This window comes from Phyllostomus hastatus, unplaced genomic scaffold (assembly GCF_019186645.2).
Source record: "Phyllostomus hastatus isolate PE091 unplaced genomic scaffold, TTU_PhHast_1.1 phas_scaffold_385, whole genome shotgun sequence".
NCBI lineage: Eukaryota > Metazoa > Chordata > Mammalia > Chiroptera > Phyllostomidae > Phyllostomus > Phyllostomus hastatus.
This window is the reverse complement of record NW_025334026.1, coordinates 13,225,561-13,347,456: the sequence shown is the minus strand read 5'-3', so window position 1 is coordinate 13,347,456 and position 121,896 is coordinate 13,225,561. Positions and strand designations below refer to the sequence as shown.

The 121,896-nt window shown below is 43.6% G+C and overlaps 4 protein-coding genes and 2 pseudogenes across 8 annotated transcripts; 2 read left to right on the top strand and 4 right to left on the bottom strand.

The window, feature by feature from the left end:
- Positions 1-8,503: 8,503 nt before the first annotated feature.
- LOC123806297 lies at positions 8,504-14,281 on the bottom strand (annotated as a pseudogene).
- A 3,737-nt stretch (positions 14,282-18,018) lies between these two features.
- Positions 18,019-18,413, bottom strand: LOC123806255 (annotated as a pseudogene).
- A 12,231-nt stretch (positions 18,414-30,644) lies between these two features.
- Positions 30,645-60,022, top strand: POM121C (POM121 transmembrane nucleoporin C). The gene is made up of 13 exons (XM_045819376.1): positions 30,645-31,229; positions 32,058-32,273; positions 32,592-32,750; positions 34,989-35,069; positions 36,639-36,810; positions 51,359-51,450; positions 52,070-52,143; positions 52,400-52,524; positions 52,649-52,751; positions 52,988-53,164; positions 53,936-55,618; positions 57,316-57,438; positions 57,806-60,022. The coding sequence occupies exons 1-13, from the start codon at positions 30,670-30,672 to the stop codon at positions 57,901-57,903; spliced, it is 3,663 nt and encodes a 1,220-aa protein (XP_045675332.1). The 5' UTR covers positions 30,645-30,669; the 3' UTR covers positions 57,904-60,022.
- NSUN5 (NOP2/Sun RNA methyltransferase 5) lies at positions 60,016-67,485 on the bottom strand. Its single transcript, XM_045819377.1, has 11 exons — positions 67,347-67,485; positions 67,138-67,260; positions 66,460-66,634; positions 66,246-66,354; positions 61,769-61,907; positions 61,561-61,676; positions 61,073-61,251; positions 60,665-60,875; positions 60,448-60,588; positions 60,269-60,380; positions 60,016-60,158 (listed from the first exon to the last, which is right to left on the bottom strand). The coding sequence occupies exons 1-10, from the start codon at positions 67,437-67,439 to the stop codon at positions 60,272-60,274; spliced, it is 1,395 nt and encodes a 464-aa protein (XP_045675333.1). The 5' UTR covers positions 67,440-67,485; the 3' UTR covers positions 60,016-60,158; positions 60,269-60,271.
- An 8,181-nt stretch (positions 67,486-75,666) lies between these two features.
- TRIM50 (tripartite motif containing 50) lies at positions 75,667-84,439 on the bottom strand. 2 transcript variants are annotated; one of them, XM_045819541.1, is made up of 7 exons: positions 84,308-84,439; positions 83,172-83,585; positions 80,142-80,237; positions 79,023-79,253; positions 78,894-78,916; positions 77,565-77,689; positions 75,667-76,660 (listed from the first exon to the last, which is right to left on the bottom strand). In XM_045819541.1, the coding sequence occupies exons 1-7, from the start codon at positions 84,434-84,436 to the stop codon at positions 76,071-76,073; spliced, it is 1,608 nt and encodes a 535-aa protein (XP_045675497.1). In that variant the 5' UTR covers positions 84,437-84,439; the 3' UTR covers positions 75,667-76,070. The 2 variants fall into 2 exon arrangements, with proteins under 2 accessions (XP_045675497.1, XP_045675498.1); XM_045819542.1 differs by having other exon boundaries at positions 78,894-78,913.
- Positions 84,440-87,220: 2,781 nt separating this feature from the next.
- On the top strand, positions 87,221-120,456 carry FKBP6 (FKBP prolyl isomerase family member 6 (inactive)). 4 transcript variants are annotated; one of them, XM_045819585.1, is made up of 9 exons: positions 87,221-87,353; positions 88,518-88,635; positions 89,044-89,133; positions 89,901-90,103; positions 91,568-91,687; positions 99,026-99,220; positions 99,343-99,452; positions 100,503-100,595; positions 119,993-120,456. In XM_045819585.1, exons 2-9 carry the CDS (start codon positions 88,545-88,547, stop codon positions 120,003-120,005), a joined length of 915 nt encoding a protein of 304 aa, XP_045675541.1. In that variant the 5' UTR covers positions 87,221-87,353; positions 88,518-88,544; the 3' UTR covers positions 120,006-120,456. The 4 variants fall into 4 exon arrangements, with proteins under 4 accessions (XP_045675541.1, XP_045675542.1, XP_045675540.1 ...); XM_045819586.1 differs by lacking the exon at positions 87,221-87,353 and adding an exon at positions 87,941-88,069; XM_045819584.1 differs by lacking the exon at positions 87,221-87,353 and adding an exon at positions 88,212-88,290.
- The last annotated feature ends 1,440 nt before the right edge of the window (positions 120,457-121,896 follow it).

Sequence of the window (121,896 nt, the reverse complement as noted above, 5' to 3'; positions counted from 1 at the left end):
CCTCAGTTACCAAGGTTGTTTAGAAGGCTCTTAATCACTTTCCTCTAATAGAAGTTATGAGCTCTAGGACTGCGAAGCTCAGCATTATGTGCCTTTTTCCATCTCTCAGACTCTGTCTAAATCTGAAGTCATAATATTCGCTTCCTCTCCCAGTCTCCCATCTCCTGTGTGCTCGCTAAATTCACCAGGCCTACTAAAGAAAGCATGAAACTATCAGATTTGCCTCTTAACCATGTCTCCAACCCCATCATTCTGTGAGATCCTGTAAAGCTCTCTCCAATATTCATCCTTTGCCATCTCACTGCCCTTCCACAGGTTCTTTAACTGTGTTTCATTTAAAAAAATTTTTTTAAATTTTACTCTAGAGAGAAACATTGGTTTGTTCCACTTATTTATGCGTTCATTGGTTGGTTCTTTTTTTAAAACATTTTTAAAAGTTTATTTATTTGTTTTTAGAGAGGGGGGAAGAAGAAAGAGAGGGAGAGAACTACTGATGAGAGACAGAAACATCTACTGTTTGCCTCTCCTATGCATCTGTCCAGGACTGAACCCACAACCTAGGCATGTACCTGACCGGGAATCAAACCTGCAACCGGAGGACACCCAACTAACTGAGCCACACTGGTCAGAGCTCATTGGTTGATTCTTGTATGTGTCCTGACTGGGAATGGAGCCTGTGACTCTTGGCCTGTCTGGACAGTGTTCTAACCAACTGAGATACCCTGTCAGGGCTCAGTTCCCTTTCGTCATTTAGTTTTCTTTCTGCTCCTCAGACTGGATAATTTCAAAGGACTTGTCTTCAAGTTTGCTGACCTTTCCTTTTACTTCAGATCTGTTGTTGAACCCCTCTAGTGAATTGTTCATTTCAGTTCAGGTACTTTTTAGTCCAGAATTTCTGGTTGTCTCCTTTCTGTAACTCTTTTTTATTGGTATTCTCATTTTGTTCATCCATTGTTTTCCTGATTTTCTTTAGTTCTTTGTTCAAAGTGTCCTAAACTCATTGAGTATATTTAAGATGGTTGATTTAAAGTTTTTCTTTAGTAAGTCCAGTGTCTCAACTTCCTCAGGGATGGTTCTGTCAAGTTTTTTTCCTGTGAATGGTCCAGAGTTTGCTGTTTCTTTGTATATCTTTTTTTGTTGTAGTTGAGAGCTGTATATTCCAAGTGTAATAATGTGGTAACTCTCAAAATGTGATTCTCTTAGTCATCAGGGATTGCTAAACTTTGCTTGTTAAGGGCTGTGTATTACTTTTCCAAACTATTTTTGCAAGGTGTATATTCCTTTTTTAATTTTGATAGCTTTTAACTTCATTGTATTTTAAAATCGGAGAACTATAAAACATAGTATCTATGTAAACACCTGAGGACTGTTCAACTTGGCACAGAATTGTCACAATTAAAGAGAAGATGAAAAGTGTAAATTAGAATCTTGTCTAATAACACAAAAGGAATAACATAGATAAAAGCACTCTTTAGATCCCATATGCCCTGTAAATAGTTGCATTCATTTATCAATATAAAGGACACTTGGTTACTGGCTAATATAATTAGCACCAATTCTCATAGCATAAGTTATATTACAATAAATGTTATATAACAATGTAATAAATAACAAAAGAATAATATGTTTTGCTTGAAGTTCTAATTTTTAAAGTAAAGTCCAAAATGGCAAGTCAGAACTCATGTACCTTCCAAAGTTTAATAGAGTAAATGGCTCAGAAAGCAAGTTACCTAGAAATGTTGCACAGGAGAAAGAACTTTCCTGTATGGAAACCTTGAAAAGTGAGCTGAGAGGTACTAGTGATAGCAAATGATATGCATTTTTTACAGAATAAGAACATCTCACTATACATAGATTTATTTTTTATATTTTTAAAATAAATTTTATTGATTATGCTATTAGTTATCCCAATTTTCTCCCTTTGCCCCCGTCTGCCCTGTACCCCTCTTTCTTCCAGCAATCCTCTCCTCCTTAGTTCATGCCCATGGGACATGCATCATAGATTTAATCTTTACCTCTATTGGAGTGCAAAGTGCCATTTTAAATTTAAAAAAAGATTTACTTGTGTGTATACTTTAGATATAGAGTAAAATATAAATATGAAACAGGATCTATATGAGGAATAAACATAGATAATAGAATGTATATCTTTTAAAAATTTGGACCTAGGCATATTCACAGAGAGATGTGAGCTATAAATGGCTAGCTAAATATCCAAACCTAGGCAAAATATTTTAGAAGTTTTAAAATAATAGATATTTAATATAAAAGAATATAACCAGATTCCATCAAAACCACCCTTGTAGTATAAGATCTAATTGCATTAAACAACCATTCTATTTAATAATTTATGAAAAAACTGGTAAGAACACTTCATGAAAGGTTATAAATTTTCTTGTTTTCTTTAAAAAGGAACAACTACAGTATACAAAGAAATAATACAAAAAGGAAAATAATTTATATGGCTATTCCTTTTCAGGAAACTGGTAGAACAAGAACAGAACACTGCAGTAACAGACAAAATATTTGAGAATGATGATATCTACAGCTGTACCTTTAAATTCTCTTCTAAGGAAAACGTCTCATGGATTTTATTAGAGAACTTGTCAATCCCTGATACTTTTCTCTTTGGGATTTAGCTGTTCGATTCTACATATAAACATTAACCAAAATCAAGTGTGTTTTTCTGTTTCCTATATGAAGTATATTTGTAAACTATCCAACAACAACAGTAAAAAACAAACTGCCAATTTGAATTACTAATGTAATGTGTAAAATGGTTTCTAAAGAAGTAGACTGGACTGTAATGTAGTTTTACAATTCTGGATATAACATATGTTTAGAGGAACCTTCTACAACATAAAAATTTCTAAGGGCAGCAAAATGATTTTAAAACAAGATGGCGTTGGTCTCCCAGAATTAAGTTCAATCTAAATCTACACAAATGTTTTAAAAACGTCAACATATTTCCTTTAAGCTTTTTGATGTAGTGGCGCAACTTCAGAGCTGTCCCCAGCTTACACCCCATATACATCGTGTCTCTCTTGAGTGGCAGCAGAGCTTTCCCATCAGTGTCATTTTTGTTGAAGAGGTGTACAAGGGATTTGAGTGTCCAAGGATCACTTCCTGTGGACCAAGGTCAAAGGTCATCAGAAGTTTTGTTTCAGTATATCCCAATCAGTTTCTACTGATGAATTTGTAGCAAAACCAACTGGGATGCAGAGAGATGAGGCAGTATGGCTGAGGCTCTTATTTTTCAGCAAAGTTGAGTAAGCCATCACCTCAGGGTTGTGTACCGCACTGGATCTGCCTGGGCCCAACGTGGCTGTTGGTACTTATGTGGCATCTTGGGCAGCTGAGAAGATACTGCTGGTGCTGCAAGCCCCTGGGCTGGCAAAGCAGGCCATGGAAGAGGAGCCCGGCATTAGATCATCAGTGTGTAATATGACTGATATGACTGTGTGAAGATGGAAGAAATCGTCAAACTCTGGCTGAGGTGTGGCTCCTACTCCTGGTAGAGTGACTCCTGATCTCATCCTATGAAATGACTGACTGGTAAGATGTTCCTACAAGGTTGCTCTTGGAATCATTTTTTTGGCCTTTCTACTGGTATAGTTGGGCTGTCACTTTCAGGGTAAGAGAATGGGAAGGGAGGAGGGTCCTTCTTCATTTTCTGTAATTTGATCTTTCGAGAAAGAAGGTAATTTTATGCATATCCATGTGGGTGATTTAGCCACATTGATTTCACGTGAAAATAGTGAATTTTTGAAACCTTTCCATTAATGATACCGTACTTTTTACCCAGGTTTTGAATAGAATCGTGGATGATCTGGCGATGACTCAGGACATCCAGAATTGTTTTTTGTCGCTCTTCGTCATAGGATGTGTCAGACAGAATACTTTCCTGCGCGTCAATTTCACTGGAGCAGCTAGACCTCCTTGCATAGCAGGAGCAATTCCACTTCCTCTGAGTTGGGCCTAATTATTTTTAAACTTGCTGGAGGGTTTGTTTGTGAAACTGCTGGGTCACCTAGGACTGGTAAACCTTCTACTCCTTTTCTGACAGATTTTGCCGCACTGTTCTCCTGAGGATGCGGGAACTGGCTAGCGGTGGCCCGTCTCCCCTAGGGACAACAGCAAAGAAGTGTATCCCTTGTTTTTATGAAGTCACTGTTTCTCTGGGGAAGCTGATGTTGGCTGCTGAGAGAGTTCAAATGCTAGGCAAGCATTTCTGCTGGTCCTCAGGGATCCATAAGACTGACCAAAATGTATGAGCCCTAATTTTTGGAGGACAACATCTCCACTGCCGGCAATAGCATCAGCAGCTTCTCCAGGAATGCAGGCTGCCATCCACACAGCTGCAACATGTTTAAGAAATGGAGGATGTTGGCTGGTTTGCACATGGTGCTCACTTGGGAAAGAGCAGTGACTTCTCCCTTCATTCTTATGAGGACTCCTTTGGTTGTTAAAAGTTTCTGGTCATGTCCCAGTGTTCCAGAATAGTTGATTTCAATCACTGTTCCTTGCTCGGTGGTTGCTTTGATGATGGGACCAACTCCTAAAGTTTTCTGCTTTGCCATTTTGTGTGACAACTCTCTTCAGTCGTGTTTTTAAAAACATATAATCTGACAATGTCTGTATTTTCATTGGCCTGTATAGACCAATTAATTGTTGCTGTAGAGATTATATTATACATACTTTACCAGTTCAAGTAGAATATAGAAACTTTACCACCTTTAGGTCTTTTTCCTTCCTTTATGATACTGTTGTCTTCCTCTTTCTTTTTTTTTTTAATCCTCACCCGAAGACATGCTTATTCATTTTAGAGAGAGGGGAAGGGAGAGAGGGAAGAAGAAAAAGAGAGAACTATTGATTCGTTGACTCTGGTACCCGCCATGACCCAGGACTGAACCTGCAACCTAGGCATGTGCCCTGATTGGGAATTGAACCTGCAGCCTTTCAGTTTATGGGATGACACTCCAACCAACTGAACCACACTGCCCAGGGTGATACTGTTGTCTTTTTCTTTTTTAACATTTTTATTGACTTTTAGCGAGATGGGAATGGATGGAGAAAGAGAGAGAAAGAAACATCAGTGTGTGAGAGATACATTGATTGGTTGCCTCTCTCATGCCCCCAACTGGGGACCCAGCCCACAACCCAGGCTTGTGCCCTGACTGGGAATCAAACCAACAACCTGACTGGTGCTCAGTCCATTGAGCCACACCAGCCAGGGCTGTTATCTTAAATAATAATATCTCTATATACATTGAGAACCATGTGAGACAGTGTTATAATTTTGCTTTCATCTATCAAACATGGCTTTAAAAATTCAAGAGATTATATTTAACCCAATATTTACCCCCAAAATGTCAAGTTTCTGTTATTTCCTTTTCATTTAAAGAACTTTTATTAAAGATCTTTAGTTTATTTATAGACAGAGGGGACAGGAGGGAGAAAGAGAGGGAGAGAAACATCAATGTGTGGTTGCCTCTCCTGTGCTACCCACTGGGGACCTGGCCCACAACCCCAAGCATGTGCCCTGACTGGGAATCAAACCAGCAACCCTTTGGTTTGCAGGCAGATGCTCAATCCACTGAGCCACACCAGCCAGGGCTTAAAGAACTTTTTTTTTCTTTAGAGCAGCTCTGATAGTGGCAAATCATTCCATTTTCGATCATCTCTTTTTCCTTAAGTATATTTTATTGATTATGCTATTACAGTTCCATTTTTTCTCCCCTTTATCCCCCTCCACCCTGTACCCCGCCCTCCAGCATCCCCCCTCTCTTAGTTCCTGTCCATGGGTCGTACATACAAGTTCTTTGGCTTCTCCATTTCCTATACTGTTCTTAACCTCCCTCTTTCTATTTTGTATCTACCAGTTATACTTATTCCCTGTACAGCATTTTCCCTCATCCTCCCTTCCCCCTCCCTGCTGATAATCCTCCATGTTATCTCCATTTCTGTGATTTTGTTTGTGTTCTAGTTGCTTGCTTAATTTGTTTTAGTTTCTGTTTTTTAGGTTCCATTGTTAATAGTTGTGAGTTTGTTGTCATTTTACTGTTCATAATTTTGATCTTTTTCTTAGATAAGTCCCTTTAACATTTCATATAATAAGGGCTTGGTGACGATGAACTCCTTTAATTTGACCTTATCTGGGAAGTACTTTATCTGCCCTTCCACTCTAAATGATAGCTTTGCTGGACAGAGTAATCTTGGATGTAGGTCCTTGCCTTTCATGAGTATAAATACTTTTTTCCAACCCCTTCTTGCTTGCAAGGTTTCTTGTGAGAAATCAGCTGATAGTTTTATGGGAACTCCTTTGTAGGTAACTGTCTCCTTTTCTCTTGCTTCTTTTAAGACTCTCTCCTTATCTTGAACCTTGGGTAATGTAATTATGATGTGCCTTGGTGTGTCCCTCTTTGGGTCCAACTTCTTTGGGACTCTCTGAGCTTCCTGGACTTGGCATGTCTTATTTCCTTTGCCAGATTGGGAAAGTTCTCTTTCATTAATTTTTCAAATAAGTTTTCGATTTCTTGCTCTTCCTCTTCTTCTTCTGGCACCCCTATGATTCAGGTGTTGGAGCATTTAAAGTTTTCCCAGAGATTCCTAAACTCCTCCTCATTTTTTTGAATTCTTGTTTCTTCATTCTGTTCTGGTTGAATGTGTATTTCTTCCTTTTGTTCCAAATCATTGATTTGAGTTCTGGTTTCCTTCCCTTCACTGTTGGTTCCCTGTACATTTTTCTTTATTTCACTTTGTATAGTCTTCACGTCTTCCTTTATTTTGCATCCATACTCAATCAATTCTGTGAGCATACTGATTACCAGTGTTTTGAACTCTGCATCTGATAGGTTGCCCATCTCCTCATCACTTAAGTTTTTTTTTCAGGAGTTTTGAGCTGTTCTTTCATTTGGGCCATATATTTTTGTCTTGGCACACCTGTTATATGGTAAGGGGCAGAGCCTTAGTTATTTACCAGGGTAGGGCAACCCACTTCACTGCATTGTGGCGCTGTATGTGTGTCGGGGGGTGGTCAGAGAGGGAACAATGCCACTTGCCTGGCTCTTGCCCTTCTTTCAGTCACTTTCCCCACTACCCACAAGTGATTTGGGTCCATCTGGTGCTCCATCTGGTGATTCCTGGGTGGGTGGGTTTGTATACGTTGTAGGACCCCGTGGGTCCCTCCAATGGACTCTTCTGTGAGACTGGGAGTTTCTCCCACCTCCACAACCCCCAGAGGTTTTTAGAGCCAAAGGTTTGGAGGCTTTATTTTCCTGTGCTAGAACGCTGGGTTGCATAGTCTGTCTCGCTTCCCAGTTCCTCTGGGTTTATCCGCACGCAAATGCATAATCGCTCAGTACACCAGCTGCCACCTTGCTGTATACCCTCTCTGCCCCAGCTGCCCATCTCCACCCTTCCTACAGGTCTGGATGAATGTTTCTTTTTTTAACTCCTTGGTTATTGGACTTCCATACAGTTTGATGTTCTGGCAGTTCTGGTTGTTTTTTGTTTTTTCATTTGTTGTCCTTTTGGTTGTTCAAGGAAGGAAAGCATATCTACCTATGCCTCCAACTTGGCTGGAAGTCCCATTTCCTTCATTTCATAATATCTTTACTTCACCTTCTTTCCTGAAAGGTATTTTTCACTGGATATAGAATTATGGGTTGTCAATTCTTTTCTTTCAGTACTTTAAAAATGTTTTGCTCCTTCCCTCTCCATGATTTTTTTCCTTCTTAAAAACTGCAACACAATATTTAAAAGCAATACAGCCATCTAGAGCAACAACCAACAGAAAGGGGAGGAGTGGGGAAGACCCCTGCACCACACCCCACCTTTCCCAGGGGATGGAGGCTGGGGACAGACCAAGGATGGGCCTGGTTGGTGGGGGAGGGAAGAAAGGCCACCTACCAAGATGAACAGGCAGAACAAATCATTTATATGGGAAACATCTGGCTGAACTAAAGATCTAGAGGAGATGGGAAATGCTCTTTTTTTTTTTTAAACGTCCTAGGCTGGGGAGTTTAGGATGTGCTGAAGGCCAGATGTATGTTGAGACAGGGAAGAGATGAAGAGGGAAGGGTCCCCCTTCACTGGAACCTGTTATAAGGGCTGAAAGTGTCTCTGGTGCAGCTTTTGGACTCTGAGGTTCTTCAGTGAGATGGGGCTGGAATGGGTTGGTGCAGGGGCAAAACTGGGCATCAGCCTAGAAAGCCATCAGGGTTGTCATTCTCAAAGTAGCCTTGCTGGAGCACCTCTGTAACTGAGCAAACAGGCCTGTGCACGTGGCACCCTGATGTATGACCCAACAAGTAGTGTTAAGAGAAACAAGTTTTTATTTATGGGTAAAAAGCTGGGGGTGCTGAGAGCACTTCTGCTCAGATCCCTGTTCTCCCATGAGACCCAGCACTTCCCTTGCTCTCCACCAGGCTGAAAGCCAAAACCAAGCCCAATAGTTCCCCATCTTCTTATCTGTTCTTAAGCTGTCTGTGCAGGCAGATTGCTATTCTTTTGCAGCAGCTCTCCACTTCAGGATCTGGGATACGTTGTCTTTAGCCTCCATGTAATAGTCCAGGAAAGCATGTGCCATGTTGCACTGGATCATGGTGAAGTCCAGGAAAGGCACAAGTCCCAAGAGAGTGGGCTTTCCATATGTACCAAGTCCCTAGGGTCCAGATAAAGTCCAAGTCCGCAAAGCAGCAGGTTAGCATCTTGCAAGACAGAGTTCTTGGTGGCTTCAGAGTCAGCTGGAGCAGGCCCAGTTAGTGCAGCAGCATGCCTCCTTCCTTACTGCACTAGGCTGCATGGCAGAATCCTGACTACAAACTGCATAGCTGCTACATCATTATAGGCAACATGGCTGAATTCCCTTCTGGCTCATGGTTCCTTCCTCATGGCTTTTCCTTCTCCTTCCCTTTTCTCACTCCACCTGCATGGCTCTGTCCATGGCAGACCAACGCTTCTACAAACTGCTTAGCTGCTACATCATAGCCCTCATACCTCAGGGCTGCCCACTCTTCTTTTAAATCCTGACCCAGAGCTTCCTACGTGATCTCCCATGTAGCTCCTCCCACACTGAGCTGCATTTGCCAGGTTTCCCACATCTTCTACTTTCTCTTGGCTGCCTGCCATCTCTAGTCAGGGCAAGCATGACTCAGTGATGCAGGGGCCTCCACCTCTCTGGCTATGTCACAAGTCAAGGTACATTCTGAAAGTCATGTACACCTTTTGCCCCAGGCAGGTAGCATGGCTATTAGCTAGCCATCAGCTTGCCATAGATATGCAAAGTATCTTCAGCCTGTCATCTGTTCTCCCTTCTCCCATCCCCCAACCATGGGCTGCAGGGAACCTGTCATTCTGCACCCTGTTTCACCTTGATGTGGTGCTTATAGGCTCTTAGCACTAGGCCAGTGCGGATAGACAGGCAGGTTAGCACATCTGTTTATTGTATAAGCAGGAGAGACTTGCCGTTGATTTCTTTTTCTTAGAAAGCTGTTGCCTGCTCAGGAAAGCCAGCCTCTGTGAAATATTCTACCACATCCATCCCTGTCCACTCTATAGGGTTACCTGGCTTCTCTTTGCACACAGAAGGGCAGTCAAAGGGAGCCCCACTGGCCTCAGGCAGGGCTGGTGTTCCTGGGAGCAAAGGCATAGGGGATTGGGGGTCTGGCCCAATGGCAACAGAGAATGATTCCCCTTATTGATAGCTGCCATGAATGAACAACTCACAGGTGCCATTGCCTGGTGCTGCCTCCCACCCTTTATCTTGGCCCTAGTGGAGTCCACAGGGTGTCCACTCCTTGGTACTCTCATTGATACTCTGAGGGCCCTGCTCACCATTAAGCTGGTCGAGCTGGGCACCTGCAGGACGATCACCCTAAGGCACCTTGGAGCCTTCAGACATGTTGTCTTCTTCATCCTCATCATCACCATCTTCTTCTTCCTTCTTAAGAAGTTGCTCTTCTGATGACAAAGCTGTAGTCATTCGAATTGTTATTCCCCCGTAGGTAATCCTTTGTTTCTCTCCAGCTGCTTTCAAGATTTTTTCTTTATCTTTAATTTTCAGATGTTTGATTACAGTGTATCTGGGTGCTGATTTATTTAGGTTTCTCCTTTTAGGGTTTACCCAGATTCATGAATTGTAGGTTTATGTCTTTTGTCAAATTTGGGAAGTTTACAGCCATTATTTGTTCAAATATTTGTTGTGCTCTGCACTATTTTTACTCTCCTTCTGGGACTTCAGTGATGTAAGTGTTAGATATTTTGTATTGTCCCATAGGCATTTGTTCATTTTTTTCTGCTTTGTTTCTTTTGTTCATACTGAATAATTTCTGCTGATACATCTTCAGGTTCAGTGATCCTTTCATCTGTTAAGTCTCCATTCTGCTCTCAGGTCCATTCAGTGAGCTTTTTACTTGTAATTTTTAGTTTTGAAATTTGCAGTGAGGTCTTTATATTTTCTTCACCTTTGATGAGATTTTCTGTTTTTCATTGTGTTCCAAAAGTGTTCATAATTACTTAGGGCATTTTTATGATAGCTTCTCTAAAATCCTTGTTCAATAATTCCCACATATTTGTCACCTCAGTGTTGGCATCTGTTGTATTTTCTCACTTGAGTTGTTTTTCATGTTTCTTAGTATCAGAGGTAATTTTTTTTTATCCTGTTCATTTTGAATATTATGAAGCTCTAGCTCCTTTGTTAATCTTCTATTTTAGCAAGCAGTCAATATGTTGACATACAGAATGCACATTCTGGTCCAATTTTGTGGGCTCTGGTTTGAAGATTGATTTAGTTTTCAAAGCCTTTGCAAAGCTATTCTGACCTGCTCCACTATATGCTACCCAGAGGCCAATATGATGCCTTAGAGTATTCCACATTGTAGTTCAGTTCTCAAAGCTTTGCTCTGTTGATACCAGTTAGTTTCATACATGGGTTGCTTGGGAGTCAATATCCCTTTTTCTACTTCCCCACTCTATTTGAGAAGGGATGGGGTACCACCTTTTAATTGTTCAACTAGTAGTATAAGTTGTGAATAGTCAATAGAACTCCTCCCCGTGGTCTCTTCAGTGCCTGGCAAGGAGGAAAGAAATGCCATCTTTGCTTTGTTGGTATAAGGAAGGGATGGTCAACAGGGCTTTGACCCACAGTCTCTGCAGTACCTGGTGGGGAAGGGGAAAGGTCTGAGGTTTTTTTGTGGTGCTTGACTAGAGTAGGGTAGCTATTGTCAAAAGGGTAACCTCCTGAAGAACTACAGTCTTTTGGTGGTGTGGCTAGAGAAAATGGGCTTTTCTTGGGAATTTTTTTTTGAGAGTGCAATTACTAGCATTTTCTGGTTGCATGTTGCTCTAACATCCAAGCTAGGTTATACAGGAGGCAAAACAAAAAGACCACCCAAGGGAACTCACCACTGAATTACCCCTCAAGTCCCCAGCCAGTTTGCCGCCTTTTCTCCCCTTTCAGAATTTTTTTTCATAGTTATTCATGTATTTTGAACTGGAGTTTTTATTGTAATTAGCAAGAAAAATATGATAGAATGTGCTTACTCCATCTTCAGTGGAACAGGAAACAACATATGGCATTTTTAATTGTCTTCTTGATAAGTTGTAGAATGTTACTTCTCACTTGCTCCTGTGTATAATGAAGAATCCTACCCATTTTGTGTATGGACTATGTCTCATGGTCCCATACTGCAATAAGCAGTAAAAACCTCATCCCAGGCCACAGCCCAAATCATTTTCCTAAAGAACTCTACTCTTCAGCTCTCTGCTTCTGCACTGTGGCCCATGAGACCTCTCCAGATCTTCCTCATTTCATCTACCCCTTTGGGCCTTCTTCTCCAGGTGATGAGCTGCAGCCTTTGCAACCCTTCTTGAACTTGTAGTAGGACTAGTAGGAGGATTAAATAGTTAATACATGTTAAGTGCTTACAACATACAACTGCCATAGAAAAAGCAGTCATTACATGGTGTTGGTGATGGTTATACCCTTCAATTTTGGCATAGCCTAAGCTTAAAATAAAAGATAATCCAAAGTATCTATGATCTTCACCAAAGTAAGAAAGTCATATTCGTGTTAGCTTCAGTTTGAAGGTGGAATTTTCACTCATGAAATAGTATGCAAACAATTATTGAATGCTCAACGTGTTGAGCATCCAAAGATAAACAAGTAAGACACAATCAGCGTCTTCAAAGAGCCCAGAGACTAGAGCAGGGAACATATGTGTGAATGAGTACAATAAAGTAAATAAGTGCAATGAAAATAGTCTGTGCAAAATAGAGTAGGGACACTAAGGTGGCCGTATATTTGGGGTTGAGGAAGAGTTGACAGAGTTGGTGACACCTAGGCTGAATCTTAGAAGATAATTAGGTTTTCCCCAGCTCAGTAAAGCCATTTCATGCAGAAGCAGGATGAACAAAAATTTCAAAAGCATAAGTCATTGTGGCAGGTAGTTTAGTGTCCACATAATCTGTGTCATATGTCTGCAGCTGGATTGAAATTGTATCATTAGGAAAGCACAGGAGCCACACCCTAACCTAATTTATAAGATCCTTCATGGTCTGGTCTCCACTTGACTCTCCAATTTTATCTCTTGTCATCTGCATACAGATATTTATAATTTATCTGATATGTATTAATACCTGCCTAGTGATACACAGTACCCATTTTAAGGACAGATTTCTTGCATCTGACTCTTTTTTCTTTGAAATTTAGAAACAGATTGTATTTAAGATCTGAAATACAGTTCCTAAAATATTGACTTCTCCAGAAAACCATGGCTACACAATAATGCACTGCTTCTATCATAATAGAACGTGCACTAGACTCAAACACAAAAACCATGAGACAACCCAGCTTCCTTCAACAATTTGAGAGAAGGTACAATGCCTGAGGAGTAACACAGAGGGACATGCAGAGGATGGACTATTTTACTCTAGGCACCATTAGAAAAGGAGCACAAACATATGGGTTTTCAAATATATAAAGTTGAACCTTTGGCACTTAGAGCCTTTTGTCATGTAGCATTAATAGATAATCAGAAAATTGTGTAGTGTCAAAGGGATAGAACATCAGCATTCAAACAATGTCAACTAGGCCAGAAAGTGTTCTACTGAATGTTTTTTCTTTGTCTAATTACTGCTTACCCTGGTAGTAACTTTCAATGAGAAAAGGAGCTTGAACTGTTTTTATTTTCTGTTTAAAACAAAACTGAAATATAAGCCCTGTTAAACATTAATAATTTTAAAGAACACCAGTTATACAAGAAAAAGACTAAGAACAGAAAGAGTGTTTACACATAGTAGTGAGTGGTCAGTAGGCACTCACAGGGCTTTGCGGTGGTGCTCAGCCAAAGCCACTTTGGAATCACTGGCAGTAGAGATGCACCATTCTTTGCCAGATATGCAAATAGCCCAACAATACGGCAAGGCTCTTCTGATCAAGGGGCATATATGCCAACATTGCTGTGACTCTTACAAATATCTCAGTAGGTGTGGCACTCCATAAACCTGGGACACTGGTGCATCAGAGTGAACCAAGAGGATTTCGGTGGGCAGTGCATATTTTTAAAAAATATTTCATTATTTTTTAGAGAGAGGGGAAGGGAGAGAAACATGGATGTGCAAGTTGCCTCTCTTGTGCCCCCAACCGGGGACCTGGCTAGCAACCCAGGCATGTGCCCTGACTGGGAACTGAACCAGTGACCTTTCGGTTCGCAGACCAGTCCTTGACCCACTGAGCTACACCAGCCAGGGATATTGTTGACATTTTCCTGTGATTTCTTGCAGCTTGCATAGTCTTCTAGGATTGCACCTACATTTTTCTTAGCAGGGAGTTGAAACGGCCACTTCTGCCTGGTAACCAAGTCCTAGTCCTCAACAAGCCATGGTTCTAATTCTTTAGAAATCTTCCTGTTAGCTTCTGTCCTATTCTTAAATGCCTCCTCACTTTCAACAGTGGGGTCTGCTTGGACCGTTCTCTTCTGAGGTGCCTGAGGGGTTTCGCTGGTACTGCCACCATCTCCGTTTCCAGGAGTCTTCTGTTTATGTCTCCCTCACAGATCCTGAAGGGGGCTTCTCTGCAGAGCAACCCTTCCATCTGCCTGGAGGGCTGGATCCAGATTCTTGTGCTGTGGACCAGCTGTCTTCTTTCCTAAGGGCCCCTCTCATCTGACTTCTCTGCATAGTGCTTCTAGTTGGGTTTTTTTGAAGTTGTATTCTTTGGCAGATTATTGTTCACAAGTTTGAGAACCCTGCTTGCTGGAACTCCTTCAACACTGTTTTTATTTCAACCAATAACCCTCTTCCTTCTTGCTCTCCAAGAACTAGTGTTTTCCCAGATGGAATCTTACAGATCTTTTGGAATGGTCTCGAAGGATGAGGTGGGGGAAACCATCCAAGATTCTGTAATCAGGACTGGATCTTCTGATCCTTATTATACAGCAAACTTAGCTTCTTCGATAATGGCCTCCTTGTCCTGATCTTCAAGCACAGTGCCTTTTAGGCAACTGCGCACTCAGTTAATTTTCCGTTGTCTCAAGAATCAGCTCTTGAGACAAGACTAGCTTGAGATACATTCAATCCCAAGTATAAAATGAGGAAAAAAACCCCCACTCAGTCACTGATCTGAAATGAGAACAAGGGGTAAGAGTACAGGGTAGCAGGTGCCTAAGTGACAGCAACGTGAGTTTTTTACTGTAGACTTGCTGGGCCTCCCCATCTCCTCTGTATTGTTGATGTGCCTTGTGCCAACTCTTTCATCCGTAGCTGCCTCAGGCATGTTAGAGGCATAGTTATTTTCTTTAGACTTCCGTTACTTTATCTGGATAAGAATTGGGCAGTTTCAACTTTGTCTTCCATACTGGGACCCCTGGGGTAGTTGGGTGGTAACTAAACCATATAGGGTTTTCCTCACTTTCATTAATTTTGGGGTGGTGGTTGCCTGCTGCTGTCCTCTCTAGCCCCTGTCTTCATGAGACACCACTGACTGGAGACTGCTCCCGATCTCAGGGGTCCAGCACAGAAGTTGTGACCCAGGGCACTTGGTGTCTTCCCTCTGTTTCCTCCTCTTGCAGTATGTTTCCCTTACCCTTTATACTTCCTTCACAGTGAGACACATGATTCAAGCACACTAGCCCTTCCGTGGAGTGCACCATTTGCAAATGTTGATTCCTCTACCTGAAACTCTCCCCCAGGCCCCTCTTAGCTGCCTATCCCCCTTAGCTGAAGACAAGGCTTCCTCACAGAGGCCTCTGCTGTTACTCACCCCCCCCCACCCTATGCTGTCATGACAGCTGATGGCAGATAATATTTTCTGAAGATGGCCATAGTATAACATCTCCCATCCCACATGCTCTTCTTACCATGTAATTTTAGTGCTTCTTCTACCAAGTGGTGGGGGTTAGTGGTCTATGTCTCTTCTCCTTGAACCTATGCAGATCTTTGTGGCTGCCTGACCAAATAAAGTAGGACAGATGTGATGCTGTAGAACTGCTGAGGTTAGATCATCAACATGCTATGTACTTCCACCCTTCTTTCTGGGAATGCTGGCTCTTAGAATTAAGCTGCTATACTCCAAGGAAGCCCAAACTAATCCATTTGGAAAGACAACATGGAGAAGAAATGTATACATGTTCCATCTCACAGTTCAGTGGAAGTCCCAGATGAGAGCCAGCATCAGCCACTAGCTATGAGCAAAGATGCCTCTAGATGATTCTAGCCCCCCACCATCAATCAGCCATGGCCTTCTAATCTTCCTGACACAGAAAGAAGCCAGTCCGCTGAAATCACAGAATCCCTGGGGATAAAATGGTTTTTGCCACTACACTTGGTTACTTATGCTATTAGTAACCAAAAGTCTTTACTCCTCCAGTGCTTTTAGCACATTTCTGTTTTTGAGGGCTGGCACTGTCTGTAGTGTTCATCGCTATATCCTGTGTGGTACAAAGTAGGTAGTGGGTGCGCTAATAAATAGAAGGTATGTGTTTCTTCTCTTCTTTTAATATGGTAGATACCAAACTTGGTATTTGTGTGCAAGCAAGCACACAAGCATTTCTGCTTTTAGGGTGGCTTTGGCCTGCAGTTCTGTGTTTCCTGGGTTCACCTCTGCCTGCCTGGGTACCTCCTCTCCCTTCTCAGCCTGACTGATCTGTTAGTTAGAGATGCACCTGCCTGCCCCTCCCACGTGTTTTACTTACAGGTGGCGCCTGCAATGTTTCACTCTAACTTTGCAGGGAAAGGAGTAGAAAAGGTGAAGAAACAGAAGGGTAGGAGTTCCAAAGGCAAATTTGACCCATTTTATAATTTTGTTAACAATAATCTTGGATGAAAAAAGGTGAAAGGGACTAGCCAAAGAACATATATGCATAACCCACAGACATATACAACAGCCTGGTGGTGGCCAGAGGGAAGGAGGGAGGGCAGGTTCTGGGTAGATGAGGGGAAGCAGGGAAATGGGGACATCCGTAATAGTGTCAACAATAAAAACAAAGAAAAACAATTTTGAGAGAATAAATACAAACCTTAGGTAGTTTGGTGTTTTGTCCTTCATGATAGTTCCTGGTAATATTAGATTGTTGGGTTTAAGAGCTATTACTGCACCTTTTTGGGCAAGCTTCAGGCTGCCCTCTAGTGGACAGTAGCCCAATACCTGCTACATCACACCCTGAGGCAACATGGATCCCAGGTCAAAGAAAATTTGAGTGAAGTTAGGCCTGGCTCTGTCTTCTTGACTGTATATAGTCAGTACCTACAACATTACCTGGCATTTAGTAGGAGCTCAATTAATATTCATTAAACAAAAAGCCAACATGCGCTGTTTATGAGTACTTAGCACATTTCTTGAAAGCCTACTGTGTTTAAGACATTAAGCCACACACTATAGATATAAATCAAGACCAGGTAGAAAATCTTTTAGGCTTAGAGGCCATATGGCCTCTGTCACAACTACTGACTCTTCTGTTGTGGCAGGAAAGCAGCCCCAGACAATACATAATCTAGTGTGTGTGTGTTCAATGAAACTTTACACACAGAAACACACAGCCCACTCGCAGGTCATAGCTTGCTGACCCCATTCCTTTAAAACAATTTTTATTATAAATTATTTCAAGCCTCAGAAATGTACAGAGAATTCTACAATGAATACCCTGTGTATCTGTCACCCAGGTTTTTTAAAAATAAATTCTTTTATTTTTAGATGTTATTTATTTATTTTTAGAGAGGTATAAGGAAGGGAGAAAGAGAGGGATAGAAACATTAATGTGCAGATGACTCTCGCACACCCCCTACTGGGGACCTGGCCCACAACCCAAGGCATATGCCCTGACTGGGAATGGAACCAGCGACTATTCAGTTCACAAGCTGGCACTCAGTCCACTGAATTACACCATCCAGGGCTCTGTCACCCAGTTTTACCAAATGTTTATATTTTGCTACGTTTCAAATCTTTAAAAATAACAACACATTATAGATATAATTAAGATTCTTTGTGCTTTCCACCTGGATGCCATTTCCCCTCTTTCTCTTCCTCTTCCAAGGTAAAAACAATATTGAAGTTGATATTTTCCCCTGCACACATTTATACTCTTAATATATATGTACATATCCATTTTAGGTATGTTACTGTACAGTATTCTTTAACTTTGCATGTATTATACTACTTTTTGCACTCAACATTGGTTTTGTTAAGAAAACTTTTGTGGTTTTATTGTATCATGAAGCATTGAAACATCTGAACAAATCATTATCTGGGCTGTAAGGTAGCCTCTTTCTCCTTCACTTTGGGTTACTAGAGTAACTTGTCAACAGATTAAAAAATAATAAAAACAAAAAGACAACCTTTTGCATTAAGCTTTCCCAAAGCATGCACTAGCACAACACAAACTCCTGTCAGATGTAACTTATCTAGCGTCTAAACATCATGCACAATACATAGGTAGCAGCAGCGCACTGCGCCTGCTCCCACTGCAGCCCTGCTTGTTTGCGTATCTGGAGGAGGGTGAATAGTATGGGGAAGAGGAGGGAGGAGGAAACAGCATGAGTGCCTGGCTGGGAGGAGGTCAGCCAAAGTTGTACAGGGCAAGCCTGAACATGCCACTGGTACAAACCCAGGCATTGTTGATGTTCTTTAATAGCAACATCTGGTGGAACCCCATGACGGGGTCTTCATCAGCCCTACACCAGCTCACAGCTGTGCTGAGGGTGCAGCTATCTGGCATGGGCTGATGGTCTTGTGCCGTGATGCTATGCTGGATTTTCTGAAATAGAAGGCTAGACAACTTCTCCACAATGGCAGCTTTCCCCTAGAATTTCTGGCCTTCCCGTGTAAGGCATGACTCGGTTCTATTATTATGAAATAACTGGTAGCAATGTTGAATGAAGCTAGATCCAACCTGCTCCGTGATTGGCTTGTCTCCCATTATAGAGCATCACCCAGCCTTGTTGAGATTGAGGGGCTGGCATGACGGCGGCGGTAGCAGCAGCAGCAGCAGCAGCAACCCAGCATGATCTGCCTCCACTCAACCCCGTTTTTGACATTTGTATGTATTTACTGTGTGTATGACATTGAATTTTGTAACGGTGTTTTGTATTCTAAGAAATCTGCCTATCCTAATGTTGCAAAAATTATCTCCTGTGTTTCCTTCTAGAAGTTTTATAGTTTTACCTTTTATCTAGTCCTCTGACCCATTTTTGAAATAATTTTTGTGTGTGCTGTGAGATAGAGGTTGAGATCCATTTTGTTCCATATGGATACCTAGTATGGGCATTTTATAAATGCCCATGAATTCTTTCACACTCCTCTCTTCAAAAGATAGGGACTAAATTCCTCTCCTCTTAGGTTTGGGCTGTATTTAATGACTTGATTTTAATGATAGAATGTGAAGAAATGATGGTGTTACGACCCAAGGTTAAGGCATAAAAGGCACTGTGGCTCCCCCTTGCTTTCTCTTTCTTGGATCACGCACTCTGTGGGAAGCCAGCTGCATGTGGTGAGGACACACTTATAGGAAGAGATCCACATGGTGAGGAACTGAGGCCTCTTCCAAATAACTGTGTGAATGAACTGTCTTGGAAGCAGATCCTGCAGCTTTACTTGAGCCTTCATCAGTGACTGGAGCCCTCACTGATGTCCTCACTCTCACCTCATGAAAATCCTGAACCAGCACTACCCATCTAAGCCACTCCCAAATTCCTCATAGAAACTGTAAGATAAATTTGTGTTGACTAAGTTGTGGAGTAATTTGTTACGCAGTAACAGGTAACCAATCCCTCCAGTGTTGTAGCATCTTCTCCACTGCATTACAATGCTGCCAATGTAGAACATCAGTTTACCACCTGTATGTCTTTTTCTGAACTCTATTCTGTTCGATTGAGCTGTTTGTGTATGTTTATCCGAACAACATACTGTCTTGATTACAATAACTTTCACTGACGTCTTAAAGCCTAGTAATGTAAGTCCTCCGACTTTGGTATTGTTATCATTTCTTTTGTCAAAATTGACTTGGCTGTTCTGGATAACCATGTAAATTTTAAATCAGCTTGGTAATTTCTACCAAAAAAACCCTGAGGTTTTTCATTAGAATTGTGCCAAATCGATATAGATCAATATGAGCATAATGGCTACCTTAACAATATTAAAGGTTCCAGTCCATGACTATATATCCATCTATTTATTTAGATCTTCTTTAATTTCTGTCAGAAATGTTTTGTAGATTTAGTGTAATGTTTTAATGTAGAAGTCTTGAATATGTTTTGTTAAATTTATCTGTATTTCATGTTTTATGCTATTGTTATATTTTTTAATATAAAATTTCAGTTGTTTGTTGCTAGCATATAGAAGTGTGATTGATTTTGTATATTGGCCATGTTTATTCCTATAGTCTTGCTAAATTCACTCATTAGTTCAGAAGGGTTTTTTTGTTTTTATAGATTGCTTGAGATTTTCTGTGAACACAATTGTGTCATCTGCAAATAAAGAACGTTTTTACAGCTTCTCTTACAATTTATGTATTAATTCATTCTTTTCCTTGTCTTTATTGCCCTGGTAATGTTGAACAGACCTGATGGGAGTGGACGTGCTCACCCTGTCCCAGTCTTCCCTCATTAAGTGTGACGTTAGCTGTGGGCTTCTGACTTGTCCTTTATTGGGTAAAAGAAGTTCCTTTCTTATCCTAGCTTGTTGAGAAGTTTTTAGTTTAATCATAAATGGGTATTGAATTTTGTTAAATGTTTTTTACTTTACAAAACCTGTAAATTGAGGTGTTTAGATCATTAACTTTTAATGTTATTAACATTTTAGGTTTGCTTTTATCATCTTGCTATTTGTTTTATATTTATTCTTTGTTCTTTCCCTTTTTTCCACATTCTTTTGAATTAATCAGTACTTTTTGTTATTCCATTACCTCCTTTGTTGACTAATGAACAATTTTTCATTTTGATATTTTAGTGATCACTTTAAAGTTTATAGTATACATCTTTAACTCATCAGCATCTACCTTCAGGTGATAGTAGGCACATCATGTGTAGCAAAAGAACTTTATAGTACAGGTGGGGGGAGTAGGTTTACAGTAGTAAGTATATGAAACACAGCATTTACTCTTGTATTATTATTTTTTATTGTATTATTTTCTATACAAATGATGGTAAATCTACTTTTGCCCTACCCTGTATACTTTTCACTTCCTGGCCCTTCTGTTGTTGTTGTTACGTATTTTACTTTTACACATGATATAAGCCCCACAATACATTGTTTTCCCCTAGCTTTACTGATATTATTGTTACATAATATGTAAGTTTAAGATTTACAACATGATTTGATACATGTACATATTATGAAATTATTACCACAATAAGGTTAGTTAACACCTCCATTTACTCACATAATTACTGTTTGTGTCTGTGTATGGTGATAACATTTAAGATCTATTCTCAACTTTTAAGTATATAATGCAGTATTGTTAACTATTGTCACATTATGTACATTTGGTCCCCAAAACTCACGCATCTGAAAGCTGGAAGTTTATACCCTTTGAACGTCATCTCCCCATGTCCCCAGGCCCCGGCACCTACCACTTTCCTTTCTGTTTCTGAGTTTGGCTTTTTTAGATTCCACATTTAAGTGAGAACATACAATATTTGTCTTTCTCTGTTGGACTTACTTCACTTGGCATAATTCCCTCAGGGTCCACCCATGTTGTCACAAAAGGCAGGATTTTCTTTTTTATGGCTGAATAATATTTTGTTGTGTATACATACCACATTTTCTTTATCCAGTCATGTGTCAGTAGACACTAAGGTTGTTTCCACATCTTGGTTATTGTGAATAACGCTGTAATGAACACGGAAATGCAGCTATCTCTTCAAGAAAGTGATTTCATTTCCTTCAGACACACACCTAGAAATGAGATGGCTGGGTATACGGTAAATCTATTTTTAATTTTTGGGGGAAACTCCAAACAATTTTCTGTAGCAGTTGCAACATTTTACAATCCCATCATTAGTGCATAAGGATCCCAGTTTCTCCACATCCTCACAACTTATTTTCTGCTTTTTTTTAAATAGTAGGCATCCTAATGGATGTAAGATGATATCTCTGTGGTTTTAATTTGCATTTCTCTAATAATTACTGATGGTGAGTATTTTTTCATGTTTATCAAAGAACTGTCCAGTCAAGTCTTTTGTCTGTTTTTTTTTTAATTGGCAATCTTTTCAAGTTCTTCCCATTTTTTGGGTGTGAAATTGTGGATCATATAATTCTAAGTTTAACTTTTGAGGGATTGCCAAACTGCTTTCCACAGTACTATATGAAGCTTCCAATTTCTCTATATCTTCACCAACACTTATTTTCTTTTTTAAAAAATTACAGCCATCCTAGTGGATGTGAAATGGTCCTTGTGGCTTTGATTTGCATTTCCCTAATGAGTAATTATATTGAGTATCTTTTCATGTGCTTATTGGCCATTTGTATGTCTTTGGAGAAATGGCTTCAGTCCTTTGCCCATTTTTAATTGGACCATTTCTCTTTTTGTTGTTGTAAAGATTTGCTATATATTCTGGATAGTAAACATTTATCACATACAGTCTGCAAATATTTTCTCCAAGTCAGTGGATTGTCTTTGCATTTTCTTGATAATGTCCTTTGATGCACAAAAGTTTTTAACTTTGTTGAAGCCAGATTTTTTATTTTGCTGTTAGTGCTTTTAGCGTGAAATCCCAGGTCATGAAGATTTATCTGTGTTTTCTTCTAGAAGTTTTATGATCTTAGTTCTTATATTTAGGTTATAGATCCACTTTGAGTCAGTTTCTGCATATGGTGTGAAGTAGGGTTCCACTTCATTCTTTTTCATGTGGAAATACAGTTGTCCCAGCACCATTTGTTGAAGAGACTCTTCTATTGAAGGGATTTGGCACCTTTGTTGAAAATCAATTGGCTATAGACATATGGGCATAATTATATTTGGACTCTAAGTTTGTTTCCACTGATCTGTATATCTGCCCTTATGCCAAAAACCACACTGTTTTGATTATTATAGCTCTGTGTAGCTTTTGAAATTGGGAAGCATAAGTCCTCCAACCTTGTTCTTTTTCAATATTGTTCTATTTGGGGCCTGAATTGCCCCTCACAATTCTATGTGGATTTGAGGATTGACTTTCCCAGTTCTGCAAAAAAAAAGGGGGGGGGCTGTTTAAATTCTAATAGGCAATCCATTGAATCTGTAGATTACTTTGTGTAGTATTGCCCTCTTAGCAATATTGTCTTCCAATGAACATGGGATGCCTTTCCATTTGTTTAGGTCTTCTTTAATTTCTTTGCTATTTTCAGTGTACAAATCTTTCATCTCCTTGGTTAAATTTATATCTGGGTATTTTACTCTTATCTTAGATTCTATTGTAAATGGAATTGCTTTCATAATTTCCTTCTTAGATTATTGCCGGCATATACAAATATGACTGATTTTTGTGAATTGATCTTATACCTTACAGTCTTGTTGACTTTATTATCTCCAATGACTTTCTTGTGAATTCTTTGGTTTTTTTTTTAAATATATAGGATCATGTCATCTACAGATAGAGGTAGTTTTACTCCTTCCTTTGGAATTGGATGCCTTTTACTTCCTTTTCTTGTCTAACATCTTTGGCTACAATATCTAGTGTAGTGGTGAATAGCAGTAGTTAAAGCGTGCATCTTTGTCTTGTTCTTGATCATATAGGTACAGCTTTCAGTCTTTCACCAGTGAGTATGCTGAGCTACAGAATTTTCATAAATAACTCTCATTGTGTTGAGGAATTTTCTATTTCTAGTTTTGTGAGAGTTTTAATCATGAAAGGATGTTGGATTTTATCAAATGCCTTTTTTTGGCATCAACTGAATGATATCTTAGTCTTCATTGTATTACTGTGAAATATTATATTGACTTTTATATGTTGAAAGTCATGTAAAGGTCCAGCCTTGCATTCCTAGGATAAATCCCACTTGATCATGATGTGTAATCCTTTTTATGTGCTGCTGGATTTGGTTTACTAGTATGTTGTTGAGGATTTTTGCAACTGTCTTCGCAAAGGATAGTAGCCTATAATTTTCTTGTGATATCTTTATCTGGTTTTGGTATCTGTGAAGCCACCTGGTTTTTTATTTGTTGGGAGGTTTTTGATCACTGATTCAGTTTTTTTTTAACTCATTATAGGTTTATTGAGATTTCAATTTCATCTTTAGTCAGTTTAGATCATTTACATATTGCAAGGAATTTGTCCATTTCATCTAGGTTTTCTAATTTTTTGGTGTACAATTGTTCACAGTATTCTCTTACAATGCTTTTTATTTCTGTAAGGTTAGTAGTGATATCTCCACTTGCATTTCTGATTGTAGTTATTTCTCTTTTCTCTTTTCTTTGTCAGTCTCAATAGGTTTATCCATTTTAAAAATACAGGGTCCAGCAGAAGTAAGGCCTGTTTGAGTGTGGTTGGTTGGGTAATAATAAGGGTATAATAATTTATAATTTTAATTGGAACATTTCACCTAAAATGTCATATGGTGTGCTTGAGTGTGATATTGTTATGTTACAGAATTATATGCTTATGATTTTGTAATAAAAAAGGGGCATTATTTGTGCCAAACCCTGTACTTTTAAAGAACTAACATTTTGGTTTTTATCGATCCACTATTGTTTTCTATTCTGTCTACTATTCATCTCTACCCAAATCATTATTTCCTTTCTTCTACTAACTTTGAGTATAGTTTGCTCTTTTTTTTCCCAGCTCCCCATGGTATAAAGTTAGGTTATTGCTTTGAGATCTTTTCTCATTTTATTTTTTAAAAATGTTTTATTTATTTATTGTTAGAGGGAGGGGAAGACACGGAGAAAGAGAGGGAGAGAAACATTGTTCAGTTGCCTCTCCTATGTGCCCAGACCAGGACTGAACCTACAACCCAGGCATGTACCATGACCAGGAATCCAACTGGCAACCTTTCAGTTTGCAGGATGACACCCAACCAAGCCACAGTAGTCAGGGCTTTCCTCATTTTAGGTGTAGGCATTTACATCTATACCTTTCCTTCTCAGCACTGCCATCACAGTATTTCATTAAGTTATGTTGTCTTTTCACTTGAATTTGTAAGTATTGTTGGCCCTTGAACAACACAGCAGTTAGGTGTGCTAACACAAGGCATAGTTGAAAATTCATGTAAAATTTTAATTAGCCCTCTGCATATGCAGATTCCCAAGTGCACATTGAAAACACAGTTGACCCTTGAACAACTCAGATATGAACTGTGCAGGTCCACTTACCATATTTTGCAGTGTATAATGCACACCTTTTTTGCCCAAATTTTTTGAGGGTAAAATAAGGATGTGGTATAATGATTACATACCATGGGAATAATATTCCCATCTATAATGTGCACAAAAATGTGGGTACGCATTATACACAGCAAAATACAGTATATGCAGATGTTTAAATTTTAGTTTCTACTGAACTGTCCTTAAGTTCACTGACTTTATTTTGTGATCTCCAATCTGCTGTTAAGCCTATCCAGTGAAATTTTCCAATTATTTTATTTTTCAGTATGTTTCAAACTCATAATTTTCATTTCTTTGTAAGGATTCCTTATATATTCACTCATTAAAACCATGTCTTCCTGTAATTATTTGGACATATCTACAATCTTGGTTGGCTAAGCCTAACATTTGGATTCATTTCTATACGTTGCTTTTTTCTAGACTGTGGATCACATTTTCTTTGGGGGGTTTGTATGTGTAAGTGACTTTTTATTGAATATCGTACATTGTGAACAACACTTCAGAGTCTGTTATCTCTCCGTGAAGTATATGGATTCTTATTTTAGCAGGCAATGTAATTACAGGCTAATGACTTATACTTTGTTAGGCTTGGTTTTTTTTTTTAAGATTTGTATTTATTTACTTTTAGAGAGAGGGAAAGGGAAGGAGAAAGAGAGGGAGAGAAACATCAGTGTGTTGCCTCTCACATGCTTCCTGGTGAGGACCTGGCCCACAACCCAGGCATGTGCCCTGACTGGGAACTGAACCAGTGACACTTTGGTTCACAGTCCGGTGCTCAATTCATTGAGCCACACCAGCCAGGGCATGGTTTGGTTTTGTTTTGTTTTGTCTTCATAGATTAATGGAGACCCTAAATGGTTTCCCAAGCCCTGTAACTTGGTAAGACTCAACCTCCAAATTCGTTTCCTATTGACCTTATCATGGTTTGACTTTAGGCTTTATTGGGATCAACCTAGAGTGGGACATATCTGTGTTCTGGTCATTAACTCAAGATGTAAATATTCTGCCTTTCAGCTGAATGCCAAGGATGTTAAATATGGGTTTACAAGATCTCTCTGCTTTGGCAGGGCCACAGCTTCCCTGGCAGTACTCTTATCCAATGACTGCTCCAACTCTAGGATTTCTGTTCTAAACTCAACACCATATAGTACCTGCTTCTGGTACTCACACCTCAGGTGATCTCACTCTGTGTATTTATAGCCTCACTGCATTATTCAGGATCCTCCAGAAAAACACAGCCAATAGGATGGACAGCCCCTGCAATATTTATTATTAGGAGTTGGCTCATGCAATTATAGAGGCTGAGAAGTCACAAGATTTGTAGTCAGCCATTGGAGACCTAAGAGAGGTGATGATGTAATTCTCATCCAAGGCCAAAGACCTAAAAATTGGAAGAGCCAGTAGTGTGATTTTCAGTCCAAGTCCAAATCTGAAAGCAGTAGAAGACCAGTGTCCCCAGCTCAAAGAGAGTCAAGCAGAAAGAATTCTTACTCAGCCTTTTTGTCCTATTCAGGCTTTCAACAGATTGTTTGAGGCCCACCCACTTGGAAAGGGCCATCTTCTTTACTGAATCTACCAATTCCAGTGTCATTCTCATCCAGAAACACTCTCATAGACACAACCACAAATAACATTTAACTTAATATCTGGGAACCCCACAGCCCAACCAAGTTGAGACATAAAATTAATCATCACACCAGCCTTTAGTCACAGATCTATGGGGGACCCACACATGGACTTCTGGAACTCCCTATCTGTATGTCTGTATGGTGCCCTCTTTTCCTTGCTCTGCCCAATGGTTTACAGCTATTACAGTAATCCCTAAGTCTGATCTCTGCCTCTTCAGACCAGTGGGATCACTCTACTCTGGTCAGACTCTAGCTGTCTTCACCACAGTTGGGATACTGTCCCCAAGTAGAGGCTCTAGGTGATCAGGAACCACTCTTGTGCTTCCTGTTGTCCTTTAGTTGAAAGTAGTTGCCTCATACATTTTTCCATTTTTGTAGTTGTTTATGGTAGGAAGACTAGACTGATATCTCTTAATCATGGCTGGAAAATCTGTTTTTGTAGTATTATATGAATTATATCCCTAATCATCCATTTTTGTGTTGGTAGACATTAGATTTTGGTGTATTCAAATTGTCACTAATACAAATGATGCTTTAACACGTATCTTGGTACCCAGAAATGAGATTGCAGGGTTATAAGATATATTTATTTCTTCTACTTTATTAGATACTGCCAAATTGCTCTCCAAATCATACTGTTCTACATATCTACAAACACTACATGAGTTCCATTTGTTCCACATCCTTGCCAAAATTTGCTGTTGAACTATTAAATTTTTCTACTTGTGCAAGTGAATGCAAAATGGTATCTTGTTACCTCAATAAACATTTCCTAGATTACTGGGCAGGTTAAACATATATATGTATATGTACATTCACACACACATACATATACTAATACGTACAGCTGGGTGATCTTTTTGTCATTGATTCTTAGAAATTCTTTATAAATTCTACTTACTAGTTGCTTTTTGGTTAGGTGGGTCCAGCCCCCACCCCCCAACCTTGGCTTGTCTTTTAGCTGCCTATGTTGTCTTCCCATACAGAAGTGTTCAATTTAATGTAGTCATATTCATCTGTGTTTTACTAAATTACTTGTGCTCTTATGGTGTCCATTTTTTTGACCTCTAAACACAGAGGTGCCCCAGAGCTCAGGCCTCAGAATTCTCTATTTACATTCATTCTCAAGTAATCTTAATTAATCTTGTGGCATCTGCATATCGATGGCTTTTACATCTAGCTCTTCTCAACACCAGTAATATATGATAATTTAAAGGATCCTACCTGAGCTAGATACTATCTTTCTTCTTCCTTTATTGTCCAAAAATATTGAATGGGAAGTCTGCAGTCACTGCCTCCATTTCCTCATCTTCCATTCACTGTGTAACCTGCTGCAGCTTGGCTTCTGTTGCACTATTCCACTCATACTGATGATTTTTTCATTCAGCAACACAGACCACCCCCTTTTCTTTTTAAGAAGTCTTATGTGAACTTCTAGTCAAGATGGAGGTGTAGGTAAACACACCTCACCTCCTCGCACAACTACAGAAAAAATTAACTAGACTACAAAACAAAAATCACTCAGAATCATTAGAAAATCGAGCTGTATGGAAGTTCAACAAGCAAGGATTTAAAGAAGCCACATTCATCCAGATGGGTAGGAGGGGCAGAAACATGTGAAGAGGCATGGAATGGGGCAGTCTTACATCCATGTGTCTTGGATAAAAATTGGGAGGGATATCTCCGGAGCAAGCAATCCTAGCCCCAGACCACACCACCCAGCCTAGGAGTCCAGCGCCAGGAAGATAATTCCCCATAACTTCTGGCTGTAAAAACCAGTGGGGGTTGGGGTGGTGGAAGAAACTGCAGGATCCTCAAGAGACTCCTCTTAAAGGGCCTGCAATGGATTTAGGACTCATGCAGACCCACTCCCTCTGGGATTCAGCACCAGGGCAACAGCTGGAAGGAAACCAATAGCATACAGGGAGATATTGAAGTGATTGACATCAGTGTGAGTGCCAGGAGACAGCTTCTTCCCGGGCAAAACTCCAGAGGCCAGGCAGCAGCATCGCCTCCACTCTGAGCCCTCTGCTCTGAGTGAAGGGTGGAATGGGACAACTGTAATAGCATAATCAATAAAATATATTTTTTAAAAAGTACAAATTGGTAGGTACAAAATAGGGGGATGTTAAGAACAGTATAGGAAATGGAGTAGCCAAAGGACTTACCATAGTTTGCCATATATAATGTGCACTTTTTGCCCAAATTTTTGAGGGGAAAATAAGGGCATGCATCATACATGGGTATAATGATTATATACCATAGGTATAATAATCCCTTGTATAATGTGCACAAAAATGTGGGTGTGCATTATATACTGCACATTTATGCAGCAAAATATGGTATATGTATGACCCATGGACTTGAACTAAGTGGGGTAGATTACTGGAGGGAATGGGGGTAACAGGTGGAGAGGTCAAAGGAAGGAAACTGAGACAATTGTAATAGCATTATCATTAAAATGTATTTTTTAAAAAGAAGTCTTATGTGAAATAAGTCACTTTAAATAGATAGAAGCAGAATTGCCCTGGCAGTGTGTTGGGGAGGAGTATTGCTTGCTTTTTTCATCTGTCCAAGTTGCTCCACATGTGTCTTTGCTGAGCCCTGTCTATCATCTTTCCAACATCCCTATACCTGCAAACATCCTAATCTCCAGCCATATTGATCTACAGTGGAACCTTGGCGCTCGATCTTAATTTGTTCTGGAAGGCTGTTTGAAAAGTGATTTGTTCAAATACTGAATCATACTCATACTTGTACATTCTCTCCTTTGTTTTTTGCCTCAGAGACGCATGTCTGATCATACCAGTATCAGCATGAAAGGGTTGTTGGGGCAAGAATCGAAGTTTTGTTCAAGAGCCGAGCCTTTTTTCCAGAAACAACTTGGTCAAGAACCGAATTGTTCAAGATGGGAGATGATGGAGAACAGAGGTTTGATTGTATTTGGAGACTCTTGTATTATAGTCCTTTACATCTCTGTGCTTCTGGGCAATGCTCCTTCAATCTGCCTTGAATCTGATTTAACCATTTTTCTCAACTCAGTTAGCAGCTCCCACCCAACTTTCCCTTTATCATTTCTACTCTTATGCCTATATTATCACACCACACTGAATTGTTCTGCTTATTTTTGTATTCATTGGTGGCTTCTTGTATGTGCCCTGACCTGGGGATTGAACCCACAACCTTGGTGTATCAGGATAACGTTCTAACAGCTACCCAGCCAGGGCCTGAATATTAACTTTTTATGTACACATCTTTTTTCCCTACTCAACTGAGGACTTCTGAGATCAGAGAACCTGGTTTTTCTCTATCAATGTCTTTAATGTGTATCAATAACAGAATGAGTAAAGCAATAAATGAATTTCTGAGGAAGCTGAGCTAGACCAAAGTCTGAATTGGCAGACCACCAAGTTTGTTGTTGTTGTTGTTTAACAGTTTTATTAAGACACAACTCAGAGCTGTGAAGCAATCCGCATTAAATCTAAAACATTTTGTTTCCCCCAAAAGAAAACTACCCTATGGAAGTCACTCTCCATTCCACCACCAGAAATACACTCCCCAGCTCTAGACAACTTCCTCAGACCATCAAATTAAACATAGGTAAATTGATCACAAATCTTCAAAATCGATTCTGGACCATGATGTAAAATTTGGTAGATAATTGTCCCAACTTGTACTGCAGAAACTCAAACATATCACAGCTCCAGGTTTGATCCTCAGTTTTAGATTGTTTGATCGGGACTTTATTAAAACTAGACCCACATTTAACAAAGGTAGTGGATTTGGATTGGTCGTCTTCACTGCTTCTGTTAAAGTAAGTTTTCTTAAGCTGCTTATACTTCGGCCGGAAATAGGGTAACTGGGAAAATCTCACACTCTCTGGTAGCAATTTTGCAAAGTGCCTTGATAAGCTCTTCTGGAGACTTTAGCCCACAGGAAGATAGCAGGGGTTAAGCATTACATGAATAGTGGTTTTCTGGAGCTTTGATTTTTAACCTGATTCTTCACAGGCTCGCCTCTGGATGGGTACTGTGTAGGCGGACATCCAAGACGCCTGGAGAATCCGAACTTGGTTTCCAGGGAAGCCGCATTTTTTCCAATTGGGTCGGGTCTAGCCCGTTGCCCGGCGTTTCCTCTCGCGGTCGTGCGTTTGAGTCGCGTACGCAGTGACGCAGCCGGCGCGCGGTAACGCGCCGCGCCGCGCGGTGCACGCTGGGATATTTAAGTCTTCTCCGCGGCGCGGAGCCGCGATGTCTCCGGCGGCTACGGCGCCTGGAGGATGCGAGCGGAGGCGGCCAATAGCGAGTGTCAGGGACGGTCGGGGCCGGGGCTGGGGTTGCGGTTGGGCGGCGCTCCTCGGTCTGTCGCTGCTCGGCCTTGTACTGTACCTAGTGCCGGCGGCGGCTGCGCTGGCCTGGCTGGCCGTGGGGGCTACAGCGGCCTGGTGGGGACTGAGCCGCGAGCCCCGAGGTTCGCGCGCCTTCCCCTCGCTCGTTCGGAACGCGCGGCGTCAGAGAACACTTCTCGCCTCGCCTCCAGCCAAGTCGGCTGTAAACGGAAATCTCCTCGAGCCACGGACCCTGCTCAAAGGACCCGACCCTGCTGAATTGCTTCTTGTGGGCAGTTACCAGGGCAAGCCGGGGCCCCCGCAGTCTGCCCGGGTTCCGGAGGCCACAGACCTGCGGGAGAGGCCTGGCGGTCGCCCACCCACCCGCACCACGCTGTTGGCTTACTCGGCCCAGCCTGTTCACCACGTTCACTCCTCTCCCCCTACTTTTCTGCTCTCACCCTCCAGGAGGCCTTCCCACAGGTAGGATAAAAAGGGGATTCTGTGTCATTTTGTCTTCTTAAATATCTTGTTGCATATCTTCCGTCTCCTCCCCCGCCCCTTAATCTTTGAAATGAGGTGATGCCACAGCTGTTACTTCCAGTTCTAAAAAGTGTCTAAATTTTAGTACAGTATAGATTTAAACAGGACACTTGTTAAAACTAAAATACCCCTATTTCGGGTGAAAATGTGTTTATCTTCCTTGTGTAGTCATATAGTATTTTTAAAGATATTTTTTCTTTGGACCGATATGAAATTTTATCTGTGTAGCTGAGCGCAGAGAAGTGTTCCCAAGAAACACTTCTTCCATTGATACAACTTGATACAATGATCAAATTAGACATTTTCAGTTAGTCCGAATAGTGGAGAGATACACGAGAATACAAAAATTTGGTGTGAGTGTTAGGTCCTTTATAAATAAATTTAGTTGAGAGGGTGGACATGTAGGTGTTCAAAAATATTTGACTCTGGTCAAATACTGATGACTTACTGAAAAGATTGAAGGATTCTTGAAAAGTTTCTCCTTACATGTCCTAACGCACTTTTCTTCCGTTGAAGTTTTACTTGTGTGGGCAAGGTTTTCAATTTCCCTCTGAAATTGTTGATGTCCTTTGTAGGGATGGCTGTTAAGCAGCTGCCACTTTGTGCCCTTAGGTGGAATAGCGGGAAGTTGCCATAAAAATTCTGTGTTGTTTAGAGGTTTAAGCTCTCTGGAAAATATCTGCACCCACATGTTTCTTTAGTCAGTTAAATTTTCTGACATTCTTTTCAGCTTTTTTTCAACCTTAACATGTCTCCTATTCTCTACAGGGATTGTGGGACTTTGTCAAATCGGTTTTTAATAACACCTCGAAGACGATACCCTATTCAGCAGGCCCAGTATTCCTCTCTGGGGGTACTTCCTACAGTATCTTGGAATGGTTATCACAAGAAGGCTGTCTTGTCTCCTCATAATTCCAAAATGGTGTGCAGCCCAGTGACAGTGAGGATTGCTCCTCCTGATAGCAAATTGACTCGTTCTCCAATGTGAGTATTATTGTTGGGAGAGTGGGCTCCTCTTTGTGTCCACTGTATTCTATGGTTATATTTCTCTGACAAGCCAATTATAAAGCAAAAGAAGTACCTGCTTATTTAAATGAGAAATCCCAAATTTTAGTCATTGAACTGTCTCTTTATTTGCTCGTTTTTCGCCTTGGATTGTAGCTTTAATTGCTAAGAGCATTTTCTGTGAATGTATAAATTACACTTTTGGTTATTGGTTAGTTTCTGATTTTCAGTGAAGTCTAGGGTGTATGACATAGTAATTAAAATATTTTAATGCTAGAATCTTGTCTTCCATTGCAGACCAGAGCAGTTAATGACCTCAACACTGTCCTCAACATCAAGTAATGCTCCAGACCCATGTGCAAAGGAGACTGTACTGAGTGCCCTCAAAGAGAGGAAGAAAAGAACAGTGGAGGAGGAAGAACAAATACTCACTGATGGCCAGGAAAATAAAAGAAGGTAACGGCCCAGCAGAGCACTGAGAAGGCCTCCTGGTACTGTGATTTGTTGAAATACAGATTACTCCCCCAAAAGATACAGAGAGCAGCTCCAATTTGTGTGCCTTAGTAGGTCTCCTTTCGTTGGCTTTCGTGGAAGAGCTTAGTATAAAAAAGGCTTTCATGCTGTGTTCATTTCAGGTTTAGGCACAAGTTAAATCAATGTTATAATTTACCTTTTCCATAAGTATTGGGATAAACCAACAACTGTTAGTTACGTCAGCCTCATACTTTTGATACAAATGTGTTAAACTCTGTTTTTGAGGAAGAATGTTCAAATGCCTCCCCTCCATTCTTGTGTTGTTTAGTTATTTGGGTAACCACCAGTTTAAATATCATACTTGTGCTGAAGGGAATGCTCAGCAAACAAAAGTGTAAACTACAGTATGGTACACTTATCAGTAATGAGAGTAAAACCAACTCCATTAATTGATTTTCAATAACTTAATGAAAATGGAGTAAGGAATCTGTTTCCTGAGCATGGAAAGAAAGGAGGTGAAGTCACTGATTACAATGCAGAATTGCTTGTGGCTTTTTAAGGAATTAGTTAAGGATTCCACTCATTTTTTTAAAGATTTTATTTACTCATTTTTAGAGAGGAAGGGTGGGAAAAAGAGAGAAACATCAGTGTGTGAGAGATATATCAATCGGTTGCCTCTTGCACGCCCCAACCAGGGACCTGGCCTGCAACCCAGGCATGTGCCCTGACTGGGAATTGAACGGGGGTCTTTGGTTCATAGACCTGCACTTAGTCCACTGAGCCACACCAGCCAGGGCATCCACTCATTTTTTAATACAACAAATTGAGCAGCCATGATGTGCCAGAGTCTATTCCAGGTACTGTGGATAGAGCAGTGAACAAGACAAAGTTCTCTTGGGACTTGGAGGAAGAGATACAGAAAGGGGGAGGCTAGTATAACAAGGTTTAGATTGTAACTATATAGGAATTTTTTTTTAAAAAAAGGGTGATAAAAGGGTAATGAGAAGGGGGCTTCTTTAAAAGAGGTATAATATGAGGAGACAGTGAACCCCACACTTAAAATATAATCATTGTCCCCATAACCTAGACCATATTATTCTGTCCTACAGGTTCTGGGTTGGCCAAATTTGATACTTGAGATAACAAAATTAAGTGGCCCTGGCTGGTGTGACTCAGTGGATTGAGCACCAACCTGCAAACTGAAAGGTTGCCAGTTCGATTCCTAGTCAGGGCACATGCCTGGGTTGTGGACCAGGTCCTCAGTAGGGGGCGCATGAGAGGCAACTACACATTGATGTTTCTCTCCCTCTCTTTCTCCCTCCCTTTCCCATCTCTAAAAGTAAATAAATAAATAAAATCTTTAAAAAACACCAAATTAAGTAAGGAAGTATTAATCAATGTAGATATATTTACGGAACATAGGAAGGTCAGATTATGATGATTAGAAATGTGATTTACAAGTGAGCAATTTGAGCTAATGTCAGTGAGCTAAGCAGGAGTGGCAGGAGTCGGGTGTATGGAGGTGGGAGATGAAGTAACTATTATGGTCCAAGTAGGTTTTTCATGTTCTTTTAGGGTGGTAGTTTCACTTGACACTAATGAGGCCGTAACTGAGGATTCTGTGTTATCTTTCTTGTAGTATTGGAATAAGCAGTGATTGTGTGCACCATGTATAGGCCCTTCTTATGTGTGAGATGTAAAGTTTTTGCCTAACAGACTTGCCATATTAACTTCTACAGTACTATGTGTGGATTGGTCCCTAAAGTGTTTTTTGTTTGTTTGTTTTTAATTTATGGGTGGCAGGATGTTACATTTGTGATTGTAATAATTGGTACAGTAAATAAGTTCAGAAGATCTTGATGTAAAGTAAGTTTTCACTTAACGTTGTCATTAGGTTTTTGGAAACTGACAATGTAAAACGGAATCAATTTTCCCAGCAGCTAATTGATAGAAACAACAGTTAAGTTCCTGTGGCATTTCATCAACGTTATAAATGAAACATTAAAGAAAATGATGTTATTCAAGGATATGCTATATTTTTATAGTTATTGCCAGGACAATCAGAATAAATTTACCTTTTGGGATTTGAAGCAGCCTTTTTCTTATCTAGCAAGGAACCTGTGCTTCATAGAAGTAGTGTAGATCCCAGGGATATGAGAATATGCATTAAAGGGTAAAAAGCCATTTCATTTCATTGAGAGTTTTTTTAATTTATGACAGGCGGCATGATAGCAGTGAGAGTGGGCAGTCGGCATTTGAGCCCCTGGTCGCCAATGGAGTCCCTGCTTCTTTTGTGCCTAAGTAAGTGAAAATCTATTTGGTTAAGATATAAACCATTTAGAAAAAGGGTAGTGTTGAAGTTACTGTCCTATAGGTTTTCCTCTTTGCTTTTTGCATTGCTTTATCTGTATAGGTTTGAATCTTCAAAATCAGAGGGGAACATTTGAGTAACTTACATTAATAACTTATAATTCTTTTTAATATTTTCTCATTAATATGGGCAAAATATATTAAAGCTTAGAGGGTTTGTAAATATATATATATATAATAACCAAGTTTGTGAAACAAATCACAAAGTTTGCACAAAGGATAAAATGAAACACTAAAATTTAAGGTAAGTGATAAGTTTCTTCATTTGAGTTTAAATACATTTGAAGAAGAAATGGATGAGAGGAAAAGTGGCTCAGCAATATGTATGAAAAGACTTGGGGCAATTTATATGCTTAATATGGCTGCGAAAAAAGCCAGTGTGGTCCCGTCCTGTGCTGATAGAACAAAGACTAGAGTGAGGCAGGTAAGTGGCAGTCTTGCTTTCCTTGGTTCTTAGATAGTCCACGGAGTGCTCTGGTTGTGCTGCGCTATAGAAGAGGATATATACAAGCTGAAATTTCGACTGCAGTAACTAATATGTTATGGGGTGGTGGTGGTGGTGGGTGAAGGCATCTTGAAGGTATATAAGTACTAGTGGAGAGGGCAAAAATCTTAGCGGCAATAAGGACATGAGGAAGGGAAGGATAATGGTCTGCAAAAAACTGAAGGACTGTCAAATGAAAGGACAGCTAACTCAGTATGGCCCTGAATAGGATCTATGGGTGAAAGGAAATACATTTTCATCCAGTATAAGGATAAACTGGTCCACATTTGACATTCACCACTCCAGGAGGTAGTAAGTTGTCTTCAGGAGTCCGCAACCTCCAAGCTGAACAGCAGGGGGTAATGCACTTGAATCATCCCGAAATCATCCACCTGCACCCCGTCCGTGGAAAAATTGTCTTCCACAAAACTGGTCCCTGGTGCCAAAGAGGTTGGGGACCACTGGACATTGTAACAGAGGTTAGATGACTGACTACAGGAAGGCTATACAGGGAATTTCCATTTCAGTTGGACATTTAGGAAAAATGGTAGGTTCTTATTAACTGATTTTTTTAGCAGCTTTTTGGAGGGATAACTGACATGTAATAAACTGTGTCTGTTTAAAGTGTGCAGTTTGATATGTTTTGACATGTATACACCTGTGAAACCATCACTACAGTCCAGATAGTAAACATAACCGTAACCTCCAAAAGTTTCCCAACATCCCTTAGTAATGTCTCCTTCCAGTCCTGCCGCCATCCCCAGGCATTTAGTATCTGCTTTCTGTCACTAGAGATAAGTGTGCATTCTCTAGAATATTATTTAAGTGGAATTATACATTTAATTTTTAAAATATTTGTCTTTTTCTTGTCAGGTACTGTTAATTGATAACAATAAAATTAAGAGAATTATCCTTTTTTATTAAGTTTATTTAAAAAAGATTTTGTAACCATGGTGAAGCCTTAAAAGAATGTTGCCTTCAATAGCACACCTAACTGTCATTTTCCCTTGTATTAGGCCTGGGTCTCTGAAAAGAGGTCTCACTTCCCAGAGCTCAGATGACTACCTGAATAAGAGATCCCGCACCTCTTCTGTGAGCTCCATGACAAGCACGTACACAGGTGGCATTCCTAGCTCCAGCCGCAATGCCATTACCAGTTCTTACAGTTCTACTCGAGGTTTCTCTCAGGTACATTTTTCTTGTGGGTGGCATGGGCAGAATGGGTTCCCAGCATTAATTAATTGATTAGTTAGTGTTTACTAATCACCTTCTGTCTATCAGATATTGGGACTACCTCTAAATTTACAGAAGATGTAGATCCTTGAATAATAACTATAGACCAGTGGAACAGAGTAGAAAGCTGAGAAAGTAAACCAGTGTATATTTGGAAACCCAACGTAAGACAGTGCCATTATTGCACGTGAATGGACAAAGGATGAAAAATTCAGTAAATGGTATTAGTTGGATTGAGAAGGTAGATCGAGTTCAGATTGCATTGGGTCATAAAAGAAATTTATCCTAGGTTGGGAATTTAGTGAAAGTTTTAAAAAATAAAAGTGGTTGTAATTCTATTTTTAGAAAGAGGGTCTTGTATAGCCTAGTGAGCAGAGCAGACTTTGCTACCAGATAGACTTGGGTTCAGTTTTGTCTCTGACACATAGTACCTATAGGGCCCTGGGTAGGTAAATCACTTCAATTCTTTTTCTCTTCTCGGAAGGATGACTGTAAAGATTGAGGGTAGTGTTGGAAAAGACGCCTTATCGCGCCTGTCAATGAGTGGGCACCCAGTGATGTATTGCTAGGAAAAAAGTAGTAAAGCATGTGTGTAGGAAGGTTTTTGAGGGAGAAATTGTTTTTTGAGATAAGTTAACCAAAAAGACTCTTACAGTGGCGTGAATGCGAGATGAAGGCCTAAGCCAGAGCAGTTGTGGGAATGCAAGGAAGAGGGTAATCATAACAACCTTTACCGTGGTAATTTATTCTAGGCCAGGCCCTCTCCCAAGTGCTTTACATACATGTCCTCATTTAATCATCAAAATGGGCCTATTAAGTACATAGCCATTATCCCTATTTTAAAAATCTTTTTATGTTAAATTTCAAATGTACACACAGGGAAAGAAAATATGATGAACCTCCATGTAGTTTCAGTAGTTAACAGCATTTTGCTCTTGTGTTTTAAAGTAAATTATAAACATGTTATTTCACCTGAAGTACTTCAGTGTGTTTTTAAACTGTTTAACGTTAATAACCATGATACCATTATTCCTCTTAAACAATAATTATTTAGTAATTAGTCACTATCACTTCATGTTCAAATTGCCCTTATTACCCCCAAACCATCTTTATTACTTTGTATCAGGGACCAAAAACCAATTCATTACATTTGGTTTGTATGTCTCTTTCTTAGAGACATATGATGCTGCTACTACTTTTATTTTCATGCTTTTGCGGGGGGGGGGAACAAGATTATTTTGTTACGTAGAATTTCCCACATTCTGGATTTAGTTTGCGTTGTCACTGTCATTTTGCTTTAACACATGTTCTATCCCATTTTCCTTGTAAATGAGTAGTTGGGTCCTGAGCCTTGGTTGTATTCAAGTTCAGTTGTTTAGGCAGAATATTGCATAGGCGATGGATGCTGTGACTGCCTGTTGCATCACATCAGGATCATGTGATGTCTGGTTGCCTAGATACTGTGATCAATTTTTGTTAATATGGATCACTAGGTTCAAATGTTGTTAGTCTGATACTTCAGTTTTAACTTCTGTATTAGCTTTTCATCTAAAAATTTTAACAGCAGTTCATCATTTTGCTTATTATTTTATTAGGTTCCAAAATGGTGATATTCTAATTCTGTCTTTCTCTCTACATTTACTAACTGAAATTCTATGAAGAAGAACATGTCCTGACTATAGGAATGACAGGAGAATAAGACCTTGACGCTATAGCTAACCCCAGTGGTGACCAATGATGTTTTTGCTGTTATTGATTATCTTTATGAACTTCTGAATTTTTATAAGGATTTTATGATCCTCAGCACATTGTAGTTATTCCTTTTGGTGCACAAAATTTTCCAACTTTGACCAGTGGGAGTCCTTTCAAATTGATTCTTGTACCCTTTCATTCTGACCCCAGTAGTCTTTGATACATAGCTGCATTGTTTTTGACCAAAACCAAATCCATCTAGTGTATTTCCAACACATCTTGAAGTTGGCTATTCTGTGAGTACTCTTGTTTTTAATATTTCAAAATCAGATTTAGGATTATATAATTTTGGGGGTTTTGTATTTTTACCCAAAAAAGTCGGTGTATAATTACTTATTTGATTTATCCTGGTACTCACAGTTTCATAAAGACTATCAGTGTTACTTTTTTTTTTTTTTTTTTAAGATTTTATTGATTTAGAAAGAGGGAAAGGGAGGGAGAAAGCAAGGGAAAGGGAGGGAGAAAGCGAGGGAAAGGGAGGGAGAAAGCGAGGGAAAGAAACATTAATGTGAGAAACATTGATCCATTGCCTCTCAGTTGGGGACCAAACCCACAACCCAGAAATTGCCCTGACTGGAAATTGAACCAGAGACCTTTCGTTTTGCGGGACAACACCCAACCTATTGAGCCACACTGGTCAGGGCCAATATCATTAACAGTAAGACTTAATGTAATCAGCTTAAGAATTATTTGTGGTTCATTTTGTTATTAGTATGTGCCACTCAAAGGAAACTGACAACACATAGTTAAAATGTGTTTTGAAGAAACATGAGCTACTGTAATTGTTCTCAGTTACACTACCAGCTTAATGTGTGTACACATACACTTGACCCCCACACAGTCATATCCACGTATTAACCTTAGCCCTCCACAGCTGCACAAAATAATACTGTCTTTGATCCATGGTTGGTTGAACCTGCAGGCACAAACCCCTCAGATGCAGACAGCTGACTGTACCTACATTTATTTATGTTTATTTATTTAAATGGATCTGCATAGTTTAAACTATAAGGCTGTTCAAACGTCTACTGTAGTAACTTCATTTGTTTGATGCATTTTAATCTTTTAGGGATTTCTGTGTTTTTCTTTTTGACAGGTAAGGAATAGTATTTAATTTGTGTCTTTGGTGAGTAAGTTGGAGCAGCTTTTTAGAGAAACATTCCAAATGACCTAAAGATTTAAATGTAAATAAAAACCGTGAAAGTATTTGCAAAAACATGCTTCTCACACATTGCTGGTGGGAGTGTCAGTTGGTAGAGTTCTCTAGAGGGCAGTGAGGCAGTAATTATCAACATTAGAGATGCTTATGCCCTTTGATCGAGCAAGTGTACTTTTAGGAATTAATCTTAGTCAAAGACGTACAAAGATGTTGATTTCAGCATTATTTTAATGCTGGAAACTTGGAAACAGTATATATGTACCTTTTCAGGGCACTGGTTGAAAAATGTACAGTACTTCCATAAGTTTAAATACTATGTAACTATTAAAAAGAGTAAGGCAGATTAATAGACACTGATGTGAATAACCTCAAATATATATATATTTTTAAAGAAGCAAGGTGCAGAACTCTGTAATAGTGTCCTCTGTCATTTGTGCTGTCTCTTTAGTCTTTTATCATGCATAGAATAATTCTGACAGGCTACACGAAGGGGACCCAAAAAACCTGGAATTTCTTTATAAAACACTGTATTTATTCTTGTCTAAACTTCAGTCACCTTCATAGTAATCTCCATTTAATGCAATACACCTGTTGAGACGTTTTTTCTACTGCTCAAAACAGTTTTTGAACTCGTTGATTTTGATGCTTTTTAGTGTTGCTGCCATTTTTCTTTTCCTACCTCTCTTACATTAGCAAAATGTTGATTCCCTTTGAGGACTTTTTTTCATCTGGGGAAACAAAAAGTTGCTACAGGCGAGAGTGGGTGAATAGGAAGGGCCATGGGGGGTCATGGACTTTTTGGCCAAAAATTGTTGCACACTCAGTGTGGGGGGGCGGGGGCAGGTGCACTTGTAAATCACCCATCATGAAATGGGCAAAGACCTTGATAGAGTCTTAAAAAAAATTCACTGAAACGAAATGTAGCCTCTCACAACAATGCCAGCTGGTACACTGATGCAGATGGCTTCCTAGAATACTAACCTGGCATGGGAAGCCTGTAGTACAAGGGGCCCACCCTCCAGAAGATAATTCCATTTTGGAGGGAGTCATCCCTTGTATTAGAAGCTGGTAATAACTTCAAAGGAAAAATTTTTTGCTGTATACTCTGTTTGTTGGAATTTGTAACATGTTATACAAATATTACCTTCCCCAGTTTCAAAAAAATGTTTTAGGTATAGATAAGTGTTAAGTAAAAAGTACAATTCCCCTGTCCTGGCTATTCCAGCTTTTATCCCATCCCCATGCCTATTACACTCTCAGTGTGTGCAGATAATACATAGAATGTTGGGACTGTTTTACACAAATGGGATCATAGCATATGTGCTTTTTTGCATCTTTTAAAATAATTATTATGTAAACTCATGTAATCTATTTCACTTTTTAATGGCGTTTTTATTAGAGAATAATGTGCAGAAAAATAAATATTGTGTACAGCTCCATATAGCCACCAACCACATCAAATAATAAATGATTTTCTATATCCAGAAGCCACTTGCATACCTACTCCCAGTCATTACTCCTTCCCTCCTTTCTTCCTTAATATTAGTACCATTTATATTTTTTCTGTTTTTGAACTTCATATAAAGGAAGTATAGAATATGCCTTTTTTTGTGTTTGTCTTCCTTCAATACTTGTGGGATTCATATGTGTTACATGTCGTAAGAGGTCTTTTGCTTTCATTGCTATATGCTGTTCCATTATAAGTATATACCACAATTTATCCATTTTACCATTGGACATTTGGGTTTCCAGTGTGGAGCTATAATGCTGCTGCTATGGATATTACTGTGTCTTTCGGTGCACATATGTGAAGTATGTGTGTGTCAGGTTATAGTACATGTTGAACAGTTTCTTAAAGCAGTGTTCAGTTGATATTTTTACCAATACAGTGTCAGACTTTGTTTCTGTAGTTATACATCCTCACCAACACTTAGTGTTGCTTTTTAGTGGGTGTGAGGTCATTTTTCATTATGGTTTTAATTTTGTTTCCCTAGTTACTAGTGAGATCGAGGTATGAACTGTTCCTTGGCCATTTATACACCCTTTGTTATGAAGTGCCTTGTTCAAGTTTCTTGTCTCTTTACCATTAGGTTTTTTTCTTACATAATAAGTTCTTTATATTTTCTAGATATAAGCTCTCTGTAAATTATGTGTTGCAACAAATAAATGTATTTTTCTTACTTTCTTACGGTCTTTTTTCACTTATGGTTAGTATATTTTATGTATTAGGAAATTTTTGCCTACCTGAGGTTGTCATGATATTCTCTTATGCTGCCTTATGCTGCCTAGAAGCTTTATTATTTTTCCTTTCACATTTATATCTGTAATCCACTTGAAATTGACTTTTGTGTACAGTGTGAACTAGGCATCAAAGTCACTGTTTTTCCATGAATACCCATTTGACTTGGAACATTTATTGAAAGGACCGTCCTTTCACCCTTGCTCTGCAGCACCACCTTTGTCATAATTTAAGTGTCTGTATATATGTGGATGCATTTCTAGGTTGTTCTGTTCAATTGGTCTGTTTTTCGACTCTGCATGGTTGTGGGGTCCCCCCCCCCGCCCGGTTCTACAGTCTCTGAGTTTTGATACCTACTAGAATAAGTCATTCAGCTTTGCCATTTCTCTCATTCCTCTTGAGAACTATCTTGGATCTTGGCCCTTTGCATTTTTAAAAAAAAGATTTTATTATTCATTTTTAGAGAGAGGGGAAGGGAGGGAGAAAGAAGGAAAGAAACATCAATGTGTGGTTGCCTCTCTCACACCTCTACTGGGGGACCTGGCTCAGGCCAGCACTCAATCCACTGAGCCACACCAGCCAGGACCCCTTTGCATTTCTACGTAATTTTAGAATCTCAAGGTCAATTTCCATAATAAAAATACCTTGTTATTTTTTTACTGGGATTATCTTTACCAATTATTTTGGAAAGAATTGACATTTTTACAATATTGGATCTTTCAATCCATGAATTTAAAATATCCTTCATTTATTTACATCATCTTTCTGTGTAGTGGTTTTACATATCCTTTTTAATTTACTCCTAGGTATATGTTTTTGATGCTGTTGTAAAAAGTTTATTAAGATTTTAATTGTTGCCAATGTATAGAAATGCAGCTAGTTTTTTAACTCAGAAAACTTGCTTAATTCTGAATATTCATCTGTGTAGTCTTCAGGATTTTTGTATGTACATCATGTTGTCTACAGTAATAGCAGTTCCCACCCCCGTTTTTCCCCAGGTCCTTACATGGTTTATCTATACCTTACTGCATCTGGGTGAGACCTCCAGCATGATGTTCAACAGATGTGACAGCAAACATCCTGGTCTTGTTTTTCCTAATGTTAGAGAGTGCACTTCCCATGTTTCATGTTACATATGACACTCGGTACAGGTTTTTTGTAGATGTTCTTTATTGGATTAAGTTTCCTTTGCAAGGTTATATACCCAGTTGTAGGAACCACTCTATTATCTGTTATATTTTTCTTTAATTTGTGCCATTATATGGTAGATATTATTTCCTTCTTTTTTTGCATTTGATTTGCTAGGGTTTCTTTCTAACTTTAAATATAGAGTCTTAGATCACTGGGGACTTTCTTTTTCAGCCTTTTTCCTAATAAATACTTTTTAAAGTTATACATTTCCTGGAAATTCAACTTTAGTTGCATCCCACAGCTATTTTCTAATTTACCTTGTGATTCATTCTTTGAGTGATAGGTTATTTAGAGGTGCATTGCTTAAATTTTTTTTAATGGCTAAGTCTTTTTTTTTTTTTTTAAGATTTTATTTATTTATTTTTAGAGAGGGAAGGGAGGGAGATAGAGAGAGGGAGAGAAACATCAATGTGTGTTTGCTGGGGGCTATGGCCTGCAACCCAGGCATGTACCCTGGTGAGGAATCGAATGCTTAATTTCTAAACAGTGAATTCTAGTTATCTTTTTGTTGCTGGTTTTTAGTTTAATTTACGTTAGGTCACAGGATGATATATTCATATCAGTCCTTGAAATATTTTGAAATTTGCTTTATGGCCCAGCATATGTTTAGTTTTGATAAGTGTTTCAGCTTCACTTGAAAAGAAGTTTTATTATGAAGTGCTTAGTTGTGGTTTGTCTTCCATGGGGTTTGTTGTGTGGCTTGGTGTCTTTTTTTGATGGTTTTGAAAAACGCTGCCATTATCAGTGTAGATACTGTTCTGCCCTGTTTTCTCACCTCCCCAGTATTCCTGGGCGTGTCAGACTTCTCCGTTGCACTGTGTCCCAGCTGTGTCTCTTCTTGTGACTGCCATCATTGTCTCCCCAAACTTCAGCTCCTCTGTTTTCCAGTTTACTAATTTCCTTCAGCTTTGTGGAGTCCTATATTTTACCCCATCCATTGCATTGTTTTTTAAATTTATTGGGGTAACATTGGTTAATAGCATTCTATAAGTTTCAGGTGTACAACTTTATAATCTGTATATTGCATTGTGTGCTCACCATCCAAACTCTAATTTCCTTCTGTCGCCATGTATTTGACCCCCTTTACTCTCTTCATCCTGCCCCCACTCCCTTTCCACCCAGGAAACTACCATAGTGTTGTCTGTGACTATGAGTTTGTTTTGTTCTTTTGTTGCTTTTTGTTTTATATCCTACTTGTGAGTGAAAGCACAGAGTTCTTGTCCTTTTTTTGTCTGATTTATTTCACTTAGCATGATATTTAAGATCCATCTATTTGTCACAAGTGGCAGTATTTCATCCTTTTCATGACTCAGTAGTAGTTCCTTGTATATATGCATGTGCCACATCTTTATCTAGGTTGTTTCTAATAAGTGTTCTTGAATTTGGGGGGGGGGGGTTAGATACCCAGAATGTTATATGGTAGCTGTATTATTGGTTTTTGAGGAACCTCCCTACTGTTTTCCATAGAGGCTGCGCCAGTACGCATTCCCACCAGCAGCATACAGGGGTTTCCTTTTCTCCACATCCTCTCCAGGACTTGTTATTTCTTATCCTATTGATAATAGCTATTCTAACAGGTGTCACATGGTATCTCATTGTTTTGGTTTGCATTTCCCTTACAGCTAGTGAAGTTGAACATCTTTTCATATATCTGTATGTCTTGTGAAAAGTGTCAGTTCAGGTCTTCTGCCCACTTTTTAATCGGATTGTTAGTTTTTTTCTTGAGTTGTATGTGTTCTTCATGCATTTGGGCTATTAGTCCCTTACTGTAGGTATCGTTTGCAACTGTCTTCTCCCATTCAGATGGTTGCCTTTTTGTTTTTGTTCTGTCATTGTTTTCTTTTGCTGTGCAGAAGCTTTTTAGTTTGATATAGTCCTGTTCATTTATGTTTGATTTTACTTACCTTGCCTTTGAAATCAAGTTCACAGAGAAACCCCTTTGAGACCAAGGTCCGTAAGTTTAATACCTATGTTTTCTTCTGTGTATTTTGTTTCAAGTCTTATCTTCAAGTTTTTAATACATTTTTTGAGTTAATTTTTGTGTATGGTGTCATACAACAGTCTAGTTTATGTGGCTTTCCAATTTTCCCAACACCATTTGTTGAAGAGACTTTTTTTGTTGTATGTTTGTATGTTTTTGGCTCCTTTGTTGAAAATTAGTTGCCCATATATGTGTGGGTTTATTTCAGGAATCTCAATTCTGTTCCACTGGTCTGCATGTTTTGTTTTTCTGCCGATACTGTATTGTTTTGATTATTGTAGTTTAAAGCCAGGGAATGTGATACCTCTGACTTCTTTTTTTGTCCTCAGGGTTGCTTTGGCTATTTGGGGTCTTTTGTGGTTTTACACACATTTGAGGATTTTTTTTTCCATGTCTGTGGAAATGCAAATTAATTCTTCCAGTACATGAACAGAACAATCCCATTTATAATTGGCAAAAAAAAAAAAGGATTAAATTCCTAGAGTAAATTTAACAAAGGAAGTGAAGGATCTATGTACTGAAAACTACCAGACATTGTTGAAACTGCAGAAGACACAAAGTAGTGGAAAAGTACCTACTGAGCCACACCCCTTGTGGCTGATTTCAGTCTTTTTTGGATTTTAGGGAATGTTATGTCCCATTCCTCTTTTTTCTTTAAAAAATTTTTTATTGTTGTTCAATTACAGTTGTCCCCATTTCCTCCCATTACTCTCCCCATCCCCCTTCCCACGTTCACTCCCCCTCCCCACCCCACCCTTGTCTTTGTCCATGGGTCTTTCACACATGTTCCTTGACCTTCGCCGTCTTTCCCCCATTATTCCCCTCCCCTCTGGTCACTGTCAGTTTGTTTTTTATTTCCATGTCTCTGGTTCTACTTTGCTCAGTTTCAGTCTTCTTAAGTTTATTGAGACTACTTTTATGCCCCAACATATATTCTGTCCTTTAGTGATGTGTGTGTGTAGTTGAGAATAATTTATATTTAGTTGTTTGGGGATGGAAAGCTCTGTAAATATTATGTCCATCTGCTCTAATGTGCTACTGAAGGCCAGTATTTCCTTACTGACTTTCTGTTTGGATGATCTGTCTGTTGCTGTCAGTGGGATATTCAGGTTCCCTACTATAATTGTGTTTTTTTTCTGTTTCTCCCTTTAGGTTCATTAGTAATTGCTTTACCTATTTTGGTGCTCTCAGGTTTGGTGCATACATATTGATAAGTGTTATGTCTTCTTAATAAATTGTTGCATTTTTCATTACAAAATATTCATCTTTGTCTCTTGGTACCTTCTTCTATCTTGAAGTCTGTTTTGTCTGTTATAAATATGGCCACACCTGCTTTTCTCTGAATGCCATTTACTTGGAGTATCGTCTTCCACATCTTCACTTTGAGCCTATATTTGTCTTTGTAGCTGAGATGGATCTCCTGGAGGCAATATGTATCAACATGCATTTGGGTTTTGTTTTGAACTCCATTCTGCTACTTTGTGCTTTGGTTGGTGAGTTCAGTCCATATACGATTAGGGTGATGGCCCATATGTCATTGTATCTTTTGTTTTCTGGTTGCTCTGTGTATTTCCATTGCTTCTTTTCCCGCGCGCGTGTGTGTGTGTGTGTGTGTGTCTGCTGTTTTAGTTTGGTGGTTTTCTATGAATTTTTTCTGTTTCCTCTTTTATTGTTGTTATATATCTTATCTGTAGATTTTTGTTTTGTGGTTACCATTAGATTTGTGTACCAGAAGTTTGAAACATACAATAGTCCCTTTTATTCTGATTGCATCTTATCTTCATTCACCTGTGCAAGTTCAGTCCTTTCCCTCTCCCTTCTTATTTTTTTGTTGTCACAAATGATCACTTTTTATGCTGTAAGTTCATTTCCAAATTGCATAGGTTACAGTCTTTTTTTAATGCTTTCCCCCCTTTAGTCTTTGTGTTCTAATTAAGAATTTAATACCCTATTTTGAACAAGAATTGCAATTTCCTGCTTCTGTCTGATTTTTTTTTCCTTTAGCTGTGAAAAATGCCCCGTATTCCCTGAGGAGGTACACATGCCGTTGGTGACCCCGTTGCCTCAGTTTCAGGGTACCACCCCCATGGTAGGATGTGGCAAGCGATTGGGGCTCTGGGCCTGTGAGTTCCTGGCACTGCCTCCTTGTAACCAGAGGCTGTCAGCTGCTCTGTACTATCTGAGGTGTCCAGCTGCCATACCATGGTGCCCCGTCTTCACCTCTGTCACTGGGTTTAGCAGCAGTGGGCGCCAGCCACTCAGGCCAGAGTATTGCTTCTGCTACTACAGCCCACTGTGCTGCCCTGTGAGGGCCGCTACATGACTCTTTCTCGACACCAGGTCAGCTGGGGCCTTGATGAGCATCAGACTGCATATATGGCTCCTGCCTCTGGCTCCTTGCCCCCATTCTGCCTTCCCTCCTCACTCTAATACACCTGTCTGCATATGTCTTGATGCGTGGATCTCTCTGAGACAAGTTTATGTATTGAGCTGGGAATAATCCTTTGTTGAGTTATATGTAGTTGTTTGACTTGTAACTTCAAGAGGAAAAACTAAGAGGTGCTCTTACTTGGCCATGATGCTGACATCACTGTAGAGGAGGAGGATCCACCATTGGATTAATTTCAGTTATATTGTGTTTTTATGGTGACTGTTTGTCTACCAAGATTCTTTATATTGTCATTTAAATTCTTATAATAGTTCCTTAAAGTCTTGTTCAATAATGCCAGTATTTGATTCCTGGTTTGTTTCTGATTGCTGCTTTTTTCCTATTTAGTTAAACATTATCTTCTTTTTTACTTGATTTTTGTTTTGTTTCTCTGTTAGGCATGGAGTGAAAGGGTGTAGCCATGACCTGAAGCTCTGAAGGATGGTGTCTTCCTCCAGAGAGGTTTTACTTTTGCCCCTGGCAGGCAGCTAGAAGAGAGGCAGACTACCTCTCTCCAGTTGGAATTAACTGGATGAACTGATTCATCTCATTCTGAGTTGATCATCAGTTCTTATGAGGGTTGGGGGTTTTTCTGTTTTTTTTTTTTCCCTCTCATTTGCTCTGTATCCCAGTATGTAGCCTTTGGGATACCAGCAAGAAGCCTGAGGTATTTGTTAGGACCCCTTTACATTGGAAAGTCCTGAATTCCAGTTTTTGTTTTTCTGGCTTAAGAGACTATATCAGAAGCTTTTGTCAGTCTCTCAGCAGCAGCTTTTACTTTTGGAATTGACAGTCACAACGAGGGAAAACGTAGACCTAAGTGTGGGTCTCACCTCTTGGCACATCTTTGTCTTGTCTCTGCAACGTCTCACCGCCTTGGCAGCTCTTCATATTGCCGTACTTTCATACAGGTGCATTTCAGATTTCCTGCTGCGCTTTCTTTTTGTCCTCGGCAGGAGGTTTGGTCTAAAACGGCATAGTCAGCCACTGCTTAAACATAGATTTTGTCTCACAGAACCCTTACTCCTGGTGGGTCCTGTGACTCACTGCAAGAAATACACGCACTGACACTGATAGTTCATAGGTACTCTGTTGTAAGCAGTTACCGGTCACACTCCTGTTGATGTGTGATATTTGAATATATAAGTTCTCAGAAGTAGATCTTAGGAAGGAGAGATTAAAGTAATTAAAGTAATATGAAAGTTCTTATTGTTGAAGCTGCTCTTGAAAAAAATGTGTACTGAAGTAGTAAAATCCCCAGTAATCAATATAGATTTGGTGCAAGTGGTGGTACAGATATTTTACTTAATTGTATTTTTCCAGAGGAACACTAGTAAATACCCAAATCTATAGCTACCAAACTAGAAGTTTTTTGCTTTGATGTTATCAAATCATTACAAATGTTAACCTGTACCAGTTATAGAAAGTAAACTGTTCTGCCCTGCCTGGTGTGGCTCAGTGGTTGAGCGCCCGCCTGCAAATCAAAGGGTCGCTGGTTTGATTCCCAGTCAAGGCACATGCCTGGGTTGTGGACCAGGTCCCCAGTAGGGGGTGCACAAAAGGCAAGCACACACTGATGTTTCTCTCCTTCTCTTTCTCCCTTTCTTTCCCTCTCTAAAAAAAATAAAATCTTTTTGAAAAAATGTGGGTACTTAAAAAAAAAGGAAAATGAACTCTTCTACCTCTTTGTGGGTGGCATTGGTACCTTCATGTGCCTTACAAGACTTGTCGTTTTTCAGTCATATTTACTCTAGCCTTCAAATGTCATACCCCTAGTTTGCATTTCTGACCCTGTCCCTTATTGTTTCTTTACTTATGCCCTATATTTAAGCCAAGACAGAACATTTATTATCTTCTAAGAGCTCCTAATATTTTCCTGCCTCCTTCCTTTTCCTTGTTCTGTTCTCCATCTGGAATAAGTATTTTTTGTATGAAATTACGGGTTGTTGTGAATGTCACCTTTTCTCCTTACTGATTCTTGTAATCAAACTCAGCATAATCTCTTTCTTCTTGGACTCATTTTTAACAGACCTCTTCAGAGTTAATTTGTGTACTGTCCTGTCTCTTTTCCACACCGAAGATACTTTGATGGGTGCAGTCTTGCTTATCTTTGCATTCTTTGTGAAGTATAAAATTATAGTACCTTTATGAAATAGGAACTTGGGAAATAAAAATGGAGTTTCAAAATCAACTATTTCTTTTTCCGACTTGGCTTGTTATATCTTTTACTCACTATTTTATGTGTTCATTATATTTATATGGATTTGCAAGTTTTCCATTTTGACATGTTAAAGATATTAACTCGTCACTTTAATTGAAAACATTTGCCTTTTAATTTTATCTATGGTTTCTTTTGCTTTGTTTGGGGTTTTTTGTTTGTTTCCTGCTCATATCGATTTTATTTCTATTTTATGGAAATATTAGTATTGCTGAAAATACAAATGGTACAAAGGGTGTATGTATAGTAAAGTCTCCCTCCCACATGGTAATATTTTTATGTAGAGAGGTTCTTAGTATTTATGTAACACTCTGTCAGTTTTCTTTCATTTTTGGCGTAAAAAGTTTTTTTCCTACCCCATGTTATTTAACAACTCCTTTATTTTTTTATAGTATTCTGTTTGTTACACTTTTTACATGTAAACTGTTATTACATCTGGATTACATGTTTATGTACAGTTTGTGAAATAGAGATACAACATTCCCCGCCCCCCCAAGTGTTGAATCAAGTCTTAAACCCTGGCAAAACATTAGAATCACCTTTGGCACTTTGTTAAAAGCGCAGGGTGTGAGAGGCGCAAGGTTTTCTTTTTTAAAATGACTGACTGTTGTCCTTTCTTGTTCTTTACCTAAAAGTAACATTGAAAAAAATACTGGTTTCAGTATCTTTCTCCAGCTCATTCTGATCCTTGGGTTTCCTGATATTAGTCTTGTGGAACTGTTGTACTCTTTTACTGCCTGTCTTCAATTTTTAAATCCTTCTTTTCTTCCTTTGAACTTGTACTAAGCACCGTTCCCCTTTGTATGCTTATATCATGCAACTCTTACAGAGTAAGAAATCACGAAGCTTCTCAGGAAAAATGTGATAATTAGTATCTTTGCAATTAGGCTAAAGACTTCTTTGCAGAGTGCTTGCTGTTTGTCAGTTACTTTGCTGCTAGGCCCCTTTGAAGGAGGCAGAGATGAAAACAGACCATCTCTACTGTCAAGGGATTCTTGTGTGGTAGAAGAGACAGATGTATGGGTAATTAGCATATAATGATAAGTACCACAGGTGTTGTAAAAGTTATAAATGTTATGAAAGCATATTTTTAAAAATAAAGTTAATAAAGAAAAACTGAAAATTCAACAAAAACAAGACTAAATTAGTTTATGGGCTTATCTTCACTGGAACAGTTTATTAATTTACTTTGATCATTTCCATAGACAATACAGAATAACTACATGTTATAGCTCTGAACCATTATTGAATGTAATGTTCCACTTTTTAATATATGCAAAAACTACATTCATTCCTTCTGCATTTATTAGTTAGCATTCCATTCGTTTTCAGATTTTTTTTATCCCATAGTTAATATTGGAAATTGACTTACGTTTCAAGAGCCTTTCTTCACCAAGAAGTATTTTTTGAAATATTTTTTAGTCACTTACAAGGAGACTTTATATATAGAATTAATAGAACCACAAAATTATATTGAAGGTCAAATGCTGAACTACCAGCTAGCGGCAGTCCTGTAACTCTTGTTTGACTTTCAGCTGTGGAAGAGAAGTGGCCCCAGTTCGTCACCCTTTTCCAGCCCAGCCTCGTCCCGCTCCCAGACACCAGAGAGGCCAGCAAAGAAAATAAGGTAATCGGTTAATATTTGCTGTGCGGATTACTGGTCAGGGAAGGAGAGAAATTTACTTGGTTTTTAGGTTTTCTATAACTCTTATTTGGAGAATCAAATGAACACCTAGAATGACAGTGAAGTACCCACGAGAATTGCTCTTTTTTACAGTTCTTTACACACTGACTATAGGGGCCCCTGGTTCTCTCCTGCGTGAGTGACCAGGTGCGAGCGCAGAATAGAGTGAACAGAATGAATAATGTCAGCGGGCAGCAGACTTCGTGTTCTTGACCCCAGCTGACCCTCTGAGTCCACCTGTAGTCGACCAGTATGCCACTCTCTCAGGGACTGTATCTGTGACTAGAACTCTCAGTAACACAGCAGGTTATAAGGAAGATTTTGAAGATAAGTAATTGTTTTGTGCTTGTTTTTAAGACAGTGGCTTCTCTGTGGTTTCCATTAACTACCTCCCTTTGTTTCTGTGAGAATTTTCTTTTGACTGTTTTTTCCTGGCATACTGAGATCTCAAATCACAGTTGTTCTAGACTTTGGCCATTTGGTAGTTAGGAGGGTATAAGTTATTCAGTATTTATTGTCTGGAAGTCTTCCTAAACTTAATACTGTTGTTTTTCTCCTACAGAGAAGAAGAACTTTCTCATCATTCTAGTTCCTCAGCTCCACTAGTAGCTGACAAGGAGTCCCAGGGAGAAAAGGGTAAGTTGATAAACATCAGGAGTGGCTTGTGGTGGTGGAAGTATTTATGAAGGATGTGTGGACTACTGCCTGTCCCAGACACGCTTTCAGCGTTGCCGTCTAGAGGGCCTGCTATGGACAGAAATAGAAGTTCCTGTCTCAGGTTTGTCTAGTCCAGTAAGGGAGAAAGGTGACATAAATAGCTCCCTCTCTCCCCTTCTCTCTCTAAAAATAAATAAAATCTTTTTTTGAAAAAAGACTATATTTGTTCCTTTAGTTACAGATACAACCGCATGGAAAAAACAAAACCTGCAGAATTCTCCGTCTACACCTGGCAGCTCTGGGCAGCGCAAACGGAAGATTCAGCTGCTGCCCGCCAAACGAGGGGACCAGCTGACCTTGGTATGGTCTTGATTGTCTATCTCTGCCCACCCCAGCTTAGCTCTTCTGAGTCTTAAGAAGGCTAACTACAAGTTTTTCCCAGCTGCTTCTGATTGACTTGACTTCTCCTTCTTCTCTTTGGTAGCCTCCACCTCCCCAGCTTGGTTATTCAATTACTGCAGAGGACCTAGACTTGGAAAAGAAAGCTTCATTACGATGGTTTAACAAGGTCTTGGAAGATAAGACTGGTAAGGAATAAAGATCTCTCACACACCAGAGAGGATTTGTTTTGTTTTTTTCTCATCTGAGAAATCCATTGGGTTCTCAGGAGAAGCTGGAGAACAGTGAGCACTGAGGTTGAGGGAAAGCATTTCTAAATGAGTTCTACTGAGACTCAGAGCATCCCCATTCTCCATGATACACCACTGGAAGGAATTCCCAAACCGGGAAGGACAATTGAATCTTCTTTTTCTTCCTTCCTTAGATGCTGCCTCGAGCTCTGTCACCGAGAACCCACCTACCACTCAGCCTTCTTTTACTTTAACTCTGCCTACTGCTGCGGCTGCTCCCTCCCCATCCTCTCTCCCAGCCTCAAGCACTAACCCACTGTTGGAGAGCTTGAAAAAGATGCAGAATTCCCCAGGCCTGCCATCCTTCCCAGGTGAGTGGGAGAGCTTCCCTAAGAGCATACAATGACACCAGCCTTTGCAGAGGTTGAGGTGAGAACATCATGCGTGTAAGTCACTAGGAATTGTAAGGGCTGAACCTACTCTGGCTGACCAGACTGAGCTGGTGCAAGCTTAAGACCTTCAGGATTCGGTAATCAGGAAATTTTAGGGAAGGGAGTTGGAACACTTAAAGCTGAAAAAAGAAGCTTAGTTTAGGTAGTGAAATGGTCTTGATTTGAAACCCAGTTCCACAGCTGTTCTGCACCTTGCTGTCATCTATAAATTGAGAATAATGCCACCTCAGGTATCACTGAAGTGTAAATGTACTACAAGGTGGAGAGGTCTTGCCCCTTACCTTCATGGTACGGCATGGATACACACTCCTGTTACTGCACTTGATCGTGTAGTATTTTGTGTTGCTGTCTGCCTGTCCCAGGGCTCAAGAGCAGAGACTGTCTCATTCATGGTGATATGCTCTGCAGTTAGCACATGGTAGGCAAATACAGTCAGTGTTTTTTTAAGTAAGGTGTATCTAGGTTATTAACTGGACTTGATTTCAGGTGATTGGATTTTCCTTAGTTTTCACATGTTTAACCTCAATTAGGCCAAGTTTTATTCCCTTCTATTTTCCTTATAATCTGTGAAGGGTAGAAATAATGAACACTTCCTTGATTTTAAGGAATGAATACATTAAGGGTACAAAAGCATTGAATATAATCACGTCTGAGGTATTCAGAATTCACTTTCTCTACTCTTCTTCTCAGATGATTCAGCTGGAGTGGCAGCCACTGTGGCGCATTCGCCTCCGAAGACACCCAGCCTTCTGGGCCCTCTTGGCACTTCACAGTCAGCACCCTTTCCAGGCACCACCTCAGACTCCAAACCAACAGTCACTTTCTTAGGGCTGACCCCTGCTTCTTCCACAATACCAGTCACTGACACCACCAAGTCACCTCTGTCCCCTCAGACTGAGACATCTACCCCATCTCAAGCCCCGTCTGCCCCATCCCCAACCCCCAAGCAAAGTATTCTGTTTGGAATGCTGAGCACCCCACCTGCTAACCTTTCTGCCTCTACAGCTCCTGCTGTGTCTTCAGCATCTCCCATGTTCAAGCCCATTTTTGCAGTCCTGCCTAAAAGTGAGAATGAGGGCCCCTTGCCATCTAGCTCTTCCAAGGTCACAACTGCAGCATCTTCCAGCTCTGCCCTTTCCACATCTACCAGCATCTCACCTGTCTCTTTCAAGCCTATTTTTGGCAGCCTGGGGTCACCTACACCTGTACCCTTGTCAACTCCTTTCTCCTTCAATCAAACAACTAGTCCAGCCACAACCACAAGCGCCCCTCACTTCACTGGCCAGGCAAGTGCCACCTCAGCAGTGGCTGGAGTGACCACAGCCAACACCTCTGCAGACTCAGCTTCGAAGCCTGCCTTCGGCTTTGGTGTGAGTGATGTGACCAGCTCCATGAGCAGCGTGACTAGCACCACCCCTTCCACCTCCCAGCCTTTCCTCTTTGGGAATCCCCCTGCCTCTGGTGCCAGCTTTACCCCAGCCACGGGCTCCATATTCCAATTTAGCAAGCTTCCTGCCATGCCTACTTCAGCGACGACGACGACAACCACTGCTGCCACGACGACATCCTTTAGCCAGTCCCTATCCAGTGTTGTGCAGACAGTTGCCAGCGGCAGCACTGCCAGTTTTAGTGGTTTTGGCAACACCCTTACCACCTCAGCCCCAGTTACCACCAGCCAGCCTACCCTGACATTCAGTAACACTACCACCCCAGCATTCAACATTCCCTTCAGCTCAAGCTCAAGGGCCCCTCTCCCATCGTATCCAGGAGCCAACCCCCAGCCTGCATTTGGGCCCACTGATTCTCAGCAGCAGGGGACCAGCAAGCCACCCCTCGCCCCCAGCTTTGGCAACTCTTTCACTTTTGGAAGCTCGGCTGCACCAGCCCCAACTGCAACTCTAGCACCAACTCCAACCCACACAGCCTTTGGTAACACTGCACAGTCAGCTTTTGGTGGTTTGAAGCCCGCGGCCTCTGTGTTTGGCGCTCCTGCCAGCACCCAGCCAGCCTTCGGCAGCACCACAGCTGTTTTCTCCTTTGGCGCAGCCACCAGTTCTGGCTTTGGAGCTACAACCCAGACCACCAGCAGTGGGACCAGTAGCTCAATGTTTGGCAGCACAGCACCGTCACCCTTCACATTTGGGAGCTTGGCATCCCCGGCTGGCAGCGGGGGTTTCGGGATCAATGTGGCTACCCCAGGCACCAGCTCTACCTCTGGAGCATTCAGCTTCGGAGGAGGACAAGGTGGGACCACTGGCAGCACGGCCCCCTTCGGTGGGGGCCTGAGTCAGAACACACTGGGTGCACCCAGCCAGAGCACACCATTCGCCTTCAATGCGGCCGGCACGCCTGAGAGCAAGCCTGTGTTTGGAGGTGAGATCAGGAATTGATCTGGTTGGCTGTGCTTGGCACCGTTTTAAGTGCCAGTGTAGTCTCCACTCTGAGGGGGTTTTACATGGTCGTTGTGAAAAGACAGGAGTTAAATATGTAAGTACTGCGTCATGTAGTGATAAATGTCTTGATAAAATAAAATGTAATTACTGACTGTGGAGGAGCTATTTAGGTAATCAAGGAAGGCCTGAGGAAATAAATTTAAGCCAAGGCTGTTTTTGTGACAAAAAAGGGGTTGTGATCACTGGTGGGCAGGTATGTGTGTGAGAGCTTTGTAGGCACAGGAGATAGCTAACACCAAGGCCCGTTGGCAGAGAGAAGCTGGTGGGAACAGAGAAAAGCAAGGTGTGGCTAGAAGTTTAAAAATGTAAATGGTATAAAAAGAGGCTGAGAGGCAGGCAAAGTTGAAGATCATTCATGGCCAAGATTAAATGTTTGAATTTTAAGTACTAAGGGAAATCACTGTAGAATTTTAAGCAGAAGATTGAAATGATCTTACATTTTTGTGTAAAAGACAAATTAGAAGGAGTTTTGATCCTGATAGCTTCTATTTTCTTCATTAAATGTGAGAGCTCTTTGGGAGCAGATTAGGGTGAAATATGTACAAAGGAGGGCCTCTTAAAATAGTTATTTTGGAGCGAGGAAGAGGAACTAATGAGGAAATGTAATAGAACTGCCAGGCAATTTTGAGGGCTGGAAAATTGTGGTGATGAACTTCAAAGTGAGACCAGTTAGCACTGTTGTTTTTCTCCAGCAACATTTGTTGAGATGTAGACCTCAAATAAGTGGATAGCTGGTAGAACCCAACCTATTTAAACTCAAGGAAGTATAGCAGGAGGGGCAGTGGGTGTCGAGGTCTTGTCGAGATTAATGAAGTGCAGAACTACTAAAAACAGCTGGGAGATAGAATGCAGTAGTTGCAGTTAAGGTTTGGGGGCAAGAGTAGGTCCTAGTGGTGACAAGGTGTGACGATAGAAGTGTGTGGTGGAGGCTGCTGGGTCAAGGAGTAGATTGGGGCGACACAGGGCCTCAGAGGGCAAGAGTGGTACCTCTACCACATAAGGCTGGGCAAGTGCACACAAGAGAGAATGCAGCCTCCCCTGAGGGCCTGCGGAGAAAGCATCACTGGTGTTGAGCATCAGGATTCATTGAGGGCAGTTTGTTGATGACTGAGTTCCAGTGGGGCCCCATGGGCGGGTTAGGGGACCTAGAGGGTGGATCGGAGTGGTGGTGAATTTGGTGGAAAACTCAGGTTTCTAGAGAGGAGGGAACAGATAAACAGAAGAGGCATATTGTGACTAATAGTGGTAGATTAATCAAGCTAGAAAATGGATGAGAGTCTACTGAGTGTCTCCTCTGCTATGCTTCAGTGAGGGCAGAGGCTCTACTAATTAGTGTCCAGAAGGTAACACTGAGGGACTTTGTCTGCTGCGGTACAGTGGTTGGGAGGCCAGGAGACAGGCCCCACCTGGAGTACCGGGTGTTAAAGACTTAATTATCCTGTGCAGTTCCTTTTGGTGGATGAACCAGAACAGTGGTTCAGGGCTGAGGTGTCCCGTGGGGAGTGCCCCTTTGGAGAGCGCCCCTTCGGAGAGCAGATCTCCCTGCAGCGTGCATTAGCTCTGATACCCTGTGCTCACTGGCCTAGTCTCTACATTTCTCTGCTCTCTTCATCCTAGGCACCTCCACGCCCACCTTTGGTCAGAACACCCCTACCCCTGGAGTGGGCACATCAGGCAGCAGCCTCTCCTTTGGGGCATCCTCAACACCCACCCAAGGCTTTGTTGGAGTTGGACCTTTTGGTAAGCTTGGCAAGTTTCTTTGTTGCCAGAGTGACCTGCTTACTCCTCTGGCTGGGCTGGCAGGTTCCTGGTTCTCTGGGGCCTTCTGGGGACGATCAGGCTCATCAGCACCAGAAAAATGAGGCCAGAATGTCCCTGATCACTGGAAAGCCAGGTAAAAATGCCTTTCTGGGCCTCTCATAGATTATCTGTGGTTCTGGAGTTTTGACTTTTCAATAGACCCCTCCCCCCAAAGCAATTGACACAGCTTGGGAAGCCCTATTCAAGCACCCAGAGTTCTGTTGGCCTAACTTCCAGAGATTAGGGCACCCAGAGAACTGTTCTCAGGTAGCAGCTGTTCTGATCAGATTTTGTTGACTCTTTCCAGGATCGGCGACCCCTTCATTTTCCATTGGTGCAGGATCCAAGACCCCAGGGGCTCGACAGCGACTGCAGGCCCGAAGGCAGCACACCCGCAAGAAATAGACTTTGTCCTCTGCCTCCATTCCCCCCACCCTTTGCCCAGATCTGGACCTTGGCACCTTGTTAGGGAAGAGCCTCTAACCCATAGTTCCATAAAGCAAACCTACCCCAGACCTCTGGCTTCAGCTACGAGAGGTAGTAGCAGCCCTGGGGGCCATTTCCCTCTCTCAGAGGAAGCAGAAGCCTCAGGCCTCTTGCGGGAGGGGGTGGCAGGGCAGAAGCCTGATACCTTTACTTGAACAATTCCACTGTTGAGGCTGGAGAGAACTGAAGAAACATCTGTACATACTGTTAACTTCCCTGACTTGTTTAGTGTATAAGCTTAGTCAGGCGGCCTCCCTTCCGCCTTTTCCCCAGAGAGCCATCTTTGCTGTAGGGTACCAGGTAGAGCCCTGCCCACCTGCCTCTCTGGTATGCATTTGATGGGATTGGGGGAAATGGATTATCCCTAAAGCTTTACCTTGCTTGGCTTAGCTATAAAAAGTGGTTCTCTGATCCCTTTAGGGGATTATTTCCCCATTTCTTGCTGCTTTGTCCTTCTGACTGGTTCCTTGCAGGATCTCTTGCTTTTTAAATGATCTTGAATCAAGCTTTGCCTTGAAGACTCCAGTGGATGCTGCTCCTGCTGTTTCACTTCCTCCTGCCAAGTCTGAGTCAGTGTTTCATCCCCAGCCCTGCCAGTTTGGCCCCTAAAAGCTTGGTGGCTCAAGACTGTTAGCCTGGCAGATCCACGGGTGATCCCTCACTCCAGGGAGGGAATCTCTTGGAGCAGGCAGGATGCCCGCCGCTGCTTTCAGCTGCCTCCTCGCTCACCACCCCCGCTGGCCTCATTGGGCACGTCGGCCTCTCCGGGATTGTATGTTTAAAGCCTTGTCCTGTGTTATTGTCTGATGCTCATGTCTATTGCTCTTTGAATCGAGTTTGGAGGAAGAATTGAATTGTATGAGTGGCGGCATGTTGGTAGTGCCGGACTTAACTGTTTCAAGTTTCTGGGACTTAGCTAATTGAATGTGGAAAGTAGCACCACTTTATGGCTACAAGTGCCAACTCCTGGATTTTCAAATGGTGTTTTGACTTTACGGGCTGGCAGCCCAGGAGGATAGGGCCAAGGGGAAGCAAAGACCTCTTCCCTCTGCTGTTTCTCTCTCCTATCTACCTGACCTCACAGGAGGTTAGTTCACCCCTCGTGTATATTAGAAAAACCTAAATTAATGAACCACACTCTAAATTCTTAGCTCCCCCCGCCCCCCCACAGGGCCCCCAACCCTTCTGTTCTTCCTCTGTTTCAAAACCACATACCCCAGGCCTAAGAGCCTCGCTGCCGTGCCCATCCTCTTTGGGAGAAGTATGAATGTGTGTGTCTAAATTAAAAGAAAAAATATTTAAACATTTTTTAACAAAATAAAAATTTATTTTTGTATTTAAGCTAAATTGCCTTTTAAATTCCTTCAAGCTTGGTTCATTGAGGTGGTTAAGTGTAAATGCTGTTGACTAGGAATTAGCTGTATAGTTAAGTTATGCCTGTGTGAAGAAGCGGCTCCAGTGCCATCCCAGGCAGCTTTCCTGAGGGACTAGAGCTCTTTCTGGACACATTATGTAAAATGTAATTCTTATTTTATAAATAATGTGACTTAGATGTACCCAGTCCCCCTCCCCCTTCTGTGACTGAGTTTTGAATGTTCTGTGGCAGGGGACTGACCGTTCCTCCCACCCCAAGAAGAGCTCTGTCACTACTTAACTGTCTGTGGAGCTGAGGAGGGAGCCTGAACCTCAAGTCCCAAACACCTATTAGAATTGGAAGGGTGGGGTGGGGTACGGGCCTAGAAATCAAGCTTCTACCTACACCTTACGTAAGGTAGATCCTCTTAGTTTTAGTGCTCTAAGCTAGTTTTTACCTCAGTTCCACAGGCAGGGCAGTTGGTCCAGGAAGCCCCTGAAGAGGGCGCCCTGGCACAGCCTGAATGTGAGTGTGTGAGTGTGTATGTGTACACATACGTGCACTGGGACTTTCCATTACAGATACAGACTTAATTCCTGTGAGTCTAGTTGGAATTTTTAGTATGAATGTGAGGTTTTCCCCCTTGCTTATGTCATTAAGAATAAAATACTGTGATCTATCGTAGACCATGTCCTGCCTTTTTATTTTTGTGGGTCGCACTTCTCTCACAAGCAAGAATGTGGCCCAGGGAAGGGACTCAAAGGATGAGGAAATCCACTCTATCGTTCCAGCTGGAGAAACAGGGCTATCAGTGTCCATCCTATAGCAACAAAAAACAAAACCTTTCAAAAACAAAACTGCTGCCTGGGGCTGAGAGGGGAACCAATGTCTTCCTTTCCTCCCACCCGAGAGGCCAAAAGCTTTGAGCACCTGCTAAGGGAGCACGCTGGGGGCAGCTGCCGCTTTTCGCCGCCTCTTCTTTCTCTTTGTAACAGAGCTGGGTCTAAGTTCTGGTGCCAACACTTCAGCCTGTGAGACGGAGCTACAAGAAAAGTACAAGTTAGGTGTGTCCCAGTCTTCCAGCATCTTCCCAGCAGGCTCCTGCTCACCTTGACACCTCTACCCGTTCAAGTACAGCGATGAAGAAGCCACCAGTGAGCGTGGTCTCGGGGGAGGCCCGGAGGCAGTGTTCGGCCCCTGGAAAAGTGTTAAGGCCTCGGTGGGGCCAGGAGGGTAGGACAGGAGTGAGCCTGCAGAGAAGAAATAGCAGACTTCTAGGTAAAAGAGAGTAGCCCCCACCCCAAGAGCCTGGTGAAAACCTACTACCTGAAGGTTCCTGAGCTCTGCTGCAGGGCATCCCGTACCACATCTTCATTCTCCTCTTGACAAACGGAACATGTGGAGTAGACCAAGCGCTGCAGGGAGGGGAAAGTGAGCGCGTGGCACAAAGCTCGCTGCTGGAATGCTGCCAGGGCGCGTAAGCGTTCCTTACTGGGTGTGCCTGTCCCAGGTTCCTCCAGCTGTCTGGTCAATATACCTAGGGAAAAGAGTGCTTTAATTACAAACTGCTTTATTTTAGACTGAAATCCCCACTTTATAAATGAGAACATTTGCCTACGATCACAAGATGATTTGAGTCAGAACTAAACCCGAGACCCAAATGAACTACCCCTTCCACTCTAAGGCCACTCTGAATCTATGGCTGCCCTAGGCCACTGTTTCTCCCCATCTCACCAGAGCCACTACAAGAAGGATCCAGCAAAATGTACTGGACCTGACGATAACGCTGGTCTGAGGGTGAGACTGCCAGGAAGTCCTCTTCAGCTAGCTGGCAGCAAGAGACTCCAGCCCGGGCCAGCAGAGTAGCCATAGACGCCAACCGCTTGGCATCCAGGTCAAAGGCAAAGATCTTCCTAGGGACAGAGTTGAGATTAACTGACTTCATGCAGCATGTAACAGACCACAGGTCTGACGTACAAACATGTACATGAAGTGAGGACATGCAGAAAACAGCCTTCGAGGACTAAGGAATTCACATCTCACACCTGCAACCTACTGGGAAGGTTAGCTTGGGGTTATATGGATCTGTCCCAGGTCCAGAAGGAAATATTAAATAAGTCTTCCTTTTGGCCTTGAGACTTTTCAGAAAAACAAGCTCCTTACTTTTCACCAGCTACAGGATCAGACCCCACACCCTTCCTCTGTCCAACTGTGACACTCACCCTTGGTTCTTCAGAAGAGCAGCCAAGTGACTGGTCTTATTGCCTGGAGCAGCACACGCATCAATGATGTGGGAGCCCGGGGGCGGAGCCAGCAGCATGGCTGGGAGACAGCTAGCCTGGCAGGGCAGAGCACAGTGGCTGGGTGAACAGTGTCTCCCTGAGCTGGTCACTCCCACACATCCTTCCCTTTTTCACCCACCTTCCCTACCTTGTCTTGTAAGATGAGGTGACCGGCTTGGTACAGTGGATGGTCATGCAGGTCTGTTTGGGCAGGGAACACAAGCAGCTCGGGCAACAAAGGATCCAGAAGAAAACGCTTCCCTTTGAGGGCCCTTAGATCCTCTAGGCTACCAGGGAATAAGAACCACTCATTCAACAGTTTCTGAATTCTTTCATGCCGGGCACTAGCCTGGGCATTTTATATGTTACCTTACATGTTAACTAACCATTCATGCAACAAATGTTTAAGATTGCTATGAAGAAAAACAGGGTGATAAGACAGTCTGTGTTCTCGGACCAGACTCTGGGTTCAGGATCCCACCTCTGCCATTCACCAGCGGTGGGAGCATGAGCCAGTTCCTTTATCTAAGCCTGTCAGCATTTCTAGAAAATGGTAGCTGTGAGAGTTAAATGAATTAATACATGCAAAACACTTGCAAAAATATATGGCACAAATTAGGCACTCAATAAATGTTAGCCATCACTGCTAAAACAACCTCAAGGAGAGGTTTGGGGGTGACTAGCTAGTGAAGGGAGCAGTCCAGGGGAGATGAGCTGACTCCTGACGGATTATTTAGTAATGTGAGGAGCTGGGACGAAAACTATATTCCCTAAACCACGGGTGTCAAACTCATTTTCACCTCACGGGGGGGGGGGGGGCATCAGCCTCATGGTTGCCTTCAAAAGGCCGAATGTAATTTCAACTCCTTAACAGTTAAGGAGTAGTTACACCTATACAGTCCTAACATTATTTCAGGCTTTTGAAGGCAACCGTGAGGCTGATGTGGCCCCCGGTGAAAATGAGTTTGACACCCCTGCCCTAAACTCTAAAGGAGCACTGTCCACTCCACCTGACCTACATAGAAACAGGCCTAGATAATAGTGTCTCAGTTCAGAAAGGTATCAAGTAGCAGAACTGGAATTCAAACTCATACACAGCTGTTCTCTACCACCCTGGTCTCTAAGCAACATGCTAGAGGCCAAAAGGGAAATACCTAAAACAGACCAGAGGGAAAGGGAGGAGGCAGAGGTGGCTTCCCAGAGCTGTCAAAGGACAGAACAGGAGGAAGGGGTGCATCCAGGGAAGAGGTGGGGAAGTATCAGGGCAGAGAGCAGCAACTGATGGGGGAACAAGAGGTGCACAGAGCGCCATGGCAGATGGGCCTGGAGAGGGAGCAGGGAGCATGGCCACACTGGAGAGCCAAGAGAGGGTTTTCAGCAGGGGAGTAATGCATCAGCTATGGTTTCAGATCTTTCTGTAGCCAACCAGATTAGGAGATCCTGCCGCCAATCCTGGTAGGAAATGATGAGTGCCTAAACCTAGGTAATGTCCAGGAGGACAAAAAGAAAGGAACAGGTTTGAGAAAGATGCTGAAGGCAGAGTAGTGAATGACTGGATGGAGAGGAGGAAAGCATCTAGGATTACTCAGTTTCTGATTTGATCAAATGGGTGCATAATTATATCTGTTAAGTTAAAACAGGGAATGCAGAAGGTGGAAAGGTCAGGGATGCAAGGATGGTTCAAGTTAATCAATGTGATACATCACATTAACAAAATGAAGGATAAAAATAACTCAATAGATGCAGCAAAGGCATTTAACAAGATTCAACATCCATTTATGACAAAAACTCTATACAAAACTGTTATAAAGGGAACATATCTCAACATAATAAAGGCCATACAGGACAAGCCCACAATGGTATACTCAATGGTGAGGAGCTGAAAGCTTTTCCTCTAAAATCAGGAACGAGACAAGGCCACTTTTATTCAGGACAGTATTAGAAGTCCTAGCCAGAGCAATTAGGCACAAAAAGAAAGAAAGGCATCTAAATTGGAAAGGAAGAAGTAAAACTGTCATTATTTGCAAGTGACATGGATATAGAAAACCCTCAAGACTCCAGCAAAACACTCTCAGAATTAGTAAACAAAATCAGCGAAGGTGCAGGACACAAAATCAACACACAAAAATATGCTGCATTTCAATACACTAGTAATGAACTACCAGAAATTTAAAAACAAGCCTGTTTACAATTGGTTCAAAAAGAATAAAACACCTTGGAATAAATTAAGAATAAACGAAGGAGGTGAAAGATCTGTACACTGAAAACTATATAAGATATTAATAAAAGAAATTGAAGATATCATTAAATGGAAAGATATTCCACATTCGTGAATTGGAAGAATACTGTTGCAATGTCCATACTACCCAAGACAACCTCTACATGCAATACCCATCAAAATTCCAATGGCATTTTTCAGACATAGAACATACATAGACATAGAACAAATAATCCTAAAGTTTGTATAGAATCACAAAAGACCCAAATAGCCAAATCTTCAGAAAGAGCAACAAAGCTGGAGGCATCACATTCCCTGATTTCACAAGATATTGCAAGGCTACAGTAATCAAAACAGTACGGTACTGGCATTAAAAATGACATACAGATCAATGAAACTGTACAGAGAGCTCAGAAATAATTCCACATGTACATGATCAATTTATGACAAAAGAATCAAGAACATACAATGAGGAAAGGGCAGTTTTTTAATAAATGGTGTTGGGAAAACTGGACAGCCACATGCAAAAGAATGAAACTGGACCACTCCCTTATACCATATACAAAACCCAACTCAAAATGGTTTAAAGACTTGAAGGTAAGACCAGAAACCATAAACTTCCCAGAAGAAAACACAGTGGTAAGCTCCCTGATATACATCTTAGTAAAGATTTTCTGGATTCAACACCAAAAGCTAGTAGGACCATACTAAACTAAAAAGCTGCACAGCAAAGGGAACCATCAACAAAATGAAGAGGCAACGTACTGAATGGAAGAAGGTATGTGCAAGTCATATAACTGATAAGGGATTAATATCCAAAGTATATAAGGAATTCATAAAATTCAAGAGCAAAACAACAACAATCCAATTAAAAACTGAGCAGAGGATCTAAATAAGAAGACATAAGATTTCCCCAAGAAGACATAACGATGGCCAACAGGTACATGAATATAAAAACATCACTAATCATCAGGGAAATGCAAATCAAAACCACAATGAGATATCACCTCACGCCTGTTAGAATGGGCATTATCAAAAAGACAAGAAATAACAAGTATTGGCAAGGATGTGGAGAAAAGGGAACTCTTGTGCACCATGGGTGGGAATATAAATTCCATATGGGAAACTAAGTGTGGAGGTCTTAAAAATTTAAAAACAGAACTACCATACGACCTAGCAATTCTATTCTGGGTATTTACCTAAAGGAAATGAAAACACTAATTCAGAAAGATACATGCACCTCCATGTTCACTGCAGCATTATTTACAATGGCCAAGACAGGGAAACAACCTGTGTCCACCAATGGATGAGTAAATAAAGAAACTGTATCTCTCTCTCTCTCTCTCTCTCTCTCTCTCTCTCTCCCTCCCTCTCCCTCTCTCTCTCTCTCTCACACACACACACACACACACACAGAGGAATATTATTCAGTCGTAGAAAAATAATGGTATCTTGCCATTTTGACAAGATGGATGGGCCTGAAGGGCAAAGTCAGATAGAGAAAGACAAGTATCATATGACCTCATTTGTACGTGGAATCTTAAAACCAAACTCAAAAAAATCAGAGCTCATAGATACAAAGAACACATCTGGGGTGAGGGGAGCAGTGGGGCAAAATCGGTGCAGAATCAAAAGGTACAAATTTCCAATCATTAAATAAGTCATGAGGATGCAATACAGTGTGGTGACTATAGTTAATAATGCTCCATTACATATTCAAAAGTGGCTAAGAGAAGAAATCTTAAAAGTTCTCATCAGAAGTGAAAAAAAATTTTTATCTACGTATGGTGGTGGATGTTAACTAAACTTATTGTAGTGATCATTTTGTAATATGTACAATCATTCTGTAATATATACATTTCATTATACCCCTGAAACTAACATAAATGTTGTATGTCACATATACCTCAATTTAAAAAAGGAATGCTGCAATATAATCCAATAACAAGTTTTGGCATATTTTTTAAAGAATTACATTTAAAGTCTTGAATTTTGAATAAACATGACTGACAACAAAAAACGGCGCCAGGTTCAGAGGACGGACGAATTCAGTGTGACACACGCACCAAATGTGGCGTCTACACGGCACTACTCTGAACCTGAGGGTATGTGTCCAAGACAGAAGTCCAGACTGGGAGACAAGAATCGTCAGGTGAGAATTAGGAGGTAGAGAGAGAAGAAATTGAGGGATAGATACATTAGAAGAATGTCTATGGGATGCCCAGAACAATCAATGTTTAAGGGATGGAGGAAGGCAGGCCTTGGAAGGGGATGGAAAGACTGCTGTAAAACAGGAAGAAGACCCAAGTACAGTCACAACCACGCCTCCTCTCTCTTCCCATCCATTTCCCCAGCTCCCCCAAGAACTCCCCTAGATTAGGGCACCTGGGCAGGGCTCTAAGCTCACCTGGATGCCCGACCCTGGTAGGAGAAACCTTGTCTCTTGAAATAATCAATTGCATCATCACAGCAGGTCTTGAGAGTGTTCACTCGCACAAATCGAGGCACCTGGGAGGCTAGGAAGCAATCAGCCGTGAGTGGCCAGAAACATGGCCCTCTCCCTTGAGGGTCTGGTGGCTATCCACCCCACCCTCACTCTTACACCCCACAACTCAGCTCACCTGGGCCAGGCCCGCAGCCCACTTCCAACAAATCCTCATTCCGGCTCACACCTCGACGAACCTTCAGTCTGGCCAACTCAGCTTTCAGCCTTGCCTGGTGCCGGTCCAGCAGAGGCTTCCACCTGCCCCCTCGCCCACTAAAGCCTCTTCCCAGCAACAACTCATACACTAGCACCTGGAGATGGAGAGACCAAAAGAGGAAAAAAAAACTAAGCATAAGTGCCTTCAAATTCCGTGGTGTTGCAACTGCAAGTGCTAAACAGGCCACCTGTCCAAGCAATAACATGTAAAAGTGCGGTACCTTGTCCAAATGCATACAAAATTAACGGCAGATACAGGCTTTGAACCTGATGTCTCGCTTCCCCAGTCCTGAACCCTTTCCTCCAGCAGAGTTCAAGATCTGAACCCTCCTCCTCATCAACATCCCCCTTTGTTTTACATAAAGGGTCCCTGCCACTGCTAGTTGGAACTTCTGTTCTTATTTAATCTTTCTCAAAAAGCTAGAAATTAAAGCATTTTCATCCCACCTCATTTCATAACTCAGAAAGGGGTTGCGCATCCTCATTTCAGAGGAGCGACTTACTGAAGTTACACCGTACCGGCGTAGACGGTACGTTGCTGGGACCAGATTAGCTGGGACTCACTGCCGGGCCGGTCCAACCTCACCCCAACGGTCACCTTGGCCAGATGCGGCCGCAGCTTCTTTTCTGCGCGGAGGAGGCCGGCACTGGCGATCACGGTGTCCAGCACGGAGGAGTAGCGCTGCGTCTCGCACACCAGCGCGTACAGCTGCTTCACGTTCTGCGCGTGGCCAAAGGGATTCGAGCTGAGGCGGGGGCCCGGCCCAGGTTAGCCCCACACCCAGCCCCAACCCCGAACCCCGCTACCTGGAAACTGCTACCGTACACCAGCCCCTTGATGGAGCCCTGGTGGCTCTCAACGCCTGCCAGCACTGCCGCAGCCGCCGCGTACAGCGCCATTCGCCGCTCCAGCACGCCTTTTCGTCTCGGTAGCGGTGCGCGCCGTTTTGCGCAGCCGCGGCCCACACTTCCGGGGTTAAAAGGCAAGGAGGTGCGAAACACGGAAGCGCCAATGCCCCTCCGAGTATCCCTAGGGAAGTGTTAGTTCGCTTTAGTGTGTGTGTGGGGGGGGCGGTGGCCGAAGCTGGGAACGCAATCCTCCACTTCTTAGTATGTCTTCAATTTTTCTTTCAGTTTTTGCACATCTGAGAGGCAAATAATGGGATTTGACTGCTGTTTTAATTTGTTATCAAGGTTGAATACCTTCACTTGTATATGGGTCATTTGTAATTCTTCTGTTATGATAACATGTTAATGTCTTTTGCTCACTCTTACACCATATTTCTCTTAGTATATTTCTCTTTATATGCTTTATATATTGACATTATACATTCTTAAGGTATTGCCATTTTTCCCGCTTATTGTTGCTTTTTAAAATTCTTTTAAAAGAATTTATTTTATTTCTAGAGAAGGGAAGGGAGGGAGAAAGAGAGGGAGGGAAATATCAACGTGTGGTTGTCTCTCATGTGGCCCCCACTGGGAATCTGGCCTGCAACCCAGGCTTGTGCCCTGACTGGGAATTGAACCGGCAACCCTTTGGATCGTAGCTGGTGCTCGATCCACTGAGCCACACCAGCTAGGGCTTATTGTTGCTTTTTGATGTGATTAATAGTTGCTTTGGAGAGCATGGTGATTGATGTGATTAATAGTTGCTTTGGAGAGCATAGTGATTTCATTTTTTTTTATCTTTAATGATTTCTGCCTTTGGAGTCATATTTGGAAACCCCGTCACACTTCTACAATATAAAAATCACTGTAGCTTTATTTTTTAAATCTTCAATCTGTTTAGAATTCAGTTTGGCACATGATGTGAGCAAGGGCTCTAACTTTGTTTCCAGTGACCAGCCTTTCATGTATTTGTTGTAATGATTCATTTATAGGAGTGTTTCCCCAGCCTGACCCCTGGGACAGCAGGGGTTGTATAGTATTTGTCTCTGTGTCTGCAGCATCCTTGTGATTACTGGTACATATTGAATAAACCCATGTGTATTTCAGGTGTTCAACCAGACGGGCTTCTGTGGAATGCAGTATTTCGGTCTGTGTAGTCTAATCCTAACAGCACATTGTCAGCCTTTTGAAAGAACATTGTCTTGAATCTACCTTGAAGTTGCTGACTTGTTTAAAGATTTAACCAACTCCTGTAGCTCTTGATTAGTTCATAAGTGATCTTTTATTCGTTTTTTAATCCTCATCCAAAAATATGTCTATTGGTATTTTGAAAGAGAGAGAGAGGGAAACATTGATGGGTTGCCTTCTGTAAGTGCCCCAGCCAGGGATCAAACCCACAATCTAGGTATATGCACAGAATGGAAATCAAACTCACACCCTTTTGGTGCACAGGATGGTGCTCTAACCAGCAGAGCCACCCAGCCAGGGCCATATGTGCTCTTTTAGTGGAACCCCTCCTCACCCCCTCACATTGAATCCCATCATGTATTTTTTATTTTCTTCATAGCACCCATCACATATATGATAGTGATTTATTCTGTCTCCCCAGTCAGGTGTGTGGGGACAAACTCTTGTCTGTCTGAGCACTCAACTATCTTTACCTCCTAGACCAGTGTTTCTCACAATAAGGACCTAACAAATATATGTTAAGTGAATGAAGGACTGAGTGAATGGGGCACAAATTGATGTGGTGCTGGACAGCCAGTTGTGCCGGGAGTTGACCCATACTAAAACAATCCCCCCTCCTTCAGGTGAACAGGTAACAGGTACACTAATATAGATACAAATCCATAATTTACCCAGATGAGGACTTTTGTTTTTAGAGAGAGAGAAAGGGGGAGGGAGAGAAAGAAAGCAACATCGATATGAGAGAGAAACATTGACGGGTTGCCTCCTGTACACGCCCCTACAGGGGATCAAACCTGCAAGCTAGGTATGTGCCCTGACCAAGGATCGAACCCACAATCTTTTGGCTACAGGACAACACTCCAACAACTCAGTCACACCAGCTAGAGCCCAATGCCTTTTCTATCCCAGAATCTGATCTAAGATTCTGTATTAAATTCAGTTGTCATGTCTCCAGGCTCCTCATAGCTGTGATAGTTTCTCAGACTTTGTTATTGATGACCTTGATTGTTTGAGGAGTCCTGGTCAGTGTTTTGTAGACTGTTCCTCTAATGGAATTTGACTGATGTTTTTCTCATGATTAGATGAGAGTTATGAGTTTTGGGGAGAAAGATCACACCTAAAAGTGCCATTCTTATCACATTTCAAGGGCACATAGTGTTAACGTGACATTAGTGTTGATGTTGACCTTGATAACCTGACTGAGGTAGTGTTTGTCAGGTTTCTCCACTGTGAAGCTGCTTATAACATTGTCCTCCCTGAAAAGAAGTCACCGTGCACAGCCCACATTTACGGAGTGGGGAGTTATGCTCCCGCTCCTTATGGATGCTCCTTAAGGATGTTGTAGGTACATAAACTACCTGGAGTTCTGCACAGGTTTGTCTCTTCTGCCTCACTTATTTAATTAATCGTTTTTTATATCAGTACGGATTCATGGATGTTTATTTTATACTTTGGGGCCTAATCCAGTACTAGTTTATTTTGTTGCTCAAACTGTTCCTGTTTTGGCCACTTGGAGTGCTTTCAGTTGGCTCCTATGTCCCTTTGATAGGCTCCTATTATTGTAAGATTTTTTTGTATATTTGTTTTTGAGAACTTCTTGCCCTCTGGCACTACAAGATACTCAAAGCTCATCTAAAACAAACAAACAAACAAACAAAAAAAGCTCATTTTGTGTATTTCCTGATTTAGTCCTAGAATCAACCATTTCTCCAGGGACCCCTGGTTCCTTTTATTAGAGGATAGTATTAGAAACCAAGATCTGGGCATGAGGTGACCTGCTTCTTTTAACTTTTTGATTGTGACAATTAGAAAACTTAAACTTATATGTGTGCCTCGTATATTTCTATTGGTAGCACTGTTTTAGCATCTCTTCTAACCTAAAAATACCTTTTCTTAATTCTGCCTTTTCTCAAACTCATGGCCCAGTCTCTTCTTCCCTTCACCATGAGACTTTTAAAAAGGAAACTCAGCAGTCACTGCTTTTACTTCTCTATCACATGCTGTTACTTAACTCCCTGCAATGCGTCTGCTACCCCACTCCACTGAGGTGACTCCCTCTAAGGCCACCATGAATTTCCCAGCCCTGGCTGGTGTAACTCAGTGGATTGAGTGCAGGCTGTGAACCAAAAAGTCCCTGGTTCGATTCCCAGTCAGGGCACATGCCTGGGTTACAGGCCACGGCCCCCAGTGGGGGCCACGTGAGAGGCAACCGCACATTGGTGTTTCTCTCCCTCTCTTTAAAAAAAAAAAAAAGGATTTCCCAATATTCCTCAGGCCTTTCCTGCCGAATCTGCAGTTTTGTGGTATTACTGCACATACTGTCTTTGTTGGAAAGCTTTGTTTTCCATGGCCTCTCCTGCTGGCATACCCTCCCGTTTCTCTCACCATTTCAAAGTTTTCTTGGCAGCCTTCTCTAAGCTGCTCCTTAAGTTCTGGTATTCCATCCCCTTACCTCATTTACATGATTCTGATATTTCTCCCTGGGCAGATTCATCTAACCCAGCACCATTGCTACTACAGAACAAAGCTAATATACACTAAAGTAGCATCAGGATCTTATCTTCCTGGTCCAGCCCCTAGTGTCCAGGTCCAGGTCCAGCCCCAGTATCCCTCTGTGCACCTAAACCCCAAAGGCTCTTCTCTGCTTGCACTCCACTTCTTTCTGCTTAAATGCTAATTCCACATGAAGAATTAACTTCTTTTTCCTCTACTTTCCCCATATTGGATGGGTATCAGTTAAGATCTTTTGGTTGCAGGCTCCCAGTCGCAGATGGTGGCATGGGAAGACCCCGAACTCACCTCCTCCCAGGTGCATATTGAATTTAAACTTATAGGCAGAGCAATTACCCCTAAAGCAGAATTGAGGGCTGACTTAACAGCTTCTGTATAACAAACAAGAGAGGGAGACAACACAGAAATAGGTCTCCCTAAAATCTGTGCCAGCTCTAGCTTCCAACTGAGTGACTTGCCCCCAGGACTCCCCTCAGCTTGCACCACCCTAGCTACAGCTCCCGCCCAGCTGTGGCTTCTCCCCTGGACTTCCTGCAGACCAGACCCACTTTAGCTATAGCCCTAGCAGCTTACCTGTGGGGATCCCTACAGCTCAATCCAGCTTTAGCTCCTGGTCCTATTGTGGCTTGCCCCTGGGACTACCCAAGGCCTGACCCTGATCCAGCTACAGCTCTGTGCTCTCCTCTCCCCCTGCCTCTGCCCCAGGACTCCTTGTGGCCCATGCACACTCCAGTTGGCCTGCCAAAGACACCTGGCAGAAACAGTCGACAAAAGGGGAGCTCCTACACAAGGTCGCTCCTTCAAGACTGGGAGAGGTTGCTCTTTCACCTAATTTATAGAAACAAACACAGACAGACAGCCAAAATGACCAGACAGAAAAAAATATATTCTAAACAGAAGACCAGGACAAAATCCCAGAAAAAGAACTAAATGAATTAGAGACAAGCAATCTATCAGATAAAGAGTTCAAAACACTGGTCATAAGTATGCTCAATGATCTCAGTGAGAACTTCAACAAAGAGGAAACATAAAAAACAACCAGTTGTAAATGAAGAATACAATAACTGAAATGAAGATGATATTAGATGGAATCAACAGCAGACGAGATGAAGCAGAGGATCCAATCATCAATTTGGAAAACAAGGTAGCAGAAAACACCCAATTAGAACAGCAAAAAGAAAAAAGAAATTTTTAAAAATGAGGATAATTTAAGGGACCTCTGAACAACATCAAGAGTAGCAACATTGAAATCATAGGGGGCCCAGAAGGAGAAGAGGGAGAGAAAGAGATAGAAAACCTATTTAAAGAAATAACGGCAGAAAACTTCCCCAGCTTGGTGAAGGAAACAGACATCCAGGTCCAGCAAGCCCAGAGAGTCCCAAACAAGGTGAACCCACAGAGACCCACACCAAGGCACATCATAATTAAAATGCCAAAAGTTAAATCGACAGGGATATTTTTTAAACTTCAAAGTTGGAAACAAACAGAAATAGATAAACAACTATATATCAAATGGGTAACAACCATATTGAAGAAAAGTGAAAAAGAAAGAACCCAAGTAATATTTAGCTACAGTACTTTTACTCCTCTCAGTCTGAAGATAAAAGGACCAAAAGAACTGCAAAGAAACCTTCAATCTGACTTATTAGAAGATTTATTGTTAATAGTGGTGCAGGTGTAGTGATTCTGAAACAAGTTGATGTGTTTTGTAGAACTGAGCAAAGGATTAAATATATTGATTTTGTTGGGAGCCAGACTTCTTGCGTGAGAGAAATGAGCTACAAATATAAAATGGCGAAAGGCAAGAAAGATGCGAAATGGCGATTCTCCCCAGTCTCAGTGGCAGTGAATACACCTAGCTGCCAGATCTTGGGCTCTAATATCACGCCCCACTAAAAAGAATCAGGAGCCCTTAGCCTAACGGCTGAGTCCAGGTCTGAGGCTGGGAGGCTGAGCCTGGACCATCTGGTGCCAGAAGGAAGAATGTGCTCGAAGAATGGGAGGCACAGAAGCAGCTGGAAGGAGCTCCCACTGGCCAAGTCTGGGACGACCTGAGCATCAAAGTAAGTCATGATAGTGATGGGCTGTAAATCACTGAATGAAGTCAGAATCCATGGGTCCATATTGACAGAAGTAAATAAATAAGGGAGAAGGAAAGACCCTACAGTAAAATGTTAAGTAGTAAATGCAGAAGGAATGCTAGAGTTTAAAAATCACTATCTCAGCCCTGCTGGTCTGGCTCAGTGGACTGAGCACTGGTCTGTGAACCAGAGGGTCACCAGTTCAATTCCCAGTCAGGGCACATGCGTGGGTTACAGGCCAGGTCCCCAGTGGGGGGCATGCAAAAGGCAACCACATGTTGATGCTTCTCTCCCTCTTTCTACCTCCCTTTCCCTCTGTCTAAAAATAAAAATAATAAGTAAATAAATCTTGTAAAAATTACTATCTGAGAATCATTATAGTAACTTGATTCAGTCAAGAGCTATAAATTACTGTAAGGAACAGGATATTCACATAACTTCAAATAATCTCCCCACAGGTTAGTTACTTAAAATAAAGGGGAAAAGAGTACCTTTACAGAAGAGAAACTCAGAGGGCGAGCCGGGACCGGCTGACGGGAGTTCACATCACCAACACGGGAAAGTCAGTGTCCCGCCGCCCGACGGGGTCAGCGAGAACAGAGCCCCCGGGCGGCCCACCCTCTGTGCGCACGCGGCCTGAAGCTAATGAAGCACCAGACAGCCCACACGGAGGGACGGTCTGTGAAATAACTGGTCCCATCTCTTCACAACGTCCAAGGCGAGAGGACAAGGAAAGATGGGGCTGACCCCGATGAAGGAAGGCTGGAGAGACGGGACGACCGAAATGCAGCAGGTGGTCCGGGGCTGGACCCTGGGCCTGAAATGTTCTTACCACAGAGGACGAGTAGGACAAAGGGTGACATCTGAGTGATGTCTGCAGGGTGGACAGCAGTGTTTTCTCAATTCGAATTTCCTAATTTTGACATATTTGTGTTGTGGTTATATAGAGAAACTGCTCGATTTAATTTAATTAAAAAAAAAAAACATCTTTTGACTGCAGACACTAACTCTGGCTAGCCAAACAGTTCATTGAGTAGGTGCAGAAGTGTGCCATTGTGTCTGCCAGGATCTGGCGGGAGGCAGAAAGGTGCACAGACAAGAGCAGTTGAGGACATTTTAAAGAAGGGACTGCTCAGAGTTAAGGAAACAGGACGGTGCAGTCAGTACTCAGGGATCACAGCAGCACTGCTCACTGCCGGGCCCAGGGAACAAGGGAAGAGTAACAGAAGGCGAGGGTCACCTGCCAGGAGTCTTAAGTAGAGGGGAGCTGCCAACCCATAGTCCCTACAGGCAGGAAACCAGGAAAAGAAATACCTCAAACTCCCTCTCCTGCCCTTGGATCTCCCACCAGCTCCTCCCATCAGCTGAGCCCAACAGGAAGCCAGTTCTGCGTTCCATGGGAGCCAGCCTCCCAGGACACAGCACAGGATGAAGGGTGAGGCGTGGAGATAGAGGAGTGACACTCTTCAGCCCAGTCCTGGGACGGAAGGAATTGCTGCGTAACCAAAAATCAGGTCTCAGAGGTGTCAAGCACTAGGAACCAAGGCCAAGGCCTGACAGATTCAGCCAGTAAAGACACAACAAGCACCATGTATTCAGCCAGTTTATTACTTACATAGACAGCAGAAGGAAGATTAGCCAGAGGTGGTCCTTGTCGCACACACCACAGGGGTGACGTGGAACTCGAAGGGCTGATGACCGCAACATGAGTTGTGGAATATCCTGTTGTGAGGACCCAATTCGAGACTCAGCTGAGCTGTTTTATAGTCTGCAACTCTACTTGGAGGGAGGTGGAACAGAAAGACGCATTCTTCATCAGAGCCTAGGAGGTGATATCTCCTGAGTCTCCCGTGGACATGACCTTGAGGTAGCACCTCACAACCCTCCTATCTTCTCCTGTTCCTGGAGGATCCCTCAGGCTGTCAGTCCAGCCGTGGCCCGTGCAGCCTATGTGGACACATGCCAGGGCACCGTAGTGCAGCTCTTCCCCAGGGAAGGCTCTCAGGTGGCTTCACAGACCGCAGTTGCACAAGGCTGGGGAGCGCTCTAAAGCTCCAGGTCTCAGGTAACGGGGCCCCTGCCATTCTGTCTCTCCCAGTTTGCAGACTCTTAGGAGAGAATGCAGCCGTCCCAGCCTTGGTCTGGATGGACACCATCATCTGTGGCTGAGGGCAGGCTCACCGTGAACAGACATGGGCTCTGTGCACGGCAGCTTCCAGGGATGGGCTGCTCCCCTGTCTGGCCCCCTTACTTGCTTCTGCTTTAAAGTAGTGTCAATTCCATCTCGTCTAACAGTGGGAAGCCGGGAGAGGTCCGTAAGGACGGAGCAGTGGTGGAGCAGTCTGTGTGGCTCTGACCGCAGACCAGTGGGCCATGGGCGGGAGCCAGCTCAAGCCCCACCAGAGGTTGGAGACCAGAGCATAACTCGGTTCTGTACAGCGATTAATATTTGCAACTCATTTAAAGAGGAAGACAGTGGCAAATTTATTGTCCTCAAGTTATTTTAAGTTCAAAACGATAAGGAAAAATCATGTATGGGAATGTTTCCACCCCCAGTTGGAAGAGTAAGCAATGAGCACAATTAGGAGGGACCAAGGGAAGCCCATGGACACCAAGGCCTACTTCTGCTGGTTAAGAAGCAGGTTAATAACCTGACAATAGATTAATAAACATGCCCTTGGCTAATGGGAAAGAGACTGTGGTCCTTTTCTCCTTATCACTAAATGTTTGCAGGGAAACGCAGGCATGAAGACCTTCCCAAACAGTAAAAATATACCCTCTGCTTGCTGGACCCAGCAGAAGCCCTCAAGTCCCCACGCCCAGGTGGAAAGATCCTGAGAGCAGGCAGCCCCGTGAGCACCGCCTACAGCTTGATGGGCTGTGGCGGGGTGAGGTGGCTGGGCCCACTGGGTGGGGGCAGCACCATGGGCAGTGAGTTGCTGCCCCTCTCATGCCAGCATGTGTCCAGCATTGGGTAGAGCTTGCCCTGGAAGTCAGCCTGGAACGTGTAGAGTGGCCGCAGGTCATCCAGGCGGTCAGCATCGAAGAAGGTGAGCTCTCCCTGTTCATAATGCAAATAGATGCCAATGCGGTGGGGGTGTCCGGCCACAGGCAGGGTCACCCTTGGGCAGCCAAAGGCCTCATACACCCGGCCCTCCTTCAAGCCAATAAGCCACATGCCGTGCTCTGGAGACTTGGTCAGCTTGCCTTTGCGACTGGCTGTGCCTTTGATGACCCCCAGGCGCCAGTCGCTCTTGCTGCCCACCACCACCTCCCAGTAGTGGCGGCCACAGGAGAAGCCCCGGCTGGCCAGGACACAAGTACTATAGTCGAAGCGCTCAGGCTGGCTGGCACGTCGCTGGGGCAGGAGCCCACACTGCACCACCGTGTTGCCCTTGGAGAGCTCCAGGAGAGGATGGGCTGTGGCAGGGTCCAGCTTGAGAGATTCTGGGGCTAGGGAAGATAGGGGAAGGCATGTTTGCAAGCCACACAGAGGGCAGTAGGCCCTGCCCCAAGGGAGGCTGATTGGAGGCCCTGAGCTCCTCAGAAGAGGAACTGCACGGGCTCATCTCTGTATCCTCGGGTCCTAGAAGGGACCAGGCACAGAGTGGGCACCTTAAGGATATTTGCTGAATAAAGGAATGATGCCTGAAGGGTGGCAGAGATGAACAGCTATGAGCTGAGGCCTTCCGGTAGGGGATGCGGTGCAGGCCTGCCTGAGGCAGAGGTGCTGACGGGAGGACCTGGCCGACAGTCTGCCACGTGTGCTCCACAGCCAAACTCCCAGGGTTTTCTGGAGAATCCATGACAACTGTGGCTGTTTTTTCTTTGCTACCCTAGCAGCCTATTCAAGGACAAACTCCCAGCTGACCTCTGCTAGCCGCCAGCTAATCAGTTTACATCAAAAATGTACAAACAACATTCATGGTGCAGAGAATATAGTTTTTTTTTCCTCTGCCTCCTTTTATATAAATCCTGTTTTTGTCTTTGTTGGATGAAATCAGCCTATTGATTGATCTCCCTTATGTGCCAATAATGGAGTTAATTAGAAGCCTTTGAGTGTTTCTCAGCAGAGTAACAGCTACATTTATTAATCACTAAACCATATACACATATATATTTGTAAATATGCAGCCTAGCAAGGTGGGCATTAATAGCCCATCTGCAGATGAGGTAACAGAGGCTCAGAAATCATACAACTTGCCCTGGTTAGTAGGAGACGGAGCTGAGCTTGACTCAAGCCATTTGGTGGAACCCGGTTCCTGTGCTCTCACCACTAGCCTCTGCAAGCTTCCCTCCCAGCTCTCTGTGCCTTACACTGGCAGCCCTCAGGAACTAGGATGGGGTGGGGCCTTACCTGGCAGAACCTTGCGGAAGAGCCTTTTCCACACAGTCAGCTTGATATCTGCCTGGTGGAGGCCTGGCTTGAAGGAGATGGGGCTGAACATGCTCTCCAAAGGTCGGGACTGCTGGAGTTCTGCTCTGGAAGCAACAGTTTGCATTGACGGTGGAGCTGCCTCACCCATACACAAGTCCAGTCAGACAAGCACAGCTCAGGAGACTGCACTCGAGATAGCTATCATCTCCTCCTCCCCCCCCCCTCTCGGAGGACCTGCCTCCTTCCTGGGAGGGGTAATAGTCTCTATTAGTGGTCCTCAAAGTGCAGGTCCTACACCAGTAGCATCACCTAGAAGCTTGTAAGAAATGCAGATTTCCTGGGGTCCCACTCCAGACCTGCTGAATCAGAAACTGACCACTGGGGCCCAGGGCTGTGTTTGAATGAGCCCCCCAGGCGACTGTGATTCATGCTAACGTTTCAGGACCCTGGTACTGGGGCGATCGGATTCTCTGTCCATTTATTTAAACCAACGCAAATCGTCCCTGAGACTGAAGAAAATTTGAGGCCCTGGCCAGGTAGCTTAGTTAGAGCATCATCCTGATACGCCAAGGTTGTAGGTTGGATCCCCAGTCAGGGCAATTACAAGAATCATCCAATGAGGGCATAAATAAGTGAAACAACAGGTGTTTCTCTCTCTCCCTTCTTCTCTCTAAAAATTGGTAAATTTTTTTAAAAGGCAAAAAGAAAATTTGAGAAAGGAAGGAGACTCATAAACGGGGTCTGAGGAAGGCTCAGGGACTGCACAGATTGTTCACTTCTTGGGACTAGAACGTGGGTCCCGTCCCTTTTTGCACCAGCAGAAGCTCGGGGGTCAAGGCTTCTCACTCCAGCCATTACCCACCTCTTCCACTTGTTTCCTATTTCACAGCCCGGACCCACACTGAACTCACAGTACTCCCAAGCCCACATGCTACTTTGCCCTTCCATATCACTCTGCCTGCCTGGCAAACTCACGCCCTCTCCTTTCCCAGGTCTCCTATCCATCCACTGTCTTTGCCAATTCCCGCTGCCCAACAGTCACCTCCTTCTCTGTGTTACTTCTGCAGCTTCTATTGTTCCAGGTACCCACAGTGATGTAGCCATAGTTCACTGTACTCCTCCCACCAGTCTGCACGACCCCAAAGGCAGGGACATGACTTCTCTCTGTTTCTCCTGGCCCCAGTACAGAGCCAGATGTGGGCAGCTGCTCCTGAGGCACTGGTGAAACTGAAGGGAGGAACTAGGAGAGGAGAGATGCCGTGCCCGCAGCCACCAGACCCATACTGAGAGCTCCCCCTGAGGTATTACCTGGAGGCCATGGAGTGGTACTTCTGGAAGACAAAAGAGAGGTAGGTTAGGGCACAGCAGAGGCTATGAAAAAGAGGCTCTTGAGGCTCTAGGGGCCTTGGCATAGGGGACACTCGGTTGCCCACTCACCCGGATGAACTCGTGGTGATTCTCATCCCCAAACTGCTCCAGCACACACTTGGCTTGCACCAGCCGCTCCCGTGTGCCCTGGGCCTGCTCCAGCTGCATGTCCAGGGAAGCCACGAGGCCGCGGGTGTGACCTTCCACCCCTTCCAGGCAGCGAGCCTTCTCCTCCTCCACCAGGTGGTGCAGCTCCTGGAACTCACGGCGGATCACCCAGCTGAATACATCGGACTCGTTCTAGGACAGAACAAGCCTGTCAAGGCCGGAGCTGCACTGGAGCGGTGATGACTGACCTCCATGTCTCCAGGGCCTGGCAGCTGATGGGCTGGTCCTGGTACCTGAGTCCCAGGGCTGAGGCCTGCCCAGGTGCTCACACTGTGCCTGGAGGTCCCAGGGAGCACCATGGGAGTGAGCAACAGTGGCAGGGCAGAGGCTGGGCCCCCAGTTCCCATTTCAAAGCTGTGGCTCTGCTTCCACTTGTCTTAACTATTAAGAGTGCAAGGAAGATTTCACCTTATCACTGGACTCCACAACTGAAAAGAGTCTAAAAGACCCCAGGAGAGCAGACTTGCAAGTGATACAGCCAGGATGCCCTTGTGACCCCCAGTGCTTGTCTCCACTGAGCGGGGTGATGCCACCTCCCTCTCAAGGGTGAGGGGTGCTCAGGGGATACTGCTGCCATTTCACCTGCAGGGCCTCGGCTCCACACCCGCCCATGTGCCCCTCACTGAGGAAAAGCAGAGTGCCGAGGGGAGCTTCAGGCCTTCCCATGCCTGTGCTGCGAGGCACTGAGCCGGCACCATGCAGACTGTCAAGGTCAAGCAGACACATGAGACAGGGGCTGGCGAGTCACGCCCACACTTTGGGCTGTTTACTTCTGGGACTTAGGTTCTGGGTTATCTCAGTCCCAAGGTCAAGGGGACACAAGCCAGCTTAGAGACAGTCCTGACAACTGGGTTGAATTCCCCTGAGGAGATTTGCACCTTCCCCACCCTGCCCTGGAATGCTTTGAATGCTGGCTTTATATGGAAGGCATGGATTCCCATGCAGGACACATTAGCCCTGGGCTCTATAGGAAAGGAAGGTGGCTGGTCCCAGTGCAGGGACCGAGGGAAAGGCACTCACGACAATCCGGGTCCTGTTGTTCACCAGCTTGGCGATATGCTCATCCACCTTCTTCTGTTCCTGCTTCAGGTCCGAGATGAGGGCTGCGAGCTCCTCCTGGAGGCAAGGTGCATGGCCCCATGGGTGGCCGTCCCCTGTACCGTCTTAGTGCCTAGGGCCTCACCCCTCTAGGGAGCATCCCAATGGCTACTAGCGCTCCCAGTGGCCCCAGGATAGGCACCAGAGCTACCCAGGTGCCCTTGACCTCAAACTAGCTAAGACTACTCAAGAATATTCCACATTGATGGTAGGACCTGCCCAAGCAGAAGAGGACTCCACCTCATCCCTCCCCAAGATGTGGAGAAAGGTGCTAAATGTTGTTTCATCACATAACACCCAAGACAGGTGACTGCCAGTCTGAAGCCAAAACTCCCTGCAAAACCCACCAGGTAAACTCCAGGTACCAGGAGGTCCAGAATTAGTGGGCATTTTGATTGTTACAAAAGGGCTGTCCCCAAGTGAGGCCATTGGTGCATGTGGTGGCCCAGGTTGCACCTGGTGAGTCCCCACCCCCTAGAAAGACCTGAATCCACCCCCAGCAGGCTTGGGCCCAGCCTAGATTTAAGGGTTCCCAAGGATGAAGTAAACTCACTTCTGGGCTGCCCTGACCCCCAATCTGACCTGTTCTCAGGGATCCGAGCAGGACCTCCTAGACCACCATCTGCCTGCACCACCTGACTGGGGCCCTGCGGGGTTTTGCCATGAAGCGTACAGACTCCAGCTTAGAAACTTCCCAGGGAGAAGTCAGCTGCAGAACCTTTCAGAAAGGGAGCTGTGTAAGGAATGAATGGACACAGAGTCCTTGCTCTGGATAAGGAGGCTTCAGATCACACAATAGCCTAGGAAAGGGCATTCCGATGGTAGCCCTCACGAGGCAGAGAGAGATGGGACTAGTTCTTTCTCAGCAACAGCCACAGTGAGAGCAAACACAATTATGAACATAAAGTGTCTCAAGATCTCAGTCAATAGGAGAAAACAGCAATGCATGACAGGGATCTGGTAAAGAAACCTAAATTGGTCATGTCACATGGACAAGTCTTGGGATCACAAAAAAACCCACATCCAAAACCAGGACTCAAGCTGAGCCCTGGCTCCTTGCCAGAAATGATGAGCAAGCTCCCAAGTGTTTCTGTCTCCCCAGGGCAGCCATCTGCTAATAAAATGCAGACTCAATTTTATTGTACTGCAGTTGGGCTTCCTCCTTCCACATTCCCCTAAAACCTCTCTTGCCAAGGTGACCAATTCTTACTGCTAAAGCTAACAGACTCTTCAATCCTCAGCAGACACCTACACACAAGGGATGTTCTTGTTAAAATGCTCTGTTCCTCTGATTTCCGGGAGGCCATATTTGGCCAATGTTCTGCTCCTTCTTTTGGCTCTTTTTGTCCCTTTCTTGGGATTCTCTCTCTACCCAAACTTCAAACCTTGGTGCTCCTTTGGGCATCATCAGGGTCTTCTCTTATCACTCTGCAGACTCTTACTCCCAATCTGTTATCCCCAGCTTCGTTCTCCAATCTACCCCTTCAGCAGAGGGATAGGGCGAGATCACAACTCTGCTTAAAAACTTCCAGTGCTCACCACTGCACCGCCATTTGAAGAAACTATAAATCCCACCACACGTCACACAGGTCTTTCCATGACCCGGCCCCACTCACCTCACCTGTCCTATCCAGCTCACACCTCACTCTCCCTTGAGCTTAATGGAATGACTCATAAATCCTCAAATGTGCCATACTGTGTGCCTCCTGGTCTTTTGCGCGTGCTCTTTATACTTAGAATGCCTTTCCTCCCCTTCTTTTCCCAACAAGTTCTCCTTGTGGTTCAATTCTTGGCTTAGCAGTCCACTTCCTCCAGGAAGCCTTCTCTGACCACCTGAGACCAGGCAGAAGCCATGCTCCAGGCAGTCTCACCTAGAGACTATCTGACTTTGACAGCAGCACCCAGCACATGGGACTCTGTCAGACCACCAGACCGTGAGCTCCGCCATGGCGGGGTGAACCTCTTGCCCACAGCCACACTGTGACACTAGCACAGCACCTAGCACAGGTCAGATGCCCGGTCAATGTCTGTGGAGAGGAGGGGCTGGTGGATGACCTGGCTGGCCCCGTACATGTTTCCTACATGTCTCCCAGGGTTGTCTCCCAGGGTTGAAGGAGCCCAGAAATGCTGCCCAGACCACTCAGCCAGGAAACTTCTGGAACCACTTACAGGGGGCCCCTCTGCCTGCAGATCTCCATGTTCTTTCTTTCCCTGGCTGCCTCACTTGTATTCTGTCATTCTTCACTTTTATGCCCCCTTTCCCTCAAATACAAGGCCACATACCCCATAATAATTCACTTCCAAGAGCCCTTCCTGCCCTTTCTTGATCTGTTGGCGGTGAAAGAAAACCAGCCTTGGTTGGAGTCCCAGCTCTGCCACTGACAAGCTGTGTGGCCTTGGGTAAGACACTTACCTTCTCTGAGCCTCAGTTTCCTCACATGTAAAATACAATAAAAACCCCACCCTTCTTAAACCTTAGGTCAGCATTAACCAAAGACGGTATCATGGTTACAATTAGTTATCCTAAACGATGACCTGCTAGACCTGAGACAAAGTTTCAGGAGCGCAGGAATCCATTGATTCCACAAATACATTTTGAACATTTAGTACGCCAGGCACGGCTCCAGGTACAAAAATACCCCTGGGAACAAAACGAAGTCCCTGCCCTCCTGTGTCTGAGAGTGCAGTCCCAGGAGCGTTCAAAGAGAATACAGCACGGGAAGGGCTAGTACGTGAGGCAGGGCACTCTCCACCTTGCCTATCCTCAGCACCTGCTCAGAACTTCAGAGATGAATGAATGAGCATTCTGCTCCAGGACAGAGCTGGAGAGAATGCGAGTTGACCCTTATTTGCGGAGTAGTGGCGTCAGAGAGCGTAGGAGCTGGGCTCCGTGGGCTCCAGGGGCCCCTCACGTGGTCTGGGTCCACGTCCCCCAGCAGCCTCCCTGCCCACCTTCATGCGGCTGTAGACGGTGGAGACTGGCGTGATCCGGTGGTGCTGGTGGGAGCCCAGCAGGCCACAGAGGCCACAGATGAGCTCTTGGTCCTTTTCGCAGAAGAGGCTGAGCGGGTTCCGGTGGTGCGCGCAAACGTTAGGCTCCGGGTCCCGGGGAAGCCGCAGAGCTTCAATAACCCGAGCCAGGGAGACGTTGGGCGGGGAGCTGCTGCCATCCACTTCCTGCCGGCACACTGGGCAACGCAGCTCAGAGTCCAGGTGGCAAGACAGGGACACCAGACAATCTTTGCAGTAGGAGTGGCCGCACTGCAGCATTAGGGGCTCCTTGAAGACCTCAAGGCAGATGGGGCACTGAAGGCGGTCCTCCAGCTCCGTCATGCTCACCCACCAGGCCGCCATCCACAGTGCAGGCTGTAACACAGGGCGCCTTCCTGAGCCTGCGTCCTCCACTCCCTCTGTCCACAACCCCCTGGAAAGGGCCTCGAAACTAGAGGGCCTTACAGACTCCGGTCCGGGGTTCCAGTCCTGACCCCCTAAGATCTTAGGCCTGTTCCCCATCTTTAAAACAAAGTGCTTAAATGAGGGATGGGGGGTCACTTTGAGATACACGATTCTACATGTTTTTTATTAAAACTTGGATTTGAAGGTAAATATGAAAGGGACCCTCTGCAGTGTCATTTGTTGTGACACAAATAATGCCAGCTCCAACCTCAGCAGGTGTCCTCACCTAGAACTGGACCTCAGAAACAAGCAGAGGTCCTGCCCATCTTGTAGATAAGTGTTCAAACTGGTGAGCAACTGTTGGAATCAGAGTTGCAATAAAGGTTCCTGAGTCATCCCTCCACACATCTCCAGTGAGACCGGAAATCTACATTTACAAAAGACACTCCCAGCTCATTCTAAAGCAGAGAGTTGTCTTAGAACAAAATTGTTCTGGAGAGTCTGGGACTTAGGAGAGCTGTATCTTAATCTCCCACCCATTCGCCTTGGAAAACTGATGGCCTCTGAGAGAGAAGCACCGAGCTGGAAGCACCAAGGTGGAAGTCGGCAGCAAACCCCCACACGGAACGGAACTACCTGGCTTCTCAGGAGCCACTAGCCTCCCACCAGGGCCTCAGAACAGCATCACTGACCTGACTGGCTTGGCCTCTTCCCCCCAGGATGGAATAGCAGGAGAGGAGACCTGAGGATTGCAGCTGACGCCTGCTCCACCACCTAGTCTCTGCCCCTTTCCTCCTCCCATTTCCCAGCAACACCTCCATATCCTCAAGGTCACCTAGATCAGGTGGAAACTAGGCCATGTCACGGGACTGGGGAGGCAGCCTCTGCTGGGCCAGCTCTGATAACTGTAACAATCAGGTGCTTGCTTTGGCCGGACAAGGGGAAGGGGTGGGGACAGAAAGGCTAGGTACCCGTTCACACCTTACCGATCCCAAATGGAACGGACTTGTGCTGTGACACCATCTTCCTGAATCTCTCTCTTTTTAAAAGATATTTGTAAGAACATGTATGAATGACCCATGGACATGGACAAGAATGTGGGGATTGACTGTGGGAGTGGGGGTGGGCTGGGTGGAGGAGGGCAAAGGGGGAAAAATTGGGACAACTGTAACAGAATTAACAATATTAAAAGAGAGAAGAGTCTAAGAATAAAAGAACTAAAGATACTTTTATTTACTTATTTAGATTTTTAAATTGGGGTATATCTTCTAAAAAGCATAGAAATCTTAACCACACACTTAATGTACACTTTATATATACTCCCTCTCCAGATCAAGACACAAAACATTCCAGTCCCTAGAAGCCCCCCTCATGCTGTCCCCAAGCAGAACCTCTCACAAGAACAGCCACTCTCACGGCCCATAGCACTGCAGATTAACAGAGTCTGGTTTTGAACTTCAAATGAACAAAATCACTTAATATGTACCATTTTTGTGCCTAACTTCTTCAATATTATTGTATTAATAACTTTTTATATGAAGTCTTTTGAAGGGTTAGAAATTCAGTGACACTGTATTATACAGTTAATAATATATTATACATGCTGCATAATGATATACAGGTCATAAGGTACTACACATATCTCAAGGGTGTGGTGGGAAATTATTGATTGGAAAGGACAGAATGGAGAGGCTCTCTGGGGGTGTTAAACAAGTTCTAGAGCTTCCGGTGGCAGAGTGTGGGAAAGGGGCAGCAGGCGCACGTCCCGCCTCAAAGGTGGCAAAGGCCCAAGAAGCAGGCCAAGGAGATGTACAAGGAAGATAAGGCATCAAGCAAAAGCAAAAAGAGGAGCAGAAGGAACTCAAAGAACTAAAAATTAAGGCCATGGGGAAGGACCACCTGCCCGCCCACAGGTGGAATCAACAAATCTGGCAAAAAGTGAGTGGTTCCTTGTGCCTGGGGCAGTGGTGACCCTTAATTCCATTCCCGTTTTAAGATCTGGATTTCCTGTCACACCATCTGTTGCCATCTATAGCTAGGATGAATAGTTGTCTTGGAGCCTGTTGGTACGTTTAAGAATTAACTTCTGTAAATCATCATCATCATCATCATCATGCAGTGGCTCATCTCTTTAGTTCTTCTCACCCAGCCATTTGGATCTGAGCTAGATCAGAGTAAACTGAGCACGGAACCCTGCCAAACAAGAGAATCACCTGGAGGTCTTTGTTGTATCCCGATCCTGTACCTCCTGTAATTAAACCAACTCATCTGGGAAGGAAGGAAGGGAGGGAGGGAGGCAGGGAGGGAGGGAGGCAGGGAGGGAGGGAGGCAGGGAGGGAGGGAGGCAGGGAGGGAGGGAGGCAGGGAGGGAGGGAGGCAGGGAGGGAGGGAGGGGCTCTAGAACAGCAGGCCTAAGCACCCAGGTCTGCCAGCAGGCGAGGTCTCCACCCCAGTGACAAGCAACACCAAGGTCTCGTACAGACAGATAGAAAGCTAATTTTATTTGTTAATTCAAGAAATATTCATTGAGGACTTGCTATGTGTCAAACATTGAGCTGGGCATTGCGAATACATCAAAGAACAAGACAGACAACGTCTCTGTGCTTTGGAGTATGGGGGTCAGAGGGGTGTAAGGTCATGAATAAACACATTAATGTAATGTAACATAATGGTGTAAAACGGCATACAGGAGGTACACAGTGTGGAGAGAAAGGGGAATGGGATGACAGGTCGTATGAGGTGCACTTTAGTAAGGAGCGGGGCAATGTCTCCAAGGAGGGATGGGTGAGCTGAGATGTGAAGGATACACAGGAAACAACCAGCCGAAAGGATTCAGGGTAGTAGACTACACAATTGGTCAGCAAGTGCAAAGGTCCTGGAAAGCACTAGAGAGGAGACCTGGGTGATTGGAGTGTAGTAAAGGAGGGGAAACATCAGAAGATGAGGCCAGAGAGGTTGGCAAGGAGGGCTGTATAAACTAGGGCAAAGGTTTGGATTTCAAGGGCAGTGGAAGCTCTTAGAGGGTTTTAAGGCAAGGAAATGTCACCTCATTCATATTTTAAAATATCATTCTAGCTGCTGTGGAGAAAATGGATCACAGTAGTGTGAGCACTTGCGTGGATGGGTGGTGAAGCCAAATGGCTGTCACAGAGAAGAAGGACATAAACAAAGTAAAAGGGGATCCAGAGTCAGAGGCCGCAGGGCATCCAGGTGGAGGAACTACGTAGCCCAACTGGTCTGCAGACTTCGGCAAACAACGGAATCACCCAGAGGCCTTGTTACAACACAAATCTCTAGGCCCCAGTCCCAGAGTTTCTGATTCAGGAGAACCTGGATGGGCTCAAGAATTTGCCTTTTGTAACAAGTACTGATGCTGCTGGTCCGGAGACTGAGTACTCTTTGAGACCCACTGAAAAAGGCAGTTGGACACAGCCCCCTGGGGCTCTGGCACCTGTTTATATCACAGTTAATTCTGTGGGAATGGTTGGGACCTCTCAGGGACTTAAAGTAGACAAGCACAGGGGTCCAAGGACAGCTCTAGGTTGCTGATGTTTACAGATCCAGAGACGGAGGACGACCGAGAAGGGACAGCCAGTGAGGCCAGAGGAACAGCAGGGGAGTGTGGCGACTAGGAAGCTGCAGGAGGCAGCCCTAATTCCTGGGCTCTGTGAATATGTCACTTCCATGGCAGAAGGGACTTTGAAGATGTAATCACAGTCACGGTCCTGAATTATCCAGGTGAGTCCAATTTAATCATATGACCCCCTTAACAGCAGTGAACTTTCTCTGGCTGGAGTCAGAGATTGACGCTACAGAAAAGGAAGCAGGAGGATTCCAAGCATGAGGAGGATTCAGCACTATTGCTGCCTCTGGGATGCGGGGCGCATATGCAAGAATGGGAGAGAAGCCTCTAAGAACTAACTGTGGCTCCCTGCTGACAGCCATGAAGGACACGGGACCTCGGCATTAGAGCTTCAAGAATCTGGAGTTGCCAACGACTTGAAAGAGCTTTGAAGCGGATTCTTCCCCCCAAAGGCCTCTAGTCGGGCTAATGCCTTGATTAGAGCTGAGACTGATGTCAGACTTCTACAGAACTGTGAGAGAATAAATGCGTGTCACTTTAAACAGCTAGGTTTGTGGCAACCTGTTATGACACTGGTAAGAAAACATATAGAAGCCAAGAGAAAACAGTGTTTAATGGTCAGAGAAGTCAGCTTCAAACACTGACAAGAGTCCAGGAATCTGAGGACAGAAGGTGTCTGATGAACTTGGCAACAAGGGCAGTCTTCCAGGCACGGAGCAGGAGTAAGTGCGTGCACTGAAGTAAAGAAGGAGGCTGGAGATAACCCACTGCAGGAGGTCCAACCCTTCCAGCTGGAGGCTGTTTCCGGGGCCTCGTGCTCACCAGGGCGCTCCAGCCACGAGACCCGCCGAGAATCGCCCCTCCCCATCAGGTGCCCCGCCACACACGCCCCCACCACACACTCCTGCACCACGTGCTGCACAACGTCCTGCACGCACCCCTCCACGTGCCCCAACGTGCTCTGCGCACGCCCATCACGTGCCCTGCCGCGCCCTCCCTGGCCCGAGGACGGTTGGCTGCAGTTGGGGTGAAACCATGAGCTCCCCCTCGCGGCCCCTGAACGGAATGCCCGGGTCCGGGGCAGAAGGCCAGGTATAAAGGAGCAGCTGGGCTGCAGCCTTCGGAAGTTCCTGGCGTCACCGGCACGGGGCGTGTGGCCGGGCTCGTTCGTGTGGCCATGGTGGGGAACGCCGGGACTCCGGGAGTCAGGCGAGGGGTCCGGGCCCCAGGCCCGCTGAGGGCCCGGGCGGATCAGGGGCCTGGGCGCTGCGGTCCAGGTGCAGTCGGACGGCTCTGAAGCCCGTTTTGTTCCCCACAAGTCTCCTTACCAGAGGTTGAGTCGGTGGATGCTGGACATTTCCGGGGACCGGGGTGTGCTGAAGGACATCATCCGAGAGGGTGCTGGCGAGCTGGTGACCCCGGACGCTTCCGTGCTAGGTATGGCCTGCGGTCCCGGCGCCATCTGGCCTCAAGAAGCTGGCAATACTAGAGCAATGGTGGATTCGTGGCACTTTATTTGGGGGCAGGGGAAGCTACGTTTAAAAAAAATAACATTTTTAGGGGGTAGAACATACTTTGTTAGAATTCAAATTTTCAAGGGCCAGCAAGGGGCCCCCATGTCCTCCACATTAAACAAGGGGCGTGCCAAGGCTCCCCGGGCAATTTCCTGATGTGCAGAGCCGAAGGGCAGGCATCCAAACGTTAAGCAAAGATTTGCTCCTATCACTCAAGGTGTGGGGCAGTTGAAGGGCATCTAATTCTGTTGTTTTTGTGTGATAGTTAAAGAAATGTGACCTTATAGAGGTGAGGATATTGGTCCGTTTTTCTGTGTCTCCTCTGTCCTAGTGAAATATTCTGGATACCTGGAGCACATGGACAAGCCTTTTGATTCTAACTGCTTTAGAAAAACTCCTCGGCTCATGAAGCTTGGAGAAGGTAAGTTCACATTAGGAGCTGGAAAAGGAGGGGTGGTTCGGGGAGATTAGTGAGGGGCAATGCCCTAGGGCTGGAAAGCTGTCCAGGACATTGGTTCTTTGAGTCAGCTTTTGCTAAACCAGCCCATTCCCTCCTTGAGAACTAGGTATTTGGGAGATGTCCTACTGGCAAGGCTGTCTTTGCATCCTGACTTAACCATTGGGCATTGTGTTTTGTTGGTTTATTGAGTGAACATGTATTGAATGCTTACTATGCACAACACATGATGAAGAGAGAGGATGTACCCAGATGATTAGATCATCTCTGCCAGTGTGGATTGATTCACGTTCAGACAACTAACCTGGCGGAATCGGACAAGTTCCTGGGACGTATAAGCAGTGTTGTAGGAGTACTTAATGATGGCACTATAATTCCAGCTGGGCAGATCAGGGAAGGCTGCATGGAAGAGGTTGCATTTGAAATGAGCACTGAAGTTTGAGTAAGATTTGAATCAGGGCAGAAGCTGGGCTTGGGAGGGGGAGGACAATGCTGCAGGAAGAAAGAACCGAGTGAACAAAAATGCAGAGGCTAGAATGCTGCAGAACCTAGAGAAATTAGAGTTGGAATGGCGGTGATAATGGGAGACACTGCTGAAAAGTGAGTTGGAACCACAATGCAGAAGGCTTGGAATATGACATGGAGATATTTGGACATAAATAGAAGAACTTGCTAGCATTGGAACAGGATATTGGGCAAGCTTCAACCAAGGTTTTTGCCCCTTCTTCCAGATATTACACTTTGGGGCATGGAGCTGGGCATTCTGAGTATGCGGAGGGGAGAGCTGGCTAGGTTTCTGTTCAAACCAACCTATGCCTATGGAGCACTGGGCTGCCCGCCCTTGATCCCCCCAAACAGCACCGTCTTGTTTGAGATTGAGCTGCTTGACTTCCTGGATTCTGCTGAATCAGACAAATTTTGTGCCTTGTCAGTGGTAAGTTCTGGAGCACAAATGTCAACACTGCACAGAAAGAGTGTCCAGTTTGTGTTTTGGGTAATTATTATCTCTGCCGGTGGTCCTCTGGCCCAGGTTCCGCCCCTGAGGCTCCCATGTGGTGGTTGTGGTGGTCTCCCACTTCCTAGTACTGCCCTCTTCATGTTGGCTCTTCTAGTGTGTGGGTAACTGTGGTAGGCCAAGCTCAGGCTGTGGATTTGTTATGGACACCAGTAGTTTGAGCTGATCTTTTAGTCATCCTTTGCTTACTTCTCTCTGCAAGACAGTGAACATTGGCTTCTCAACATTAAGTTTGATTTCCAGCAAGTCAAGCATTATGGTGGCTCATAACTAGGGTGATCGTATAATTTGTTGTCCAACCCAAGACACTTCAGAGTGAAAGGGACTATTGACTGGATAGGATACCAGGACATCAGGTGGAAACTGGGATAGTCCCAGGCAAAGTGGGATATATGCTCTCTGTTCTTGTAATTCAAGTGTTGCCATTTCTTTGTTGCCTCTACTTAACCCCTCCCATAGATATAGGGCTTCTAATCTCATCAGAATGTACTCTTGGTCATTCTATCTCACACTGACTATATATATGACTTTAGATGTCCACCCCGGGGTTATATATGTATATGATGTTTACCCAGCTAAACTATCAGCACCCCAAGTGAGGGACCTTTTCTTTTTTCATCTTTATGCAAAACAGGTTCTTGCAGATCCTGGGTCCAAACTCTGGTATACTGATTTAGAATCTCTGGGGTTGGAGCGGGGTCAGGGAGGACAGGACATATGTGTTTAAAAAGAGGCTCTATGGGTGATTTTTTTCTTTTAAAAAAAATTGATTCTAGAGAGAAGGAAAGGGAGGGAGAGAGAGGGAGAAACACATCAGTTGGTTGCCTCTCACACATGCCCCAACTGGGGACCAAACCTGTAACCCAGTCATATGCCTTGAGTGGGAATTGAATCTGCAACCTTTTGGTTTGCAGGATGATGCCCAACCAACTGAGCCACACCAGCCAGGTTCTATGGGTGATTTTGATATATACTGAAGATAGCGCATTGTGGCTATAAAGATCAGTAAGGCCCTGGTCAGACCAAGACCTGTTAAATTCTGTTGAATAAATTGTACTGATTTTTGTGCTTAACAAGTTCCATCAGTTTCTAATTCCATGGAAACTTCTGCTTTAGCGAACATCTCTAGGAGGACTGTGGATCTCCCTTTGGCGCTTGGCTATAAAGTGGGTGCGTGCAGTGATAACATCAAACTGCCATGGCTTCCACTGGGATTCACAGAGATGACCTCTGCAGAGGCACATAGACCAGTGCTTGGCACATACATCAGTAAACAAAAGTGCACACTCTGAAGAAGAAAGACGGAACCAGTATAACTACACTTGCATTGTGGTATTGTGGCTTTCAGTTTTCTTGCTGGGTGTTCTTGTCTTTGGTCCTCAGGAGCAACAAGATCGATTTCCACTTCAGAAGGTCCTAAAAGTGGCAGCTACTGAACGAGAGTTTGGCAACTACCTTTTCCGCCAAAATCGTTTCTACTATGCCAAAGTGAGATATAAACGGGTAAGAATGCTTAAGAAGTATGTTTAGACCCTGAAATATACCGTTTGAAAGACACAGACCTGGCCTCTTTCCCTACTCTTTCTATACAGCCGTTAAGAAAACTCGCATTAAACCTCTGCATGCTAGACAGCTGGGAGAGGGGACAAAGTGTTTGCGGGGGACCTGGTGTCCTGTGTCTGGTACTTGATGTCTGGTACATGGGTATGTTCAGGTTGTGAAAATACATTGAGCTGTACACTTACTTTTGTACTTATGTGTGTGTGTATTTCAGTAAAAATTTTTAAAAATTCTCATCTTAGTGTTAGCTCCTCTACTAACTGATTTTTCCACCCCTCCATAAACTTTGCTGCCTTCATTTCCTGTCTGACAGTGGAGATTCATCTGATTCTCTGAGGTGACTCCCTGCTCACCAAGCTTTGTATTGTGCTCTGGCATCTCCTGTGGGTTATGCGCACTGGGATTCGCTGTGCTCTGCAACTGGGTAAATACTCTGAGCACCGAGTGTGCCAGCCTCTGGGCCTTAAGTTCTAGACATAAATGGAACAGAGTTTAGAGTCTAGGGATAGTCTGATTTTACATTTCATTTGCATACGGAGCCTAAATCATTCCATATTTGCACTCAGCTGCAAGCAACAGAATCTTGAAAAACTGGTCTTTAAGTAAACAATATATTTAATTTGTCCACACATAAAAAGGGAGGCAGTCCAAGGCTGCGTAGCAGTTCCATGAAGCTACCAGCTTTCCAGGTTCCTTCTTTCTGCTCAGCTACACTTAAATATGTCCTTGTTTCTACCCCTCATGGTGGATGGTCAGTCATCTTGTAGCATCACATGATTATGTGGACAAAGAGAGGGGAGGAGAGTTTGGTGTGTTCATTACCTTTGTATTTCACGGGCCATGTTAAATGTGCACCCTAAACTGTATAGGAAGCTGGGAAAGGTACTTTTTAAATTAGTACACTGCTGCTTTGAATGGAATGGAAGTAATTAGGAGACAAGGAGGGGAGTAGACACTGGGTAAGCAGCTAACAGTGTCTGCCACATTTGGCTTATATGAATATGCTGCAGAGAAAAGAGAGCATGCTCATAAAATCAGGCTCTTAAGCCTGGATAGTACGGATTTCAGCTCATGATTAGGTTGTATCATGGATACTATTTGTAAAGTTTTTTTGAGAGCTTGCTCACTTGAGAAACATTTTTTCTCATAAAAACAGATCATTTTTTCCATCACTTATTTCCTAGGTCTGATTCCCTTTGCAGATACCTTTTAATTACATCTGCTGTTTTTCTGGTACTCTGAATTGATAAATGACATGATTTAGTTGCTCTTTTTGACATTTTTGATTTCTCATTACAGCAGGTGAGGCTTTAGTTCTCACTTCTGTTTTCCCAGTATTGTCATAATTTTAAAAATCAATATTTGGTCTTTCATAATTGAGGTTGTGTGATACTATATACCTGCTGAGCCAAGGTCTTCACCATGCTTACTTGTGCAACAGCCCCCTTCTGCCCCTTGAATCGCCTCTTTTTTGCCTAGTTTTCTGTATACCTATCACTGTTTTTTCCTAAACACCCTCACAGCAGTAGAAAGCCTCTTCCAACGCTACTTTCCATGCCCAGCAGTGCCGTCTTTTCTCAGGACGTCCCCACTGGACTCTAAGTCAGACTGCAGCTCCCCGGGCCTGCTGTGCAGCTCCTGTCCCAGGACTGCATCATGAGATTGGTGGATTGCCTGTTGTTCTTCTCAGCTTACTCCCTTGTTTTGATGGAGCACATACATCTTTGCATGTCTAAAAATATTCTTATGAGGTTTGTCCAGAAGGTATCCAGCCATGTAATGTGAAAAATAGACACGTTTATTGAAGATACAAGATACAAGAAACTTGTACAAGGGACAATGACGCCTCAGTCCCCTTCAAAGTAGGCACCTTGGGGCCTCACACAGTTCTCCCAGTCACCATCAGCTGTCCAGTATTTTCCTGAATCTCATCAACGATCTGAAATCTCTTCCCTTTCAAAGGTGATTTTAGTTTTGGGAAAAGCCAGAAATCGCAGAGTGCCAATTCTGGGCTGTTGGGGGGCTGAGTCACTGGGTATTTTGATGTTTCTCCAAAAAACCTCCCCATGAAATGTGATGCATGAGTGGGCACATTGTTGTGATGAAGCTGTCAGTCACCATTTGCTCATAGCTATGGCCTTCTGAATCATCCAAATAGTTTCCACAGAGGGATGTTCAAGCTTAGTGCAAAATTTGATGTAGATTCGTCGCTCTACTTGCTCAGTCATTTTGAATGTGACGGCCACACAGTACGCTTGCTCACTCAATGGCATCTACTGCCCCCACTGACTAGCACAGTGAAGTCGTCATTGTTCACGCATGTGCATTCCAGTCCACTCTCCTTGGCTACTGGGTTACATTGAACTCGCACATACTGTCCTCATTATGTTAAAATGGCTGGACCTTTTCCGGATGGAACTCGTATACTTTATACTTCACAAATAACAGGTAACATGACTGAGTACAGAATTCTAGGAGGCAGAATTCAAGTCACCATTCCTCAGATTTTGAAGAATATTGTTCAGCTTTTCAACTTGTCTGATACCAGTTTGGTTCCTGTTCCTTTATACACAACTAATTTGTTCTTCTTGTAGAAATTTAAGGATCTTTTTTCCTGTGTTATTTTTAAATTTTACAGTAAAGTGCCTAGGTGTGCATGTTTGTGTTTTTAAATTTGTTATATTGAGCTTTTGGTGTATCACTTTACTCAGGAAATTTGTCCTCAGCCCTGGGAAACTTTTGATCTCTTTGATAATTGACTCTCGTTTCTGTCTTCTCTTTTTTACTGGAACTCCTTGTTAATTCACCATCAGACCTCCTGCACTGAGCTTCTAGATTTCCTTTTTTATTTTCTTCCTCCCAATTTCTGTCTTTCTCCTTTTTATTCCACTGTCTGGGAGCTTTTTCTGGACTTTATTTGCCATTTTTTCTAGTAAGTCCTTCATTTTTTTTAACTTTCGAGAGCTCTTTGCTTCCTTTTTCCAGCATCTGTTCTTATTTCATGCATGTATCTTATCTGTTCATCTTTTCAGAGTATTGATTGTAATTTTCAAGTTTTCTTTTTTCATTTTCCATTTGCATCTGAGTTTTTCTTAAAAACCTCAATCCTTTTTCTGTTTGTTGGGTTTTCTGTCCATTAGAGACTGTGTTCATTTGCATTAGGTTTGCCTGCAAGTCACTGAGACTCATAATAAGTGACTAAAAGATAGATATGTCTCACTCATGTGAAAGGAGGGCTTCTCAGAGTTCCTGCTCAGAGTTCTCACTGCTCCGCAGTGCTCTCAGGTTCCCAGGCCTGTTCCATCTCGCTCTCTGCCTGTTTCTAGGGTGGGGCTCTGGGCCTTGTGGTCCAGGATGGTGGCCTCTAAGTTCTAGGCAGCAGGAGGGAAAAGAGGGCTAAGGGCATGTACCTGTGACACTTGTACTGAATTATGCTTCCCAGGGTCTGTTCTCCGGGCCATAACCAGATATCAGGAAGGCTAGCACACATCTATATTTGGGTTGTACACGTTCCCAGCAAAAAATCCTACTACCATGGAAGAAGGGGGAACAGCTCCTGGGAGACAGGAGGCCTCCTCTCCCACAGAGCCTTTCCCCAAATGTTTGGTGACCTTTGGCTGGCCATCAGGATTTGAAAGAGGCATGAAAAGCTGATTGGAAACTCGAAGTCCTTGATGGGTCAGGCTGCACTGTGATCAGATAGAGTCCCACCTACCAGCATACAGGTGCTTGCTCTGGGGACATTCAGTTCTCTGTCTCCTGCCCCGGGTAAATGCCTAGCTACCAGTGTCCTGAGAGTGGAACAGGGAAACAGGACAGAAGGTGTCACTGGCTATTATTGAGACTGTCCTCTAATATTCCTGTTACCATTATACCTTCTTCCTGCCCTCTGCTCTGTATGCTGAATTGAGAGCCTCTTCGGTTCCATTTCTCTAGAAAATAGACACTACCGATTCCTGAGGTAGTGGGAAGGTGTGAGCATCTGGGCCCATCGGGACAGAGAGTGGGAGGGAACGGTCAGTGTGTCCTCCACTATCCAGCCCCACTTCTGGCTCCGATGGCTCTGATTCCTAGTTTTAATTCCAGTTCCCAGGGCCCTCAGGGCTCTGAACCGCAGACCAGCCCCTTGTATATTGGTACTCCTCTCTGCCAAGTCAGTCACAACACTGAAACCCATTCTGGACACATTGGATTTCTCACTGATCCTCTCCCTGTTCTTTGTTCTTGTTGGACTCTGCCTTTCTGCTACTTAGGGCAGGAGAGCAGGCGGTGTGTGAAGTCATCCTCACTCAGCCAGGAGCTTCGCATACCTGTTTCTCTTAGAAATCGTCTCAGTGTTTAGAGTAGCAGCATTTATTAGCACCACTGTGTTTTCCGTCTTCACTCAGCCTTGTGGTGGGACACTGAAGCTAGTATTGTAGCTTTTCAGGGAAGAGGAATATTATGATAGGTTAGAATATCTGGTATTGGCCTCTTGGAAGAAATGATACTTCAGCTGAGTCTAGAGGGATGAATCTTTTCTCGATTTTCCAGAGAAAATCGAGGGGAAGAAGTTAACTCTGGACAAGAGAAAAGAATGAGCAAAGATACAGAAGCAAATAGAGACTACTCGGGTCAGTTGGTGGATGCCTGGTCTAAAACACACGCTACATTTGAAAAATAGAGAAACAGAGAGAAGGAATCGGGTTCAGGAAGATGCTTAAATGTATATAGATGTGTATAAATGAGGAAGAGAACAGGGGGATCCACGGGGGAAGAGTGAGTTGATAAAAGTAATATTTGGAGAAGAGGCAGTGGTTAGCAGTACACAGGTAAGGGTGTGCTAGAGCTCACAAGAGCCCGTTACAAAGTTCTCAGGAATTTTTGCAAACTTGAATCAGCCATGGTGGGAATAGCTACATCACAGGAGTAGATAAACACTAGAGGGCTCCTCCTGCCAAGTGAGCTGGTTGTTGAACACCGTGTACGCAGCACATGTCGAAGGGACAGGCCTTCCTTACTGAGTATGTGTTCCATGTTGGGCGCTGTGCTAGGCCTTTTGCAGCTAATCCTGTTTCAGGGATTCAGGAATATGTTTAAGAAGATGTGAGTTGTACAAATAAAAAGTTCTAGAAATATTATACTTTCAAAAACTGAACTGTTAAACTTGAAGTTTTATATTTAAGTGATGAAGGAAACAAAGAGTATTATTATATCAAGCCTTCTGGTCTGAGAAATATTTAAAACAAGAATGGCCAGGAAAGAAGAGATTTGTTAACTTCAGTTTTGATTACTCATGAGAATCGCCAGGTAAAGATCGCACGTAGGAGACTGGGTCTAGGTGACAAAGTTAGATATGGGACCAGAGTTGAGGTGAGAGCCCCAGGTTGGTGGTGTGAAACCTAAATCAATTTAGAAGGTGTGAGGGCAGTAGACAGAAACGTGTGTAATGAATGACTAGGAATTAGAAAAGGGAAAACAAAGCTCGTGGCTTTCTGCCTAAAATGCCGTCTTCGCTGACACATTATCCAGCTCTTCGTTCTGCCAGCATGTTCCAGTGGAACCTTCTCTGTCAGTCACACTGACACTGCTCAGGTTTTGCCTTCATCACTTTTGCCCTTACTATTGCTGTGATATAATTCATATACCATTCAATTCACACTTGTGAAGGGTATAGTCCATTGATCTTTAATATATTCACAGGGCTGTGCCACTGTCACCACTGTCTAATTCCAGAACACATCATCACCCCCAGAAGAAACCCCATACCCATACCCCACACCCTGCGGTCCAGCACAAATGTAGCCTTCCTCGTGGGTGTGCAGAGGCATCTCACTGTGATTTCTATTTGCATTTCCCTGATGACTAATGATGTTGGACATCTTTCATGTGCTTATCGGCCATTTGTATATTTTCTCTGGAGAAATGTCTATTCAATTCTTGGCTCGTTTTTTAATTAGGTTGTCTTTTTTATTGTTCTTTATATATTCTTGGATACTAAACCTTTATCAGATATGATTTGCAGATGTTTTCTTCCAATCTGGGCTATTTTACTCTTTTTATCTTTTCAGGGATGTACAACTGTCTTTTTATTCAAAGTACAAAATACATCATTTGCAGGCATAGATGGTAACAGCAGTGAGCTGTGTGTGCTGTCAGCTTTGCCCAGTGACCGATGATGAGAGCGATTTCTCTGAAACATCAGCCAGCCTCCTCATTCTCTTCATGCACTTTTTGAGTAATGTCCTTGGAAGCACAAAAGTTTTTAATTTTGATGACATCTTTGATGGATAATTTTGATAAATATCCATCAAAAAGCTCTGATGATATTTATTCTTTGGTTATTCTTTTGGTGTCATGTCTAAGAAACCACTGTCTGATCTAAGGTTACAAGGATTTACATCTATATTTTCTTCCAAGAGTCTTCCAGTGTAGTTCCTACGTTTAGGTCTGTGATCCATTTGAGTTCATTTTTGTGCCTAGTATGAGGTAGGAGTCCAACTTCATTCTTTCACATGTTGGTGTCCAGTCATCTCAGCACCACTTATTGAAATGGCCACTCTTTCTCCATTGAATGGTGCTGGCACCCTGTTGAAAATCCATTGATTACGATGTATAGGTTTGTTTTTCTGAACTTTCAGTTGGCACCATCAGTTCTATATTGCATTGATCTGTATGATGTCTATCCTATGCTAATACCACACTGGCTTGGTTACTATAGCTTTGTAATAAGTTTTGAAATTAGAATGTCCTTCTAATTTCAATTTGAAATTTGACATTAGAAAGATGAGTCTTCCACCTTTTCTTTTCAATATCGTTTTGCTATTCAGGGTCCCTCAAATTTTTATGTGAATTTTTGGATCAGCTTGACCATTTCTGTAAGAAAAAAAAAGAAAGAAAAAAGCTGCTGAGATTTTGATGTGGCTGCATGAATCTGTAGGTCAGTTGGGAGTATTGCCATCTTACCTACGTTAAGTCTTCTGATCCATGAAGATGAGTTGCCTTTCCATTTCCTTAAGTCTTCTTTAATTCTTCCAACAATGTTTTGTAGTTTTCATTGTACAAGACTTTCACTTTAAAGTTATTGCTACTTATTTTTTTAATGATACTGTAAGTTGGGTTGTTTATTGGTAGAGTATAGAAATATAGCTAACTCATATGTTGATCTTGTGTCTTGAAACTTTGCTGAACTAATATTTTAGCTCTAAGAGGGTTTTTTTGGCTTGTGTGTATATATTCCTAGGGTTTTCTGTATGTAAGATTATGTCAGTCCTCTTGACAACCTGTCTTTCCTCTCCACAGGCCTTGTTGCTTCTCCGCCGGCGCTCAGCACCCGCTGAAGAGCAGCACCTGGTGGAAGCTGCCAAGCTGCTTGTTCTCCTTAACCTCTCCTTTACGTACCTGAAGCTGGAACAACCCACTAGGGCCCTGCACTATGGAGAACAGGCTCTGATTATTGACCAAAAGAATGCTAAAGCCCTCTTCCGGTGTGGACAGGTGAGTTGGTAGACAGTGACTTGGGAACAGACACCTAAGAAAAGGTGGCAGTGGTGTTGAACTTGGGCGCTACAAAAAATGCTCTTTCCTAAGTATGCTTTTAAAATTCCATCCTTGGACAGGCCTGTCTCATCATGACTGAGTATCAGAAGGCCCGGGATTTTCTAGTCCGAGCCCAAAAGGAACAGCCTTTCAATCATGACATCAATAACGAGCTGAAGAAACTGGCCAGGTGAGGCCTGTGTTTGCACTCCTGCAAACAGAGGAAGAGATGTGTGATGCACCTACAGTTCTGGTCTCTGCACCTGGGTATGTTGTTGAGCACGTGTTATGAGGCAGCACCCCCTAGAGCTAGTTTTGTGAAGTGCTCAGTACCGTAAACCAGCTCCCAGTGCGGGAGTGGGACAAACCTCCAAACTACACCTGTCTGGTCATTTCCCACCTCTTTATTTCACCCTGCCCCTGAAAGCAAGCTAAAGAGGAGGGCTGATGTAATTTTTCAAAAGGGATTGTTCTTCAGGTACTGTTTCTACTTGCTACCAACACAGAACCACTCTTCTCAACTGACTGCAGAAAGGTGACTGGTTTGATCTGAAATGGATCTTTCAGGTCTGATTACCCAAGTGATATATATACTTGTATCAGTCTTTCAGAAATATAACTTTTTATGATTATAGAAGTTTCGTGTCCGTTGTAGGAAACTTTGAAAATATCAACATATAAATAGAAATCACTCATAATTCCATCATCCCATAATATACCCATGGTTTTATGATTTTCCTTTATTCTTCTGTGTTGGTGAATTTCTCTACTTCTGTTAACATTAAACATTCAATCCAAATTGCTTAGTTAAAACTTTCTTGATGTTAAAAAAGCCTGGAGTAGGCACACCTCTTATATTTGGATCCAGCTGTGGTATTTCGAGCCTTTTATTTATAAGTATCCTGTCAGGTTAAATGTAGAAACTCTGGAATCTAACGATTCTTTAGCAAGAAAATATCAAGATAAGCTAGTGGCTCCTGAGTGTGAGGTGTCATTCGGCAAGACTCCACCTGGCAGCCTCACTGACAGTGGCTCCTGACGTTCAGGCTGCCGTCTTTTCAGAAACGGGCTCTTGTCCAAGGGCTTCTTTAACAGCTCGTGGGAACCTCCCCTGTCCCCCTACCTCTCCAGCAGCACTTCCACCCTCTGCTGATTCAGCGGACCAGAGTGGAGAATTCCAGCCACCAGATGTCACCTCCTGCAAAGACAGGTCCTGACTGCCATACATTTCCCTTTACAGCTGTTACAGGGACTACACGGATAAAGAGAAAGAAATGTGCCATCGAATGTTCGCTCCTTATGATAATGGATCCACAGTAGGAGAAAATTCAAGGTAATCAAAGGACTAAAGCACCAAAGGCTTCAGGATTTTGTCAGGCATATGTAAGAATGCGGCGGCTCTCCTTGGCCCACCAGCGGGTACTAGTTGTGTACAGTTGAGGATGGAGCGGGGGAGTAGGAAAATTCACATTGATGCTAATGACACAAGTCTAGTGCAGAATGCACACTGTGGTCATAGAGGAGGTTGTAGAAAAGATTGGAAAGTCCATCCAGAGCTTCTGGGTAAATTTAGAGGTTTACAAAGCTTTAGGCTTTAAAGTGAAAACAAAATTTTTTTTTTTCATATTTTATGTTAACCTCTCCCTCACAGTAGCTTGGAACATGAAACTGTGATAATCATTAATGGGATGGTTTATCTGAGCTTTGAAATGAACAGCAATACTTCTCTTACCTGGTTTCTCCTGAAGGCCTCCACTGTCACTTTATACCTAACACATTATTAAAGAAGACAAAATTCAGATGCCAAGGGGCAGGGATGGGCAGTGACTCTCAAGTTGTGCTTACTGGTGGGATTAGAGATTTGATGATTCTAGAGCTGAGAGAGCAGACATGTCATCGTCCCACAGCACACACCCTGTGATCTGGCAGGCACAGGGTTAAGGTTTCCCATGAGCACGGGAGATAACCCTCTAGTCTGGTTTGCTATGACTTAAGAAAATTAATGGAAACAAAATCACCTGCCTAAACACCTGCTTAGCCGGGTAGATAACTCTGCTCTCTTGAGAGAAGTTAAACAAGGGACAACAAGAAAACAGCTGCCCAATGGGCTCCTGGTGATAAATCTCTCCTTTGTTGCTACCTACATCCCTCTACAAAAGAGGCTTGAGAGAGGAAGGCAGTGAAAAGGCCTATTCATCCCAGACATTTTCGCAGGTGATCTACAAACCGCTGCTGTCCAGCCTGTCAGAAACAACCTGTCGGTATCAGAAGTAAATGTTGCCTTCATCACTGACCCTGACCCTGTGACCCGGGCCTTCGGATCTTTCAGGGACATTGAAGTATTTGAACTGAGATGTGAGCCAGAGGACGTATTTGGCAGCTATTAATGTCCAGTACAATTAGAGGCCTGGTGGCTCTTTGCCAGGCATTTTAGACTGTGACCTGGTAAATCCTGCTGTTCAGTGAATATCCAGTTCTCCCAGGGTCCATCCTGGAAACAGACCCTGGAAAACCCATCAGGGCAACCAGTTCCCTTTCCATCCTCTGCCTCAGCTTTCTCAGTCTGTCAGGTTTTTGGAGCCTAGTGATCTTTAGATGTTTTCCCATCATTTCTAAATTGTGAGTGTTTGTCTTATCACAGCAAGAGCTATGATGGAGTCTGAAGTGGCCGAGATTGTCGCGCTCCTGTGCTGTTGCTGCTGTAACGTATTTTGGCTTTTGTGTGTCTTTGGTGTTCTTCATGTTCCCCTTTTTCTTCTGTTGTGCTTATGCTGAGTTAGTCACTTAAAATGTCCAGGTTTTTAGGTTCTTTCAACAACCTAGTTTTAACTAAAGATGACCATTCAAAATGTATTCTTCTCAGATGTTAGATACTCCTTACTTGTCTTCATCTCATCTTCTAAGATGTTAGACACTTACTTCTGATGGGATGAGTGTTCCAAGCCTTTGACTGTAGGAACCTGAATTCTTTGAGATCAAAGTCCATGCCTTTTTCATCTTTGTATTTTCTGGCATCTGGAACCACGCCTGGCACATAATTAGCGCTCAGTAAATGTTGGTTGGATCAAGTGTAAAATAGCCGAAATGCTAGGCCAGTCACTTTGAAACCATACCCTCCAGGCTGGCTCCTGTATTGGCTGTCAGGACTGCTGCTGGTGCCAGTTAGACATCTTTGTCTAACGTCAGCTAAAAGACAGATTTGCAGAAGGGATCTGGGGCAGCTCACTGAATCAAAGGAGAAGCTGAACAACCAGTGCTCAGGTACCTGCAGATCTCAGGGCCTTGGGGTCTCTGTCTCACTGCTGCTTTATTACTCTTCCACTATAAGAAATGCCCCGGCACCCATTTGCCTAGCCTTTATATTTGAGAGAAGGCTCTGCCCTATGCCACATCTCCCTCCTCGTCCTGTACCAGCCATAGCTCCAGTTTGAAAAACTCTAAGGCAGGACTCTGGCCTGGTCTGGGGAGTGTGGAGTCCCATGAGTGGCACCCCTTCCTAGCACCACGTATTAGGAACTAGAGGAGCAGTGATTGTTCCGAGTATGAAGGCTACTGTTCCCCAAAAGCAGGAGGTAGAGAAAATGGGCAACCGGGAAGAGGCCCGTCAAAGGGCATTGAGCCATTACAACCACTCCCTGTTCTGCGGAGTTGTGACCTTTAGTCTTGTTATGACAGAGCAGTGGGTCATTTGCTAGTTTGGTGAATTAGGAATCTCTTGCAGCTCCTGCTGCCAGGAGCTCAACGGTGGGAAAAGCAAATGCATCCATAGTTCTGCCACACCGCCTTTTTCATTAATTTGGCTTTTCAGAGGGCATGGCAAACACACATACCTCTGGATGAGAGTATTCTTGGGGATAATCTGGAAAGGCAAGATGGAGGTCAATGGTTTTACTCACGTACATCAGAAGACCTAAAGGCTTATAGCAAACCCCAAGCTAATATTTGATAAGCTGCTTTGGAACTGCTTTCCCTGTGGTTTGCGGTGTAGTGGAAGCAGTATTCCTGTGCTCAGATATACTATATTCAGACTTTCGTAAATGGACAGTTTCTAACTACCTACTTGGTTAAAAGCTCCCATAGCTCCATACATGGTGGTAGCGATTTCACCAGGGGCACCAAAGAGTTTTTGTAATGGATGCCGTCACGATTGGAAACATTTAGAAGAGTGTTCTGACATTTTTCTTAATTCTGTTTCCATATCATTGATTGTATTCTTTGGTTAGAGTTTGAGTTACGTGCTCCTTATCCTAGCACACTAGTATGCGAGGCCCTCACCATACTTTGTGTCTGGAAAAGAGATGTGAAGTGAGCGCCATAGCTATTCCCAACTGTTTAAATGGTTGACATACAACAGGTGACTTTATTCTGTGGTTTTCAGCAAGTGGACATAATAGGAAGATAAAACTTGGCTTGATATGAATTACTAATTGTCCTACCATAAGTGGCATTAAGCTCTTCCAACATGGGACCACACACAGAAGAGTGCCACTTTTGATTGCTTTTTGAGGATGGCCTTGTGGGAAGCATCTGTTCCCAGGTCAAGCTTTTCTACTGTGTGAGTCATCTTGGTTGCCGGTACATTTCCTGTTAGGGTCTGTCTGAGCAGACCTAGGGCCCCTTGCAGGTGAAAAAGAGACTTGTGAAATTAGATGACCTTTCTGGGCCTTCCAAATCTAACGTTTTACCACCAGGCATTTGCAAACTTGCAGAAGGTGACAGCTTCCATCCTCAGAGCACTTCTAGTGGCGATGGAGTATGAAGCCCTGTATTCAGTATCAGAAAAACCATACAAAGACAGGAAGTGGCAGAGACGTGGTTCTGCTCAAGAGCAAAGATGTTGTCTACTGGTTCAGAACGTACCAAATGTAGGAATGGCTGCCAATGAAAACAGCATTCTGAATGAGGAAAGAGGAGGGTCCCACTGCACCACCACCGACAGCCTCCCTTCATTACTCACCGCTTCCCCAAGCACCTTTTGAGAGCTGATGGTTTCCGGTACTGTGGTAGGCGCTGAGCAGCACATGAAGAGAAATCCAGTCCTGCTCCCGCAGTGCTGGTCTGCAGGGGTGGCGCTCTGACGGGAGGATGGGGCAGTCAGTTGAATCACAGCATACAAGAGTGCCATGAGGGAAACATCCTGATCAGAGAAAAGCTTTGCTGAACTCATCCTGAAGCTTCGAAGGGCAGCACTGGGCACAGGGAGGGAGGAGTGGGGAGGGGTGTGAACAGAGAAGACAAGGAATTCAGCAGTGAGGTCAGTTGTGGACCAGGCATTGTCCTGGCATTTCAGTCGTCTTTGGAGGAGTGTGGGCTGTGTTGTGTAGCATCAGAGGAAGGGGAGATGTGATCGGAGCCAAGATGGTCTGATGGGCTCATGTAAGGAGGGGCTGATGGGCATGATGGAGGGCGCATTGGAGCTGCCGGCCTGGTAGGTAGATGATGCCTGACAGGCAATGAACCTGAAGGTAGACACACTGGCAGAAATGGAAAGGACACAGGAGCATGAGGCCTGCCATCTGGGATGGATGGAGGGTGCTTTCAGTCAAATAACTCAGGTGGCACATGAGAACTTAGCTGGTAGAGGCTGACCATAATGCCAGCGGGCACACAAGATGACCTGTGGGTGATGGTGGAAGGAACTAAAGCTATTTATTCTGGAGAGGAGAAGCTTTAAGTGGTGTGTGTTAGTCATGTGCTAGTGGAAAGAGGTGGCTCAGAGTGGAGAGCATGCAGAATAAGGAGTTACACAGAATAAAAACACCAGGGATGGTTACTGTGCAGCAGGAGTGACGGAAATCTTCCTGGAGGAGAAGGCACAGCTTGGGCGAGTTCACAAGGCTGATTGGTGGGCGGCTCACCCACATGTGGTCATCTTCCCTAGGCAGAGTTGTAACGATTTTCCTCTCAGTTTATCATATTTTATGTTCTAGATTATTTGATAGCATTTCTTATCATTTATTCGTTTCATTTTAATGTATTTTTATCCAAACATTTATTAAACCTATTTTATTATATGCCAGGCTTTTACATGTTTCATGTGGATTGTTTTTAATATAATCTCTCTGTGATCCAGATATTATCTCCATTTTATAGATGATGAATTAGACATGAAGAAGCTAAGTAGCTTGCCAATGTTACAAAGCTAGTGAGTGAGAGTCAGGGATTCCGACCCTGGCAGCCTGGCCGAGGGCCACCAAGTTGAACAAACAGTCAATATAAAGGGGTTCGTCAGAAGAAATCAGTGTTAACTTCTGCATCTCCTGGGGTCTCTTCCATGTAGCTAGTTCTCTCATTCCGTGTAGTCAGATACACTGTTCGTGTTGCCATCTCTTGATTTCTTTCAGTTTTGGATATGTATCTGTTGACTTCCTGCTCTAATATGATATAGTTCCATCTCTTTCCTCATTTCATAGTTCTATTACTACTTTTAGACCCTCTGTTAGATTATTATAATGAAAAATTACACTCATATTGGTGTTTCTGATTTCATAAGCTAAAGACAGTATTTTCGGGTACTCCACGGTGTACAGTATAATGAGAATATTGCTATCTGAAAGCCAACGCTGTGCTTTTTTTATTATGTTGTGCTTTTACTTTTTTCCTTCAATTTCTAATTGCATTTTTTTCTTGATCTTTTTGCCTTGATCCCTTTAAAAACTCTGTGGTACTATGTAGTCTGAATCTTTCTTCTTGGGGATCTCCCTCTTGGAAATCTTCATATTTGTGTAACAGTCTACACAGATTGTCCTCCAGGCCCGATGTACAGCTGCCATTCTGGGACTTCTTTTTTTTTTTCATTGCAACTATTATTTATTAAAAATATATGTCTCCTTGGAAGGAACACTGGTAAACCAACTTACTTTAAATCTTTGCTTTGCTTCCCTGGGAGGGGCAGAGGGCTGAGTGTCACTCCCACTTACATCACTCACCTCACATCAGAGATCAGCACGCCCTGCTCACCCCTCCTCAGCAGTCCTTCATCCCTCCCTGCCTTCCATCCAGCGCACTGCCCAGGGAGGCCGCTGCCCTTTCTTTACCCTCATTGTAGCCCTCGTGCTACAGCTGCCCTCACCATGCCCTCACCATGGTAGAACCACTACCAGACTTCCTCAGTTTGGCTGGCAGCGCTCCAGGCATCTTCACCATGGCGTCATTCGCAATGCTCAGACCACAGTGGCCCGGGAAGGAACAGACTGAACCCTCAGGGGCCAAGCACATCCGCACTTCTTTGCACCGTGTCACTCCTCCTGTGCGGAGGTAACAGAGGCATGGTGGCTTCAAAGGAGCCTGAGCCACACCCTTTACCTGCATTTGTGGTCAAAGCAAAACTCCCTTGACCCCAATCAGTGCCCTCTCTTTGTGGAAAAGGGCAACGAGCTTTCAAATCTCGCCAATGAGGGAGTCTTGGCTCCACAGCTCAGGCAAAGGGCATGGGAGTCTGCATCCTCTTTGAAGAAACTATAAGCTACCAGAGGTTGCTGAGGCAGCCGCCAGGGTAGGGCCTGTGGAAGCGGCTGTGCAGAAACCAAATCAGACACTTTGTTAGAGGGCTGATGGAGCCCAGTGCTGTTCCGCTGTCCTGGGACTTCTTTTATCTCCTGGGTTGAATCCACTGTTTTCTGGATCCCTTTTATTAGTTTATTTCCTTGTTCTGATATTTTTGAGTAATACCCAAAAATTGGATGTGTAAGAGAATTTCCAACTCCTTATATGTTCAATTCACATTTGATTAATAATATGTAGTTAGAGTTCTGGCTGGTGTAGCTCAGTGAATTGAGCATTGGTGTGTGAACTGAAGGTTGCTAGTTCGATTCCTGGTCAGGACACATGCCTGGGTTGCCAGCCAGGTCCCCAGTTGGAGGCCTCCAAGAGGTAACCAACTGATAAATCTCTCACATCAATGTTCCTCTCCCTTTCTTCTCCCTTCCCCTCTCTCTAATAATAAATAAATAAAATCTTTTTTAAAAGAATATGTCGTTTTATATATAGATGTGATATATGAATGTAAAGAACCTTCTCCCTGCTTGGAACCTATTCCCTCCCTTAAAAGTTGTGCCCTTGTTAGGATCTGTCCCCATCCCTAAGAAGATCTTCAGCCCACTCGGAACTCACCTCTCCTTTACAGCTCCCACCTCACAGCTCCCCTCAAAGTCTGTCTCCTGCTAAGATGTTTCACCTCCCTGCTCACACCTCCACTCCCCCACCAGAGCTCCTCTCTCCCATCAGTACTTCTGTCCCCTTTTAGAACTTATAATCACCAACTCCAGTTGCTAGTTAAAAGTGTGAGGACAAACTGTTTACTGGATGGTCACTTCTGAGAAACCTGTTTCTTTTTTTTCTTTCTGTCTTGAATCTTAATATTTATTTATTTATTTATTTATTTATTTTATTCACATGTTAGTGAGAGAGACAAGGAGAGAGAAAGAGAGGTAGAGAAACCAATGTGTGAGAGAAACATTGACTGGTTGCCTCTCACATGCCCCCTACTGGAGACCTGGCCCACAACCCAGGCATGTGCCCTGACTGGGTATCAAACCGGTAATGTTTCAGTTTGCAGGCTGGCGCTCAATCCACTGAGCCACAACAGCCAGGGCTATATCTTAATTCTTGATTCATCTAAAATTTCACAGTAACATGTTAAGGTACCCCCAGATACTCAAGTCCTTTAGATAGGCACCTCAATTCTAGAGGCTCAGGTTCTTAAGAGCTAAGTAATTCTTCTGTAATATTTCTTTAATGACACTCTTCCCTTCTTTTTTCTCTTTCCTTTTGTTATGGGACCTCCTGTTGGTTGGATGCCAGGCCTCCTACACGGATTTTGTATATTCTTTATGTCTCTTGAAAATGTTCTCTCCCCATCACCCTGATCCCTGGTAATGAACTTTATTTTTTAATTCTTCCATTGGCTTTTTTTCATTGCAGCAATCAAATATTTGAATCCATGAGTTCTTTTTAAATTTTCCTTTTTTGTAATATGCCACTCTTTCCCTCTTCTGTGTATAATAAAAATATCTCAAACTTATACAAATAGAGGATAGTATAATGATTCCCTCATGTACTCAATATTTAGCCTTAACAATTATCAGCGTAAAGCCAGTGCTTTCATCTGCGACCCCACCCATTTCCTCCCCCACCCCTAGCACTGCTGGATTAATTTGAAGCAAATCCCAGTAAGTATATCATTTCATCTACAAGTATTTCCCTGTGTACCTCTAAAAGAAAGGACCATTCTTGCACATTTTCATTCATTCCCTGAAATGTGTATTTTTGGGGGTTTATTTGCTTTGTTTGACCTTTCTCTTTCCCATGCCACAGACTTCCACAAATGGTTGGTGTTTCTCGGTTGCCTATTCACATTTAAGAATGAAAGGGCTGAGCAGATGGCAACCATCTAAAATACTTCGGGATCCTTAAATACCAGAAAGAAGGAACTTTGCACTGAGTACCGACTCTTACACCAGCTTTCCAAATTTTCCTCAGGTGGATTACTGTTCCCCAAAATAGTGGATACAAGTGCTATATCATTTCAATCTGTATTTCCCCAGTTTCTAGTGAAGATGAGCATCTCTTTGAATATTTGCTGGCCATCCACATTATGTATTGATATCCGCTGCTCACTCTTGTATTGGATCTTGTTGATTTATAAGAACCCTTTTCTATGCGAAGGTAAACTAAATGTCCGTTACTTAAGTTTAAAATTTTTCTTCCAGTTGTTTAGTTTTGAGTATTTCTATAGCTACACATGTCTCTGTTTTGTGTATGGTCTCTGGAATTCACATTATGATTAATTTTGATCTATGGGAGTAAACAGGTGGTTCCAAATGAGCGCACAGGAATGCTCAGGGTACACGGTTCCCAACAGTTCTCCTGGAGTCTGAGCAGCATTCCATGTCTGTAGCACATGCTTCATGATGTCCATAAACCTGTTTAATCTCCCCAATATTCCTTTGAAGAAGAAATAATTTCTATTTTACAGATCGGGGGACGGAATAAAAGCTCAGAGAATTAGACCCTTTTACTGTGGAGGTGTTTATGCCATTGTGTAAACAACTGACCATTTTCATTTGGTTTGAAATTTAAACTCCAGCTGATATCTGCAGCTTTAAATATGTTCATCTACTGTCTTCAGAGTGTTACCCCTTGGGTGGCCATGGGTTTTTATCCCTCTCTCGGATAGTTTAGAATTTACTCTCTCTTCTCTGCTTTCCAGCGTAAGAGAAGCTGAAGCCTTTGGGCTATATAACATTAAGAGGATTGAGCCATATTGCTTGGCCAACCTCAGGAAAGAGTATCTTAACAGACTTTTAAAAAATGTTTTCTGGGAAGTCAAAACAGCTCCCAGGAGGCTGAGGGGGAGTAAAGGCCAGGCTGTGGAGCGCACACTCCTATAGTTGAGATTCAGGGGTTTAGCCCTGGTTCAAAGAGTTGGCCCGAGGTGAACGCTGCAGCAGCAGCCCCGCAGAGGATGGTGCCAGTACCGAGCCTGGAGGTGTCCTCTGGGGTCAGGAGTTCCTGTGTTCCAAACAGCCTTCCTGTTTCAGCGCCCAGCTGGTCAGTTGCCAGGAAACTCGAGGGAAGCAGATCATCATCTCTCATTGTATGTGACTGGACCTAGATGTAGAATCTGTTTGATCCTATTCTTCCCAAAGAGATAAAGAAGAAACTCTTAGATTGGCTATTGACTCTATAAAGATATTTTATGCCTCCAGTTAGACTCATCTGAGTCCTACACAAATAACTTAATTGTATCTTTTCATTTTTATATTATTCTTCTGATTTTCTTTCCTTGCATCTTCACTTTTTTTTTTCAGCCTCAAAATGGTGGTGTATTTTCTCAAGGGTAAGTAGGCCAGGCAGACATTCTCTCGTTGTCAGATGAAGGCCATGTTGTTTTCCAGGCAAACTTTTGGAACAGTCTCTTGATCTGGATATTTGTGAAATGCCTTTTCTCCCAGCTCAGGAGGTGTCATTGAAGTCATCCCTTTGTTGTGTGACTATAAATAACTGTACTTTCGGTTGGCATTTTTTCATCATACCCCTTCCTAGGAAAGCATTTCCCCTGGTAGAGTTTCTTTGGCCCATTCTCCTCTCCCTGCATTCTCACTTGGCAGCCACAGTGAGCTTCAGACCTGCTTCCTACAAAGGTTTATGTTGGTGGATTCTGTGTTCTTTGTGGGTGAGCTGTCAGTGAGGGCCTACATAATTAAATTTCAGGACATAACTAGGTTCCTTTCTCTAAGTTTCAAAATCAGTGATTATTGAAGTGCTTTTTACCATTTATTAAAGGGTTGAAATATGGGAAATTTGTCTTCCCGGTCTTAGCTCTCTAGCTGTGACTTTAACCAAGTCATTTAACCCCTCTGGGCTTCCATTTCATCATCCCTAGGATAAAATGACCAGATCTTTCAGGTTGCTGTGCATTTTCCTAAGTTCCATAGATGTTTTCTTAGTCTGCTTTTAATTTCTTGGGTTGATAATTAGGCTCATAAACCCTGCCTCCAAGCATATGTAATCCCAGACAATGATTTAGGTAAATAGGGAACAGGCAAATGGTGAAGAAAGCAAGCCTGAGCAATGAGTAATTAACAGCAGGTGAGTGCCTTAGTGCCTTGAGGCACACGAGGGAAAAGATAAGGAGTCTTAGCCAGATCTTCCTGACTGCTCATTATGGTTCTGCCAGAGAGTTTGTAGACCTAGGATGAAGCTGAAATGAGCTGTGATGAGCCTAAAAGTTTCAAGAACCCAGAGGAAGGTTTTCAGATCTCTTAGGCAAAGGGAGCAAATAGGTGTGAGCAGAAATTATCTCTGGCACAGAGGGCAGGTGTGTGTTCACAGGGGTGACTGATCTTCCCTGTTACTGTGACAGCACCTACAGTGGTCTTTGTCCCGGTTTGAACAGAAAAGGCTGTGAGAGACAGATGCAGGCCTTTGTTTTGTAATTCTTTTTGATGTCCTGACATATGGGTGAGCTGAATCAATAGGTGTGAATGTAAGCAAACCCCTTTGTACCAGTCCTATTGCTGCAGTAATAAATAGCCCGAGAGGTTGCTTGCATTCTGTGGCTAGTGGCCCCTTCCTTCCTCCATTTTTAAAGCCAGCAGATAGCATCTTCAGATTCCCCTCTGCTCTCCTGCCTCCAGTATTTCTCAATTCCTCCCTTCCGTGTGCTCCTGACATCATTTTTCCCTTTCTCTGACCCTCCTGCCTTCCTCTTATAAAGACCCTTCTGAGTGCATTGGGCCCACCTAAATAATGCAGGATAACCTACCATCTCAAGATCCTTAGTTTAATCACAAAGTCTCTCTTGCCCTGTGTGGTAACATAGTCACAGGTTCCAGGAATTACAACATGACCAACCCTGGGTGGGTCCATCATTCTATCATAAACATCTCTTTAATTAGAGAGTACTCAGAACCATACATTTTAAATGTTCTCCACTTACCCTTTCTGTTCCAAATAAGATAATCATAACAACCCTCTATGGAATATTTTCTCTCTCATAAAATGCCTTCTGGTGACTGGAAAAATAATTGGGTAAAAAGGGAAAGGACTGGAACCAGGAGACCATCACATCCAATAGATGAGAGCTGAACACAGGTGTGGGGCAAGGGGAAAGGAGGGGAAAACTCAGGGACTGTTTGAGATGGCAGGACCGTGCAATTTGGGATTGGGATGGGGAAAAGAATCGAGAATAATCCCCAGATTTCTAGATTTGATAGCTGCGTCCATGGAGGTATTTCCAACTGACAGAGGTTTGGGGCAGGTATTTTAAGTTTTGGGCTTGAGAATTTCAGATGCCTACAGGACATCTAAGTGGAAGTGACTAGCGGACAGTTAGATATGAGTCTGAGGGTCGGAGAACAGGCCCGTTTGGAGATCATGTAGCAGCCATGAGTATATGGAGGGCAGTGGCATCCAGGGATGTGAGTGAAGTCACCCAGGAGGAGGCGCAGAAAGAGGAAGACAGTAGGCGGGGGCGGGGAGGCGCGGGGACCATGGGAACGCCAACATGGAACTGTAGAAAGAGGTCAAGAACCAGGAGAATGAGCCGCTATGAAAACCAGAAAGGTGGAATAGGGGGTTTAACTGGGAGTTCATGGTGGGTATCAGGTATCCTGGAACCCCTGAAGAGGTGTGTGTATATACAGATTTCATGGCTGCCATCAGCTTCCCGAGTGGGGTCTCTGACACGAGAAGAAGTAAAGAACCTCTACAGGGTCAAATTTCAAAGATAACCAGCAGTGTTGAATCTAGCTGTACCAGGGATTTGAAAGATGAGGTCTGAATAATACTCATTGAACTTGCTAACATGCATCTCATGGTGACCTGTTGACAACAGTAGAACAGTGGGAACAGAGACAAGACTGCCCTGGGTGAGCAGTGAGCAGGAAGTCAGAAACAGGGAGCGTAAGGCAGTGCTGCTGGAGTCTCAGCCTCATCAGAACCCCCGGGAGGGCTTGTTAGAACACAGCTTCCACCGTCTCTCCCCAGAAATTCCGATTCAGCGGCGGCCTAAGAATTTATGTTTCTAATCAACTCTCGAGTGATACAGACATAGCTAATGTGTGGACCAAAATAATGCAGGCTACTTTATCAAGGTGTTTTTATCAGAAGAAAAGGCATGGTTGGATGTAACTAGAAACATATTAAATAATGTAAACCTCGCTTTGAAATAGGGTGGCAGGTGGGGGGCACTTTTAACCCCTCTTCGACTATATGCATTTCCTGCTGCCTTGGCTGTGGCACTGTGGCAACTACATAAGTTGACAGTTGTCATCAGCGGAAGTGCAGAAAGGCTGTGCTGTGGGTCCTGCCTACCCGCTAGTAGGGGTGGTGGCCCGCCGTGCTCTGTTTACTTTCAGCCTAGAAAGAGGTAGTTTCAGGGACCACTCAGAGAGCTTGATGTATGTCCCCAGCACGTAGGGAACACTACCATGTAATGCCTGACACATGCCAACAGTGAGAGGAGGTAGAGAGGCGAAGCACAGGGAGGTTAAGTCAGTGTGGAGCAGGCCACCAGAGAACCAGGGCCTAGCTGGAAAGAGGCAGGTGAAGGGAGAGACTCGCGAGTGAGAGTCAGCTTCGAACAGCAGCCTGGCAGGAGTGGGAGGAACAGGATGGAGGACCAGATCAGACAGAGGACCCAGCTGACTGGTGGGTGGCCAGAACGTCACATCATAGAGTGCAAATGGGCTAGGGCTCCTAGAATTCTTCTCCCTCAGTTGGAATTATGAGAGATACTCAGACTAGGTTCTTCTGTTTGAATAATGCATTTTGAGAAAGGGAACCAGTTAAATGCTTTGGGAAGGGTCTATGAATCTCTGCTTTCATGTACAATATTTGTGAGTTACTCCAAAGGGCTGTATGACCGTAAAAGGTTAAAACCCACTATTCCTGGAACAGATCTGAGAATTCGCTCGGGTTCACTGTGGCAGGACTGGAGGAAGGGGCTGTAGGATGGGGCTGCGAGGCCAGGCAGGGCTGGTACACGATGCCGTGGGAACTCTGCTTACCCTGCCCTGATTCTCAGTTCTTTGTCCTCGGATTTCCAACATAAACATCCTGAGCTCTGCTGCCTCCGGCTCATGGTTCCAGGATTACATCACTTCTCTGTCTTCTCTGTTACATTTTCACACTCTTCTTTGATTACTGCTCATTATTGCAGACATTGATCATATCATTGCTTGAGTTTCAATTTCACATTGACTGTGCCTTTTCCCCAGGCCAGGGTTTGCTCTCATTGGAAGCAGCTTGTTTAGTATTAATATATTCAGCTGGCATCTGCCCTGTCGGACCTTTGTCTGTGTTCCCTGCCTAAGTCTGACTGCTTTTGTCTTTGTAGGTCTCGGGCTTATCTTTCCATGAGCTGTGAAAGCATGACAGCTTTCTTTCCCCTGTCTTTGCACTTCAGTGTGCTAAGACTGTTGGATTTTCAAAATGAAGTGCAAACCTTTTCTATTTTGATACATTTTCACCTACGCTAATGTATTATTTTTTATTAGTTTCAGTTTGAAAGTTCAACTAACTGAACCTTATAAAATTCCAGTGTCTGATCTTGGAGGTTATCTCTGCCCATCTGCCTTCCTGGGAAGGCAGCTGAGTGAATGTTAACAGGGTTTATTTCTAAAGTCATTTTGTGGGACACAGACTAGATTGAAACAGTTTTTCTTTTCTCACTTGGCTATTACTAAACTTTTAATGCGAGCCTTTCTAAACCAGCCCCACGGCAGGACAGCGTGACGGTCCGCCCTTGTACTCATTACCCATCTTTGACCGTCGTCGTCAGCGCTCTGCTGCCCTGCGTCCTCTCCCTCTCCCTGCAACTCTGCGTCAGTCTTTCAGTTTAAACTATGAAATTGCTATGTGCAAGATTTTTTAAAAAGTAAAATGCTACACACTTATGCTTCAACCAAGCAAGGTAAAAGTGAACGCTCCCAGTCCCCAAGCCCACTTCCTGAGGTGACAGCCACTGTTAACATTTCATGTGTGTCCTTCCTAAAAGGTTTTTTTGATGAATATTTGAGAATGTGAGTGTATATGTCATGTTACCCATAAATGAAATTATGTATTTTGTACTATGTTTTAATATATCTGGGGTATTTTCTAAGTCAGTACACAAAGAACTACCTCATTTTTAAAAAATGATTGAGTAGCAGTCCATCCTAGGAGGGCATCATAATATGCATCCTTAACAGTGATGTAGAGATAGGAGGTGATATAGTTGTTACTGCCACACCTGAATTTTCTGTGATTTTACTTAAATGTCATGTCACTGAGTGGTGATATGTATATAACTGAAGTAGGTGTTGCCAAATTGATCTCTGAAGTGGCTGTACCGATTTACATCTCCTTTGCTAGTGTCAGAGATCTCATTCTCTGCTTTGCCATCATTGTACTGTTAGACGTTTCAGTCTTTGCCTGTTCAGTGTATCTGAAACAGAATCTCATTACTAGAATTACCGTGTCCCTGATCGGTCATCTTTCACACCCTTACAGAGTCAGGTGTTCTTTCTGTGAATCGCTGGTTGTTTCTCTATGACAGAGCACCTTTCTGAATGTTTTAGTTTCTGATAGTTGTGTCAGTGAGGTTACATTAGTAAAGTACATTGGTTATGTCAGTTGCTTCCCTGGACAGACACAGTGGTTATCATGTACAAGTAATGGGAAATTTACCTCCTCCTCCCATCATTTAATCTCTCGCAATTTACTCAGAGCCCGTGTGATCACATGTCAAATAGTGGTGATGACTGAGCACCTGTGCCTTTGATGGCGGTACAGGAACTGCCACTGTCACACTGTTAAGTGTGATGCTGACTTTTGATGGAGATAAATTCATTTTTATCATGTTAAGGAAATTTTCTTACTAAAGACTTTCATGAAGAATGATTGTTATTAGATGCCTTCCTGTCAGAAAGATAAGCTTTTATTTTTAACCCTTGACCCAGCATTCCAGTTGACAATACTGACTCTTTGATGAGGCAGGAATAGAAAGAGTATGCATCTTTAATTGGGTGCTTCGGGAGAGCGGCAGAGTTCCTCTTACACAAAAGCACAGTTCCTTCCCTAAGGAAATGTGTTGATGGCACATTTTGTAATGAAAGACCTTTAAACCGAGTAGGAAAATTTGAGGCAAAAGGGAACCAAATTTGTTCTTCATCATAGGTTAGCAGTGATTTTTTGTTTTCCTCAGGTTGCTTGATGCTTGAGGGGGAAGAGTTTGGGGGGACTTTTGGACTTGGGAAGAGAGCAAAGAAGGGGAGCCCAAGAGCTTGGTGGAGAGGGGCCAAGGGGGCCAGAGCACAGCCATCCCGCTGGGGGGAAGGGCCACCCAGCGATTTGCATTTCTCCTCCCTAGCTGACCACAGTGCCTTGTTTCCTTCTGGTACTTTTATAGTTTTATGTTTTTATGTTTAGATTTTTAAGCTCTCAGCAGTTTATTTACATCCTTAATTTGAAATAGGGATCTAACTTTTATTCAAATGTCTAAACATTTATGTTGAAATCTTCTGTTTACTGACTTAACACATATTATACCCTGAACAAAGGTTAAAAAAAATTTTTTTAAAAGATTTTATTTATTTTTAGAGAGAAGGGAAGGGAGGGAGAAAGAGGGAGAGAAACATTGGCCCACAAGCCAGGCATGTGCCCTGACTGGGAGTTGAACCCTCGACCTTTTGGTTTGCAGGTTGGGGCTCAATCCACTGAGCCACACCAGCCAGGGCTAAAAAATTTTTTTAACATATTTTATTGATTATGCTATTAATCAATATGTGGGTGGGCTTGTGCATGCTGTGGGACCCTCCAAGGACCTCTCCTGTGAGGCTGGGTGTCTCCGTGCGCCTCAACTCCCACAGGTTTCCTCAATCAGTGCCCTGAGGCTCTATTTCCCAGCGCTGTGATCCTGGGTTGCACGCAGTGCTTTGCTTCACACTCGCCTCCTCACTGGGTCTGGCCACCCCTCAGCCGGGGTCTGCCAGCTGCCTCTTGTGCACTCAGGATCCACCTGCTGTGGTCTTGCGTGCCCCGGATGCCTTATGCACCCGGTCCCAACACACTCTGCTCTCCTCGCCAAGACCCATGCCGGCTGCCCAACTCCACCCCTCCTACCGGTCTGGATAAGCAGATCTATTTCAACTTCCTGGTTGTCCGACTTCCATTCAGACCAATTTTCTGTCAGTTCTGGTTGTTATTCTGTTTCTAAATTGTTGCTGTCCCTATCTTGGTTGTGCGAGGAGGCACAGTGCGTCCACCTATGCCTCCATCTTGGCCAGAAGTCAAAGGTTAAAAATTTATATAGGGTAAATCAATTCATTCTTCACTTCAATGATAGAATGAGTATTGCATGTTTGTGTACAAAAAGTTGTCATGAGTAGAAGAATATTGAATCCCATCAGTAGTAGCATGGTTATTCCACACCTTCCACAACAGGACTCTGTGGCTTGAGCTCTGACTCGGTTCACAGTAGGTTCTGCACCTGGACATTGCAAGTCCTGTTGGAACTCATGTTGGACAGCGGTTGCAAGGGAGCAGAGGGAACATCAGATTGGTTTTGGCCCCAAGGCTGGACATTTCTCAGTATGACTGCATCAGAGGTCAGCGTGAAGTGATTGCCAGCACATTGTTTCTCCATGGGTTTGCTTGGGTTTGGCCAGGAAGGTGTCTCTGACATTTCTACCCTCACACATTCTGTGTGGTTGTGCCCGCATCCCCTTCTCTTTCAGATGCCCAACAGAACACAGGAAACACTTCCCACTTCAGTGTCTGGGTGGCCCTCATTCTAGTCAGGCACATGAACAGACTGTCTACTGGAGCCTACGCATGGCCTCTCTAGTGTGGAGGTCTTAGAATAGTTGAACTTACGTGGCAACTTGGGTTTGTAAACAAATGGAAGTGAGGTGCCAGCTTCCAAAAGCCTGGACTGGGAAGCTGGCACAGCATCATGACTTAGAGTTTTGGGCAGAGCAGTCCATGAACCTGCCCGGGTTAAAGGGGCTGCTTTCACTGCCACTGTTTTTATGCCCCTGTAGCCTCTTGTTCACAAAGCAGCCAGAAAAAAATCTTGTTTTAAAAAGTCATTTCTTGCCCTGGCTGGTGTGGCTCAGTGGATTAAGTGTCGGCCTGTGAACCACAGGGTCACTGGTTCGATTCCCAGTCAGGGCACATGCCTGGATTGCAGGCCAGGTCCCCAGTAGGGGATGTGTGAGAGGCAACCACACATTGATGTTTCTCTCCCTCTCTTTTTTCCCTCCCTTCCCCTCTCTCTAAAAATAAATAAAATCTTTTTTTAAGTCATTTCTCTGTTGAGAATCTCCAGTGGCTTCCATTGCACTCTTGAGTATAACCTAAGCTCTTTCTTGATGCCTCGGTGGCCCTGTGTGATTTGACCCCTTGCTGTTGCTCCAGTGTCATTTCATACCTTTCTTCCTGGTCCCCTCAGCCACGCTGGTTTCCATGCAGTCTCTCACACACTCTGGCCATGTTCCTGACTTAGCCCTTGCCTCAATATTTCTGTAGCCTGGTAAGCCCTTCTGATCTTTCGCAGAGCTCAGTCTACTGAGGTGTCTTCTCCTCAGAGAGGTTCTTCCCAGCTACTTTACTTGAAACAAATCTATGTCATTCCGTGTCCCCATAGCTGATTTGTTTTTCTTCGTAACATGTTTTTTTTTTGTATATTCATCTCTTTTTCCCACTAAAAAGAGTTCCATATGGGTAGTGACTTTAAGATTTGTAAGATGAATTTCACTAGTGCCGGATTTTTTTATAATTTGTTATAAAGGCCAGCCCACAAAGGCTTCCTCAGCAGAGTACCATTGTATTTAGAGGCACACGAGAAAGCATTCTTCACACTAGATTTAAATGGGAAGCGCGATGGATGACTTGAGGAGGAAGCATTGCCCGCCCTGCACGGTGCCTGTGCCCACCTGCTACTGCCGCTGCCCAGTGGGTGGGGAGCAGGGAATGTCACAGGGCAAGTTCCTCCCTTACCCCAGGAGCTGTTCTGCAGGAAGGGGATGAAGGAAGTATTCCTGCTTAGACCCCAAGCCCCTGGGATGGCCCAGACCACTGCCCACACCAGTCCACCAGTGCTGGGGAGGCCCAGCCAGCCAGCACCCTTTGCGTGTCGGCATTTTACCTGGTGCTCTGCCCAGCACCGGGCGCCAGAGGAACTGGGCAAGAGGAGTGGTAAGCAGGCAGTAGCTGCAGAACTACCAAGAGGTCCTTACAAAGCTTCCATGATGTACCCTCCTCAAATAACAGTCACACTGGTCTTGTAACAGCACCGTGAAGGACATGCACACATTTTCTAGATGAGGAAACAGGACGTGCAACTCACCGAGAATCACAAAACAGGACGTAGCGGGGCCTAGAAGACTTTAGATAAACTACCACACTCTCTGCCGTCAGCATGGGCGTGTTGTCTGTCTGTGTGGTAAGATGCCAGTTGTGCATGGAGCCGCCCGTGACAGGTTTGTCCAGTCTTCCCACCTGGTTACATCCTGAGTGGCTTGTGCTGCCCCAGTATTTGTCACAGCTGTTTGTAGTAGCCCACTGAAAAGCAGCTGCTTACATGTTTGGCTCTTTGGGGGTGTTTTTCATATTTAAATGGTTAAGGAAGTCAAGTCTTCCTGTGGAACAGTTGAGAAAGACTAATAAATAAAGCTCTGTCTGCATTCAGAAGTTAGTCACTGCTCTGGTTGGTGTGGCTCAGTGGGTTGAGTGCTGGCCTGTGAAGCAAAGGATCGCTGGTTCGATTCCCAGTCAGGGCACATACCTGTGTTGTGGGCCAGGTCCCCAGTAGGAGGCATGCAAGAGGCAACCACACATTGATGTTTCTCTCTTTCTCCCTCTAAAAATAAATGAATAAAATATTTTTAAAAATTAGTCACTTATTTCAGGGTCTCATCTGAAAAATGAAGTCAAAGTGCATAATTGTAGGGTCTTTTCTGTTCTTTCTGCAACTGTTCTTGCAGTTGAAACTGTTTTTTGATTTGAAGTTTCAAAGCCACCATATTAATTGGTGATGATTTCCCAGAACCCATCCAGTAGGGGCTGTACAGTGATGGCATCTGTCCCCAGTTCCCTTCTAGTGTTGTCACTGCAGAACTCAGACTGCCTTTGGCCCCCTGTAATGCTTGCCTGTGTCCTCGGGCTGCACCTTCAGATTGCAATTGCTCTGCTCTGGGAGGACTGAGTCCCATTGTGTTTCTAACTACTGTGTGTGTTTCCTAGATTCTTCAACTAACTGCAAGCAAGAGAAGTGAGGCTGCTGGAGTTCTCCCTTGGTACTGGTGGGAGTTGGGGGGAGAAAGAGCTCCCTGGGCGCCCTGTGTCACAGTGGCCTGCTTGGAAGAGAGGCTGGGATTCCACAGCTCTGGGCATTGCCTCATCTCTGACGCTGCTGAACTGTGTTTTCACAGGTGCTGTTTTCTGTTTCACATTTTCATACACGTAGTAGGGGGAAGTGTCTCTACTGACAAGTAGAAAAATGCTATTCCTTTTAAGGCAGTTTTTCTTTTTTTTTTCTTTAATGGAATTAGTCCTTGGCTTTTCTCCCAGTCCCAACCCTCCTTCCAACTGCTTAATGGCCCTGGGTAAATACAAATAGAGATCGCTGTGTGCATTTTATAGGGCTCTCTGTTTTGAAGAGGGAGAATTATGTTACAAATGTTTTTGTTGTAAATAAATAAAATACTTCCTTGTCCTTGCAAGATCCAGTATACATTTAATTGTGTGAATTCAACTAAACTTGTAAAGTCAGTAGGTGGGGTGAGGGACAGCTATTCATTAGACCAGTCGGGTCAGCAAGAGGGGTTATTGCGTGGCTTTTTAGAGCCAGAGTATTTCTTTTCTATTTACCTAATAATAAAATACTTGTGCATTTGAATTTAGGTTCCCTTGAAACCAGCTGCCTTCTGTGGGGAGCTGTTTCAAGACAGTTAATTGGAAACCTTGGTGCCAGTCAGTCTTCCTGCACTTGTGCACCCCAGGGCTTCGGCCTGACTCCTGGCAGGGCGGCCTCTGTGCCTCCCCTCTGCTGCATGCCCTTGCCCTGGGCCAGCCTGCACAGCCTCCTCGGCTCTGCTTCCACCCCTGCCATCCACTCCCATCGTGTGTTCCCATCAGCAGGTGAACTGCCCACTCTCTCCCACAACACCCACGCTGCCCTCGGATCCTTTCATCAGTGCCATGTCCTCCCTCTTTACCCTCCCTGACCCTTGTCTTCCCTTCCCGGCCAACATCCTTCAAGGGCGTTGCCTACACTGGCTCTCTCCACTCTCTCACTGCCTTTGCACAGTCTCACCCCAACCCCCTTGGTGGTCTAATCCAGTGAGTGTGTCTCTGACTTGACTGTACTTGATGCTTTTCTACTTTGAAGCTTCCTCCACCCGGGGACACTGTCTCCCCTGAATGTCTAACCTTCCACACTCTTGGATTTCCTCCTCCCCTTGGACCACCCTTGGTTTCACTCTTCTCATTGCCACCCGTCCTACACCTCACCCTTCAAAAAACACTTCAGAGCGTTTCTTCTGTAATTTAGACAATCAGTGGCTGAGGTATAGACAAGTGAGACCCAGCCAGACCTCGGGCTTTGCCGGGAGGCTGGGGGTGCCCCCTGACCTGGGAGGAACCTGGCCTGGGCCTCCCTTTTCAGTGCCTCACTTTCCGACAGGATCTGCTTGGAGGGTGGAAACCAAGTCCTTCTGGAGCAGGCTGGGCGCTGCCTGTCTTCCTGGGGAGGGAGGGTCAGGGCGGTGCTGCCCAGCACCAGGGTACGAAGAGGCCTGCCCAGGAGACTCCTGCCCTTCCTGGTGCTCCCTTCCCCTCACGTTGCTGGAATGACAGCCTCGGAAGAGTGGTTTTCTTTAGAGGTGTGAGACCCTGACTGATGGTTCCCAGATGGTCACCTTCAGACCACATAACCACGGCTAGGATTCACCTAGGGTCAGACATCTCTCAAGTCCCTCTAGCCTCAGGAGGACCCAGATCAGAACCATCTCCTTACCCCACACTCCACCTGGTCGGCTCTGCCATGCCCTGTTCCAGCAGCTGCCAAGGCTATTCACCCAACGGCTGTCTGTCTTCCTTCCTCAGCCTCTGACGTGGCTGTATAGCCAAAGCAGTATAAGGGCCAG

What these genes read in the sequence shown, in the direction of transcription:
- POM121C (XM_045819376.1), top strand. Translation starts at nt 30,670, where the DNA reads ATGTCTCCGGCGGCTACGGCGCCTGGAGGATGCGAGCGGAGGCGGCCA. An exon ending in GAGCAAGCCTGTGTTTGGAG is followed by an intron (nt 55,619 to 57,315) that starts GTGAGATCAGGA and finishes TCTTCATCCTAG; the next exon opens with GCACCTCCACGCCCACCTTT. An exon ending in TGTTGGAGTTGGACCTTTTG is followed by an intron (nt 57,439 to 57,805) that starts GTAAGCTTGGCA and finishes GACTCTTTCCAG; the next exon opens with GATCGGCGACCCCTTCATTT.
- NSUN5 (XM_045819377.1), bottom strand. Translation starts at nt 67,439, where the DNA reads ATGGCGCTGTACGCGGCGGCTGCGGCAGTGCTGGCAGGCGTTGAGAGC. An exon ending in GGGCTGCGGGCCTGGCCCAG is followed by an intron (nt 66,355 to 66,459) that starts GTGAGCTGAGTT and finishes ATTGCTTCCTAG; the next exon opens with CCTCCCAGGTGCCTCGATTT. An exon ending in GAACGGGTAGAGGTGTCAAG is followed by an intron (nt 60,381 to 60,447) that starts GTGAGCAGGAGC and finishes CTTTTCTTGTAG; the next exon opens with CTCCGTCTCACAGGCTGAAG.
- TRIM50 (XM_045819541.1), bottom strand. Translation starts at nt 84,436, where the DNA reads ATGGAGGTGTTGCTGGGAAATGGGAGGAGGAAAGGGGCAGAGACTAGG. An exon ending in ACAACAGGACCCGGATTGTC is followed by an intron (nt 79,254 to 80,141) that starts GTGAGTGCCTTT and finishes GTTCTGTCCTAG; the next exon opens with AACGAGTCCGATGTATTCAG. An exon ending in ATCACCACGAGTTCATCCGG is followed by an intron (nt 78,917 to 79,022) that starts GTGAGTGGGCAA and finishes TTTGTCTTCCAG; the next exon opens with AAGTACCACTCCATGGCCTC.
- FKBP6 (XM_045819584.1), top strand. Translation starts at nt 88,234, where the DNA reads ATGAGCTCCCCCTCGCGGCCCCTGAACGGAATGCCCGGGTCCGGGGCA. An exon ending in CCCGGACGCTTCCGTGCTAG is followed by an intron (nt 88,636 to 89,043) that starts GTATGGCCTGCG and finishes CCTCTGTCCTAG; the next exon opens with TGAAATATTCTGGATACCTG. An exon ending in CCCTCTTCCGGTGTGGACAG is followed by an intron (nt 99,221 to 99,342) that starts GTGAGTTGGTAG and finishes ATCCTTGGACAG; the next exon opens with GCCTGTCTCATCATGACTGA.